General features: G+C 37.1%; 8 protein-coding genes, 1 non-coding gene and 3 pseudogenes across 9 annotated transcripts in view; 3 read left to right on the top strand and 9 right to left on the bottom strand.

The window, feature by feature from the left end:
- The window catches only part of LOC113324134, a 4005-nt gene extending 2973 nt beyond the window's left edge, over positions 1–1032 (bottom strand). The window contains exons 1-3 of the mRNA XM_026572466.1: positions 936–1032; positions 423–495; positions 14–124 (exon numbers count right to left, since the gene is read on the bottom strand). Coding sequence (XP_026428251.1) covers positions 14–124; positions 423–495; positions 936–1032 — 281 coding nt within the window. The remainder of the gene's footprint in view (positions 1–13; positions 125–422; positions 496–935) is intronic.
- A 33966-nt stretch (positions 1033–34998) lies between these two features.
- On the top strand, positions 34999–58049 carry LOC113321720. Its single transcript, XM_026569627.1, has 6 exons — positions 34999–35138; positions 35240–35371; positions 56664–56818; positions 56919–56988; positions 57166–57224; positions 57318–58049. Exons 1-6 carry the CDS (start codon positions 35099–35101, stop codon positions 57414–57416), a joined length of 555 nt encoding a protein of 184 aa, XP_026425412.1. The 5' UTR covers positions 34999–35098; the 3' UTR covers positions 57417–58049.
- Positions 58050–64501: 6452 nt separating this feature from the next.
- LOC113323248 (ABC transporter G family member 6-like) lies at positions 64502–66957 on the bottom strand. The gene has a single exon (XM_026571530.1). The coding sequence runs from the start codon at positions 66917–66919 to the stop codon at positions 64748–64750; it is 2172 nt and encodes a 723-aa protein (XP_026427315.1). The 5' UTR covers positions 66920–66957; the 3' UTR covers positions 64502–64747.
- A 345-nt stretch (positions 66958–67302) lies between these two features.
- On the bottom strand, positions 67303–69577 carry LOC113324133 (annotated as a pseudogene).
- A 1191-nt stretch (positions 69578–70768) lies between these two features.
- On the bottom strand, positions 70769–70842 carry TRNAV-UAC. The gene has a single exon. It is a non-coding gene; the product is annotated as a tRNA-Val (tRNA).
- A 1990-nt stretch (positions 70843–72832) lies between these two features.
- Positions 72833–74072, top strand: LOC113324132 (annotated as a pseudogene).
- A 41874-nt stretch (positions 74073–115946) lies between these two features.
- Positions 115947–116294, top strand: LOC113324131 (protein CWC15 homolog B-like). The gene has a single exon (XM_026572464.1). The coding sequence runs from the start codon at positions 115947–115949 to the stop codon at positions 116292–116294; it is 348 nt and encodes a 115-aa protein (XP_026428249.1).
- Positions 116295–116441: 147 nt separating this feature from the next.
- Positions 116442–118599, bottom strand: LOC113324130 (annotated as a pseudogene).
- A 1103-nt stretch (positions 118600–119702) lies between these two features.
- LOC113324129 (E3 ubiquitin-protein ligase RNF14-like) lies at positions 119703–121462 on the bottom strand. Its single transcript, XM_026572463.1, has 6 exons — positions 121262–121462; positions 121094–121168; positions 120869–121006; positions 120484–120634; positions 120037–120416; positions 119703–119957 (listed from the first exon to the last, which is right to left on the bottom strand). Exons 1-6 carry the CDS (start codon positions 121460–121462, stop codon positions 119703–119705), a joined length of 1200 nt encoding a protein of 399 aa, XP_026428248.1.
- A 3128-nt stretch (positions 121463–124590) lies between these two features.
- On the bottom strand, positions 124591–128805 carry LOC113324127 (oxysterol-binding protein-related protein 3A-like). The gene is made up of 11 exons (XM_026572462.1): positions 128647–128805; positions 128380–128498; positions 128116–128197; positions 127835–127951; positions 127651–127723; positions 126013–126131; positions 125754–125875; positions 125456–125632; positions 125235–125379; positions 124984–125162; positions 124591–124834 (listed from the first exon to the last, which is right to left on the bottom strand). Exons 1-11 carry the CDS (start codon positions 128803–128805, stop codon positions 124591–124593), a joined length of 1536 nt encoding a protein of 511 aa, XP_026428247.1.
- Positions 128806–128974: 169 nt separating this feature from the next.
- Positions 128975–131401, bottom strand: LOC113320448 (ABC transporter G family member 6-like). The gene has a single exon (XM_026568360.1). The coding sequence runs from the start codon at positions 131376–131378 to the stop codon at positions 129135–129137; it is 2244 nt and encodes a 747-aa protein (XP_026424145.1). The 5' UTR covers positions 131379–131401; the 3' UTR covers positions 128975–129134.
- Positions 131402–133094: 1693 nt separating this feature from the next.
- On the bottom strand, positions 133095–138442 carry LOC113321998 (calcium-transporting ATPase 4, endoplasmic reticulum-type-like). The gene is made up of 9 exons (XM_026569995.1): positions 138257–138442; positions 136540–138033; positions 136133–136202; positions 135874–135992; positions 135330–135611; positions 134845–135222; positions 134650–134759; positions 134202–134430; positions 133095–134090 (listed from the first exon to the last, which is right to left on the bottom strand). Exons 2-9 carry the CDS (start codon positions 137935–137937, stop codon positions 133518–133520), a joined length of 3159 nt encoding a protein of 1052 aa, XP_026425780.1. The 5' UTR covers positions 137938–138033; positions 138257–138442; the 3' UTR covers positions 133095–133517.
- Between the last annotated feature and the right edge of the window lie 5737 nt (positions 138443–144179).

The following is a 144179-nucleotide window of genomic DNA, read 5'->3' as shown; positions in this document are numbered from 1 at the left end:
GCTAATAACTTACACATTGCAATACTTCAACCGATTCAGTTCCTTCCTTGCCTGCAGTACTGCATCGCAGCAAAACCTCAAAACAGCAACATCTGCCTTCAATTCAGCTGCATTTCTCAAGCACCTGCAATTTCACTTCCCGTAGCTTCTTCTTGCAGTCTTATCATCACCTGCACTTGTAATGGCCTGAACTAGTGCTACTCCCTTGTGCAATATCCTCCACAGGCTCACTTTCAGCTGCAATTCTTCACAGCTACAACTCCATACTGCAATATATCATTTCCAGTCCACTCCTGCATCATTCAACCACCACCTGAACCTAGGCATTCATCTAAACAACATCGTCACTTCAATTACATAATCCACCAGAACCATCATTCAACTCAGCTGCTCCTTTGCAAACTCCACAGCACACAAGTTACCTGAACCAGCACAAGCTCAGCACCTGCAATTCATTGTCTTCCCTGCGACATAACTGCAACTCAGCTTCACATCCTGCAAATGCAATCTCAGTCCTAGCATACGAACTCCACAATTTCATCTCCAACTGCACTGAACTCTCAATTGCAACATAGCTTCTTCAACTGCAGCATCAATATCACTCCGATCAAACCACTAGACTGCTCTCTCTCTCTCTCTCTCTCTCTCTCTCTCTCTCTCTCTCTCTCTCTCTCTCTCAGATTAACTGGTTCCATCTCCATTTTCATAACACCACCAGTTCCATTCATTAGCTTCACTTCCTACTAGCTCCAGTTCATCTTGTATTTTTGAATCCACATCTGCAGTTCAATACTGGCAATTCTTGTGTCCTTTCTGCTTCAGGTTCATAGTTCAGCTGTCTCTTGTGCTCAATTCATCTCCCATAAACCAGTGGTAGCAACCATTTCAATCTCCCTTGAATTTCAACACAACCAAACCCTGTAGAAACCCATTACTTCCCTGAGCTTCACCATCAGAATCATCACCATCTCTTCTCAAATATCCACCAACAACATCTCCATTTATCCTTGTAAAACACTCAAACAGACTCATTGAAGACCGTCTAAATATCACCAGCTGCAATTCCTTTAACCACTACCGCTTCCCTGACGTACAACCACTTCAACAGAGACCACCATATTCAATATCCATCACTGATTCTTCTCGTAAACCACCATCAAAACCCTCTCTCCTCACAAATCATTTCAAACCCTAACTTTAATTCATCATCCAACTTCAATTCGCAGTACCAATTACCGAGAACAACACAAAATTGCTACTATTCGACTCTCCTACAGAAGCCCAATTACTCTCGTTCTTTCCAGCATCAACCCTGCTCTCTTTGAGTATTCTCAGCTTTGGAAATTCATCACACAAACCCCATCTGAAAAGAAAACGATCCTTGATGTTCTCAGCCTTGGAACTCATCAGAAACTCACCTCCGATTTCTCAGAGAAATTATGCCGCCATCTCAGTTTCAGGTGAAGTAGGAAGGAGAGAGAAACTAATGATAAGGGAATTTGATTTTTAGGTTTATTGTAGGAAAATGAAAGTGGATATAGCCACCCAGATAAAGTAGATAAGGGACAACTAAGGATGTCTTTTCCTTGCTTCTCTGGACTAAGCTGCAATGGTTGGTTTGGCTTGGCTGTGCTCCCGATAACAGTTGCACAAGGAATGACGCTTTTGCCTCCTTTTGCTCCAAATGGACAACTTCTTCTTTTCGAATTCTTCCACCAACGACAGTCGTTTCTTATTTCTCAGATCCACTTCTTCTCTTCAATGTCTCTTCATCACTAAAGCCGACATGCTTTTCAGACAGAGATAAAGAAATAAAAGCAAATAATGAGAAATAATTTCGCCTCAAACACCATTTGCACATTTTTTCCTTTTAAGCGACGTTTCGTCTTCTTTTGTTCAAAATGACTCCAAAGTACCTAAGACTCAAAAGCAAACATAAGATACATAATTTACAAGAAAACATAGCAAAGAAAGCATAAACAATAGATAAATATTAAGGTGTTTTAGACACCTACCAAAAATACATGATACAGAACCACCCTTAAACTTCCAACTCAAACTCATATCAACCAGAAACCATAACAGAATGGAAAAAGATACACTTCGGCTACTTACCCATTGATTAAAAAATCAACTGCAAAAATTAAATGAGACTAACATCAGTATGCGGTGCAGACTGGCACAAAACTGTAAAATTGGATTCAACAAGAAAAGCAACTCCGAATTGAACATCTAAATCTACTTGATTTCCACGCAACTTACTGACAGCATAGATCCAAAATATAATGGCTTCAGTCCAGAGACCGCAACACAACGTTATTTCATATCAAGGCTACAATTCGTAGAAGCTGTAACAACATACAACAACTCCAAGATCATCAAAACACTTGGATTACAAATAAGTAATAAATTATGAAGTTCATGATTGAGCACTTCACAGATCAGTATACCGCACCAAATACAGTAACTGATGAAAACCCGTTTGAAGAAATAACACCAAGGTTAACCCCTCAACAATGTAGTAAATTAACAGCCGCGGTTACCCCTGAAGAAATCAAACAACCAAACCACAACTGATTGAGATGGTTCGAAGTGTCTTTAATTCCCTAAACATCCACACTCTCATGAACAACACTAACCTTACATGAACCCCGAAGATTGATGACCCCTCAAAACCCTCCCAATTTAGGTCGATAGGACTATGTAATGTCAATTATAAAATTATCTCAAATATACTGGTCAATCGCATCATACCTCTACTCTCGTTTTTGATAAGCCCATATCAGAGTTCCTTTGTGCTACAAAGATCCATTCACGACAATATAGCTATCGCTGCCAAACTTTTTCACTAACTCAAAACCTCAAACCGCACTAAATATCCCAAATAGCCTAAAGATAGACATTCAAAAAGCCTATGACTCATTGGACTGGGGTTTCATCAAACATGATTTCACCACCTTAGGCTTCCCTTCACCCTCCGTGGATTATATAATGATGTGCATATCAACAATTACATACTCTATTGATATCAATGGAACTCCACATGGGTACATCACCCAAACTAGGGGAATAAGGCAAGAAGATTCTCTCTCATCTTATATATATATTACTAGCCCTTAACCCGTGCCGTTGATGTTGGTTCATTTTTAATATATCGTATAATTTTTGATATATACGTATCAAATCCTTATGATTTAATATGGGTTTGTCATAAAAATAGTTCGAATTTTCCTCTCTTTTTTTCATGTTTTTTCCCTTAATATTTTATCGCCGGAGATTTGCTCAAACGAAAGAAATATAATCTTAACTTCCAGACATTTTTGTATTTAGGTTCATTGCTTATAATGAGATAATTCTCTACATGAACATGGAAGTTCAAATAGTTTTTGGAAATATGTCGTCAACAACGCTCATCTCAGTGAAATCAACTAATCAATATCGTCCATAAAAGTCTCCCCATGCTCCTATTTCGCTTCAGCTGACTCATCTATCATGGTCATGTTGTCGATCCTCCAAATAGGCAAAGAATAGTATTTTTTTTCATCGAACGGATGATACAAACTCTCCAATGTGACATGATTTTCCTGTAATTTTTCAACACCAATTAGATGACAATGTTTAAAATGTGTACCCGTTACCTTTTCGAATGGATTGTATATATGCGAATCTCTGCCATTAAATCTTCAACAAAGTATTGTGCCCAGTTGTTCGTCTTAACGAAGACTTTGGTAACTTCAAAAGTCTTACACATTTTTTCACTTCCATTTATTCCTACCTTCACTTGGAATACAATCTGGCGACACATTACCTCATGAAGAACCTTGAACACATATTGTACTCCCTGATCCTGTTTCAAATTAATAGGTTGTCAATAGATCCTTTACCAAAAGTTGACATCTTCTACGTTGAATATTTATAAAAACAAATTATGGTATTGTGGATCGTTGCTTTCTAAGATTGTAGTTATCAAAATTGGCCTCTTCAAGTCCCAACACTTTCTAAGTTTATATATCATGTTTGTTTTTAACATTTTTTGTTATCCATATTATGTTTGTTACTAACTTTAAACTTGATATCATCTTCTACTGTGAACTTTATGTGATTTCATAATTGAAATAGTTATACCTCTTTCATTCGTATCAAGTAATACGTTGTATATCCCAACAATTCTTTTACAACAATTTCTTTTGTCGTTTCCGGACCATCAATAGCCATTATTTTTAAACGCAATATGTCTAATTTTTGTTGATGTTATGTATTTGCGATGTTCATTTTTCTTAAATAAATAGATTGTATATAAACTAAAAAAAAGAACATAAATATTACATCGGGTTTATGTTACTATATCCAAAATACTCCGAACATTGCTTCTGGTGCCTTGTTTCCTCAAATTCCTCATTGCATTCTAGACAATACATGCAACACCAATCATTTGCGAAGTGAGCTAATTGCGCAAGTGTGGTTAATGTATCCCTTACCTGTAATAATAATAACAACACGTCAATTTTTTTCAAGGAGTCCAGTTGTAAATAGTATGAATCTAATAGATTTGAATTGTACCTCAATCTTAGATATCACCTTCTTCTCACATAACATAGCAATTGAGGAAGGAAAAATCTTGACCACTCTTTACATAGGCAGAGTTATCCAAACTATGTTTTGCAATTGTATTACGTGGAAATTATTATTAATCCATATTTTAGTCGGATCCTATCGAAGACGATCTAATGAGTCTTATAGAAATTTAATCTTAAATTTTTGACCTTATTTCTTGACCAAATTATTGAAGTATTCTCAGTCATGTTCTGATTTGTGTGATATACCCATCTGTATCTACTATACCTTATAACCCAGTGAATGAAACCTATACATATTGATCTGTAATTTGATATTGTTGATTTGTAATCATGAGGTCACATAATTTGAGAATGTAAAATATAGAAAATATTCCATAAACATCGGAGGCGAAATTTAGATTTATGATTTAGAGTTTTTTATGATGATTTTGATGAACAAACATAATTTTCACACAAATATTTTAGAATGAAAATACTTTTCCCGGTCAATAAAGTTTTATATCGGGAATTGAGTGAAAGTTGTTGTCTTTGTAGGTAGTTTTCGCGAAAAAACTCGACATTGATGGTCTTTCAGGAACAAGAATGTAATAGTACTTGAGAGAGCGATAATGTTCTCTTACGCGGGTACACCAATTGCCTTTATATAATACGGATACCGTTTCGGTGATCCAACAGTCATGATCATATTGTCTTATACGTTCCGGTATCATCCTCGAAATATTTGGTTTTTGTCCTTATCAATCGTGCTAAAAACAACCAATTACATCTTTTACAATACAATGTTGCATGTTTTGTGAACATTTTTTTTTACTCGGTCAATAAAACTCACCAAAAAGCAAAACCTATTATTATCCACTACTATTACCAACAATAAAAACCATCCACCACCACTATTTCTTCCACTAATAGTAATGTTATTGCCTCCACCATTCACAAACACCTGCCATCGTTTATACTAACCCAACTTCCACTACCACTATTAGAATTAATATAGTCTTTAGTAAAATTACTTATTAATAAAATTATGTATTTAAGTTAGATTATTAAAGGGACATTTATAATAGAAATTTAATTAATCATTATGAATAGTCAATGAGATACTAATCAATAAAACATTTAAAATGGTTAAGTTGAACAAACCCCAGCGGTAAATTTATCTTGGCCAAGGACAAATCCTGGCCACTCTTTACATAGACAAATCGATAATAAATAATTTTTTATGTTCTGATCTTGATTCGTGTCATTCGTTTAGTTATTACATAATATGGAAATTGATTGCACCAATTTTTTAAAATGAACATGTGTTTTATCGAGTTTATTTGAACATTAGAATGATCAACCACGTTTTATACTTTATAATATAACGTTATATATTTTGTGGCGTTAAAAAATTAGCATAATATGTTTTTGTTCACCAATACCCTTCACCACCATAAAACCATATGAATCCATTTTTTTTATCCACCACCACCTAGTGACAGAGCCAAGGGTTGACTAACCTGGCTCTAACCCCTTAAATTTTCAATAACTACATAAATTTTTTAGTTTATTTTATAAATAGTACTTTGTCCATATATATTTATAGTTTAGTTCACCAAAGTTTACATGCTTCTTCTTTTTAAAAAAAATAGGCCTCCTCAACGTCGATTTTTGACCCCACCACTGCCACCATCACTGCCGCCCACCCCATGCAGGTTGTTGGACGCAATTTTAATTCTCAATCACAAATGCCATGTATGAGGCTTAGATTGAACAAAATGTCGTCAATTGATTAGTCTCATTGCTTCTTTTTTTTCCGTGTATATATTCTTTGTGGCAGAGCCAAGGGTTGACTAACCTAGCTCTAACCCCTTAGATTTTTAATAACTACATAAAGTTTTTAGTTTATTTTATAAATAGTACTCTGTCCATATATATTTATGGTTTAGTCCACCAAAGTTTACATGTTTCTTCTTTTTTTTAAAAATAGGCCTCCTCAACGTCGATTTTTGACTCCACCACTGCCACCATCATTGCCGCCCACCCCATGTAGGTTGTTGGACGCAATTTTAATTCTCAATCACAAATTCCATGTATGAGGTTTAGATTGAACAAAATGTCGTCAATTGATTAGTTCATTGCTTCTTTTTTCGTGTATATATTCTTTCTTGTATTGCAATCAATTTTATTTTAACATTAAAAAATATTGATTTATACGATATAGTACCAAAGATAACAGGGGTACCATTTAGGTGATCCAACTACGACCATGAAAATATTGTCTTGTATGATATCATCCCTGATATGGTACCTTCATTTATCAAAAGTGTTAAAAACAACCAACCACATCTTCCACACTACGATGTTATCGATGTTGTAACGACAACATAAAATTAATATTGTCCATCACTACTCACCATCACTCACCATCACTACTTCTTCCATCACAAACCAGGGGTAGAGGCAGGATCTTGAGGAAAGAGGGAGAAAAAATTCTTGGCAAGTTAGATACATGTGAAAAATGGACTTTGTATCCCATTTTACGATTAAAGAACAAAAATAAATATAATTGTGCTTGGCTCCTCCCTTAACCACCACTAATATTTCGGCCTCCACCTCTTCTACTACTCATTGTCTCCAAAAATATTATTTATCAAAATTACTTATTAACAGAAAAAAAAATTAAGAAAATATTTATAATTTAGAAATGATCAATCATTTATTATGAGAAATTAGTGAAACACTAATTAATAAAACACTTTATAATGAATAGATTATTTATTATGTGCAATTAGTGAAACACTAATTAATAAAGCAATTATGATATTTAAGTTGAACAAACCACCACCATTGATTTATCTTTTCTATTAATTCCAACCAAGGTGGAATACTGGTTAGAGGTCACTCTTATGACACAATAGGTCATGAGTTCGAACCTCCCCGTTATAATTTTTGAAAATCCATATCTTGACTTGAGTATTCATTTTTCATTCATAATATTGGAATTGACGCCACACATACGAAATGTATGGGGTGGTCTGAGAAACCACAGCCCTTGATTTATCTTTGTCTGGACAAATCCTGACCACCACTAACACAGGCAAACTTAGCCATGATGTGTTTTGTACTAATGATATGCGCCGAAACACTATTCACAAATTTGGGAATTCATGAAAAATAAATAAATATAGGAAGGCTTCGCATTTCCAAGAAAGCCCCTTCAATACTACATCTCATGTACGCGGATGACGTATTGCTAACATATAAAGAAACTCCGGAAGACATCAATCACCTCAAACATCTGCTACAAGCTTATGAAAATTTGGCGGGTTAACACATCAAAATCCACAATCATTCATCACACGAAGCTAAAACAATACCATTGGATGAACTAAATCAAGCTTTCAATATGCCAACAACATCAAACCCCCCACCTACCTAGGAGTGAAATATAGACATGAGAGATCTTCCAGCCATATCTTTGTCCCAATCCTTCAGAGCCAAACATACTCGCAAGGAAAAAGGTTGGATGACTTAATGCCTAAACCAAGACGGTTAATTCACACTCATAAAACCATCCCTTACCCCTAGAAACAATCTCCTCATGCAAACACAAACCCTTTCTACACACATCCACAAAAAATAGACCGTATTACAACAAATTTCTTTTGGGGCCACGACTCTTCCATTAAGAAGAGCCACTCACTAGGAAGGGACAAGCTATACAAACCCAAAGCTCAGGGAGGACTAAGCATCAGAAGTAACAAGGAGCACAAAAAAACACCTCTCATGAAATGAATATGGGACATTCACGAAAACCTACCTTCGTACTAGCCACATTATATAATGCAAAATACCTCAAACAAACCCCCATTTTCGAAAATATCGCTCTCCTATCATCATCTTCCATCCCACAGTTGAGACAACTTGCCTCACTTATACCAACCTTAAAACATCATCTCTTTCATCAAATTGGAGACAGATTAAACACCCATATCCAATCAAACTGAATTCCGCAATTCAATAACAACATTGACCTAGTCGCATGCTATCACATACAATCGGTTGCTGACATCATCGACCCATCAATAAGGAACTGGAATCATGATAAGCCGAATCTACTTCCCCAGCCTATAATTCAACGAATCTTTAGCATTCTGATTCCACGGAACAACCAACCAGACAAGATCATTTTGCCATTTACCAAAAGTGAAAAATATATGATGGCATTAGGGTATTGCTGCCTCATCAACGACTCTGCGCAAATCCATCAAAAGCTTCTCCCAATCAACAAGGAACTGGAATCATGATAGGCTGAATCTACTTCCCCAGCCTATAATTCAAAGAATCTTTAGCATTCCAATTCCACGGAACAACCATCCATACAAGATCATTTTACCATTTACCAAAATCGAAAAATATATGACGACATCAGGATATTACTGCCTCATCAACGATTGCGCAAATCCATCAAAATCCTCTCCCACCAACTACCTTTCTTTGGACACTCATGTGTCCTCCAAAAGTACAAATTTTCTCGTGGAAAGAAATTAATGAGGTCTACCAACCCTCAACATTCTCAACCACATCCAACTCACCAGCTTCGACCTATGTCCTCAATGCAGTTCTAGTCCTGAAACTTCCATTCTGCTTCATTGTCAAACAACCATTGATTTGGAATTTCCTATTACCTCATCTCATAAACAACCAAAACCCTACCTATAACATACCCACCTCACTGCCCCATCAGACAAAAATATCCCTACTCCTCAAAACAAAAGCTCCTGTCCCAGTAACCATATTTTTTGCTTCCTTTTTTGGTCCTTATGGATAGACATTAACGACTCAGTCTATCGCCAACAACTTCAAAATCTGACGAATATGACGCAGATGGCCATCAAACTCCAGCAGGAATATACCTGGGCTCAGAACCACCTACTACTAGTACTACCTGAGATGCAACCTAAATCTAAACTCATCGCAACCAACACTAGCAATAAAAATCATCTTCGTGGGATGAATCAAACCTCACTTAGATTGGATCATAGTTAACACGGACGGAGCAACAATGAGATATTTTGGAATAGGAGGAGAGGGTATTATATGAAAAACGAGGAGGCCAGCACTAGGGTCCGTGGTGGGTCCTCTAAACGCCATGAACACATAGTGGTGCTTTAGCTCAGTGGAAAAAGGTGGTGTTACATTGACCGGGTAAACCCCGTGAGTTTCACTGTGTGGGGATCCAACGGTTGATAGGTAATGACTTGAAGTGAGTCCCACCATCCTCCCACCCGTGGTAATCCCAAGATTTTCTCCCCGTATACCAATCATTTTCGTTTTAGCGTTTTCTCTCACTTCCTCACTCATAGCTCCCCTCACCTTTTTATCTTCTCGTCCTGTCAAATCTTCGCGACCTACGAAATGATCACTACGTAGATCGAATCCTTTGTTCAATCTCCGACTAATATATCGTCCTTCCGCACCTTGCAGAATTTATGAATTCGTCAAATGCCACTCACGTGTTAGGGATTTCTCTACACTCACTGCATCTTATTGTAAGTTCAATCTTGAAACTTTAAGGTCCAATCTCATCAGACAACAACACTTGAAACATTTCTGATCGGATTTCCGATAGCTTTGCACAGGGCCGGCCCTGGGATTTCGATGCCCCGAAGCCAATCTATAAAATGATTCCCCTATGCAGGCTGTGATTATGTGCGTCATCGACATTTACGTTAACATTACTCTTATTCATTGCATTGGCTACACTATTGTCGTATATTTCAACTTCGATCGTTTGCTAGATCAAAGGTCAGACAATCAAACTTAACAATCTTTGGTAGCACAAACATAGATTTGTGGCCACATAAACTTACAACCGAAAGAAGAAGAAATAAATACTAAACTAGAGAAGGCATTTCGAAAAGACCAGGTACCTATATAAGTAACGATTCAATTTGTGCGCTAATTCGTTTCAGCAATGTCAAGCTTGGATCAGTGAATTAATGATTAATTAAAACATCATCGAGTTGCCTTATATGGTTTTAGAAGAATAATAATGCCCTAAATATTTTTAGCTTTTTTCCCTTTTGCTCTTTGACGACTAGAAGAGCAAGACACAGCCAAAAAGTGCATGAGATACAGAAGAGAAAAGATAGTGTTGTAATAACTACTAACTAATGGCATAGCTAGTATGACTGCGGAGCAGGCCAATGTTGATAGTTCTCAAACTATCTCTTCTACAGACAGTGGCAGTACAAAGTCATATGGTCAGGGTGCTCAAGCAAAAGTGAAGCGTGTGTCTCACACTTGTTATAACTGTCTAATTTAAATAGTTGTAATTAGAGTCTGTCCAAAATAATTTTAATTTGAATTTTATTCTAAGCTTTTTGCTTTTCTCTTTCCTCTTTGTTAAATCTGAGAATGTAAGAACCCTATTTTGTTTTTTTTAATGAAGAGATGAATATAAATCTACTATGGTATCATTCGGGTGAAGAGATCTTCTCTTCTATTTTGCTTTGATCCTGCTTCCTGCTAAATCTCATCACTCTGTTTCGATCGTGCTTCTTCAATTTCTTCGATCGATTTACAGATTTTGTTAAAATCATCTCTTCTTCAAATTAAGGTGTTCTTCAGTTCCCTACTCTCGTTATTGACTTTATTTTTCGATCAAATTTCTGTTTCTTCATCAATTTCTCTTTGATTTATTTCGATCTGTTTCCACTTTGTTTTCTTCATGGAACCTTCAAGAATTTCATCTTTACCTTTGAATACAATCTCAAATATCATTCCACTCAAACTCAAGGATGATAATTATCTTGTCTGGAAAGCTTTGATCACACCTTTGTTTCGAAAATTTCAAGTTCAGAAGTATCTTGATGGATCCTTTCCTTGTCCTGTAAAATTCATCTCCAGAGTCAATGAAAATCGAAATATCGTAAATCCTAAATACATTGAATGGGAATAAGATGATTCTACAATTCTTCTTTGGATCCAATCCACTATCTCTGATTCGGTTATTGGATATGTTGTTGGAGCCAACACATCTCATGAGCTATGGACCAACATTGAACGTCGCTTCTCCAAAGTCTCTACTACTCACGCAATTCAACTTTGAACTCGTCTTCAAACAATCAAACAAGGTACAAATTCAATCTCTACCTTACTTGCTGATCTCAAGAATATTGAAGATGAATTAGCTGGTGCTGGATCTCCAATCTCCGATACAGAAATGGTTGTTGTCATCCTATCAGTTTTATCCAATGATTATGCTTCGTTTGCAACCTAAATTCGCATCCTTAATCCACCAGTTAGTAGCACTGAATTGCATAATCTACTTATCAGTGAGGAATTGGTAATCAACCAGCGTATTGCCTCTGACGAAATTGAGAATGAAGCCAAAGCTTTTGCATCTATGAGATCTCCATCAGCTCCTTCATCTGGATATTATCGTGGTGGTTACAATCATCGTGGAGGTCGAGGAGGAAGAGGCTTCTCCAATTTCTTTCACAGAACCAACTACTACTCTCCTCCTACTGCTACCAATTCAACTGCTGCTAATGCAAATGCTCCCTGTCAGATATGTATTCAATATGGTCACAGTGCACTTGAATATACTCATAGAATGAACTTCACTTATCAGTGCAGAGCACCACCAAAGAACATTCATGTTATGCTAGCATCTTCTTCCATTCATGATGATGAATCCTACTGGTATGCTGACTCTGGAGGAAACAATCACATCACCACTGCTGGTAATTCTCTGGCGCATTCTTCTCCCTATGATGGTTCTGAAGTTATTGCTACTGCTAGTGGACAAGGTATGGCTATTACATATTCTGGAAATTCCAGTAAAACTATTGGTGATCATGCTTTTCATCTAGATAACATTCTTGTAGTCCCACATTCATCTCATAAACTCCTGTCAGTCCATAAATTCACTACTGACAATAATTGTGCATTAACTTTTGATGCTCATGGATTTTATTTGAAAAAACGTGACTTAGGGAAGGATTCTTTTCCAAGGGACTCATGAGAATGGCTTATATCCAATTCATTTCACCAACACCAACAATCATCATTCAACTGTCTCATCTCCTATAACTTTCTCTGCCACTCAAACCACAAGTGTCATTCTTCACAGACGCCTAGGACATCCATCTTTTCAGACTCTACAACATGTTTGCAAGTCTTCTAATATTCAAAATGTTGCTAAGCAATCAGTCTTTTGTAATGATTGCAAACTAGGTAGAATTCAAAAATTACCTTTTCAAATGTCATGCCACAAATCTAGTCAACCACTTGAGTTGCTACATATTGATCTTTGGGGACCATGTCATACTGCTTCAGTTAGTGGTTGCTATTACTATGCTAATTTAATTGATGACTACTCCAAATACTGTTGGATCTTTACTATGAAAAATAAATATGATTTTAAGAACTTGTTTATCACCTTTGTTACACAGATAGAAAATCTTCTTTCTTGTAAAATTAAACTTCTTAGAACAGATGGTGGAGGTGAATTTCTACATTCCCTTTTCAAATCCTTTCTTACTGCTAAAGGAATTTCTCATGAATTCACTTGTCCACACACACCTGAGCAAAATGGTGTTGCAGAGACTAAGCATAAGAATCTTTTAAATGTCACTAGAACCTTGCTTATTCAATCCTCTCTCCCTGTCAAGTATTGGGCGGAGGCTCTTCACACTGCCAACTACTCTATCAATAGACTCCCTGTCAAGTCACTTTAGTTTGTATCTCCATTTGAAGTACTTTTTCAAAAGTCCCATGACTATAATTTTCTTAAGGTGTTTGGTTGCTCTTGTTTTCCCTGGCTTAAACCATATACAACCAATAAATTGCAACCAAGAAACAAACACTGCATTTTCCTGGGCTACAGTCTAAATCAAAAGGGATATAGATGTTTAGATCCTACAAGTGGCAAGATCTACATTTCTAGGCATGTCTTATTTAATGAGCATTATTTTCCTTATCTAACTTTCTTTCCATCTTCATCCACTACCACTTCCACTTCTCCACTTGCATCGATTCCTATTGCTCCTTCTTCTAGACATTTTGGTTCTGATCTGCCCTTTTTTCTTGAGGACTCTGCTCCCTCTTCACCTCCTTTACTTCCTACTCCTTATAGCATGATCACTAGAAGTAAAAATGGAATTTTAAGCCAAAATCCTTGTTAGCTACTTCTCATAAATTGCATGCAGCTCTATTTGCTGATGCTTCTCAGCCTGTACCAACATGCTTTGCTCAAGCTAACAAGATCCTTAAATGGAGATTTGCTTTATCAAATGAGCATGGTGCACTTATGAATGCTGGTACTTGGTCTTTAGTACCTCCAGTTCCAGGAAAAAACATTGTTGGCTGCAAATGGGTGTTCAGAATTAAGTACAAAGCAGATGGTACTATTGATACACATAAATCCAGATTGGTGGCCAAGGGCTATCATCAACAATATGGAATTGATTTTGCTGAAACTTTCAGCCCTGTAGTTAAACCTACAACCATTAGATTAATCCTTTCTCTTGTAGTCAACTATAATTGGCCAATTTCTCAGCTTGACATCTCCAATGCCTTTCTACACAGAGATATAGAAGAACCAGTGTATATGGAGCAGCCTCCAGGATTTCAAGATGAAGAGCTTCCTCACTATGTCTGTAAATTGCTCAAATCTATCTATGGCTTGAAATAAGCTCCAAGGGCCTGGTATGGCAAACTATCAGATATTCTTCTTTCTCTTGGTTTTATAGCATCTTTGGCTGACACTTCACTCTTTGTTCAAAAATTGGGTAAAAGACTCACAATAGTGCTGGTATATGTTGATGATATTTTGGTCACTGGTAATGATACAACTTATATCACTACTTTCATCTCTAAATTGAATAATCATTTTCCTGTCAAAGATCTTGGTGCTCTCCATTACTTTTTTGGTATTGAAGTCTTAAGGAATTCAGCTGGAATTTTTCTATCTCAGTCCAAGTACATTCTGGATTTGCTCAAAAAGACTAACATGGTTGGTTGCAAATCTTGCTCCTCTCCAGATGTTGTTAATGCTCAACTTACTTATGAGGGTGAATTGCTTCCAGATCCTACTTCTTACAGATCTATTGTTGGTGCATTACATTACTTAACATGGAGCAGACCTGAAATTTCTTTTGCAGTCCAACAAGTTTGCCAGTTTATGTCTCAGCCCACCACTCATCACTTATCCGCCGTCCATAGAATTATCAGATATCTAAAAGGGACTATTAACTATGGTATTTGTTTCACCAAGGGGCCAATGACTTTACATGGCTATTCATATGCTGACTGGGTTGGTGCTATTACTGACAGCAAATCCATTGGTGGTTTTTGCATTTATTTTGGTTCTAATCTCATTTCTTGGTCAGCTAAGAAACATGCTACAGTCTCAAGATCATCTATAGAATCTGAATATAGGGCCCTAGCTATTGCAGTTGCAGAAACTTATTGGATTTTTCAAACTCTCAAGAATCTTCATTTTCCTCTCTCTTCATCACCTAGACTTGGTTTGTGACAATGTTAGCTCCATTTCACTACCTTCCAATCCTGTTATGAACAGCAAAATAAAGAGTCTCAGAGTTGATTTTCACTATGTCAGGGAGCTTGTCAAACTTAAACTTTTGCAGGTTTACTATGTTGTTACAGTGGATCAAACAACAGATATTTTTACTAAGGGATTTCATGGCCCCAGATTCAAGTTTCTAACATCCAAGTTGAAGGTCTCTTCTCCATCCATCTTACACTTGAGGGGGGTAATGGCATATCTAGTATGAGTGCAGAGCAAGCCAATGTTGATAGTTCTCAAACTATCTCTTCTACAGACAGTGGCAGTACAAAGTAATATGGTCAGGGTGCTCAAGCAAAAGTGAAGCGTGTGTCTCACACTTGTTATAGCTGTATTCTTTCAATAGTTGTAATTAGAGTCTGTCCAAAATAACTTTAATTTGAATTTTATTCTAAGATTTTTGCTTTTCTCTTTCCTCTTTGTTAAATATGAGAATGTAAAAACCCTAATTTTGTTTTTGTTAACGAAGAGATGAATATAAATCTACTACTAACTAGGGACCTAGGGTAAATTAACTGGAAGTCTGTTGACTTTCGTGATTGTGTTTAACGGATTTCCCATCGTCCAAAATTGACTACTAACAAACCCGCAAAAGAAAAAGTTTGTTTGCTGCTCCTAATGTTCTGCTGCCCAAAGCACAACTTCGGATGCTTTGCCCCAGGGCCGGCCCTGGCTTTGCATTGCAGTTCTTCATTTTCCGCTTCTATTTATTATTATTATTGTGGAGACTGCAATGAATCGATCAATTTATCTACAAACAAGGTAGAGCACCTAATCGAAGTAGCATTGTGTAAAATCATGGGGATATTGCCTTTAATACTCTCTTCTCTTGAAATCAATCTGGGCTTACTCTTTGGATCTCTGGTCCTGATGAAATTTCTTGTGCATCTAATTTAGACATTTAGTAATGTGTAAACTAATTGATAAGTCAGCTTTTCTCCTAAAATCCAGAAGGAAAACAATTTCGGTTGCATGACAATATTAATATATTGGTTTTGGCCATCGGGCGAAAGAGGACCTATGCTTCTAGAATGGCATGTGCTGCCTCGCAAAGATTAATTATTTTATTAAAAAGATAAGGAAAAGCTAATTTCTGCAAGTGGCAATAGAGTTATTGATATCCTTGAAAGCTTGGTCACTGGGTTGGGGCTTCTGCAAAACATATGGTATGTCGCTGTAGATAAAGCCGTTGCTGCTATAGGTGCATTCAGCACCACTATGGTTGGGAATTTGGTGCAGTGTATCATTGTAATGGACGAGTTGCAAAATGACACCACTATCCTTTCCATGGGAAAGTACAAAAACTCGGTTGATTTTTATTTGTTGCAAGTCACTTAGCTTCAAATCATAGAGAAGTCAAATATTGAATCTCAGAAATCCCAAGGTGATGAACCCTCGGAGGAGAGTAGTATAAACTATGAATTAGGTCTCGAGGTTTCTGAAGATGCAACAATCGGTGGACTCTCCGAAAAAGAAGAGAAAGAAACTGTTTCATGCCGTTTTGCTGAAAAGAACTTAATTGGACACCGTGAACCTTTTCTCTCAAATTTTATATTAGTTATGTTATGAAGAAGAAGTATCCAGGGTTGCAGACTTCTGGAACACTGGCGCCATGTGTTTATGATTATTGATGCAAGTTTCTGTGAAGAGAATCTTCAGCTTCTCTTCACAGGTGTGGAGGGCGGGTCAGAAACAGTTCGATCTAACTGCACACCTTTTCTGGGAGGCTTGGCTACTCGGTTCCCTAATCTGTTAGATCCATGGACTGAGAAGATGTATGGATGACTGCAGGATCCACCAATCTCCTTTCCAGAGCATTATCAATGAGAGCAAAAAGCTTGTCAACCAGAGCTTCAAGCATGTGCCGAGGAGTTTGAGGAGATGCTGGATCAGTATAATTTGGAGGAGGAGAAAAAGCTGACTGCTAGAAATGCCTAGATGCATCAACAGAAATTGAGTAGCTTGGTTTTGTGAGAAACTGCAGAGTATAATGCAGGTAGGAAAAGCCCATGGGATTTCTTCTGTAATTGGTTTTGCGAGGTGTCCTAATGCTCAGTAAGCATATAATGTGAATGTTTCTGGAGACTGGAGTTCAGGGCACTTAAAACTTGAAATAATATACTCCCTCCGTTACTTTTTAATATGCCAGTTTCTATAAATAAATATTTCAAAAAAATAGGCTAGTTTCCTAATTGAGAAAGTCAAATGTTACTTTAATTTTCTGGGACCACTTTTTTTTTTAATTTCTTTTGATGACAAGTGTTATGTGGACCATTTCACTTATTTCTTTGGCTGACAAGTGCCATGAAGACCATTTCACTTCTTGACAAGTTTCTAGAGAACCACTTTCAATAATTAGTTCTCTTAATTTCCATAATTTTCTCAAAAAAAAAGAAACTGACCTATTAAAAAGTAACAGGGGGAGTAGTTGGAAGGCGTGTTTCTAATAATTTCCTGCAAGATTCCTGTTCCTATCCTAAGAACAAATTTGGGAAATCTTAGGCAAAGCAGATGACATATGAGCTACAGAAGAAGTTGAAGGAGACACATAAGCAGTGGAGAGCAAAAGCAGTAACGAAAGAATTTGAAAGTGGCAAAGCCGCATAAGAAGTTAAAGGTAACCTAGAAGAAGAAATAGAAAAGGCAACATAGAAGAAACCTCAACTAAGACAAGTATGTCCATATAATTACAGTTCTCATTTCGATTATTCGATGTAAAGATAGGAAATAAGAGAACTCGACTTTCTTCTGTAATTGGTTTTGTGAGGTGTCCTAATGCTTAGTAAAGATAATTCCTGCAATCCAAAGAACAAAATGGGCAAATCTTACTAGAAGCATTAGGTAAAGCAGATGACAATTTCTGTTTATCTTATCCATCTTCTACTGATAACTTCATCCTAATTGGTTGTCAACCTAAAACCCCATGATATCACAATCATAATAACACATTTTCTGTGAATCAAAAAACACATTTTCTGTGAATCAAATAGCCATACATGAATCATATTAAGATCAAAGAGACGATTCACTAAGGAATCCAACAGAAGAATCAAAATTCCATTTGACAATTATAACAAATCATACCCCAAAACCCAAAATTGGGTGTTCTTCTTTAATGACTATTCATCAACAGAATCAAAAAATTCCAAAAACAAAAACCTAAAATTCATCGTTTTTGTTCAATCATCGAATTTACAGAAAGAATACGAAACAATGTCAATTTCTTCTACGAACCAAACCTCTTAAAACCCTAGCAAACTGTCTTTCAAGAAGACTTAAAATTCGAACTCTTCAAGAATTCCTGACATCTTTCCACCTTAAGTTTTAGTAACATGCTCTACGAAATGATCCACAGTTTCCTTCTTCTTCTTCTTCTTCTTCTTCTTCTTCTTCTTCTTCTTCTTCTTCTTCTTCTTCTTCTTCAATGTGTCATTCAGTTCAAGAAACTGAATCCCAATTTCTGTAGCTTGATCAAATTCTTCATCCGAGTGTTGATCACAATCTTCAACGCCTTAGTAATCATCAAAATCAAGACAATCTCAGTTAAAGTCACCACCTGCTTCTTGATATTCATTCTCTGAGAAATCAGAAGAAGAAGAAGAAGAAGAATCTACATTGTTTTTCTGTTCTTCCTTCTTCAAACCCTCTTCTACTTTCTTGATACCAGTTTCAAGATTTCTACCTATTACTACTACTGCAAACTCTTGATTAGACACACGAGGAGAAGTATCCATGATAGATACGGATTGAAAACCTGAAAAATCACTAGCAGAATCTTTTTTTTAACAAACGATTGAAATTACTATGAAAATCGGTATGATATCTGATCTCTGTTGCTTGCAGTAGAACACAGTATGACACGAGAATGTGATGGAACTCTTATTCAAAGAGACGAAAACAAGGTGTACTAATTACCGACACGTGTCGGTTTTGAAAAGACCATACCACTTTCTGTTTTCACTGTGTCTTTATCCAAAAAAAGATTTTCTCTACGAATTTTAAGCACACGTGTGAACTACAAGTCCATAAATTCATACCATAATTAGGGCTGCACATAAACGACCCAACCCGCCGACCCAACCCGCACCCGCCGAAAAATATGCGCACACGATTCAACCCACCTAGATATGGGTCGATTATGGGTGAGGCACGTGAGGACCCACCGTATGTTGGGTTGGTTGCGGTAGAAACTTCCGTCACCCGAACCGACTCACTCACCCGCCAAAAACTATTCCTGACCCTTAGATTATCTAATTCTAACCTAGAATAAATCGCAGTCATTGAAGAGATGAAATAAAAGACCTAACCTAATCACATTTTTCATGAAACCCTTCTCTTCCGCCTCTTCTCTCCTTCTCAGACAGTCAGACTCAATTTTTCACGAAATCCTTCTCATCTCTCAAATCAGATTCGCTTTGTGGATCACAGGCATCACCAGCAACAAACCAATAACGGAAGGTAAGACTAGGAACCACTGTAAACTTGTAATTTTTTGATTATGTGATTTCTTGTGATTTTCAATTTAGGGTTTATCTGTTTAGGGTGTTGTTTTTTTATTTCAGTTTGGGGTTTATCTACTTTATGTAATCTGAGTGGTTATACTGGTGATTTCAATTAGGGTATGATGAATTACTTGTTTTTTATTTCAATTAGGGTACTGGTGATTTCAATTTTAGTCTCTTATTTGATTCATTGATTTTTTTTTGTTACAGATATGGAAATATTCGTGTGATAGCTCATGTGCGCATGGTTCATTGATTAGAACTGAAGAATACCAAAAGTCTTGGAATTGAAAAACAAAGGTTCATTGATTACTTTGTCTGCTGAAACAGACATAGGTCGGTATCAACAATGATTCAGTTAGCATGCTTTTAAGATTGGTTTGATTTTGTCTCTGTATTTAGTTGTTATAACTAGTATTGAATGAGATAGTGTTGTTGTTGATGATGCCAAAGATATGGGTTTCCATAAATTGTTGTTGTTTCCTCTGCATTGGCTTTGATGGTGTTGGCATGTCTTTGATTACTTTAGGTTGGTGTGGTTTCTAAGTTTGAGTCTTGAAGACAGCAATAAAGCCACAACTTGGCCACACACTTTAGTTTACAAGTAATTCAGCTTTGTTGTTTATCTTTTGATGTTGGTCCTGTTAACTTTCGAAGTTGTGTTGATCACGTAATATCGATAGCTTCACTAGTTTTGACTTTATTATGAATGAAGCTTGATTCTCTTGTTGGTGAAGGGGGACTGTCTCATAATGTGTCTGGTATACTTTATTGGAAATATGAAATGATATTTGAGTTTGTTGATGTTCTGTAAATCATCCGTACAATGTGGATATTTGCTTGTCACAATGGATGCAGAGCTATTTGGTGACCTTGATGCTTCTTCCATCGTCATAGATGATTGATTCCTATTGGCTTAGACAAGGTAATGACGCCAAGGGTCATTGTCAGTAGCTTGATATTTCTGAGTTCATTGTTTGTCTGTTTCATCTTTGTTATTGTAACTAATTTACATACTTCGTTTTATTTCAGGCTTTCAGCGCATTCGGAGGTAAAACATCCACATCTTTTCTGCTGGTCGCTTTATATGATCTTAGGCTTTAGTATAGTAGGCAATACTCAATACTAATGCACTCTTTTATCTTTTGAGCTTTGAAAAATTGAACTTTGTTCTTGTTATTGTTAGCTTTATCACTTTGGAGTTTGCAATTTTGCATCAACTTCTTCCTTCTCTGTTTTTATTATGTAAACACTTTGTCAGTAACTGTAATTGTATTACTGTAAATATGTAATGTTCATTTTATTTTATGGGTGGGTAACCCGACCAAAACCCGACCAAAACCATAATGTGGGTCGAGTGAAAACCGACCCATTGTGATGTTGGGTCGGTTGCGGGTGACAACTTCTGCTACCCGCCATCAGTGGGTTGGGTGGTGGGTGAGGCCAGAACCGACCCATGTGCAGCCCTAACCATAATGGTTAATTTGGCCATTCTCGGTCCCAATTTCTATCAACCCAAATGATAACAAAACTATCTCGCTACTAGTTAAAATTTGAGATATATTTGGAGAGAGAAGTAGGGTTGGAGAACAGACAACGCTTTGAGAAGAATTTACAACGTTTTTTTGGAACCCTGTTTTAGGGCATACGCAAAACTTTCAGGGCATACAAAACAATATTCCCATCTGGGTGACCTTATAAGGGGAAACCTATGGGTAGTTCAATTACCTATTTATCCTTACCCTTAATACAAAAACCTTATAAGGGGTACCCTATGGGTAGTTCAATTTCATATTCTAATTAATTATGGTATTAGTGATCTGTCAAAAGACATAACTATGTGTAGTAATTAGTATATGTTATCCTCATGGCCTTAACAACCACATATATGCTATGACCTTTTAGTTTTGAGGATGTATGGTACATTGACAACTAAAGCTAAATGGGTGGCAGTAGAAACAGATGTTTTGTACGTTGGAATTTCATCCCAAAGGAGAAGTTTTCAGCAATATTATTTGTTTTGAAAATTTTCGATTTTGCATGTTTGATGCTTATGCACTCGGTTCTTTTGGATATTAATTGTTTGATCGCATCTTGATATCTTATATCTTTACTCTGGGATTTTAAATGAATTTCGTGCAACTGAATGACTTTAGTTAACACACTAAAGGTCACCTTCTATCATGAAATATGATAAGAGTGGGAGTATGCATAAGCATATTGAGCGGTATTGTTGCCACTTAGACACATAATTGATGCAGTGTCAAAGTGATATTTCATTGTTATTTTTCATTTAATGCATTCCCTTTTCGGTCCATATGGCGTCTTAGGTTCCAAAGAAAGAAGGATTTAAGCAACCAGGAAAATTTATCTACATTATTGCAATTTCATGATTTCTTGAGATTTTATGATGAATATTAGGAATTTCGGTGGAATATATTTCCTTGTATTCATTAATGACTTTCACATTATAGTTGTATCTGTTTGGTAATTAGCTACACGTAATGAACATGGAAAGTATTGTTTGTTACTGGGGCTTCAATTCTTATCAGATGGAAAGGTGAAAATAGTAAGTTTGTATGACATGATGAATATATATTCTAAACATGACGAGTTAAAGATAACATCTGGTCTTATAGCCGAATTCCCTGAATTTTTGTATTGTGTGAAAATGCACAATGCTCAAGGCACATAATTGTTTCTGTTAAGTGTAATTGTGCTATGTATTGGACATAGTTAATACCTGCCCTTTATATTGTGGGTGAAAACATTTAAAGTCGTTGCAGACATCATAAACTTAGTTTTCGGTAAGTTTATCTCAAGAACCTTATCAGTTTTTTAGTATATGGAAGCTTAGTTTATGATGATTACGTTGAGCAACGAAAGTTAGAGTTTTCGACCTACATAAGAGAATTGTATTAATAAAGACTACTAATACAAGGGGTATGTGTATATGATTGTCCTGATTATAGTACAAATCCATTTGAAATTAGAGACACCTGATTAATGGTTAATCTAGTGGGAGTTGTAAACTATGAAATGTAGTTTCACTAATTGGATTATAATTCCCATGATGATTTGATATGATCCAATGTATAAAGAGGCACAATCAGTTGAAACACTCAAATTTCAGAAAGTAAAGAAATTTGATGTTTCCTCTGATGATGTGTGTTATCTTCAAAAACTGAATTGTTGGATCAAACAAGTTTCGGGTATTATTACTAAATTTGATGACTCATAACTGTTTGGAGCTTCATCAAACAAACATTGAAACAATTATATCTAATAGAAACTTAGAGGATAAAGGAACTGAAAAGGTTTCTCTGAATGGAAAATTTGACTTTTAGCATGTCATCGTGAGGAATCAGTATATTAACTTCTAAAGACCCATCTTAGTGGTAATCTTCAGATTAGAGAAATTCTTTCACGATTTAGTTATAAAGATGAAGATCAGTGTGAGTAAGTACATATATACTGACTTGTATGTTGATGACGCGCCAGTTACTAGTTTCGTCGTAAATCTTGGTGTTTGTTCATACCAAGAAAATCCTCTTTAACTAAAGAACTTCTGAATGGATGAGATGAATCTTCTATCCGTGCAAAGAAGAACATCTTAGTAAAGGAAAGTTCTTAGACTGATGACATGGACAGTTGCTCCGCTAATGTTGAAATTACACAAAAGAGTAAAAAATCTGAGTCCTATATAATGAATGTCTAGAAATCTCAAGAAAATGAAAAGAATACCTTATGCTTCCGCATTCTTAGAATTTTCATGTATAATGTGTCTTACATGAAATTATGAAGTTCTGTAAAAGGAATTCTTGGTTGTTACCAAAGTAACCCAAGAATATAACTTATTGTAGAACATTAAAGTAAATGTATGTACTTACCTTCATATAATTTTTTTTTTGGGTTGGTACACTATTCAGACTCATTTTAAGCTCATGATTAATGGAGCCATTTCGGGTTATGTGTTCCTACTAATGTGTTTGAGCTGCACACAATTGAATGATGAAGAATTATAATTGGTTCATTCATTTTAGAGTCTGAATCTCTGGAATTTTATAATACCGTAATTTTAGGTAGTGCAACTTTATCTCATGACTTGGATTAGGTCGACATTATAGCCAAGTAGGTGAGTATATGTTGTGCACGACAATCTCTTTCTCTTAAGCAATAAATGGAGAACCTTATATGTGTATAAGCATATGAAGATAAAGTTTCCCATTGTACAAAAAGAGAATCAGAAACAAAGTGCTTATGTGGAAAATGCAAGTGCAGAAACTTGTGAGTGCATATCCATTGATGAACACGAGGGTTCCCACTTGATGCCTTAATATTACACCGTAGTATATCAAACCCTTATGATAGCTGAGGCCTGGATGAATTTTGGTTTCCACTGCACTCTTTTGAGATCTCACAAAATGTGTTGTTTCCGCAATTTTCCTGTTATTCCATATGTGCACACAATTGTAGATGGAATGAATAGTGCAGGAATATTTTGGCAATTCAAATTATGGTATTACGGCTCTCATGTGTTTATCCTTGAAAATTGAAAAGAACTTATGTTTTCATTGTTTTGTAATATATTAATGTTATAGTACATGGAAGGGAGTATGTCGTTAAATGATGTATAACCGCCATGACTTGCATTAGTGTATTGCTAAACAATGATATTATGGTTTAAAAAAATGAAGTAAGCTCTCTCTTATTTAAGGCTGCGCGCATAATTGGTTCTTATCAAACTCTTGATGAATATATTTGTATGGATTATATGGGCCAAGTGGGAGAATGTTGGATTTTGTGGCCCAAATATCCATACCGGCCCGTTTGGGTTTGATTCGAAAGCATTATCCATTAAACTTCCAAACTAGAACCTTCTCCCTTTTGGCGGCAATTAGGTGTGAAAATGTCGCAGATAAGATTCTTTAAAGTCGTCTATTTAGTATCTTACTTAATTGCTAAGTATCTTTGATGGAAAGAAATATTACTGCTATAAATATCCATTAGAGAGGTGTAAAACCTATTCCTTGCCATAGAATAGAGTTGCTAGAATTCCATCTTTATGCCTAGAAACTAGAATAGAAATGGTGAAAGGAATAAAGTGTATCCACAATAGAGAAATGTGAAATAAGAATTCTCATTATTGTACACACAAAACAAAAACAGACATAGGTCTTTATATACAGACATGGTACAAAGAGACAGCTCATTTATAGCTGTGACAGAAGGTTCTAACTGTAACTAACTGATATATTTTACAGAATATAAAGAAACAAAACTAACTTCCGTTAGTAGTGTTATTATACCCCCTCAAGTTGAGTTGGGCAGACGCAATGACACTAAACTTGTTGCGCAGAAAGACAAATCTGGCAGCAGAGAGACCTTTGGTGAATATATCTGCAACCTGTGAACTTGTGGAAATGTAGTAGAGCTGCAGAGTCTTCGAATTAACCAACTCCCTAATGAAATGGAAATCGACAGCAACATGCTTCATGCGGCTGTGGTTCACTGGATTTGAAGCTAAAGAGATATAACCTACATTGTCACCACCAAAGGTTGGAGTAAGAGGAAGAAAAATGTGAAGATCTTTAAGAAGTTGGCAGACACACAAAACCTCAGCAGCAGTCTGTGCAAGGGATTTGCATTCAGCCTCAGTGGATGATCTTGAGACTGTGGCTTGCTTCTTAGAACTCCAAGTGATAGGATTTGTACCAAAGACGATGCAGAAACCACTTGTACTGCGCCTATCATCTGGATTTCCAGCCCAGTCAGCATCTGAGTATGCATTAACAGCAACAAGACCTTTCTGCAAAACAATGCCATAGTCTAGAGTAGATTTCAAGTACCTAAGTATCCTTTTAGCAGCAATAAGGTGGATATCAGTAGGTGTCTGCATGTGTTGGCAGACCTGATTGACAGAGTAAGCAATTTCAGGTCTTTTCCATGTAATATATTGTAGAGCACCTACTAAGGACATGTACTCAGTAGGATCAGAGAGGGGAGTGCCATCATGTTTGCTCATCTTAACATCAGCAACAACAGGAGTAGAACATGGTTTAGCTCCTAACATATTTGTTTTCTGCAACAAGTCTAGAATATATTTTGTTTGATTGAGAAAAATAATAGTATCATTTCTCTTCACCTCTAGACCAAGAAAATACTGAACTGCACCCATATATTTGATTGGTAAATGTTGCTTGATGTCAGAAATGACTGAATTGCAGAAACTTGTAGAAGAACCTGTTAAGAGTATGTCATCCACATAGACTAGCAAAATGGTTATTTGAGTGCCAACTTTATGAACAAATAAGGAAGTATCTGCATGAAACATTGTGAACCCCAGAGAAAGAAAAACTTCAACAAGCTTTTCATACCAGGCTCTGGGAGCTTGTTTCAATCCATATATAGATTTGTGCAGCTTACACACATACTTAGGGTGATCTGGATCCACAAAACCAGGAGGCTGAACCATATAAACTTCCTCCTTCAAGTCTCCATGAAGGAAAGCATTACTTACATCAAACTGAACTGCAATAGAGAGGACTAGTCTAATAGTGGTTGGATTTGCAACATGACTGAATGTCTCTGAATAATCTAACCCTTCTTGCTGATGATAAACCTTTGCAACCAATCTAGATTTGAATTGATCTGAAGTTCCATCTGCATTCTGTTTGACCTTAAATACCCATTTGCAGCCAACTGGATTCTGTGAAGGATGTGGAGGAACCTTTGTCCAAGTACCAGCAAGAACATGAGCATTATATTCTTCATGAAGCTCCATTTAGGATGTTTATTTGCTTGAGTAAAACAAGTAGGAACAGTAGAGGTATTCACATGAGCAATATAAGCTTCTGGAAGAAGATATTTTGTGGCCAATTGAGCTTTGGGTTTGTAAATGTTATTTTTAGCTCTGATGAGTGCTAAAAAGTGCATATTTATATATATTTTTCTTGGCATTTAACTCATCTTTTGTGCTCTAATTCTCCATTTTAACCCATATTCTGTATTTTCATTGTTTTCAAGAATAAATACTTTTCTTAATTAATTTTGCATTTTTAGGTACTAAATAAAGCCTGGTTAACTCACGAAGTGAAAAGAGCAAAGAAACGGCAAAGACTCCCGCAGAAAGGCAGCGAAGAATGATGTTTGCAAGAGCCGGATCAACTAGAAGTGGGCTTGGAAGGAAGAATTTGTTCTTAAAGAAGAAGTGGGCTCAGAATTGTCTAAGCCCAAACTCTAACCTAAGTCCAAGACCAATCCCAAAGCCTGCCTAAGCTCGTAGCCGTCAGATTGGATCCACAGATGCATCCTACGGTCGCTTCATCGTCGTTCATCGAAGTCTGAAGCTCCTGTCAAACACTACAGCACCTAACTCCATCTTGAGCCGTCAGTTTCGTTGTAATTCCGCATCCAACGGTCGATCCTCGCTTCCTTCTGTCTCGCCGTTAGATCGATCCATCATCATCGCATCCAACGTCTCATCCTCGCTGTTCATCAACAATTTCTAAACCCTCTCAACACCCGAGTACCAAGATCGAATCGCAGCTTTAGAAATGCAATCACATGAGGAATCTGTCACATCTAATTTTCTTAGGCAACCTGAAATCTATGCATGTCCAGCATGTGGTAGTTTAGACCACCCTGTTGAGAATTGTTATATTTTGCATAATTTTAGGCAATCTAGAGAAAATCCAAGGTATGAAATGGCCATAAATTGTGAGGCTGGTAGTCATTGGGACCATAATCAAACCTTTGAGGGTTGCGATCAATATTTTGTAAACCCTAATGACCATGCACACATGTACCAATCACCACAATTTGAACATGAAGAATTTTGTACTCCCATGAATTTAGACTCCACCATAGAAGCACTCAGTGAGCAAAACTTCGATAGATCTACATCACGAATTCAGGCATATTTAGATCAGATTTTGCTTCACCTACAAAAGGAGGAAATTCATGAGGAAATGTATGTTGTCCCTAATGAAGTGTCTAGTCCCATTCATGTAAATGATGTTGAATATGAACCTAATTTAGAGGAACATGAATCGACTAATGACACCACCACTGTTAATGAGGACCAATATGCATGCTACCATGATGATGATTATGATGATTACGATGATATGTTAGAAGAACATGAAAATTGTGGAACCTGTTGGTTCAAAACATATGGCTTCTCGCCCTCGACCTTCATGAATGTTGTTTTTTCTAATACTCATTGTAATTCATATGATTTTGATATTGACATGGGATTCGTACAATTATTCTGTGAAGATGAGCATGACATAGGAATAGTTGAATCTTCTGTAGACACTAATGTTATATGCATGAAAATATATTGATGTGTCTGATTCTCTACCTAGGTCACATTGTGATATTTCTCCTGATTTGATGCATGAGAATAATTCTGTTGATGATGATGATCTGATTGTGATCTTGAATTTGTTTGATGATTGTGAGCATGTTGTGACACGTGTAGAAGACTTAGGAGATGTTGATGTGATTAATGATGTGCCTATCGTCCTACATAAGTCACAATCTGATGGCCTTCCACCCAACCTAGATTTGGTTTGTACCCATATTGTCAAACCGACTTTTCTGAGAGTCCCTAATCTAGGTTTGGAACTGTGTGCTTCCCAAGTCCTTTTGGACTATTTTGCATCTAAGTATAATATCTTTGAGGAGCCACAGTTGGAATTAGCATGTTTGCCCGTCCCTAGCACAGTTCATTTCGAGCTAGACCTTGTGCATGATGAACCCCCAAAACTGCGAGATTTTGTTTCCAAAATTTTGTCCGTTGAAAAATCCAGGTTTGGGGGTAGCTCATTTTGTTTCACAGTTTCACTTGCGTTTCTTTCCTGTTATATTTGTGTGAAGCTGTTGAAACCTCTACACTTCGTCTTTTGGGTTGATCCTCAACTCTTTAGATTATTGTGTATGGTGAATTTTTTGTACATAATCCAGTAGATAAATTTTTAAAAAACCTTTTGTTCCTTTTGTATATATTTTGCTAATCCAATATGATCTCGGCTGACATATGTTGGATTCTTGCCTTGAATAACGGAGTTCTAATCTTGCTTTCGCCGAAATCGGGTATTCTCTTTCCTTTTTCTCTACTCAATGATCCTCTTCATATGTTGTATTATAATATTGTTCATATTTTGAAACATTGAGGACAATGTTTAGTTTAGGTTTGGGGGTGAAAAGTAGATACTTTGATAATATGCCATAATTGAAAAAAAAAAAAAAAAAAAAAAAAAAAAAAAAAGAACTCCTTCTTTTGAAAAAATTTAAAAATTCCAAAAAAAAAATCATAAAAATGGAGCTCATTTACCTTGAAATGTTGACTCTTGTGCAAATATGTAATTATTAGGAGTCTTAGTCTAGATATTTAGGCACCCTGATTCTAGCACAATTCACATAGTGATAAGAAATTGCACGCGCACGATCTACCAATACATGTATAGCCTCATCCTTGAGGTGTTCTATCGGAAGTTTTAGTTGCCAATCACTTTAGAATACTGAACGAAACTTGACTAGCTTGTTCTTTGGTTGGTTGGGATAGAAGGTGGAGGTTACATTAAGAAAGACAACCATCGAATTTAACTGGGTGCATCAAAAAGGGCTACCTCTTGCAAAGTGTCATGTAATTTTTTTGTTTCTTTTGTTATGTATCAAAAGTGTTAGCATGTTAAAAAAAAAAAAATCAAAAAAATAAATAAATCAAGTATTTATCAATTCCATCCTCTCTTGTTCCAAAAATAAAAGAGAGTATCAATGTAAATAAGAGTCATGTAAAGAGTCATCTTTGTTGTTTATAGTAAGCAAGGAAGGGTGCATGCCATTGATGTACAACGCGAGTAATTGTGAAATACCTCCAACTCATTCACAATTCTCGTAAAGTCCGGACAGCTAGCTAGATTTCGACCTCGGTTCTTAGCCTGAGAAACTATCTCTTGGTGATTAGTAGTCATAACATCCGATCTTTCTTTACACATGTGTAGATACACTTTACACTCTTATCACATGTCTTTATTTGTTATCAGTGCTAGGATTGTGCCTTTGATAGCTAGATTGACATCTCCATTTTGCTGTGAGCTTAAACTGACTTGCACATGTCACATTTGATGGAATCTGAGCTTATATTTTGACCTAGAACTTTGTAGGTACGTTCTAAGCAAACCTTCACGAGACTTCACTCGTCCACTAGGGACACTTAGTGGTTTAAAAGGCTTAGTGCATATGCTAAATGCATTCGAGAAACCAGCGACAGTGGTATAGGTAGGATTTCCTTAGTTTTGTTTTACTTGAGGACAAGTAAAATTCAGGTTTGGGGGTATTTGATGAGTGCTAAAAAGTGCATATTTATATATATTTTTCTTGGCATTTAACTCATCTTTTGTGCTCTAATTCTCCATTTTAACCCATATTCTGTATTTTCATTGTTTTCAAGAATAAATACTTTTCTTAATTAATTTTGCATTTTTAGGTACTAAATAAAGTCTGGTTAACTCACGAAGTGAAAAGAGCAAAGAAACGGCAAAGACTCCCGCAGAAAGGCAGCGAAGAATGATGTTTGCAAGAGCCGGATCAACTAGAAGTGGGCTTGGAAGGAAGAATTTGTTCTTAAAGAAGAAGTGGGATCAGAATTGTCTAAGCCCAAACTCTAACCTAAGTCCAAGACCAAGCCCAAAGCATGCCTAAGCTCGTAGCCGTCAGATTGGATCCACAGATGCGTCCTACGGTCGCTTCATCGCCGTTCATCGAAGTCTGAAGCTCCTGTCAAACACTACAACACCTAACTCCATCTTGAGCCGTCAGTTTCGTTGTACTTCCGCATCCAACGGTCGCTCCTCGCTTCCTTCTGTCTCGCCGTTAGATCGATCCATCATCTTCGCATCCAACGTCTTATCCTCGCTGTTCATCAACAATTGCTAAACCCGCTCAACACCCGAGTACCAAATACCCTATACCCAAAACAAACGCACCCCAATACATTTTCCATCGACCTTCTCTTTCTTCTTCCCCCTTCTTTTCTTCTGCAACTCGATGTCCAGCGCCACCAACTCCACTGCCCCGCTCAACCACCACCTCAACCACCACCATCTCCTCTCAAATCAACCAAACCCAACACCCATCACTCCCCCTATTCCTCTAGATATCTATTTTATAGTTTTCTCAACTCTCTGAAACCCTAGATGAGAAAACAATAAGATAGGTCGAGCTAGAGCAACAGCACAGACCAGCAGAGCAGAAGAGGAAGGACGAGCATGGGTCGAAGCAGAAATCACAGTTGGTGTGGGGAGCAGGAGAATATGAATAGGAAGCATGGGTGAAGAGTTATAATTGCTATCAGTGATTAGGTAAAACCTAATTTTAATTTTCACCAAACCCTAATTTCACTGTTTTGGGGTTTTTGATTGTTTGTATAAATAGATGATATGGGTGTGTGTTAGAACTCGTTCTTGGGATAGCCAAGTTAACCCCCAATTTGGGTCTGAGTAGGTTTAATTTTAATTTCAGTTTCAATTTCTATTTCAATTTCAATTACTCTTTCTGTTTACCATGTTTTAGTTCATCACTAGGAAGCAGTTGAAGCCTCTATGCCACAGTGAAGTAAATGATTTAGTTTTGTTCTTGATGAGATTGAATTAGAACCATGGAGAATTGATTACTCAGTGATGATAGTAACCTGTGATTGGTGGTGCTATAAGAAGACCACCAATGCTAGGGGTGAACAGGATTAACTAGGTGAGCAATTTTCTTTAGATATAGGATAATTAGTCAATTAGTGATCAAGTCCATCTGTGATTGATGGTGCTGTAAGAAGACCATCAATGCTAGGGATGCATTAGTGAACTAGGTGAATAGCTTATCCTAGATGAAATCCCAGAACACAAGGCAGGCCTGAACCTTCACCTTGTTTACTAAGGCCAAAAACAAGACTTGTACTGGACATGATATAGCTGAGGATTTAGGTGGATTCAATATCCTAGTTTTCCCCAATTCCCTGTTTAGGTTAGATTTTACTTAGAAAACAACAATAGCTCCCTCCAAGTCCCTTTGGACAAACCCTTTCTTCCCATCACTAGCTACATTCGACCATGTATACTTGCAGGTGTAGTTGTAGGCTTTCTTAAAAACCTACCAAGCTCTAGTAGTCATGGAATGAGTATTAGAAGAAGAAATAGTGGAAGAAGGAATATCATAAGTAACAATCTCAGTGGAAGGATTAGTAGGTGAGGATGAAAGAATGACAATAGGAGTAGGAGAAACAGAACTAACTAAAGTTGTGTTAGAGCTAGAGAGAGGTTGTAAAGTAGAATGAGTTGTAGGAGTAGACTCAAAAGTGGGTAATTGAGAGTGTGTATGAACTACAGGAGAATTCAAAAGATTAGGATCAATAGTGGTAGGATTGGTATTGGAAACAGGTAGTTTGTATTGCATTCCATGAAAGACATTTTCATTGAAGGAAACATGTCTAGATATAAAAACTCTACCGGTTATAGGGTAAAGGCACCGATAACCTTTGTGAGAAGTAGAATATCCAATAAAAATACACATCTTGCCTCTAGGTTCAATTTTAGTAGAAGTGTAAGGCCTAAGCCAAGGAAAGCAGGCACAACCAAATACTCTAAGGAAAGTGTAATCTGGTTTTGTATGAAATAATTTTTCAAAAGGAGAAATGAAAGAAAGAGAAGAAGTTGGTAACCTTTTGATTAAGAAATTTGCAGTCTGAAAAGCGTCTACCCAGAATTCATGAGATAAATTGGATTGCAGTAAGAGGGTTCTGCCAAGATCCACTAAATGCCTGTGTCTTGACTCAGCTACTCCATTCTGCTCTAGGGTATGAGGACAACTGAATTGATGAGATATACCATAAGATGACAGAAGGGAATCGAGAGCAGTGTGAATAAATTCACCTCCTCCATCAGACCTTATACATTTGATAGACAAATTAAAGAAATTTTCAACCATAAGTTTGAAAGTATTGAAAATGAGTCTGAAATCTGACTTTTTATTCATGGGATAGATCCAACAATATTTTTTACAATCATCAATGATGTTACAATAATAGTTGTATCCACTAACAGAAGTGATGGGACTAGGTCCCCAAAGATTCGTGTGCAATAATTCCAATGGAGTGCTAGAATGTGAAGTAGAAACAGAAAATGGTTGTTTGTGAGACCTACCAAGATTACATTCATTAAAAAAAAAGATTTTTGGTAGTTAAATGAAAACCAGAGGAGTGACAAATTCTTTAAAGTGACTGGAATGAAGGGTGAGCAAGCCTTTGATGAAGTTGGGTAGAAGTGAGATTGGTGCAGGATAAAGCATGATGATCTGGTGTGGTGGTGAATTGAATAGGATATAAACCATGTCTAGCTGGCCCTTAGAAAATTGTCCTCCTTGACTTGAGATCCTTCACAGTAAAATCATCAGATGTAAATGTTATACTACACTGATTATCATTAGTAAATTTCTGGACAGAAACTAAGTTTTGAGTTGAATGAGGTACATGCAATATATTTGGTAATTTCACTTTAGTTCCATGTAAAAATCCAGAAGATTGAGCAACACCATTAATACCCATACCTTGACCATTAGCTTTACTAATGTGATATCCACCAGAGTAAGTACCAATATTCTCTAAACCAGAAGTAGTATAAGAAATATGATGTGTTTCACCTGAGTCCACAAACCATGGGTTCTCTCCACCAATATTAGCAGCAGCAAGCATATCATAAAGATTCTATGGAGGCTGTCGATCTTGATATGAAAAATTCAACCTTTGGTGACATTCAAAGGTTGTGTGACCATATTTGTTACAGATTTGGCATAGAGGTCTCTCAACATTGAAAGATTGTGGTCTTGGCATTGATGTTGAGGAAGCAGGTTGAGAAGTAGATGGAGTAAAAGATGATTTTGATGAATTGTTGAAATTGATTGAAGTGTTGGCTTTGTAATTGGGATTAAAAGGTTTTTTGCCTTTGTAATTAGCACTATGACTAGTAATTGGGTTAAAATGTGGAGGAAAAGATTTATTGTTATGAGTGAAGTTATTGTTATGAGCATAAAAAGCAGTAGTAGGAAGAATTGTGTTTTGAGAACCTGATACTACTACTTCTTCACTAATCAATAGATTGTGTAACTCAATACTACTAACTAGAGGATTACGAATTCTAATTGATGTACAAAACGATGAGAAAGAAGAATTCAAACCTCCTAAGATGAGAACAACAAGTTCTTCATCTGAAATCTTAGATCCAGCTGCAGCTAATTCATTGGAGATTTTCTCGACTTCATCCAAAAATACAGTAACAGATCTTGAACCCTGTTTGATACCTTGAAGTTGAGTACGCAATTAGATCGTATGAGTAGTTGAAGTTCTGGCAAATATTGATTCAATATTACTCCACAACTCATGTGAAGTAGAAGCACCAAGAAAGTATGGAATAACAGATTCAGAGATAGTGGATTGAATCCACAAGATGATTGTCTGATCTTTATCACACCATGCAGCATATTGAGGATTTTCAACTTGATAAGTACCTCGACCAGTAAATTGAGGAGGACAAACATATGTACCATCAAGAAAAGATAAGATCTGAAACTTACGAATCACCGACAGTAATAATGCTTTTCAGGTGATGAAATTATCATCTCTAAGTTTGAGTTGGATCAAATTAGCGAGTTGATGTATTGGAATTGAGGTAATATCAGTAGTTGTTGTCATGGCTGGAGAAACTGAATTTGTAAAGATTTGAATCATGAAACAAATATCGCCTGAAAAGATAAATATTCTGGTACACCGGAAAATCAAGAAAAAAAGAAAGAACTACTGATTGAATGTATTATTTAGGGATGAGCGGAAACAAGGATCGAGAAGGAATTCCCTCTGATACTATAGAGAAATATGAAAGAAGAATTCTCATTATTGTTCACAAAAAAAACAAAAACAGACAGAGGTCTTTATATATGGACAGGGTACAAAGAGACAGCTCATTTACAGCTGTGACAGAAGGTTCTAATTGTAACTAACTGTTAGATTTAACAGAATATAAAGAAACAGAACTAACTTCCGTTAGTAGTGTTATTAAATACAATCTCCATCAAAGTTTATTTTTAGCTATGAAAGATACAAGGATTCAATCAGACAACTATGGCTCTGTCAGGTATGTATCATCACTTATTTTCATCAAACTTGTATGTAGTAGTAAACATGATAATCCTAGATCCTGCTATTCACGCTAAAATTGAATTAATAGTATGATTAAAGTCCAACATGTAGGTGAACGGTTGTACTGGAAAGATGGGTAAGGCAATAATAGAAGCTGGAGTTTCTGCAGGGCTTCAGGTGGTTCCTGTATCTTTCGGTAGTGAATCGAAGTTTGGGAAAATTGAGGAAGTAGGTGGTAAAGTGGTTCACATATATGGTCCTACTAGAAGACAAACCATTCAAAGAAAACCCGAGTATGATTGTGAAATCTTCTGGGCTCGTATGGTTTTTTTTATTAAACATTCATGGAGAAAATTGGGTTTCCTTCTCTAACATTTGGATATTTGTTTTATAGCTAATGCTGAGTTATATTCGAAAGTTGGAGTTCCTTTTGTAATGGGAACTACAGGGGAGACGGGTAGATGTTGTACAATACTGTTCAAGATTCAAAAAGCTTACTGTAATCTCACCACAAATGGGGAAGCAGGTGCGAGTTCTTTCTTTTCTTTTTTTTTTTTCCGATTTTTTTGAAGATTTACGTCATATTAAAACAGAACTAGAAACATAAAAGATAGAAGAGATAATCTAGTTGTTGGTTGCCCTTATCTCTGAGACATCACCAGAGATACGGGAATCCCCCAACAACATTTGATCCTCTAAAACTGAAGAAACACGATCAACAAAAACTAAATTTTGCCTGTCCAAAGAGATAGCAGGAAGTTTCTTTGCTTCTAGGATTATTGCTTGGTTTCTCCAATGTTGAAAGTCCATCTCCTTTCCCCATGAAGCAGCTTCCAGCAGAGTTAGTGTTTCTGCTTCTTCAGGACTCGTTGTCCCGACTGTCCCAGTGATAGTTTCGCCTGAATCAGATCTCAAAATCAGCCCATAACCAGAGATTTGAAGTATCATTTAACTAAAAAGCATCTACGTTCAATTTAAACTCATGTAAAACAGGTGCTTCCCATTTCTGTGATTAGAAGACATGTTCAATTTAACTAAAAAGCATCTATGTTCAATTTCTGTGGTGTCAACAGAATTCATATGTAAAGCAGTAGAAACATTTGTAAGCAGTAGCAACGATGAAGTACACTATTACATCGAAACCTAGCAATTCTACTTAGGTTTTCCAATTTGTAATTTAATCAAACTATCAAAAAGAATCAGGCAGTTCAGGAATTTAGGGACTAGGGGAAAGAACATAAAAGCAGATTACACAGAGATTCAGTCGATAAGCTCCTTTTTAGAGTTGATAAATGTTGCGAACATGCCAAGAACAGGGGATAAAGTACTTACCTTGGCACCATCGTCCGGTTGTATTGAGCGGTGAACTTCTTGGCATTCCTCGTCTACCTGTGGTGGGCATAAACATAATTCAGTCAACAACAAGCTCTCATTTCAAGTTCATATATGCTATAGCCACTCCGAGAAGAAAATTTACCTTGATGTCATCATCAAGTTTCACATGCTCCAGTTGTGATAATATGTGCTTAACAAGTTTACAGACTGGCAGGGCAGAAAAGTAAACAGTTAAATTCTCATCCGTTGCAAGCCCAAATTAAGAAGAGTAAGCAAATCAACCAAAAAAAAGAGGAATCTTTTTTCAATAACAGCAACAGAAACAAAGCAATGAGTTATACCATAGCTCTTTTTCTAAGAGCGTAGAGATGTGTGCACTCCAGGTTTTAGTAATTTTTTGCGGCCTCATCATAACCGTATTCCAATTTAGCTTTCACTTCCTAAAAGTAAGATGCACACAAACCACATAAACAAAACTTGCACCTCCTAAAGTAACATATCATATCAAACTAGCGTCTAGAATAAAAATAAAACAGCATACCTCTAGTATGTTCAAATCGACAGATAGGTCGCCCCAGATGTTATAAAAATGGGGAGGATATATACTTAGAAGATACACATATTTATAAATAGCTATCTGCACATTTCTAAATTGTTTCTTCCAGTCTTGCGGCGAAAGATTTGTCGATTTACCCATGCAATTATGAAGGGGGAAGCAAGCAAATTAATTACAAACAATTTTTTTTTTTTAATGTAATAATGATAAATAATCGAATAGTAAGGGTTGGAGCAAAGAAACAACCCTAATTACAAAAGATAAGACTAACTCTGTGTAAACACCCTTAAATTATCATAAGGTAATGAGGAGACTAATCCCAATACACAATACAACTATCTGGAGAACTCTGCCTTTTTCTGGAAGAGATCCCTGCTATTTATAGGCAAAACCTGACATGTCAGTGCCGTACACGTGTACCCTAATATCTTGTCTAGTAAGACTTCTATTATTAGCCGTACACAGGTACTATTACAGCTGGGGTTATTCAGGCACCTATCAGTTATCCTCTTCGGGGAAGTTGTTCTTACATTGCTTCCTCGTCTATAGTAATCTCGGCTCTGCTAGTGGTGACTTCGGTTAATACCCAAAGCGCCCTTTCCTATCCTCGGCTCTTGGTTAAATTAATGTGTTTACATTAGCCTCCTGACTGTATTGTCGAGGCTTTCAGTCTCGGAAATCAGTCATAATCTGTATCCAAGACGCATCTCCCTGTGACCCCTTCCTTCCCGTGAAGCCCCCGGTTAATCACGACTTCGAGTTTGGATTTATGTCAGCTGATTGGAATTACTTTTTCGCGATCCCAAACTCGGGTTACATTACTAGGGCATCCATTGTTGGAATCTTGCAACAATGAACAACACGTTAGACGTATCAAAATAATATGTAAAGAACTAATCTGAAACAACTTTACCGAAATAACTTGATGAGAGCAGAATCACAGGTTCAACAAGTTGTCATTAACACATTAGTTCGCGGGTATACTCGAGTTGAGTAATGCTAAACCCCTCACAGCGAAGATGTGTCCAGGATAAGACTGCCCGATATAAGTTGAGTTAGCACAATGCAAGTTACCATCTCTTCGAACTCAGCAAAGGGGATGGAAAGTAAAACACCGCAAACTCACAAAACCAAGAAGATGAAGAAAATAAGACGGAAATATGTTCGCTTCTTGTGTGTTATTAAAATAGAATTTCGAGTTGTATTTATAGGATGGAATACTTGCAAATCAAGTTAGGTTTTGGCTTTCTTCAAAAACAACTGAAACACGTAAAAGGAATTTACCCATAAATAAAAATCTTAAGAAATTTGTTTTGGAATTAATTTCCTAAAGAAAAACTCGCCAAAAATAAATCCGTGTAAAAGAAGAACTTGGTGCATGGTATACGCGCATATACATGGGTCGAAACATATATTTTTCTCCCCACCCGCACCACCCACATTGTTTTAAAACATATCCATAAGAATATTGTTATATAGTGGAACTCCTTATCTATTGTACCTAATTTGGGACTAAAGAGAGATTCATTCACTCATAAAATGAGCAAGTATCCTTGGACCCATAGGTCACTAGATCAAACCACACCAAGAACAAAATATTTTTTTATTAAAATCTCATTTTTCTCCAACAATCCCCCACATGAATGAAATCTCGGGAAAAGAAAAATCAGAGTAAGGAAAATACCATTTAGGCAAAGGTTTCCATGAGTTCTTGAACCCTTACTTAGTGAGAAGTTATCGTAACTACTTGCTAAACAATGAACCTAGTCTTGAACTGATAGCGTTTCGGTGTAATCGCGACAACAACCATGCATGATATCCTCCTGTCATTGCTAAGTTCGTGCCATTTTGTCCAATTTGGCCCTGGACATATCATGTTTCTCAGAATGCTCTAGAGAATCGACGCAATTCTCATAGGAAGTGGCCCCACTTCCACATTCAGATATGTGAGTTTCATCAAGAGTGTTTACTCCTACACCCCACTTCAATCTTAAATTGAAACTATGGAACTCATTAAGACTTATTTAAAAGTCATCCTCCACATGCAGTCACACTATCACATCAACACCATAGGGAAGGGACGAAGAATGAAATTCTCTTATAGTGTTTACCTTTAGCTACCATAAATTAGTTGTTTCATTCGAACCTTGATCTTGGAATCTCCAATCAGCAAGTTGAGTATCCTTCATGGCAAGTTTAAATATTGAGCCTAAGCCCCATCCTCCTCGATGCTTTACTAACTATCTCCTTGGACAGACCTTTCGTCAAAAAGTCCGCGATATTCTCCTTGGACCTTGTCCAATCTATGGAAATAACGCCTGTTGAGATTAGTATTTTCAAAGAATCATGTCTTCTATGCATATGTATATACTTTCCATTGTAGAAGCTATTCTTAGCTCTACCTATTGCAGATTTTCTTTCGCAATGTATAAATATAGCTGGCACAGGCCTATGCCAGAGAGGAATATCTTCTAAAAAGTCTCTTAGCCATTCGACCTCCTTTCCTGCTTTATCTAACGCAATAAACTCCGATTACATAGTGGAACGAGTTATACATGTCTGTTTGGAACTCTTCCAAGATACAGACGCACCTGCTAGAGTGAATACATATCCACTCGTAGACTTAGACTCCTCTGAGTCTGCAATCCATTTTGCATCGCAAAATCCCTCAAGGACGGCAGGGTACCCTTCGTAATTCAAACAAAAGTTCATTATGAACTGTAAATACCTCAACACTCTAATAAGTGCATCCCAATGCATCTGCCCTGGATTACAAGTATACCTGCTTAACCTACTCACAACATAAGCAATGTCTGGTCTCGTAAAATTCATCAAATATATCAGACTTCCTATGACTCTCGAGTATTCAGGTTGGTTAACTCCTACACCCTTATTCTTCATGAGATGACACTTAGAATCATATGGAGTACAAACAGGTTTACAGTAAAACTGATTATATTTCTTAAGTATGGATTCAACATAATGAGACTGACTCAGATTATAGCCATTAGAAGTTTTTCTAATTTTCATCCGTAATATGACATCAGCGGGGCCTAAGTCTTTCATGTCAAAGTTCTCATTCAACAGTTTCTTAGTAGAATTAATAACATCCATGTTTGTACCTAGTATAAGTGTTAGAGCATTGCTCGGTCGACCACGCATGCGTTGCTATCTCAAGCATGTTTGTCAATGTTAGTGATCAAAACTCTAAGTCTTGATTTTTAGTATATTATAGCTAAGTCTCGGACTAGGATATAAAGTTTAGTTGAGCTCAAGGACTTCATGGCGATTCATCATACAAGAAGAAGAACTACTCAAGGAACCGACGAAAAGTGTTTGCCGAGATTTTCTGCTGGAGTTTGTAAACTCTACCGGTTTCTTAAGTCCGCGAACCTAGTCTGCGAACTTGAAAAAGATTATATATCTGAAGATGATTTCTAAACTTAAGCTTATAAATACTAAGGAATGCAGTTTTCAAACCGTGGGTATAAAGTTCATGAACCGATTCGAGTGAATCAAATCATCTTTGCTTCAATTGTGTCTTGTGTAGTACATGAGATTTCCTTGCAATTGAACAACTCTCTTAACTAGTTCATCTGAGTCATTTGAACTAGTTATGGTGAAGAAGAACATGGTTGATATGAAATGCTCATATGGCTAACCTTTTGGTCGACTATTATTGAACCAACAATGCACACGTTTGGGTACGGTTAACAAACCTAGAAGCATGCAGTTCAAGTATGTATAACAAGCTAAGTTTTCGATCTAACGGTTGAGAAATATTAGCTTGAATCTAAATAAGGTTTTCATATAGCGGTGGATATTGTTTGCTTTGTAACCAACGCAAAACCTTGATTTGAAAGACTATATATAGGAGACATCTAGTATTGTGCAAAACTAATCCCCAAACCTTACGTATGATACTAGTTTTCATACTAGAGTAGATTCTCCTTTAACCCTCTTGTTTTCTTTTCTCAAACCGGGTTAACGACTTAAAGACTTCATTGGGATTGTGAAGCCAGACCGATACTACTTTCATCGTAGTTGTGTGATATGATCTTGCATCTTTTATCGTACGAGTACAATAAGATTGATTGGCTTGAGATTTGATATCTCCAATAGGCAAGATATAAAAAGTAATCACAAACACCTTCGGCTCATCGTTTGTGATTCCACAACATCTTGTTTCGCTACCATACGATTAAGATTGTTGTGAGGTGATTGATTAATCTAGGCTGTTCTTCGGGAATATAAGACCGGATTATCAATTGGTTCCTGTTCACCTTGATTATTATCAAAAGACGGAACAAAACCTTTAGGGTTTATCTGTGGGAGACAGATTGATCCTTTGATAGACTTGTCTGTGTGAGACAGGTTTGTTAATTGTTAAAGCCTGCGATTTTGGGTCGTAGCAACTCTTAGTTGTGGGTGAGATCAGCTAAGGGAATCAAGTGCGCATTATCCTGCTGGGATCAGAGGCGTAGGAGCATAACTGTATCTTGGATCATTGGGAGATTGATTGGGGTTCAACTACAGTCCAGTCCGAGGTTATCTTGGAGTAGGCTAGTGTCTGTAGCGTCTAAATACAGTGTGTGTTCAATCTGGACTAGGTCCCGGGGTTTTTCTGCATTTTCGGTTTCCTCGTTAACAAAATTTCTGGTGTATGTGTTATTTTTTTCCGCATTATATTTGTTATATAATTGAAATAAAACAAGTTGCGTTATAGATCAATCAATTGGAGAGTCCGACCTAAAGGTTGTTGATTGATATTGATTGATCCTTGGATATTGGTCTTTGGTACCGTCCAAGTTATCTCTCTTTAATTTAGACTCGCAGTTTGCTTGAGTAAGATTAAATCGAGAGACTGAGATATTAACTCATTCAGATACTTTTATCTAGATTGATTCTGACTGTCTAGTTGATTCTCTATAAAGTGTTTCGGAGTTCGTCCATACAGACTGCTAAGCGAAATATTGGGTGGTGTTGTTAGACCCCCGCTTTTTAATTTGGTTTCAGATCAGGCAAACACGTTTAAGACCTTATAAGTCTGTGTTTGTAGCGATCTGACTATATGGATTATAAATTCTCAATTGACGCTTCACCAGGATTAAAAACCAATCATAGAAAAAAGTCTGATAAAATGGTTACTCTTCAAGAAGGGTTGGATGAACAAATCCGGATCAACGCTGGTCTTGTTGTAGAAATTGCAATTCTTAAGGATTTGATATCTAGTAATAGTCTCTCGGTGAATCTGAGAAACTCCAGTTATTCTCTTTAAAGAATAGTCGTAAATCAGATAGTAATCAACGTCGTTGTTGGAAAACTGATATGACTAGGAACCACTCAGACAAACTTCAAATTTTGGCCGTGTTGTGTTGTGATTCTTCCAATCACCTTCAACAAGTTTGTATGTCTTTCAAAAGAGTCTGAATTGCAAGTAATCTTTGTAAGAAACTAAACAACTTTTTGATACTCTGAAAGGACATACAAAACTATCAGGAAACTCTAAACAGAGAAGTACTAATAGTATGGGTGCCTTTGCTTTAAGATCTACGTCTCCTTTCAATGGTTTCTTGATAGTGGATGTAGTAGACATATGACAGGTGATCTCACATGGTTTGTTTCGTCTATTGACTATGAAGGAGGTCCTGTAACGTTGGAGATGGGAGTTGTTGCTACATCAGCAAGAAGGGAACGATCAAACCCGGTGTTCCAGAAATCCATGATGTAGTATACGTAAAAGGTATGACTGCTAATCTTCTTTCTATTAGTCAAATTTGTGACAAAGGCCATCGAGTTGTCTTCAATGCAAATGGATGTGACATTGTAGACAAAACGGGAAAGTAATTTTTCAAGGAACTCGTGGTAAAAAACTGTTATCTACTTGATACTCAGTTTAGAAACCGTTGCAATTTGACTAAGGTGGAATCTACACATCTTTGGCATGAGCGTTTTGGTCACATCAATTATCGTCTTCTAACTAAGATCATTAAAAAGAACTTGTTAGAGGCATTCCCAAAATCAATGCAAAGATTGAAGGTGTATGTGGTGCCTGTCAAAAGGGTAAGCAAAAAAAGTTCACCACAAATCATCTCGAGATATTCTCACTAAAGCTCCACTTGATTTAATTCATATGGATCTCTTCGGACCAATTCAACAACCCACTGTTGCTGGTAAGAAGTATGCTTTAGTTATGGTAGATGATTACACCAGATTCACTTGGGTTGCATTCTATCTCATAAGAATGAAACTCTTGGTGAATTCAAGATTATTGTTAAAAGGATCCAGAACGAACAAGGTCCCAAACTAAAGAAAATTAGAAGCGATCGTGGAACAGAATTCAAACACACCAAATTATTTGAATTCTGTGACGAACTGGGGATCATTCAACAGTACTCACTACCTATTACTCCTCAAGCTAATGGAGTTTCCAAAAGAAAGAATAGGAATATTCAGGAAATAGCCAGGGTAATGCTCCATAACAAAAACTTACCTTTAAGATTTTGGGGAGAAGTTGTCTTTACAGCATGTTACTTGATCAACCGTGTGTATTTACGATCAAAAACCCGTAACACTCCTTATGAGTTGTGGTACGGAAGGACACCAAACTTACACTATCTCAGGGTGTTTGGAATTAAGTGCTATATTCTGAAGGATAGAGAACAGAAAGAGAAATTCGACACCAAAAGTGATGAAGGTATCTATCTTGGCTATGCTTCTGATAGTCGTGGTTTTCGAGTGTTTAATCTCAGAACTCAAGTCATGATGGAATCTGCTAGTGTTATCATCGACTACATTAGTAACTTTCGTCATGATAATCCTCCTGCTGAATTGCCTCTAACCGAGACGATTGAGAAATTCAAAGAAATTCCAGAATCAGTTGAAGTTATCCCAACTGTTACTGATCCTGACATTTCTAGTGACAAGGAGAAGAGCACTGATCAAGCCATTCCTGATGAACAAGAACGTGTCCCTCCATGACATCTCTGGGTTCAAAGAAATCATGATCCCGACAGTATTATTTGAGGAAGAGATTCTACAGCCAAAACAAGAGGACAACTTCAAAATATGTGCAATTTTGGTTGTTATCTTTCGCAAGTAGAACCAAGAAATATTGATGAAGCTCTGAACGATCCCTTTTTGGTGAATACAATGCACGAAGAGTTAAATCAATTTCAAAGAAAATATGTGTGGGAACTTGTACCTTTTCCCTCCAATATCAATATTGTTGGTACCAAATGGATGTTCAAGAATAAGTCTGATGAATTTGGTACGATTGTCAGAAACAACGCTAGACTTGTCGCTCAAGGATATTCACAGATTGAAGGAATTGACTTTGATGAGACCTTTGCTCCTGTGGCACGCCTTGAGTCCATTCGTCTTTTGTTAGCTCATGCTTGTTTTCTTAAGGTTAAGCTATTTCAAATGGATATTAAATCCGCGTTCCTCGACGAAATCTTAAAGGAGGAAGTCTATGTTGCTCAACCTAAGGGGTTTGAAAACCCTGATTTCCCAGATCATGTGCTAAAAATCAAAAAGGCATTGTATGGGTTGAAACAAGCACCTAGAGCCTGGTTTGAAAAACTTACCACTTCTCTCATTAAAAAAGGTTTTTCAAGAGGCGGAGCTGATAAAACCTTGTTTACCAAGTGGAGTGGGAAAGATGTTTTCATTGCTCAAGTCTATGTAGATGATATTATCTATGGATTAACTTCTGAAAAATTTGCAAAGGACTTCCAAATATCCCTTGCTAAAGAATTTGAAATGAGCAATGTTGGTGAATTAAAATTCTTATTAGAATAATGGAATCTACTTATCCCAAGAGAAGTATGCTCGATATCTTGTGACAAGGTTCGGCCTGGATAAGTCCTCTCCAAAATTGACACCTATGCCCACTACTGGTAAACTACATAGAGATGAGAAAGGGGCAAAAGTGGATCAAAAGATGTATCGATCTATTATTGGTAGCCTCTTGTATCTTACAGCTACTAGAGCTAACATTTCTTCCAGTGTTGGTTGTTTTTCTAGGTTTCAGGCGAATCCAAAGGAATCTCATCTTACAGCTGCAAAAAGGATCATTCGATATATTAATCACACTACCGGGTATGGTCTATCCTACACGTTTGATACTAACACTGACCTTTCTGCTTATTCCGATGCTGATTGGGAAGGATGTGTAGAAGACAGAAAAAGTACATCAGGGGGTTTCTATTGTGTAGGACTGAATCTTATAGCTTGGCATAGCAAGAAGCAAAATTCTCAATCCCTGTCCACATGTGACGCATAATATATTGCTGCTGGATCATGTTGTACTTAACTCCTATGGATGAAACAAATGTTAGCTGATTATGGAGTTGATACTGTAATAATGAAGATCTTTTGTTATAACTCTAATGCGATTCAAATCACTGAGAATCCCGTTGAGCACTCAAGAACAAAGAACATTGACATAAGGTACCATTTTATTCGTGATCTCTATGAAAATGGTATCATAATTATGGAATTTGTGCCTTCCGAACAACAATTGGCTGATATTCTTACCAAACCATTAAACAGTGCTACGTTTCAACACTTGCCGCAGTCTATTGGTGTTGTTTTGGTTCATTAAAACTTTCTATAACTCTTTCCCCTATGCTTATATCTATCTTTTGGGCAATTGAGTTTGAAACTCCAGTAGGTTTACTCCAGTACAGTTTCTGTAGAGTTATTTTTGTCTTGTCAGTGTATTTTTGCTTCAAAATCCTTTCTTTTGAAATTAAGGTCATTGTTGTTGTTCTTTCGGGAATAACATCAAACGGGAGAGAGTTCTTTTGAACTTGTGCTTAATGGTAATATCTTTGTGGGGAGTGCGGTTGTGGAATATTAGAGGGGTTATCTTGTATCTTTAAACTCCTTGATGAATGCTATTAGATTCGGCTATATGATTGCATCTAAATTAGATGGTATGTATTTTTGTTTTAGTCATGAAATGTCTCTTATGGAAATTTCATTATGATCCCGTTCTTGTACCTTTGCCAATTTTATTGACAAAAAGGGGGATAATTAATATGTAGTTCACACTACAAATACATATGGTTTTCGGATCATTGTGTAAGGGGGAGTGGTTTCCATGTGAGATGGAGTATTGACTAAGGGGGAGTGGTACATATCACCATAGTATTATTGTTGAAGTTGTGAGGACTTTGAAACTGTGTAATAATACTATGACACTGTATAACAATGATCGACACCTATGCTTTCTCATTGTTATAGCTATGTATCTTCAACAACGGTGATACTAAACTTACAACCTTTGGGATCATTGGAGTACTTGGAAGTGACGAAGATTTCGAGGAATGTTGAAGATTAGACTATGGAATAGGAGCCACTAAAGTTTCTTTATATTTTTTATATTCCATATGTATTGATAGTTTTGTCACTGAAATTGACAAAGGGGGAGATTGTTAGAGCATTGCTCGGTCGACCTCGCATGCGTTTCTATTTCAAGCATGTTTGTCAATGTTAGTGATCAAAACTATAAGTCTTGATTTCTAGTCTATTATAGCTAAGTCTCGGACTAGGATATAAAGTGTAGTTGAGCTCAAGGACTTCATGGAGATTCATCATACAAGAAGAAGAACTACTCAAGGAACCGGTGGAACTTCTCGACAGAAAGGTATGTGAAGACTTGAACTTATCTGTCACTCAAAAGTCTATCTATTCTAACTCCTACTCTTTGAGACAATAAGTCGTATGCTATATACATAGACTTGGATTATACACATTTGGTATTTCGAGCCGGGTATACCTCGCCTATCTATATCACGAAATATGTGTTGGTAAGCTTTTCGCTTCGATCAAGTTTATCTTTACCTAGTGACGAAAGTCATGATATGTTTCAACCATCTTGAAAATTGCTCTGACGAAAAATGGTTTGTGAATAACAACGATATAACGTCCTCTGAGAATGTTTCAATGATTGAAATGAGAGTTTAGATTACATAACCAATGATGGACATAAACATTGTTATGGAAACACATTTATTTATAAGTCCTATTCCTTGAACCAAAGTTTGCGAACTTTGTTGATCAAGAGAAACCGGAGAATGGCGTGAGCCAAGTCCGCGAACTCAATCCGCGAACTGCCAAACTTCTCATCCCGAGAAATTCTGCTGGAGTTGACGAACTAGCTGCGTCCGCGAACCCAGTCCGCGAACCGGCGGAAAGTCTTTGCCGAGATTTTATGTTGGAGTTTGTAAACTCTACCGGTTGCTTAATTCCACGAACCCAGTCTGCGAACTTGAGAAAGGTTATATATCTGAAGATGATTTCTGAACTTAAACTCATAAATACAAAGGAATGCAGTTTGCAAACCGTGGCTATCAAGTTCATGAACCGATTCGAGTGAATCAAATCATCTTTGCTTCAATTGTGTCTTGTGTAGTACATGAGATTTCATTGCAATTGAACAACTCTCTTAACTAGTTCATCTGAGTCATTTGAACTAGTTATGGTGAAGAAGAACACGGTTGATATGAAATGCTCATATGGCTAACCTTTTGGTTGATTATTATTGAACCAACAATGCACAAGTTTGGGTACGGTTAAGAAACCTAGAAGCGTGCAGTTCAAGTGTGTATAACAAGCTAAGTTTTCGATCTAACGGTTGAGAAATATTAGCTTAAATCTAAATCAGGTTTTCATCTAACGGTGGATATTGTTTGCTTTGTAACCAAGGCAAAACCCTGATTTGAAAGACTATATATAGGAGACATCTAGTATTGTGAAAAACTAGTCCCCACACCTTACGTGTGATACTAGTTTGCATACTAGAGTCGATTCTCCTTTAACCCTCTGGTTTTATTTTCTCAAACCGGGTTAACGACTTAAAGAATTCATTAGGATTGTGAAGCCAGACCGATACTACTTTTATCCTAGTTGTGTGATCTGATCTTGCATCTTCTATCATACGAGTACAATCAGATTGATTGGATTGAAATTTGATATCTCCGATAGGCAAGATACAAAAATTAATCACAAACACCTTCGTCTCATCGTTTGTGATTCCACAACATATTTTTTCGCTACCATACGATTAATATTGTTGTGAGGTGATTGATTAATCTAGGTTGTTCTTCAGGAATATAAGACCGGATTATCAATTGGTTCCTTTTCACATTGATTATTATCAAAAGACGGAACAAAACCTTTAGGGTTTATCTGTGGGAGACAGATTGATCCTTTGATAGACTTGTCTGTGTGAGACAGATTTGTTTATTGTTAAAGCCTGCGATTTTGGGTCGTAGCAACTCTTAGTTGTGGGTGAGATCAGCTAAGGGAATCAAGTGCATAGTATCATGTTGGGATCAGAGGAGTAGGAGCATAATTGTACCTTGGATCAGTGGGAGATTGATTGGGGTTCAACTACAGTCCAGTCCGAAGTTAGCTTGGAGTAGGCAAGTGTCTGTAGCGTCTTAATACAGTGTGTGTTCAATATGGACTGCGTCCCGGGGTTTTTCCGCATTTGTGGTTTCCTCGTTAACAAAATATCTGGTGTCTGTGTTATTTCTTTTCCGCATTATATTTTTTATGTAATTTAAATAATACATGTTGTACGTTAGATCAATCAATTGGAGAGTCCGACCTAACGGTTGTTGATTGATATTGATTGATCCTTGGATATTGTTCTTTGGTACCATCCAAGTTATCTCTCTTTAATTGAGACTCGCAGTTTTCTTGAGTAAGGTTAAATCGAGAGATTGGGATATTAACTCCTTGAGATACTTTTATCTAGATTGAGTCGGACTTTCTATTTGATTCTCTAGAAAGTGTTTCGGAGTTAGTCCATACAGACTGCTAAGCGAAATATTGGGTGGTGTGATTAGACCCCCGCTTTTTCAATAAGAATGTCATCAACATACAAGCATACTGAAAAAGCGGGGCCCTAACAACATCTCCCAATATTGCGCTTAGCAATCTGTATGAACTAACTCCAATATACTTTAATAGACAATCAACTAGACAGTCAGACTCAATCTAGATTAAGTATATCGAGGAGTTAATATCTCTCTCTTGATTGGATTTACTCAAGCAAGAACTGCGAGTTGTAATCAAATACAAGGAATAACTTGGATGGTACCAAAGACCAATATCCAAGGATCAATCAATGACAATCAACAACCAAAGGTTGGATTACTCTAATTGATGATCTAACGCACAACCTGTATTATTTCAATTATAAAGATAAAACAATATAATGCGGAAATTGAAATAACACAGACACCAGAAATTTTGTTGACGAGGAAACCGCAAATGTAGAAAAACCCCGGGACCTAGTCCAGATTGAGCACACACTGTATTAAGCCGCTACAGACACTAGCCTACTCCAAGCTAACTTCGGTCTGGACTGTAGTTGAACCCTAATCAATCTCCCACTGATCCAAGTTACAGTTATGATCCTACGCCTCTGATCCCAGTAGGATACTACGCACTTTATTCCCTTAGCTAATCTCACCCACTACTAAGAGTTGCTACGATCCAAAATCGCAGGCTTTAACAATAAACAAATCTGTCTCACACAAACAAGTCTATCAAAGCATCAATCTGTCTCCCACAGATAAACCCTAAAGGTTTTGTTCCGTCTTTTGATAATAATCAAGGTGAACATGAACCAATTAATAATACGGTCTTATATTCCCGAAGAACAGCCTAGAGTTATGAATCACCTGACAACAATCTTAATCGTATGGTAGCGAAACAAGATGTTGCGGAATCACAAACAATGAGACGAAGGTGTTTGTGATTACTTTTTATATCTTGCCTATCATAGATATAAATCTCAACCCAATCACTCTGATTGTACTCGTACGATAAAAGATGCAAGATCAGATCATAAAACTACGATAAAAGTAGTATCGGTCTGGCTTCACAATCCCAATGAAGTCTTTAAGTCGTTAACCCGGTTTGAGAAAAGAAAACCAGAGGTTAAAGGAGAATCGACTCTAGCACGCAAACTAGTATCACACGTAAGGTGTGGGGATTAGTTTTGCAAAATACTAGATGCTCCTTTATATAGTATTTCAAATCTGGTTTTGCAATCAATGTTAGCTTAGTAACAAAGCATTCAATATTCATCCTAGATGAAAACCTGATTTAGATTCAAGCTAATATATCTCAACCGTAAGATCGAAAACTTAGCTTGTTACACACACTTGACAATGCACGCTTCTAGGTTTGTTAACCGTACCCAAATGTATGCACTTGTTAGTTCAACAATAGTTAACCAAATGGTTAGCCATATGAGAATTTCATATCAACCATGTTCTTCTTCACCATAACTAGTTCAAATGACTTCAAATGAACTAGTTAGACAGTTGTTCAATTGCAACGAAATCTTATGGACTACACAAGACACAATTGAAGCAAAGATGTTTTGATTCACTCGAATCGGTTCATGAACTTTATAGCCACGATTTGCAAACTTCATTCCTTAGTCTTTATAAGTTTAAGTTCAGATATATAACCTTTCTCAAGTTCGCACACTAGGTTCGCGGACTTAAGCAACCGGGTAGAGTTTACAAACTCCAGTAGAAAATCTCGGCAAGAAACCTTGGGCCGGTTCGCGGACTGGGTTCGCGGAATGGTATTCACGCAATTAGTTTGTCAACTCCAGTAGAATTTCTCGGGATGTGAAGTTCGGTAGTTCGTGGACTGGGTTCGCGGACTTGGCTCACGCCATTCTTCCGGTTCTCTTGATCAACAAAGTTCGCAAACTTTGTTTCAAGGAATAGGACTTATACATAAATGTGTTTCCACAACAATTTTTATGTCCACCATTGGTTATGTAATCTAAGCTCTCATTTCAATCATTGAAACATTCTTAGAGGACGTTATACAGTTGTTACACCATTTCTCGTCAAAGCAATTTTCAAGATGATTGAAACATAACATGACTTTCTTCACATGGTAAAGATAAACTTGATCGAAACGAAAAGCTTACCAACACATATTTCGAGATATAGATAGGCGAGGTATACTCGGCTCGAAATACCAAATGTGTATAATACAAGTCTATATATATAGCATAACGACTTCTTGTCTCAAAGAGTAGGAGATAGAGTAGATAAACTACTGAGTGATAGATAAGTTCAAGTCTTCACATACCTTTTTGTCGAGAAGTTCCACTGGTTCCTTGAGTACTTGTATGATGAATGTCCATGAAGTCCTTGAGCTCAACTACACTTTCTATCCTAGTCCGAGACTTATCTATGATAGACTAGAAATCAAGACTTATAGTTTTGATCACTAACATTGACAAACATGCTTGAGATAGCAACGCATGCGAGTTCGACCGAGCAATGCTCTAACATATACAATCACACATGCATCCTTGACAAGTTTAGTATAAACACACTTATCAGATTCATTAATTCTAAAACCACTAGAAATCATCCATGCCACTGTTTAGGTGCTTGTTTCAACCCATACAAAGATTTAACCAGTTTACAAACTTTCTTTTCATAACCTTTAACTACAAATCCCTCAGATTGTTCCATATAAATTTCTTCATCTAACTCACCATTAAGAAACGCTGTCTTTACATCCATTTGATGTATCTCTAGATTATGGACAGAAGCTATAGCAATTTACATCCTAATGGATCTAATTCTACTCACTGGTGAATATGTGTCAAAGAAATCTATACCTTCTATTTGTCTATAGCCTTTAGCTACCATCCTAGCCTTGTATTTTTCAATAGTTCCATCTATCTTACATTTTTTCTTGAAAATCCATTTACAACCCATGGCCTTACACCCTGGAGGTAAATCTACAAGTTCAAAAGTACCGTTTTCTCGAAGGGAATCCATTTCACTAATTGAAGCTTCTTTCCACCATGGATCTTCTGTACAAGTCACGTCTTCTCTATAAGTCTGAGGATCAGATTCGGCTAGGTATGTAATGCAACCAGGATAGGTTTTCTTAGTTTTAGCTCTTTTACCTCTTCTAGGTTTTACTTCTGGTTCATCTTCCTCTAAAAGTAAAGAATGAATAGTTGAAGTAAAGTATAGGGTATCATCAATATATCTCTTACGAGAGTCACGTTTTAAAGGAAAAACATTCTAAAAAAACTCAGCATCCCTAGACTCCATAATAGTATCAAACCCTATGTCAGAAATTTCAAAACTCACAACCATAAACCTATGAGCACTAGAATGCTGAGGATACCCTTAGGAGGAGGGATCCCCACTTTTGCCAAGCACCCCCACACTTTGAAGTAATCATAAGATGGTTGTCTACCTTTCCGTAACTCATATGGAGTTTTATCTGATTCTTTAAAGGGTACTCTTTTCAGGATGTAATTAGCGGAGAGGATAGCCTCCCCCCACAAATTCGAAGGTAATCCTGAACTAATCAATATGGCATTCATCATATCCTTAAGGGTACGGTTCTTACGTTCAGCTACACCATTGGATTGAGGTGAATAAGAGGCTGTAGTCTCATGTATTATGCCATGTTCTTCACAGAAATCTCCTGCGGGAATTTCATACTCACCACCACGATCAGACCTAATAGTTTTAGTGGTAGTATTCAATTGGTTTTCGACTTCACGTTTATATATATTAAAGGCTTCTGAGGCATCGTCCTTCCCTCTAAGTAAGTAAACGTTGCAGTACCTTGTACAATCATCTATAAAAGTAATAAACCATTTCTTACCACCTCTTGTTTGAACTGACTTCATATCAACTAGGTATGAGTGGATTAAGTCTAAGGGTTTAGAGTTTCTTTGGACATTCTTACTGAATGATTTCTTGGCATGCTTAGATTCTACGAAAATCTCACACTTATGATTTTTATCTAAAGTGAATTTGGGTATGCAGCCTACGCTAGCCAGTTTATGCCTTTATTTATAGTTTACATGACTAAGTCTACCATGCGAAACATTCAATGACACACACATGTAAGCAGAAGAATCATTCAATTTCAATTCAGTACAGGTTACATTAAGTTTATATGGACCCCCAGTCTTATAACCCTTACCTACATAATCATTTCCCTTAGTTACTATAAGTTTTCCAGACTCAATTATAACTTTAAAACCCTTATCATCTAAAACAGAACAAGAAACAAGATTTTTGCAGATGTCTGGAACATGAAGAACTTCATTCAATGTGAGAGTCTTTCTAGATGTGAGCTTCAGACCGACCTTTCCTTTTCCTTCAACCTATGATGCAGATGAGTTACCCATATAGAGTTTCTCGCCTTCCCCTACCCTCTGGTAGGAGGTGAACAGGTCTCTGTTGCCACAAACATGCTTGGTAGCTCCATAGTCCACCCACCAATACATCACATTGGTCACCAAATTAACTTCAGACACCACAGGAGAAAACTCGTCTTTGCTCTTCTCAACCAAGTTAGCATTATTCTTCTTATCCTTACGTTGTCTACAGTGAACTTCCATATGACCAGTATTTCCACACACACAACAAGGACCCTTAATTTTAATAATGCTATATTCTGTTTACAAAGCGTACCTTTCTTGTTAGGTCCATGCTTCGAGTTGCGATTATTGTTGTCACCTTTTCCATCTTTGGATGACTTGTGTTCAGACATATGAGCCTTGTTAGCCATGTTCGTTGCAGATGACACTTTCTTGTCTTTGGTGCACAACATCTCTTCCACTTGAATCTTCTTTCCCAATTCAACCATGTTGATCTCCCCGGTGTCATGTCTCAGCTTTTTCTTATACTCCGACCAAGAAGATGGTAACTTCTCAATCACCGAAGATACTTGAAATGTCTCATCAATGACCATACCTTCATGGTATGATTTTTAGCCAAAATCATAAGCAGTGATATGATTTTGCTTCTAACGCAGTCCAAAAATCATAAGCAGTGAAATTATCTTTAGCGTTGTAAAAATCATACATCGCATCTTCCAAACCATTCATGATATGATTTTTAGCCAGAAAATTAGACCTCGTGTTATAATTGACCTCCTTTTCAGTCAAATTATCAGCATTGTACAATTCATTACCTGGAACCAATACATAGTCCAGTTCATGATGGCTCAAATAAAACAACATCTTGGATTGCCATATCTTGAAATCTTTTCCGTTAAACTTTTGTGGTCTTTCTACGTCGTTGTTTCCCATTGTTACAAGGAATGCTAATGTGTTAAGATTGTTGGAATATTGCAACAATGAATAACACATTAGACGTACCAAATAATATGTAAAGAATTAATCCGAAACAACTCTACCAAAATACCATGACGAGAGCATAATCACAGGTTCAACAAGTTGTCCTTAACATATTAGTTCGCGGGTATACTCGAGTTGAGTAATTCTAAACCCCTCACAGCGAAGATGTGTACAGGATAAGACTGCCCGATATAACTTGAGTTAGGACGACACAAGTTACCCTCTCTTCGAACTCAGCAACGGGGATGGAAAGTAAAACACCGCAAACTCACAAAAGCAAGAAGATGAAAAAAAGAAGACGGAAAGATGGTCGCTTCTCGTATGTTATTAAAACAGAATTTCGAGTTTTATTTATAAGATGAAATACTTGAAAATCAAGTTAGGTTTTGGCTTTCTTCAAAAATAACTAAAACACGTAAAAGAAATTTAACCATAAATAAAACTCTTAAGAAAATAATTTTGGAATTAATTTCTTAAAGAAAAACTCGCCAAAAATAAATTCGCGTAAAAGAAGAACTTGGTGCATGGTATAAACGCATATACATGGGTCGAAACATGTATTTTTCGTCCCACTCGCACCACCCACATTGTTTTACAACATATCCATAAGAATATTGTTATATAGTGGAACTCCTTCTCTATTATACCCAATGTGAGACTAAAGAGAGATTCATTCACTCATAAAATCAGCAAGTATCCTTGGACTCATAGGTCACTAGATCAAACCACACCAAGACCAAAATATTTTTTTTTTAAAACCTCATTTTTCTCCAACATCGATTGGGTGAGACCCAACATGAGAGATTTTAATTTAAACGTGACCTATCAACTTCCTTTTGTCGTTTCACCTTCCATTGACAGATTGACATGTATGCTTCCCTATCATGCCGACTCTTCGTTTCTCTGTCATTTCTTCGTATAAAATCTGCTTCTTCTTCTTCTTTTCTATTTTTACTTTTGGCATTTTCCTTCTCTCCCTCTCTCTTTCTCTCTCTCTTTCTCCTCATCGTCTTCGGTTATCTTATCATTCTCGGTTTTAGGATGGAACCACCGACCTCTGGTGCAGGTAAGTCGATATCAGCAAAAGACTCTGCGGAAATAAGGAAGCTTCGTCTGTTTGGCCCAGACTCGTCGAGTAGTCGTAATTCTGGGTCTATCTTTCAAGGTGAGTTCATTCCCATATTGAACTACATAGGGTTTCATTCCATCAATAATAGTGTGAATTTGATGGTTCCCGAAGTTACTCCCTCTGAGGTGTTTCCTCTTGAGAACTTCCCTCGGCTATGTGTTGAGCGTGGGATTATCGGGACCCTTCTATAGAATTTGCCTCTACTACTCTCGTTAGTTACGAGTGGGATTCATGGAAGCATTACATCATGTCGAAACATGCCCGGCGTATTCGGGCACTTAACAACAAGCAGGCCTTAGAGGTATCTGGTCATCGTAGTATCTTTCGGTCCAATAAGCCTTCCTTATACCTATCTTCGATGAGTTGCTGGTGTACATACTTTAGTTTTTTCATGGGGGGAAGCCTCTCCCACTCTAGAGGACGTTATTGCCCTCACGGGGTTTCCCATTCACAGTTCTCATGATTTCGAAGAGGCTGATCCCGAGACCATGACTAATGCGGACTCGGAACTGTACAAGGAATTGGTAGAAGTCCGGAAGATTATATCGCGCAAGGTGAATGCATCTGAAGGTTCTTCCAAGGAATATAAGCGTGACTCTCTTTTAGGTTGGATGGGCTATTGGGCTCCTCGTATGACCAAGGCATCTAGCAAGAAGGATCTTCCTTCGGTTGTAAGGTCCTACGAGCCTCTTACACATGGTCATGGCGATGATGCCGAATTAGCTGCATTTCTGGTGTATTGGTTAATTCATGATTTCTTTGAATGTTCTCCTAAGGATATTATTCGAGAGGATGTTTTTCGGATAGATGTTAAGATGACACGAGGGATTACGTCTCCGCTAGCCCCTATGTTCTTAGGTGGTGTGTATCGTCATTTAAATACCTTGATCTCGGATATGGAGGTTACCAACAGTTCTCAACATGTGATTGAGAGTTTCGTTCCCACAAGCTCCTTATAGATGTGGTTCTGGGAACGCTTTCCCGCGAGTACGTCTAGAGTTAATAACTTAGCTGTGAGGAATGAAGGTGGTGTTGGTACTTTTGGGCGGCTTCCTCCTACCCCGATTCGTTATCCTCATACTTCTTTGTATGAGCATCAGCATGTAAAAAAGGCAACTAATGAGTTTATGTGGTTGGTAGATGATTTGAAGTCATTTCGGGCGCGTCCGTATGACGATGTTCCTCGAGGGGCATTATTTATGGGTTCAAACTTTAATTTTCTTGATGATGTGCTGGATTCGACAAGCTCATCCCTTGACGATGATGATTGGGATTTCATAGTGATGGCTACCTCGAGTTTCATTCCTGGGTACTCTGAGGGTAAATTTTGTGTTGTCGGGTATAATGTGGATAGGGTTGCTAGGCAATTAGGTTATGATCAAGGTTTGGCGTCTATCCAGACACCGATGTTCCCGACCGATGACGAGGAGTTAATTAAGGAATGTTATTGTCGGTTCGTTTTTAAACCCGATGGTCTCAGGTTGTGTCGGGAGCGTCCTTTCAGCTTGTTAGTCCCTCACCGAAAGTCCCTCCAAAATTTACACAGGCTTGATGTACATATTGGTATGATGAGTTGACATGGATGATTGAGTTTGTATGTGATGTCGCTGATTCCACAGGGGTCCTGAGTCCTTGTAAGTTAAATGCCCGTGGTCGTATTAAACTTGCACTCGAAGTTGCTGCTGCTCATGGCATAAAGGCTGGATCAAGGGGGGAGAATATTGGTGGTGCTTCCCAAATGGGAAAAGATGTAGCTTCTACTGCCGCTGTGAAGGTAGGTTCCTAATATTACAAGAATGATGCGTTCAGGTATTGGTTCATTCAGTTATGTTGATGTGTGGGGGTTTGTTTTTATTTTGTTTGCATGTGTGAAGCCGGCTAGGCGACCTCGGCTGGTGATACGAAATAAGGGAGAGTCAACGGCGTCGTCTGAAGGTCAGAGAGGTAGGTGGAGAATTAAGCATGCATTATTGGGCCGCACGTGATTGTCATAAAGTATTCAGAGATTTGGTTGGCATGTTATCCACGTCATCTGCATCCAGTTCCTTATAAATATGTTTCCTTGCATCTTCAGGAGAAATCATTTGTATGTTATTGAAACCCTTCTCTTCTTTGTAATAGGTTTACTAACCGGTGAAGCGTTGAGTTCTCAGAATTACTTCTGCGGTTCAGATTCTCAGGTAAGGTGTTTTATATTATTTGAGAAGGCTTCCGTTTCTCTTCTACCTTCTTCGGGACATAATTCATTGATGTCTCGGGTGTGTCTGTTAGAGAATAATCATGGGGCGTTCGGAACAACCAATGGAGCAATGCAACTCCAAGAAGCAGAGGCATCAGAGTGGTCAAGTTGTGACGGGATCAAGGTACCCTGACCTGGCACCATTATCTGTTATTGGCAGTCCTAATTCTTTGGTTGATCGGGCAACCTGGTTCAATTTCAAGGGGAATATTGCCGTTGTAGCAAGCACCTATTCTCATTTCGTGCCAGTTTACAACTTCCCCGTATCTCCGGAACTGAGGGACTATTACAAGGAGATTGTGGAAGAACTCGGGCATGTGGAAAGTACTGAAGTTCTGTCGGATCGAAACAACTTGATTTCTAGTGTATCCACTTTGGTTGTTGTGGCGAAAGAGATGGCTGAATTTGGCGATGAATGTCCTTCTGCTTCTTCCTTGGAAGCATGGAGAGACAGTTTTGTTCTCCCGAGGCTTCTAAAGTTTAACATGGGGTGGATTGAAGAATTATTTAAGGGATTGGAAGAGAGTAGAGCGAGCCGACAACTGGTGCTACCTGGTGAGATTATGGTGCTGAAGGAGGAGGTGAAAGCGGAGACTCATAAATTGAAGGAGCAGCAAAAGGATCAGGTTCGGATAACTGCCGAGGCATCCAAGATTGTTGTTGAGGTTGCGGCGACCTCAACAAAGTTGAATTTGAAGAAGAAAGAGTTGGCTGAAAAGGAAGCTGAGTTAGCTAGTTTTGAATGATTTTATTGCATCTGGTTGGGTTTGGGCTTATTACAATTGTGTTTCGGATATTATCATTTTCTTTGTTTTGTCTAAGAAAACATATTAGCTTGTTGGGATTTTTATGAGATGCTTTTGCTGATTTTTATGCCATTATTGTCTCGATTATTGCGTGTAATTCATGGTATAAGTAGGTATTTGTCATATAGCACATGGATATATGTCAGTTGTGTTGTTGACAGTGATTGAAGATGACAGCTTGTGTAAGGTTAGTTTCGGAGATATTGATGTTGACCCGATTGATTAAGGTATTAGAGTTGGTCGTTGAGCACTTTAGGCTTGTTTCAGCTTAAGAATACGGAAACTATCGTGACAAAGACGTTGCGGGGGAAGTCTTTGGAAGACTCGGAAATTGACAATCTTCATCTCGTTTGCAAGACAAGGCGCGTCCAGTTCTCCTTTCTTATTCAAGATATCGAGGTTTCCTTGTGCCGTGCAAGAGTTGTTTTATCCAAGTTCATGATGAATTGGTTGGCTGTGTCTAACCCAAGTTTCGCATATAAGTATGTTGTTGTTGTTGCTCTTTTTTTTTTTTTTTTAATGTGTAGTCGTGGTAGGTTGGCATCGAGTTTGTAAGACTTCAAGTTTATTTTAAGTTTACAATGGGTGTTCTGGACTTAGAATAAATTGGATTTCGAGGTTAACCTCATTTTGCGTATTTTGATGTCATTATTTTCGATGTCGGATATGAGATCGCCTTATATATGTAGGTAGCCTCTGGGCCAGGTATCCTCTAAGTCACAACCGATATATGTGTATATATCTTTTGTAAGAGCTTAGTTTAGGTAAGGATAGTTAGATGCTGAATCCTTTCTCGGATTAAATTATGCAGGATAAAATTATCCATGTAGTTGCGTTACACTCTTTCGGTGATTCTAGTCACCCTTATGAAAGAGGTAAAGGATAGAGAAAGATTTCGAGTAAGTGGATGAAGCCTTTTATTGAGCGGCATTTTTTCTTGAAGAATGAGTTAGTATGATTTTCTTACATGGATTAGTTTCATTCATTCTTTCATAAGCCCCATACATTCTCTCCCCCCACCCACCTCTCTTTTTCTACCATTATGCTCTTCGTCGGGGGTCTTATTGAAGGCTTTGTTGGTGTGTACTTGATTTTCTTAACGTTTGTAGACATGTTCCCCATCTGGGCGGGTAGTTTTCCGAAACTTCCTTCGTTCATTTTTGTGAACTTGTGTTCGTTTAATGGAGTTGCCTTCAGTTGGATTAGCATAAGTAGTTACCCAGTCCGGGATTGGAGTTGAGTATATATGTGTAATTACCTCACTTGGTTCACTCAATCCGTTATAGAATGCTGCTTCTGCTAAGTGTGCTTCTTCGGTTGTGAAAGGATCAACCGAGGCAGGGACTCGTTTCTGCTTCCCTTTCAAAATGAATTTTATACATTGGTGGTAAGTTGAGGGTACAATCCCATGTTTGTGTAACCAATGCCTTCCTAGGAGCAGGTGGTAAGCCAGGTGCACATCCATGACATAGAAAGGTTCACTGGCTTGGATAGGTCCTACTTGGATTTGCAACTTGATGGTCCCTATTGTCTGCTGTGTGATTCCTCCGAAACCCTGAATCCCGCTAGCAAATTTGTTGATGTCTTTTTCTTTTACCCCGATTCTTTCGGCGATATGTAGAGGAATCAAATTAAGTGACGCCCCTGTATCAACGAAGGCTCTCTTGAATTTATGCTTTCGAATTCCTACTGTGACGTATAAAGGTATTGTATGGTCACAATCCGCTGCTCGATCCTTTTCTGAGAAGGTGATGATGTCAGTAGGGAGCGGGTATTTGCGGTCCAGATAATGACTTACTTCTTCATTCACAACTATTTTGGTTAATATTATTGCTGAAATATGGCGTTGCTCAGCTGTGAAGTTCAATGTGTCAAAGAATGCTGAAAATAGTGGTTTCTTTGCGACCACGGCTGCAATGTATTCGTAATTGTCCGCTTCAGATACAACACAGACTTCTTCCGACATTACCCCGGGTTCTTCATGTGTAATCATGAAAGATTGTCGTGGAAACGGATCCTTCTGGATGTGTGTTTCTGGGCCGAAGTCAATTTCTCCGCTCCTCTGTCTGTTGTGGATCTTCCATTTGAATGTCCTGCAGTTTTTGGTCGCATGTTCTACCTTTTGGTGGAAGTGGCTATACCTTGGGTGACGTTTTATTTTTGTTCTGCCGGTTCCTTCGCAAGAGATGGGATAGTTTTATCCCCGTCCTTACGCAACTCTTCCATAAGTTCAGTAACAACCTCCAATGGGAATGGGAAGTCTGGGGGTTCCACTATTTCACTTGAGTCGCTACTCCTCTTGTATCCTTTCCTATCTCTAAAACTAGTTGATATGTTCCCTTGTCCACTAACTCCTTCATATTTAGCGTACGCCATCGAATGTCCCCATTGTTTGGTTTCAGATGTTTTGAATCTGCACGAGAACATGTATCTTCGAAGTCTGCAAAGGTTTCCAGCCTGACAGCCGCTAGAATGAAGCTGAGCTTCGCTGGTAATCGGTTGATGCCTATCTTGAAAAGCTCTCTTTCAGGAATTTTGACACTGCTGGGTATACACTCTCCCCATAAACTTTTTGTGAAATCTAGATACTTTCCTCCTGGATTGAATTTATGGTTACAAATATCCGAGATGGTAAGCTGTTTCTGCCGAGAGTATAAATTTTTCATGAATTGGGTTCGCATCTCATTCCAAGACGAGATATTATTTTCCTCGAGTCCTACAAACCATGTGAAGTCGCTCCAGTAAGTGACTTCCCGAATTCCCTAAGGCAGATGGAATCATTGGTGGCATATTCGTTCAGGCTCATGAGAAAACAAAATACATGTTCTGTCGTGTTGTCGGATCCATCGAACAATTGGAAATTGGGATGTTTATACGTCACTGACATTGATTTATCTAGTAAGCCTTGAGTAAAAGGAGATTGCATGGTGAAGTTCATTGTGGGAGGGGTCAGGCCATAGTGTTCCTTAAAGTATTTAGAGATGTGCTCCTCCGTTATGGAGACATGATAAATTTCCTTATTAGGTTGTCCTTCTTAGTTCTGGGAAACCTCCTTCGGCATCTGAATGGAGCCTGGTGTCTCGCTACATTGGGGGTTTGGTCTGATAAATGAGAGTATTCTTCCGAAAGGGTGTCTTTGGGCCCGGCTTTGTAATAGGAGGGGGAGCTGGGGAATTCCAAAAGGGTCAGAATCTTCACCACCACCCTCGGGTTGTAGCTCAGATAACCTTTCCATGAGGACCAATCTTCTTGTATCCGAGTTAGCCAATTCTTGGCGCATTTGTTGTATCTCGAGCTATGGCGGGTCAAGTAAGGGTTGTTCACGTGTTTGGATGTTTGCCCTATCTGCCCCGACTTGTGCTTGTTGGGTTTCCTCAACATGTCGAGGGGCGGCCCCGGGCATATTCGATTGCTTTACCCTTATTAGTAGGCTTCGGTTTTTTCTTCCTGATTCTTCTGCCATCGGCATTCCAAATTCAAGATTTGTTTGTTGATTTAATACTTCATTGATACCCGATGTTGCCATTGGTCCCCCTGCGTCTTTAACGAGAAGCTCCGATCCTGTGGCGTTCAAAATACCCGTGGTCGAGGACTCCATTAGAATTGTATTGGTACCGTGGATTAGTCCCCAGTGAAGTCGCCAAATGTAAACACCCTTAAATTATCATAGGGTAATGAGGATACTAATCCCAATACGTAATACATTTATCTGAGAACTCTGCCTTTCTCTGGAAGAGTTCCCTGCTATTTATAGGAAAAACCTAACATGCCAGTGCCGTACACGTGTACCCTAATATCTTTTCTAGTAAGACTTCTACTATAGCCGTACACATGTACTATTACAGCTGGGGTTATTTAGGCACCCATCAGTTATCCTCTTCGGGGCAGTCCTTCTTACACTGCTTCCTCGTCTATGGTAATCTCGGCTCTGCTAGTGGTGACTTCGGTTAATACCCGAAGCCCCCTTTCATATCCTCGGCTCTTGGTTAAATTCATGTGTTTACACTCTGAAGAACAAGAAGAGATTTATCTCGATTCTACAAGTTCCTCTCGTAACTTATTTAATCTCTTCTCAAAGGCTGCAGCAGGATTAACAACCTTCGTTTCGTCGATCTGTGCTGTCCTAGAAGGAAAATTATGAAGAATGAGATTATAAACAAACAACTAATACCCCAAAAAATTAACGATAAATAACAAAAATAAACCCTAATCACAAAAAAATAACACTAATTCTGAAGAACAACAAGAGACTTTACATGGCATCCTCGATTTCCTGATCTGACTTACTCCTCATATCTCCTCTCATGTTTCTTCTCTCTCTTTTTTTTTTCTTAGGTTTTACTAGAAAAGGAGGGAAAAGGCACGAACTCTCGAAGAGATCCTCCCTCGAGGATTCTTATAAGAGAAAACCAAGCCGAGGCCCAAAAATCTTATTTTTCTTATTGTCAGGCCCATAATATTTTTAGGTTTATGTGACATTCAAAATTATTAAAAATGTCCGCATAATTTGGAAAGTAAACTGGAATAAATCCGCCGTTCCTTGGAATTTAATTTAGTTTTATCTCATTGGATAGATTTTAAAGAGATCTAAACAACGAGTACAAACAAAAATTCCAAATTTAAGTTTTTTACGAAAATGTCGGAGGTGATTGTTCTTTTAGGCAAAATTTTCGAAAACTTGATAAACAAAAAAGTTGGAGGTGACTATTTTTTACATAACAATTATGTAGCCACCAAAAAGATGCATGAAACGTTGTACAATGCATTTACTAATTTTTCTCTTCATATCTCTTCTCGACGTTTTTTCTCTTCTTTTTTTTTCTTTGGATTTACTAGAAGGAAGGAAAAGGCACAAACACAAAGCAAAACTCTCGAAGAGGTCCTCCTCCGGGATTCTTTATGGACGATTTTTTGGGGACCATGGTTTTATTTTGGGTAAAGACATTGGAAGTAAATCTAGGTCACCCCTTATCTAGATATTTATATTAATACCTAAATTATCCTCCTGATTAATTTTGGGTGATGATTAGTTAGTGTTCATAATAGTTAGTGTAATGATTAGTGAGATGATTAAGTTAAAGATAATTAGCGAGATTAAAAAATCAGATGGGTTTATTTTAAATAAGTAGAATTATTGAGAGAGTAAAGTTGGAGAAGATGGAGAAGGAAAACATGAAAAACGATGGATTTTACCAACCACAACCGGAGGAAGGGTATTTGGGTACCCAGGTATGCTTCAAACTTAGATAATGTTGGTTGAATTGCTCCAAACTTTCAAAAAAATGAAAAAATTTATGTAGATTTGGGCCAGTTCGGTTACCATATGTCAAGAACATGTAACCGAACACACCTGAAAGTGTAGTTCGGTTATGTTTTCCAAACACGTAGGTTACCGAACTCGCTCGTTAATGGAGGTTTTGGTCGTACAGTGTAATGTTCGGTTACCTAGGATAAAATGGTAGATAACCGAACTTTGAACTTAACAATTTATTTGGGTACATCTTGTGTGTTCGGTTAGTTTGCAAACTTCAACGCAACCAAGTTCCCAGCCGAACTGCAGGTTAAAAGTAACCCAGTGTTAGAAGTTCGGTTGGTTCGCAAACTTCAACATATTTTGCGAATCAATCGAACTGGGCTTATATATGCATATATGAAATTGGGCAACCGTTCGATTACTACGAAATTTATTTCTTGGCGAATTAGGTAGAGTTCGGTTATGAAGTTTCAAAGGTATAGTTCGGTTACAAAGAAAACTTAACATTTTTGCGAACGAACCGAACTTTTGGACTTCTCATTATTTTCGTAAACTAAAGTTCGTTAATATCCTAATTTTGCGAAGGAACCGAACTTATGGACTTATGTTGTTCTAGTACAAGGAGTTCGGTTAAAAGTATTTTTTGCGAATCAACCGAACTCTGAGTTCGGTTAAGAAAAAATTAATTCGTGATAACCGAACTTTTCTCTGGAAAAACAAAACCTCCATTAAACCTCTCTCCAACTTCCATTTTCAACTCATTTTGATGATTACTTCTAATTTATTCAACCAAAAACGGATGACAAGTAATGAGTTTGTGAGAATATCTTTGTTAATGTTTTAAATTAAGCTATATATATAGTGGTGGTGGTGGTAATCGGAGGTGGTGGTGGTAATTGGTGGTTGGTGTTGGTGATAATCGGAGGTGGTGGTGGTGGTAATCGGCGGTGGTGGTTATATATATAGGTGATTATTGGGTTGGTTTTTAAATTAAATTAGGTTAAGGATAGGTTAGTCATTTCAATGCTTTAGGACACCCCTTATAACTATAGGGAAGGTGGTCTAATAAAATCATGGTCCCTCAAAAAAACCATGATCCCTCAAAAAATCGTTGTTCTTTATACACAGTTGTTGATTTTATTGTTAGCCCAGTAGCCAAATAGAAAATAGCCCAACCAAATTCAATTTTCTTAAGGACCAAAACTCAATTCCTTGTCTTGTCTCATTTCAAGTCGATTCCATAAATTTACTCATGCAGTACAGTGAAGATAAAGCAGGTAAAATGAATTCAGCAAACCCGGGCAATCACACAACAATTTAGACCATGAAAATGGTCCGAAAGGATCTTGGACATTGGCGACAAATTCAGGGTTCAATCCCAATTCTTACACCCTATGATCCAAACTATGTTCTCTTGTTCTTGCTGCCAAAAAATAAACAGAAGTAAAAGAGAATTCTAAAGAAGAAACCCCATGCCAAAGTTATCCAAATACTATTCCATTTGCTTATATCATTTAATCCTAGCTTTCCCAGTATATCAACTCCGGTCGAAACACATGTATTACGAGTTATATTCATGCCTAAAGATTTACTCAGTGTCTTCAGTAACTTAAGTTTCTCATCAGTCGAAAAAAGCTCTAAAGGTGTGTTATCGAATATCTGAACACCTCGAACGAAACACTTAGTTGAATCATCGAATTCATTCAGTAAAACTCCTTCAAATGGATACTTCACTAACGATATGTAATGAAACCAAATCCAATACGGTGGAATCCGATCTCGGATGATAAAGAATCCACTGAAGAGAAGGAAATAAGCTAGCATTGCTACACCAATAACGTAGCCTAGCATAACATCTGGAACCACTCCTGAGAGAAACGTTACAAAAGAGCTACCTGCCCAAAATGAAGCCAAGATTGCAATGAAAAAGAACAAGAACCCTGAAAATCCACCTGATAAACCTACTGCCCAGAACGTTGTTGCTGCAAAGGCGATAGAGAGCATGACTAGTGCAGGTATAGTTACAATCGAGTGTGATAGAACATAAGATGAACGGCGATATGCATTGTAAGCAGTTTCTCTCATGAAGATGTATCGTTCTTGTAGGAATTCAGGAAGAGCTTGTATACAGTTGTAGAATGTTGTGGAGATGGCGAAAACCATTAAACCTAATCGTTCTTGTACACCTTTTGGTGAGTTATCAAGTTGCCAGAATATAGTGGCTAAGATAAAACCTGTTACAAGAACCGTTGCTAGGCGGGCCAACAAAAGTTTAGGCGTTCGAGTTGAATTTATCATCGACCGTTTGGACAAAACATATATTTCGAACCAGAATGGGTTTCTGAAAGTTGCAATGATAGATTTATGAGTAGTAGAATCATTCTTTGACGCGACAAATACTAGTTTTCCACTTGAAATACTAGAACTTATCGCGTTTTTCAGAGATGGACTTTCTGGAATACTACTCCTGTTAAAGTTCCGATCACGTGAATATGTAATATCTTGCCAAGATGACTTGTTGAAATCAACTAGCCTTTTCGTGCCTCCTGGCGATACCTCGAGTTCACGTATAAAATCAAGAGAAAACTCAGTTGGGTTCTCATTTTCTGGAATTGGATGGCCGAATTCAGAGAAGAACATGGAAAGATTCTTGGGTGAACCGTTGTAAACAGTTTGTCCTCTTGAGAGGAAAATCAAATGGTCGAATAGGCTAAGAATTCTGTTACTAGGTTGGTGAACTGACATGATGACTAAGCTCCCACTTCGAGCAATTTGTTGAAGAACTTTAACCACCATGAAAGCACTAGTAGAATCGAGACCTGAAGTTGGTTCATCGAGAAACAATAAGATAGGATCATGAATTATGTCAACTCCTATTGAAACACGGCGACGCTCACCACCGGAGATCCCTCTATGGCCTTCATCACCAATCACCGTGTTCGCTGCATTTTGAAGTCCTAGCTGACTGATAAGTGCTCGAACTCTCTCCATTTTCTTTGACTTAGAAATCGAACGGGGTAATCTGAACTCAGCTGAAAACATCAAAGTTTCTTCAACGGTTAACATAGGAAAAAGAAGATCATCTTGCATCACGTAAGCTGAAATCATTTTCAAAGTCCTAGATTCAAGAACTTCTCCATTTAGTGTCACGGATCCTTGCAAACTTCCTTTTGAGATCCTGTTCGCAAGTGCATCGATCAACGTAGATTTCCCTGACCCGCTCGCACCAAGAACCGCCATTATTTCACCTTCTTTTGCTTCACCTGAAATATCATTCAACAAAACTTTTTTCTTTGAGTGATTGCTCTCTGGTTCCACAGGATCGACCTCTAAATCATTCAAAAGCCTAATTTTCTGACAAAACAAAGCACCAAGTGACAAATTTCGACGTGTCTTGACACTGTATTTTAGATTACTAAATGAAAGAACAAATCGGATTGGTCTTGGATCCAACTCTGGCACTCGGTGTACAACTCCATCATTGGCGACGTGCTTCGGCTGTTCATCAAGTAATGTTGGCGAAATATCTATAGTGGAAGAAATAATATTACTCTTAGTAACATCTTGAAGCTCCATTGAATGACTTGATGATCTCCTAAGAATGAACCCTGTATTTAAATTTATAGAAACCGAAAGATGGAATGTGAACAGATATTGATAAAAATCTTTTGGATTGTTTTACTTCTCAATCATGCAGCTGTTATTTTTTGACTACGTCGACTTCAAAAAGCAAAATATAGTTTTTCGTGCAAGTTTTATAGAATGTAGCCAATCAAATGTGGTAGTTTCTTTTTCAAAATTATTTACCATTGATATTTTTCTTAATACTTGTCTTGAGCTACAAGAAAACCCAAAATTGAGATATATTAATATTTTTAATTTATTGTTCAAAAGAAGACAGCATATTACTTGCGTGCACACATTAAAATTTGACAAAGTAGGAATAGACTAAACACAAAAGCACAAAACACACTGCATTAGCATCCATATCCTGGAATCTTATTCCTTTGAGGGATGAGCTAGCCCAAATGCAGTATGTCGGCTTTAGTCGAAGAATAAAATTATCCAAACATCCCGTACAGATAAAATCCCAACTTAGCTTCTTTTGCTCTTGCTTCCAAACAGTAAAGAAACGCACCACAGAATTCTAAAGAAGAAACCCCAGGCTAGAGTAATCAGTACGCATTCCCATTTATTAAGATCAGTCAGACCATGATCTCTCAATATATCAGCACCCTTTGTGAAGCAAGTCATGGCGGTTAGTTTCATCCCGGATGCGTCACTCAAAATACTTAAGAACTCAACCTTTTTATCAGTCGGGAACACAGCAAAAGGTGTACGATCAAACATTTGAACACCACTAAGATAACATGCACTAGGGTTGTCGAATTGGTTCTGTAAAGCACCATTCAGAGGATACTTGAACAGAGAAATGAAATGGAACCATATCCAGTATGATGGAATTCTGTCTTTAGTGATAAAGAATCCAGAGAAGAGATGGTAGAAACCTAAAACTGCCAAAGTTGAAGCATAACCCAGTATAGCAAGCGGAACGACTCCTGATAAGAAACTGACTAAAGAGCTCGCTGTCCAAAATGAACTGAAGATTGTAATGAAAAAGAAAAAGAATCCATGAATTCCACCAGATAGGCCTACTGACCAAAATGTTGTTGCCGCTAAAGCAATGGAGAGAATAGTTATTGAAGGTAGAGCTACGATCATATTCGATAGAACGTAAGATGAACAACGATATGTGTTATAAGCTGCTTCTCGGATGTAGATATACCGGTCTTGAAGGTATACAGGGATTACATCTGCACAAATGTAGAAGCAGGCAGCCATTGTGAAAGTGTAGAACCCCAATCGTTCTTGAACGCTTCTTGGTGAATTATCAAGTTGCCAGAATACGGTGGCTAAGATGAAACCTGTAAGTAGAATTGCTCCTAATCGCATCCCAAATACTTCAGGTTGTCGACTTGAATTCTTTATCGATCGTTTCACTAGGACAATTATTTCCACCCAAAAAGGATTTGCAAAAGCTGGCAGGCCCATACTTATAGAGCTGACGTTAGTGGCCAGGTTTCGGTTTGTAATACAAGCACTTATGGCGTCTCTTAGAGATAGACTAAATCTATCAGATGTCGCGGACTTCATCTTTTGCAGCCATGATAGGTTAAATTCAACTAAACTTTTCAGCCCTCCGGGTGAACCTTCAAGTCCACGAATCAAATCAAGCAAAAATTCAGTCTTATTCTCATTTTTGTGAACTGGGTGACCGAATTCAGAGAAAAAATAAAGGAGATTTGCTGGTGAGCCAGTATATACAGCCTCTCCATGTGACAAGAAGATCAAATGGTTGAGTAGACCAAGAATTCTGTGACTAGGCTGGTGAACCGACATGATAACAATGCTCCCGCTTTGAGCGATTTGTTGCAAGAATTTAACCACCTGGAAAGCACTAGTAGAATCCAGTCCTGATGTTGGTTCGTCAAGAAACAGTATTATGGGCTGTGAATTATGCCAATCCCTATTGAAACTCGGCGACACTCACCACCGGAAACTCCTCGGTGGCCTTCATCTCCAATCATGGTTTTCGATGCATTTTGAAGTCCTAACTGATCAATCACAGTCTGTACTCGTGCCTTTTTTTCTCGTTTCAAAAGAGAACGAGGCAGTCTAAAATCAGCCGAGAACATTAAGGTTTCTTCAACTGTTAACATAGGGAAGAGAAGATCGTCTTGCATCACATAGGCAGAAATTATTTTCAAAAGCCGAGACTCCAATATCTTACCATTTAAAGTCACAGAACCTTTCAAGCTTCCTTTAGAGATTCTATTAGCAAGTGCATCAATCAAGGTCGATTTCCCTGAACCACTTGCACCTAGAATAGCCAAGATCTCACCTTCTCTAGCTTCACCTGAGATATCATTTAACAGAACCTTCCGCTTAAGTCTGAAAACATACCAGCGGTATCCACTTGTTTCCCTTCTGTTCCACGCCCAATATCTTTGATCTGCCGAAAGCATGTCAGATTTGTTATTTCCGATTTATTTTGACACTGACACTGTATGTCAAATTACGAAATGATGGAAGAAAAGTTGGATGAACAGATGTTGGCCTCTCTTCAGTTGTTGTGCATGCGGCATTGGTTAACTCGATATCTTCTTCCAACAACATAATCTCACCTCCGTAGATAAGAGTATTTGAGCTTGTAGAAACATTAACCAGCTCCATTATAACCTAAACATGTTCTCCTCTTACATTTCCCTATAAGAAGTACTTAATTAAACAGATTTGTTCAGGCAACTACCTGTTCAGCAAATAACAGGATAGCCATGACTTAGTCCAGACAATTTAAATAATTAGATATGATTAGCTTCCACTCTATGATATGTTGTTCGGATCTTTATCGCAACTTTACGTTAATTAGATTTGAAGAAATGACAGCAATATATTTTTGAAGAAGTACGTGGAAATTCATGTGCACAAATCAATATAGTCAACTCTCGACTATTACTGGTGGAATTTTCAAAGCGAGTGTCATGGTGAAGCCTAATGCTGAGCAGATTTGGATAACGTGTTATTTTTTTAACACTGGGTAAAACACCCAAGCTGTTAATTAACGACACCTTAACACTGGGTAAAAACACCCAAGCTGTTAATTAACGTGTTATTATTTTAACACTGGGTAAAACACCCAAGCTATTAATTAACGACACCTTCAGAACTGACTACCACCAAAAATTGCTGCTGGAAAAGTAGAAGTTTAGGTTACCGAGCCAGGATTTTTGGAAGGGTGCAAAAAAATTGACATAACGATCGTTGAGTAAAGAAATCTCCATGACTGTGTCAAATAAACCAGGTTGATAGCCATGTAATTATGTTCATTCTTGAGTATTACGCCTACCTCTAACAACTGTTACACAAGGAGATTTCAGTTCATGCTTTCATGCAATCCAGGTTTATCAAATTTTTATGGTAGTATACTGATATCCGCAAACTTTTTCTTCTTTTGTGTTTGTTAGAGCAGTTCCTATGGAATGAACAGACTTGGAGTTTGTTCATTTTGCTCCCACTATGGAATGAACAAACATAAAAAATGGATGTTCAAATCAACAAATTTGATGCTTTGAACATTGCGTCGGAAGATCCAACGCGAGTCTATGGTAAGGACGGGCGATCGATCTCGCTACGAACGTGCGACCATGCCAAACGATTTTCTCATTGACGCCCGCGTCTTTTGGTTTAACGCCAACTACAATTCCTGGTTATTTTACTACTTTTTAAGTAGGAAAATCAAATTTCCCAAGTTTCCATTAGCTGGTCGAAAAGAAGGCCAAAAAAGTGATTATGGTGCTGCCCAGGTTCGAACTGGGACCTTCAGTGTGTAAGACTGGGTCGAAAAGAAGGCCAAAAAAGTGATTATGGTGCTGCCCAGGCTCGAACTGGGGACCTTCAGTGTGTAAGACTGACGTGATAACCGACTACACCACAGCACCTTATTGCACAAACTTAAATTAAGAACGATCATGTTCTTGAGGTTGTCGACTTGAATTCTTTATCGACCGTTTCACTAGGACAATGATTTCGACCCAGAAAGGATTTGCAAAAGTTGGGTTTGTAACTCGTTCATGAGACCCAGGTTGTCGACTTGAATTCTTTATGGCGTCTCTTAGAGATAGACTATATCTATCAGATGACACAGACTTCATCTTCTTCAGCCATGATATGTGACAAGAAGATCAAATGGATGAGTAGACCAAGACATGTTCGTTCATGAGACCTAGACCATGGGGCGTCTCTGGACGTCGGGGACGGAACAAAAAAGAGGTATTTTAGAAACATACTATATTACAACTGCACTACTGTAAACTTGTACGATGCTCAGCTACCCAATGTTTCTGTATAAGAACCAATTTAAGTCTCGTACACATTCAGTGTGGTACTAAAATTCAAGGTGAAACTCCCAATTCAGGTCACCAGCTCAATTCTTATAGGGAGTTTTTCTTAAAAGAAAAAAACAAATTTAGTCATGAAAACCCAAGGTGACCAAACTTGTGGTACAAAAACCCCACTCAAATATTGGGATCCATTAAAACTCCATCGTAAATAAAATTGATACAAAAACCCCAAATTTTTAAAACTTGATACAAAAACCCCAAATTTAAATGTCGGTTTCATCGAATTTTATTTTGGTTTCATCATAAAATTTGATGGAACCAAAATAAAATTTGATGAAACCAACATTTAAATTTGGGATTTTTGTGTTAATTTTGTTTTGATGGGGTTTTTGTGTTACTTTTGTTTTGATGAGTTTTTGTGGAAAGATGGTGACACCTCTGGGGTTATAACTCGCGGACCGAAAAAAGAAAGAATAAATAAAAAAATCTTGTCTTTTCTTTTCTTTCAAGTAACAACAGTTTCCCTCACTCTCTTCTTCTATTTTGAATTCCCAATTCTCTGTTCTGTTTTCTCGTTACGAACACAGCGATTCTTAAATCCTGACGAAAACGATTCCGAGCCAAACCCATGTCTTCAAAGCTCTCTAATAATCACACTGTTGAGAATCATGATGCTATGCGTGGGATTGAATTGAACAACGGTTTGTTGCTCATTGGAGTAATCAACTTCCTGAATCCAAGCTCAGCAATTTAAGACAACAAAAACAACAACCCCTTTTTCTCGTTCTACTACTTCTGGTTCTGGATGTAAAAAGGTACGATTTTATCCGTAATGAATGTACGATTACATGTTTTCGTGGAAGTAGCATTGTCAAAACTTGCACATGAGATTCAAGCCGCGAGTTTTCTGAAGTTACCACTTAAATCCAATCAGTCTTCATATGTGAATGTGTATGGAAGTTGCTTGATTTCAGTATTCCAAAATAAGTAAGAGTGGAATGAAGAGTCATGACTAGTGGATTTACCAAGGAATTTGACTCGGTTTTTTTTATGGCTCTTTGGAGTCTATAAAAAGCCGATTTCTCTCCATTAGTCTGTCTTTCTCTGTGGTGCTCTTTTAGAACCATAATCCGATACTGTTTAACGTTTAACTATTTTTCTAGGGTACCAATAGGATTGAACATTACCATTATAATGTTCATTCTGAACACCTATGTTCTCATTCACCAATGAATTCTGCACATCACTTACTGTTTTAAGGTTTTGTTTTATATTGGGATAGAATTGCATCTTTGAATTTCTAATTTTTTTATGCCTGCTTGTCTTAACCTGATGGGCAGAGTTAGCGCATCTGTTGCATAATATATAGTTGGTGAAAAATAAATAAAATGATTTGGTATGTGCATGTTGGCTTTTGAATTATGTGGTCAGCCAATGTGATTCTTATAGTGTTTCTAAACCTATGTATGTAACTGCATAACTATGATGACCTTAGCCGGTGTGTTCAAAATATATCTGCGAGTTTGGGCAGGAATGTGTGTAACTCCATAACTATGGTTTTGTCATCTTGTGATTCTTCTGCGGGAAAATGGTAGATCATAAACAACTAGCATCACTAGGTGGAAAGTTAGGAGTAGAGGGATGGGAACGTAACAGATTATTGAACTAACAGTAAAAAGGGATAAAAAGGCCAAGGAACTGAAAACTATTTTATCGATCAAAAAAAAAACTAAAAACTATTTTAGGTGATGAGCCTTAATGGAATCCGCAAGCATGACTCCCCTTGTAAGGTCCTAACCAAGGGCTATTCGAACTGCAATGCAAATTTCAACTATGCTCAATGCAAGATTAATCGTATAATCTGCTTTTGCGTTTAATAAACTACTTTATACTTCCTTCTTTACTCAGGCTGCATTGTAAAAAAAGGTTATCATGAACTTGACTCCATTCTTTCTAGTTACCCTCCTCTTTCCAAATTGTTGGATAAGTAGATGAAGTAATTTTTGGAGGGGGTGCAAAAAATCGACGATCGTTGAGTACACAAATCTCCATGACTGTGTAAGACTGACGTGATAACCGACTACACCACAGCACCATGTTGCACAGACTTAAATTAAGAGGACTAAGGTTTAATTTCCTAATCCGATGAGCACCTTCTGAGCACTATAAATACATGGGTTTCTTCCGATTTGGAGTTTAATAAGATCTTATAAGCCGAAAGAGTAATTACAATGAGCCAGCGACCGACATGGACACCTGCAAAAGGTGGGGAGGAACAAGGTGGTACTCGAAAATCTGGCAGCTCTCAGAAAACCTTTTCCAGGGATCTTGCATCTCAGATGACACTAAAATCTAGAAAAGAAGGACAACATAACCAGGAGGAATTAGCGAAGAGGAATTTAAGGGAAGAGCTGGAAGAGCGTGAGCGTAGCCATTGTTTTTCGAAGGTAGAAGCAACAAAAATCGGTAGAATCTGTACTGCTGTTCCCCGTAATATAGATGCCGATGATTCTGATGAAAAGAGTTATAGTGAGAGCGATAACGATGATTCTAATGATGATGATGGTCTCTTGGCTGAGATTGCACGCATAAAGAAAGAAAAATATGAGGAGAGGCTTAGCAAGGAGCGACTAGAACAACAAGAACAGATTATCCGTGGCAACCCTCTGGTCAGTAATGCAGCATCCTTTACTGTTAAAAGAAGATGGGATGACGATGTGGCTTTTAAGAGGCAGAGTTGCGGTGAAGCTAAAACACCTAAGCGTTTCATCAATGACACGATCAGGAATTACTTCCATCGAAAATTGTTGCAAAAGTACATGAAGTAATGTTTGGCTTGAGCAATTAGTTGGGGTGCGGAGAAAAGCCGCTTGTTTGGCTTAAGCTATGCTATCACTTTGCTTTTCAGTATTGTTTCCTTTGTCTTTTTTCAATGTATAGATAATAGTACTGCACAATCAAGAAAATTAAAAAATTATTGATGTTACCAAGGAGATTGGAGAAATTAACAAGGTCTAACCCTTGGCTAACGTATTGTTCATCAACCTCACCATCAGAAATAACATTCAATTAACGGAAGTCGTTGCAAAAGTATGTGAAGTAAGATTGCCTTAAAGAACGTCCTCAAAATTAACTTCGGCGGAGCACCAAAACATTCATCTGATCTTGATTTTGCTCTAACCGCTTAAGCTGTTGCCACATATACAAGAAAATACAAGATAATCAAGCCCACCATTGATACTGATAACTATAACAAATACATGCATAGTGACATAACTCCGTAGAATTCAAACTTACACAAACAGTGATCAAACACATAGTACTTACTAGACATACACACACAAAACAAAAACATACACGACACAGTACATGTTCGGGAGCCCATGAACTCTCTTATTTCTTAGAGATATTTAGGTGATCAGATCAGATGACTTAATGATAATGAGATCAATTGCTGTTGAAGTAGCAGAAACACATTTTCTTTCCACCACGAGTGTGGCAAGCACCATGAGCAGCTTTTTCCCGACTTATACATTGTCTATCACACCCTCCAGTGTTGGAACAACCTCCTGACCAAGTTTGGCTAGCCCTCTCACATAGAGTAGGTGCACTACAAGAATTGAAGTAACAAAAGCACATTTTCTTTCCATTTCTGGTATGACAAGCTCCAGTACTAGCTTTCTCCCAAGATATGCACTGATTGTTGCATCCTCCAGTTTTAAAGCATGATTTGGGCCGGTGCCACTGTAGTCCAGTGGTAAAGTCACTGGGTGATGATATCAGTGACCTGAGTTCAAAACTCGCCAGCACCAAATTCTTTACCGATCAAAAAAAAGGAAATCCTGACCATGTCTGGCTTGCCCTTTCACATAGTGCTCCTTCAACTGAAATAAATATATATATAGTTCCAAACAATTAGTATACATTATGGATGTTTAATAATTAAGCAACGAAAACAAATTAAACGTGATAGCACATTATTTAATTTTATACCGGGGGTTGTGGTAGAGTTGATGATGGCAGAAACAAAGATGGTTAGAGAAAAAAAGCTACTAAATTTCAGAAAAAACATATTAGCCATTTTTGTTATATATGCCAAAATCGTATCTTTTAGTTTTTCCTTTAGAAGGCTTCTCTTTTCTTGGACTGCGTATGACACCAAGGCTTAACTCAGCAATTTATAGAGCATTGAGAATCGGACAAAAGACAATCCTACCGACGGATTTTGTGGACTATATTTCTCCCATAGAAGCCTTATCTTTTGTATGTTTTTTGCCTTATCTTTCGGTTTTTCTAGAAGCCATCGCATTAATTTACTGGCATCGAACGAACCACATATGGTTTTTGGGACTTTGCTGAATTGGGGCATATGTCATTTAAGTGGGGCCTATAGCTAGATGACAAAAAAATGTCATTAGAAATCACTTCACGCCACCCCTTATCAAAATAATTACCAAACTACCTATTTTATCCCTGATTAATTAACACTAATTAATCATATTAGGGATTAAGTTTGATTTGGATGTGAGATTAACTAATGTTAGAGAGTTCGTCAAAACATCAACATTTTGATTTTTTTTTTCGTAAAAGTTACACTTTATATTCATTCAGTTGTAAACTGATTCTGGATTGGTGTTTAGAATTACCAGAGGACATCCAGAATCGGTTTACTTTGACATTTATAAACCGATTGTTTCCTTTCATTACCAATTTTCATTCATCGCATTATTATTGTAGGATGCATTTAGCACATGCATCAATCTTTTAAACCCCTAGGCGATCCTAGTGGACGAGTTATAGTCTCGTGAGGGTTTACATAGAGGTCTACCCACAAAACCTTTACAAAAACTTCTAAAGCCATCAATCTTCCCCCGACGAAGACGATACCGCATCCAAGTATTCTGGGTTATCCTCCGGGATTCTATCTGCGAAGAAGTGGTAGCTTGCATAGAATGCGAATGCTTCCCTCTTTACTTCCAAGTAGCACGCTTTCACGACTTCGTGCTACAAAAACACAAAAACAAGCTTACATTTGTTAGTGGTGTTTCGTTGGAAGATAACAAAACATGGGGTACGTAAAAAAACCACAAATTTACTTACAAATTGTGCAATGGACAATGTGAAAAAGCAAGTATCGCATTTTCGATGACTAGGTGTCTTTCATGGATGGCTTGAACACTTCTTGCGTTAAGATTTCCAAATTCTTGGATAAATTTGTTGTGTACTTTAACCCAAAAGGTTTTTGAATCATCTCTTTCGAAGGATTGACGTCTAAGCCTATTTTCCGCATACCATGCTTTCATGATTGCCAAATCTTCCGCGGAGTCGAATGATGCCATTTCTTGTATGTATATGTATGAAATGAGTAGTTGTGTAGTATATGGAGTGAGGGGGAATAAAATGATCAATTTTGGGGCAAATGGGGTCAAAGGGTGAGGTCTCTATTTATAGAGAACGTCCCAAACGGCTATTTTTTTTGAAAAACGTGAAATAATTTGAAATAATCGGTCTTTTAGAAGGACTGTAAAACCCGATTGTGTTTATATGACACAAGGAATCGGTCTTTCTTGTGACCAATGTAAACCGATTAAAGACATTTTAAATTTTGAATTTTCACCGACACTAATCTGTTTATATATTTCCATATGTGATCCGATTCTAGCTTGGCTTAAAAACATCCAGGAAGAATGGCTTGCACAATCAGTTTATGTAGACATATCGAGTAAACCGATTGTTGGCATGTCAGGCTAGAATTAATTTAAACATTAAGTGCATTGAGTTCAACACAAGATCATCCAAAATAACAATATCAACCACACAAATATCATCCAAAACACAAACATCAACCATCCCAAAAGACTAAAAACAACCACAAGTCTTATAAACTTAATGTTTTAGTATTTAAAAGTTAAACTTAAAAACTTAAGGAGCACCAGGAGCATTTGCAGTAGCAACAACATCAGGAGCATCAGCACCACCACCACCACCAGCATCAGGAGCAGCTGCAGCACCACTAGCACCAGCATCGGGAGCATTTGCAGCACCAGCAGCAGCATCATCATCAAGAGCAGCAACTTCTGCATCATCCACGGCCATATATTCAACCATTTCTTCAAACATACCTTCTAATTCTTGGTGGGCATTCCTCCGAGCTGAAATAATGTTTCTCCTCATCCTGGCGAACGTGATGACCTCAACAAGCTCTTCAAGTGAAAGCATATCAATCAATGCAAGGGCTTGTTCAAGACGGGTTTCAGCTTCGAAAGCAAACTTATATAGGCTCCTCACCGGCACTCTTTGTGGTTTCCTCAAGATATCCTCCACGGTTAAATCGTGATTGTAGAATGGTAGGTGTCTGAAGTCCATTCTACACAAAAAATAAACAAAAATCAAGTTAAAAATCGGTACATAAAGAAATATATGTAACCTGATTCTGAAGAGACCACTAAAATCGGTTTATGTGGTACATGTATAAAATCTGATTCTAAAAGAAAGATGAAAAGACTATATTAATCGGATTATACATATTACATATATAAACCGATTCTTGCGATGTATTTTCATATTTCATTTCCAAGCCAGAATCGGATAATGTTAATCCTAATGTAAACCGATTACTGTGCATGCTCTTCATGGTCGAAAAAAAATCAAGAATCGGTTTATTCGATAGGTCGATAAAAACCGATTCTGGGTGTAATCAGAGTTTTGATTTGTCAAAAACGATGATTTAAAGATGTAAATCAATAACATAAGAAGATGGGTTGATGGAGATTTACCTTCTTCTTGGTTGGATCGAAGACCGTCGGAGTAGAGGATGAAAAAAAAATTGATTAGGGTTTTGAGAATTTGGAAAGTTTATGATAGAAATGGAAAGATTTTTTAGGTTTAGGTTTTTTTGATTTTGGATTTTCTGAAAATAAAAAGATTAGAATTTATATGAGTGAGCTTTAAAAATTAATGTGAGGGTAAATTAGTATTTTTTTTATAAGATTTGGATGCCTAGAGTAATTTGGGGTGTAAGAAGGAAAAACCTATAGACCCCAATTGAGTGGTCTAGACTCCAATTTAGGTAGGTTTTGTAAAATCCATCGCATTTACTGGCGGAGAACTACATAGGATCTTGTGGGGATTGGGGACATTATTTATCCTGGCGTTTTTAGGGGCCACTCGAAAGGATTTAGGGGCCAACAATAATACAAAAAAGGTCACCCAAATGGAAAATGTAGCCAGCCCTTATCTCGCGTAATTCGTAATGGCGAAATTACCCTTATATATTCGGAGGATATAATAACATTGTTATCCTCCGATTTTAATCGGAAGCCAAAATATTTCCCAGACTTCCGATTGTGGTCGGTGCAGTATTAGAATGATTTTTGTTTCATTTTTTCATTTCTTTTGCATCTGTGAGTTATTAGAGTTATAGAGAAGAGGTTGAAGGAAAAAAGGGAAAAACCATTTTTTTCACTACAAAAATGGATGGATATGAAGAAGAAGGTGAGAATCATGACGAAGAAAAAAATGTTGAGGGTTCACGACCGTTTAGAGAAGACGATTTGGGGTATATGTTGAATGATCCAAACTTTTGTGGAGAGGAAAACCTAGACGACCCTTTCATGGAAGAAAATGGAGAATCGCATGATATTGAAGCTAACGATGCATGTAAAACACAGGTATTGTGTTAAGAAACTAAAATACTCGATTTGCATGGTTTGTGTGCTTTTGTAAACAAGAAAAACCGATTATTGCATGCATTGAATGCCATGAACTACCCAGATTCGGTAGATAATTTCTAGATTAAACTTACGAATATAACACACTGAGTATCAAATATGTATATTCGGTAGTTCCAAGATACTAGTTTACTGCCGAATATGAGAAAAACCCCAAACTGGTTTTCCAAAAATATCTACATTCGGTAGTTATGTAGAGTTATTTACCTCCGAATGGCCCCAAAAACGAATTCCTCAGAAAATTTCAAAACTCGGTATTCTTATCCTTTACAATCGGTAATAGTTTAACATTATTTGACTGCCGAATATAACAGTGGCCTCAAAATAAAATTTCCGAAAACTTGAAAATCGGATGTTTATCGATTAAAGTTATCTCCCGGTTATTTATATTCGGCTGGTTTACTATATATTTTAGCTTCCGATTATATCGTTTTTTGCACTCAGTAAACTGTGTACATTCATTTGCATAAATCGGGTGTTTTGGGTAACCGATAGGATTCCGAATATAGTATATTCGGCAGTTTGACTTATTTAATAACCTCATATTATTGTATAATAATTTGTTGCTTTCATATGCAGGCCGTTGAAGAGTTTGTTGATGATTTCTATTTGAGGCCCGACACTTCCCTATACTATGCTAACGATTTGGTATACTCATTACTACTTTTTTTTTTCAAAATTTATATGTTAAATGGTTATGCTTATTAGATTTGTTTTGTTTTATGCACGTTTAGACATTTGGAAGTAAGAAGGAGGCAAAGGAATGGCTTATGAACAAGGCAAAAGATAACATGTGCGTGGTAGTTCAAAATAATCATGTTAGTGACACTCGATTTGAAATGATTTGTGAACGAGGTGGGACGCGAAAGAGTCACGAGGGAAAGAATAGTAAGTACATACGGAAGACGAATAGGAAATACCGAAGCAATACCAAGAAGATAGGATGCCCATTTAAGATTGTCTTCTATAAGCCCGATGGTATTAAAGGTAAAGAGTATAAAATGTATAAAGTTGATAACGGTTGTCACAACCATGATGATCCGTTGGATTTAATTGGACATGTAATGGTTGCCAAGTTAAAACCACATCAAATACAGACGGTGAGGTCTATGCATATCCAAAAAGCGAGTGCGATCTTAAGTAAAATAAAGGCGGACGATCCCGACAACTTGTCTTCTTTGTCTACAATTAAGTCGGCCCTAGGTACGATCAAAAGGATTGATTGGGATGGTAGAACGGTCATGCAACAATCGGAGTGGTTAGCGGAGTTACACGGCTACACCTTGAGAAGGGAAGAAAAGGATGGTATAGTGGTTCGTATTTTCTTGGCACATCCCGAAATGATCTAATTGGCTCAATGCTTTCATCAAATTTTGTTCATAGATGCTACTTATAAGACAAACAAGTATAACATGCCGTTGTTGAACATTGCTTTCCATACTTCGGACAAAAACACGTTTACGATTGCATGGGGTTTAATGGATCATGAGAACAATGAGAGTTTCATTTGGATGTTGGAGACGTTGAGGTCCATTTATAACGGTGATAATTTTCCAATGGTTATTGTAACGGATAACGATCAAGCCTTAATGCATGCAATAGCGGTAGTGTTTCCGGAAGCCCAAAACTTGCAATGTACGTGGCACATTCAATGCAATCTCAAAACCAATTGCCATCATCATTTCCAAGCTAAAAGACCAAGGAAGGGTACCAAGAGGTTAAAGGAAGAGGATGAGCGCATTAGTAAATTAACCTTGGAAGAACGTAAGGAAGAGGATAGGCTATTTGAAGAAAAGTGGAAGGAGGATGGAATAATTTGGAAAATGTTCATGAAAGCATGGGACAAAATCGTTTGGTCGATGACCGAGGAAATTTACGAATGTAACTTGAAGAAATTTGAGGATGAATACGGCACGGACTACCCAAAACCGGTTGAGTATTGTAAAACACAATGGTTAACGATTAAGGAGAGGTTTGTGTTTGCATGGACATGTGAATATCGTAACTTCAAGAACGAGGCGACAAGCATTGCGGAGGGGTCTCATGGTCGACTAAATAAAATACTAATTGGTAGTCAAAATGGAGTTATGTCGATCCAAGAAGCAATCCATGAATTCACCAATCGTGATCTCGTAAATATTAGGAAATGTATGCAATTTAGTGTACACCAACCACCCGACAAGTAAGGCCAAAGATCTCTACAGAGCCTTCTCAAGTAAGTCAACCCAATGTTGTCGAAGAAGTTGTTGAGCAAATGAACGCCTCGCAACAAACCCAACCAATGGAAATTCTTACTATAAAAGAGGACAAAGGTACTCTTCGTTTCCCTAGAGATCTTAATGGAAGACCAAATCGATCCACATATACAATATACAAAGAGTATTTGGAACAACTCCCTCCACTTATCATTCCATTTGTTTTGTCGACCGACGAGGATGATGGGGATGGAAATTGTGGGTTTCACGTTGCTACGGAACAAATGGGTTACTTTAGAGAGGAGGATATCGAAGATGTCACCCAATGCCAATATTTAAGAAATAAGATAGCGGTACAACTAGTGAAGGACAAGGGTTTTTATATGGAGATGATGAGGCGAGGAGATAGATACGACAAAGAACAAGAGTTCAAAGACTTAGTTGCGCGTGTGAAGTTTCCAAAGGGATTGAAGACAATCGGATCCAAGTATTGGATGACAATGCCTAAATTTGGATATCTCCTAGCGGACGTTTTGAATTGCGTGGTACATTTCTTTGTTCCTCCTATGTATGGACTTAGCATGACGTTTGCACCCACAAGAACGGCTTGCGACGAGTCGGTTAAAGATAGAAGAATCGTAATGGCATTTGTGAATGAAATGCATTTTATCGGTTTAAGAGTAAAGAAAGATTGTCTGTTACCTCCGTTGAGTAAGTGGCACGATTACTTCCCGATGAACCATTGCAAGGATTGGGTGAAACAATATGAGTCTGACATGGTTGATTGGGATCGTGTTATGGACAACAACTTTCCCGCTGAGTTACTCGAATTGATCCCCTCGGATGATGACGATGTTTGATCGTTTTTTTTCGAGGCACGATTATAATTTTTTTTGAAACTATGTAATCGGAACAACAGTAATATAACACTTCAATACGATTAATCATATTCGGGAATTCCATATTTTATCAAACCGCCGATTAATATTAAAAATTTGAATTTACAGCACTCAAACATCACATGTTATTCTTTTTTCCCAGTCCGAGATGCAACAATCAACGCGGCTTCGAAATGTAGAAACGACTCTCCTCTCCACTTGGAATAAGCATCTTGTGCCGCAAACCTGTCGTCTCTGTGCCTAGCAAGAATACGGTTGTACTCGGTGCACAATTTTATAACATGGTGCACCCTTGAAGAAACATGGGATGGTTCATAATTGTGGCGTGGCTTCTTGTACTTACCAACAAAAGGACCCAATGAAACGTTAATACAAAATATACGATCGTCCTGCTGTTCTTTGGGTAGATCTTTCACAATGTAATAATTTTTTATCCATTCGGTCTCTTCCTCAACTTGTTTTAATCTTTCTCTATGATGGAATTGTTCTTGACCTCGCTTCTTAGCCTTGATTTCCTCTTCCTCCTCCTCCGTTTCCACTAACGATGGTTTAATTTTTTTGGGTTGTTTGTTCCTTTTTTGTATTTCTTCTTCCCTTGCTGCAATTGATGTAGTTGTTCGCTTGCATCTTCGAAGTATGTTGTCGATTGATGATGGACTTGCCATTGAAAAGGTTTTTCATTCAGATTTGTTACTCAATAATAACTGAGAGGGGTTACCCTCCTATATAGATTAGAGTTCCAACGGATCTAATTTTTGAAAATATGGCCGTTGAGGTTTCTGAAAATATGGCCGTTGAGGTTTTTGAACTTGCTATATTCGTAGGATAATTGTTTTGTAAAGTCCCGAATGTACGATGGCCCAAAAATCAGAATTTGGGAAAAACTTATACTTTTCAAATTTTGAAATTGAAATAATCGGAAGTATAATTAGTTACCCAAACTTCCGAATATGGGTTGTCTAACATTCTAATTGGCCCTTGGAACCACCTAGAGCCAAGGCGTGGTTTGTTTTGAACTTGCTATATTCGGAGGATAATTGTTTTGTAAAGTCTCGAATGTACGATGGCCCAAAAATCAGAATTTGGGAAAAACTTATACTTTTCAAATTTTGAAATTGAAATAATCGGAAGTATAATTAGTTACCCAAACTTCCGAATATGGGTTGTCTAACATTCTATATTGGCCCTTGGAACCACCTAGAGCCAAGGCGTGGTTTGTTTTGAACTTGCTATATTCGGAGGATAATTGTTTTGTAAAGTCCCGAATGTACGATGGCCCAAAAATCAGAATTTGGGAAAAACTTATACTTTTCAAATTTTGAAATTGAAATAATCGGAAGTATAATTAGTTACCCAAACTTCCGAATATGGGTTGTCTAACATTCTATATTGGCCCTTGGAACCACCTAGAGCCAAGGCGTGGTTTGTTTTGAACTTGCTATATTCGGAGGATAATTGTTTTGTAAAGTCCCGAATGTACGATGGCCCAAAAATCAGAATTTGGGAAAAACTTATACTTTTCAAATTTTGAAATTGAAATAATCGGAAGTATAATTAGTTACCCAAACTTCCGAATATGGGTTGTCTAACATTCTATATTGGCCCTTGGAACCACCTAGAGCCAAGGCGTGGTTTGTTTTGAACTTGCTATATTCGGAGGATAATTGTTTTGTAAAGTCCCGAATGTACGATGGCCCAAAAATCAGAATTTGGGAAAAACTTATACTTTTCAAATTTTGAAATTGAAATAATCGGAAGTATATAACATTATATTGTCTTCCGAATAAATATTGGCCCCAAAATGGGATTTTTCCTATATCAGAAATTTTGAGATTTTTTCAATATATATATATATATATATATATATATATTCGGTAGTGAGTGTACTTCCGAATACTGTGTGTCTACTTAAATATATTCGGGAGCCAAAAAATTCATTAAACTACCGATTATTACCAGTTTGTATCCAGGAAGATATGACCAACAATATTCGGCCGATAACCATCAAATATTTCTCTCGAATACTGTCGATGTTCTTGAGAAATGAAGAACACGACTACATTCGGAAGTAAAGGAGCATGAATATCGCCCGAATCTGGATAAATAACCGAAAACCCTAGAATTATTTTTTCTCGATTCGTCGAATTAAAGCGAAATAAACCCCAAAAATGATAGATTCTTACCTAATAGGAAACTGGAAGAAGAAGAGCTGAAATGAGTAGAATTGTTTTTGATTTGGTTTTTATACAGTTTTACCATAAGGGCATTTATGTAACTTCAATATCATATAGGGTACCCCTTAACTAGAGTTTTTGACTGGGTATAAATTGATGGCCCCTAAATCCTTTGGGTGGCCCCTAAAAACGACAGGTTATTTATTCCGCATTAGATTTTTGAAATGACAAGTTTTCACTCGAGTAAAACCAGAAAAATTCCGGATTATTCACATTTTGTTTCGATGATTATTGGATAGTTTCATTGGACAATTCCACTATATTATGATGACCAATATAAAAAGTACTACATATATTCCATACTTTCCTCCCCGTCTGATGTGGCGGGTGAGCTGGAAAAAGAAGTCTAAAACACGTCGTCCTTCCAATTTCTCCACCACTTCGGTTTATTTCTCTCTCTACATTCATATCCTTTCTTCTCTGCAACTCTTCTCCCTTCTTCCCATTCATCATCTTTAATTCTTAATTGCTTCCAACTGATTCAAAGAAAGAAAAAAAAAAAAATCCCTCCTTACACATTAACACTGGATCGTCATAAAAATTGGTGTTGCCGTCGTACCTTTAGTTTAGAATTTTTTAGACAAGATGAAATTAATTTTAGCTGAATGATTCCAAAAAAATAAAAAAAATAACCAGAGAAATCAGTCATCGTTCCATCTCTGATCCTTTACATAAGAAGATGTTACCTAATGTTTCTCCATTAATGATCATCACAGAAGACAAAGCATTTAACTAAATCACCTTCAAGCTAATTCTCATTCGGACTAAACGATTTTCCGAATTAGTATTTCACAACAGGAGTGTTAGACTGTTAGTAAGTCAATAAGAAAATCATTACTTCTTCAGAAATTTCACCCGGTAAGCCAAGAAAATTAAGATTTTTTTTTCCACTACTCACAAAATCAAGATTTCTTACTACTAATTCATTCTAGAAAACCGCAATTGAAACCATAAAAACCCCTTTTAAAAAAATTTAATTTCATCCCCAAAAGGCCAAATCATCTGCACCAAAATAATCAATTACACTGCCAGGATCGAGAACAAAAAAAATCCACCACTAGCAGCACATTCAACCATCCTACCAACTCCATCTGCATCCTTACTTCCATCAAATCGCTCAAACCACCACCAACACTGTTTTTGTTTTTGAGAAGAGAATACGAATACACAGATGTGATTATGGGTGGAGAGGTTAATTCTTATTTTTTAATTTAAGATTATGTTTTTTAAAGTTGAAGGAACAATAAAGCATCAAAAACATGTTCTTCAGTAATTTCTACTGATCTTTGTCGGTGAGATTCACTTCAAGTGTTAGAACCACCTCCACCAACAAAACCGTAAAAACCATCATTAATCGAACCTAATCCCTTTTTGAGAAATGTGTTCAAGAAATTATTCATCAATTGTAATCTTTTCCTTCTGTACTTGATTGGGGAAGAACCATAGGATGCAGTAGACTGTAGAGAGAGGAAAGGGAAAAAAAAGAAAGAAAGATGGAGATTGAAGACGTCGGTGAAAAATTGACATGGTTTCAAAGACTTTGTACATCTCATCCTCCACATCAGACGGGGAGGAGAGTAGGGGTAGAAGGGGGAGCGGAATACCATTTCCATACCTATATATATATATATATAGGTATTATTAGATAACGTACTCGTGTCAGCAGTATGTGTGACAGAATAATGTGTATGTGTTGATAGTATGTGTCTGTCAGGTCAATGTTAGTCCGTAATTGACCTGACTGTTATTACATTCTTTATGTTTTATGTGTCTGAATAATTGTCATTTTAAGGCACTGTAATAACTCCGTAAGAATTATTTTTTCTATCAATAATATTCAAGTTCTCTCATGGTATCAATCGGTCGATCCTGAGCTGAAACTTTTCATCTGCAAATACTTTTCATAAAATCTTTTCACGTAGAATCAAAGGAATCAAACATCTTTTTCAACATCTTTTTCAGATTCAATGCCTAATTATTATTATTTTCAACAACAATCTTTCAATTTGTTCACCTCAAGATCTAAATCTTGAATTCTTTTAGTCGCCATTCTTGTTTTGGGCAACTTCAACAATTGTTTATCAGAGAAGACGAAATATGGGTACCAACAATAATTCCGCTGCTCAAATAGGTGAATCTCTTGATTTCACTTTTCCTTTTACCAATATATCAAATTTTGTTTCTTCAAGATTGGGTCCAAACAATTTCTTGCTATGGCGTGATCAGATGGAATCCATCTTGGTTTCCACTGATTTATATGGTTATGTTATTGGTGAAGTCCAAGAACCAGTTAAAAAAATTGAAGTTGATGGGGTTCTAAAGCTAAATCCACAATGGCTTCGTTCGAGGAAGATAGATTGTTTTGTCACAAGTTGTTTACAAGCCACATTTACTGATTCAGTATCGAGTGATGTTCGGGGTATCTCTACTGCAAACGAAATTTGGAGTTATCTTGAAGTTAGTTTTAGAAGTCAGTTCATGGCACGGAAGAGTATGCTCAGAAATCAACTTCATAATATAAAGAAAGGTAGTATGACTATACTGGTATATCTTCAAACTGTCAAGAACATAGCAGATTCATTAGCTGCAATAGGAGAAAAAGTTAGTTCTTCAGATTTGATAATTTATGTCTTGAATGGACTAGGAAGAGAGTATGATAAGTTTGTTGTTGTTGCTCAAAATAGAGAGGTTCCATTTACTTTTGCTGAATTAAACCTAGATTTTTGAATCATGAGCAATGGCTCATTGATCAGCAACAAGATTCTAGTATTGTTTTTGATGCACAGAATCCATCTTCTTTTTATTGTAGAAATGTTGGTTCTGGTAATGGTAGAGGAAAGTCAAAGGGTAACTCAAAGAATGGACAAACTAGTGGTTCTGGGTTCAAGAATAATGTACAGGGTCATGTTTCTAATCAAGCAAGTAATAATTTTGTTTATCATAACGCTTATACTGGTGGTTCAAGTCAAATCAATGGTGGTAGAAGAGATTATTCTCAGGTGGATTGTCAGATTTATAGAAAGAAATGGCACTATGCAAGCAGATGCCACTTCAGATATTATCCACCAACTTTTGCTTCTACTTCAGATAATAATGCTACAAATATGGGTCCTCAACATACATTCACTACTATGACTGAAGATCAAGTTTTTGGTGATCCTTCCACATCTGAGTCTCGATAGTGGTTAGATGATTCTGGAGCAACAACTCATATGACTGGTGACATGAATCTTCTTCAGAATACTTCTTGCTTCCAAGGAAAGGAGAAGGTGCAAGTGGGTAATGGTAAGTCCTTGAACTTTACATCTACTGGTACTTCAGTTGCTAAGACACCTAAAACTAATTTTAGGCTTGACACAGTTCTTTTAGTTCCTGACATGAAGCATAACTTAGTTTCAATTGCTCAGTTTACAAAAGAGAACTCTTTCTATTTTAAGCTACTTCCATATGGATATGAAATTAGAGATTTATATTCAGCAGTGATACACTCACCTCATCTTTCTCCCGTAATTTCTCCCGATTGGCAATCCAATATCCCAAAGAAGGTTCTTAACATCGAGATTATAAAGGGTGAATGTGGGGTACAAGGTTTATTAGAGGCGGGATCTTGTGCGGGAGAAAGATGCAGTCAATCTATCATTTCCGATTTATATTGTGATACATTGCTTGCTCAAGGAAAAGTAGTTAATAATTTGTATCCCATTTGATCGAATTTTAATATAGTGGTAAAAGGTTGTCATTCACTCAGACTTGTTGAAATTGATTTTAGGCTTAAATATAAAAAATACTAAAAATAAGAAAATATATATACAAAATATTAAATCACAAGATGAATAGACACCGAGACGCAGGATTTCACTACTTTTCATATTGTTGTGGTTCAGTCATTAATTCTAGACAATATAGCTCAAACAAAAGAAGTTGTGACTCTAGTTCTTTGCCAAAAATAGATTTCATAAAACATTATTTGTAAGTTATAAGCATGACGCATCAAAAGTAATTAGAACTAAGCATGCGGCATCAAACAAAATAACAAATAATTAATAGAAATCATAAAGCAATTAAATCTATGCAAAAAGTCAATAAAAGAATTAATTCATTTACCACAATCATGGAAAGTTGCTTCCTCCGTTGTCCTAGTGATGGGGTCTAGCTCCGCATATTGGAAACACACTCAGAATAATTTTTCATTGCTCAAAAGTGTTTACAAGTGATGAAATGGGAGAAAATAATGATTAAACCGGGTTTGCTCTAAACGATCCCCAAACTCCCCATCCTGTTTATCTGAGTCCCGTAACCTCTTTATATAGCTAACATGGGATGAAAATATCCCGTCATAACTCCGAATCTTCTCGGTTGAATGCAAGAATATTTTCTATTTACTCTCACAGGAATCACCGGGATTTCCTTCTATATCTTCTTCACGCGTTTGCAGTGCTTCAACTCTATCCAAACACGCATAAAATCTTCACAAAATCGTCACAGAATCTTCAACTAATTCTGACTATTTTTCGTCCCCTGTTTTGGGAAATCTTCTCATATCTTCATTTATTTTCGTGTTTAAGGGCACCAAATATCCTGTTTAGTCATAGAAATCTATTACCGAACCAAATCCATGAAGAAATCCAATTAAATATCCCTCCAATTCTTCCCAGAGAGTTACACAGAAAAGAATAAATTTCCCGCCAAAAAGATCTTGAAACGTGAAGAAGAAGGTATCCCCCTATCCAGAGTAGGGTGCGAATAGAAGGTGGATGTCTTGGGGTGCAAATAGTGATCGAGGTTCCCCTTAGTAATTGAGGTGCCCCTTAACCAAAATGAGCGTCTGCATAGCAAATGTCCTCCGGGGTGCTCCGCATAACTTTTCGAGCTGATTTTTCCAAAAATGTTTATTTCCCAAAATACCTACAAACACACAAAACACCATAATAAGTACAAGTCGAGCACTAACAATAGAGAACATTGAGAACAAAATAGACACAAAAATGCGTCTATCAAATATCCCCAAACTTATTATTTTCTAGTCCTCGAGAAAATATAATCTAGAAAAATAAAACTGAGTTAATCTCGGGAGGGTTTACCAGAGGTGTACCCACAAAACCATTACTCCAGACCCTAGCTATCTACGCATTACCTTGGAAGGCACTAAAGAATCTCCTTGGTTGGCGTACAATCATTGACTATAGGAGGAAGTACCCTGATGCGAAATTCCAATTGTTCTACACGAGTTTGCACTCAAGCATACTTCTACTCAGATAGTTTCTGGACATCATAACCGGAGTCAACCAATCACATGGAAAGATTAAGAAGATGGATGTAGAGAAAAATGTAGATGTTTTTGACTAAGGTGAACCTATCCTAATGAACTGAGATATTGGTCTGACTAATATCAACACAACTGGCATATACAAGGGAACCGGTGGTCGATAATCCTAACTCTAGGTCAACACAACTAGCATATACAAGGGTTCCAGCGGTCGACTTTATTGAATTTATTCTGGTTGGTCAGATGGTCTGGTCTCATTTTTTTCATTTTTTTCTTTTTCTTTTTTTTTTTTGGTATCCCAATCACTCTATTTCACCCTAGAACTGTAACAACAAAAGCTAAAATAAGTGAATAGGATTCTTTAGATGTTTCCATCACGAGATATGGCGAAACTACCATGTTTTTTTGTTGTTTTTTTTTTCTAACACCTAAGCTCTATGCTTTTATGAATAGACTCTTTAGATGTTTCCATCTAATCAGATTGGTTCCTCAACTCCTACAACCAAGATGCTTTCATCCACTTAGATTGGTTAGTGCCATCCTTAATAAACATAAATTTCTAGGCTCTAGAGTTTATTTATTGCAACTAAAAAGTTTCTCCTATACTCCCAAACTTAAATCTAACATTGTCCTCAATGTTCTAAAGATAAAATGAAAAACATGAACAAGGAGAAATTGTTACGAGTTGAAGCAAAAGAGTTAAGGAAAGATATTACCGTGTTGCATGAGCATGGGTTACCTCCCAAGAAGTGCTAAGTTTAAAGTCTTCAGCCAGACATTGGAAGAATTAGTCACCTCATAGAATCATATAGTAGTAGACGGAATAACTCTGGGTCATCTGGATCCAAAAGTGTTACCCACAAGAAGAGCAAACTGCAACAGACCAAGAAGATACCAAACATACCCTTTCTTAAGACAACTACATCTAGTTATAGTTCAGGTTCAGGCTCTATAAAAGGGTCTCAATAAAAAGTTTTCATCGGTTGGATTTTTTCAAAGGCATTCTGAAAATCAGGCTGAAGAGTCTGGAAATACTCAACTAAGAACTTAGAAGCGCATAATAAAATCCTGAATAATTGGGGATCCTCTAAGTCAATCAGATTTGACTCACACAACTGACCACAATGGAAAAGGTGGTATTCCTTAAAAAAATGTGTCGACCCTATTCTCCTAAAGTAATTAGGTTTAGTCTCAAAACTTAATAACTGACACATCTGAAAATCATATGTTCCCACAATTGGAAGAAAATTTTTTGGTGGGAAAACAAAGTCAATCTTGGTATCATATCCTGGGTTAACCACATCAACCAGAGGATGGGTTTCTAACAACTGAGATTCTTTCTGGACATCATTAGGTTCGGGAAAAAGTGTATGAAGATAATCTTGTAAAATGGTTGAGGCATATATGTTAAGTCCTAAGTGAGGGACCTCTCTAAGAGTTAAATCACATGGAGAATAAAAATCACCCCCAAACTTAGAGTTTTTAGTGTCTCTATAAAGACTAGTCACAACTTCCCTAATTTCTAGGTCATCAGATTCCTAGAAATGGTCAATTAATTCTTCTAAGTCAGGTTCATCCTCACTCATCTCTACGAGTTCATTTTCTTTTTCTAAGTCTAAAGTTTCTAAATCTCTAGCCTCTAAAACAATATTCTCAGAATAAACTCGTTCGCCAAAACTATCATCAGCTTCGCAAAAAGGAAAAACTACATCGTATAAAACGGGGGTATTTCTAGTCAAATCCTCATCCTTTTGAATAGGTGAATAATTATTAAAATTATTTGGATTTAAACCAGAAATATTATTATCATTATAAAGCTCAATTGGAGTAACAAATTCATGATCACTATGCCTAAAAACTTCAGATTCTTCATCAACACTATCCACATCATGATCATCATTATAATAACATCAAAATGATTGAAACTCGTCTAAACAAGTAGTGTTACCAATTCTAACCTCGTTATCTTGATTATGTGAATAACTATCTTCGTTCTCAAGGGTATTATTGGACACACTATATTGGCAATTCAACTTATTTACGAGCAGTACTTTCGTTCATCTCTAACTCAAGTATACGTGTCGACTCAGTTATCCTCTCAAGGGTCTCTTCCAAAGAAAGTTCCCTTAGTGTTGGATCTAAGTTTTGAGTTAATCTATTGAGGATATCTTCTAAAGATTCAGTCGTTGTTGCAGTCCTTTCGTCCATAACTACGTTATTCACCTCAACTAACTTACATGTCGATTCAGCTAACTTTCGTGTCGACTCAGATAAATCCCTGAGGGACTCTTCTAAATAAGGAATAGGAACAGAAGGATCATAAAAAGGACTACTTTTCAAAATTTTCATTGTATCCTCTAAAGACGAAGAACTAGTATTATAATCTTCTTGCTCGTATGACCGATGCGCGTGTGGATAGTAATTGGGCTCACTGTGGTATGACCCATATCCTTCAAAAGAATGGCATTCCCAACCACTATTCACACTATGGTCATAATAAAAGTGATGTCCATATTGTTCAGTTGGATATTCGTTGTATTGGCTATTATTGTAATACCAGTTTGACATTCTCAAAATAAAACCCACTGACAGGGGATTCGCGGGTGTTCATAAAAACTTACCTCCCATTCCAGACGGGGGATGAACCGTTGAAGTCGACTCGGGCCACGATTCCTATATCGTGTACGAACCCGAGGGGCCGAGACAGTGTCGTAACTGTCGTCCTTCCCTGCAGCAGTTTTATTTAAATTAACCCTTCCTTAGGGTTTTTAAAAATAATGTCCAAAGAAAGTCCCAAAAAAATAAAATCCAAAAAGAATGTCCAAAAATAAAAGATTACAAAAATATAGCCCTAATTACAGTTTCTAAAAAATAAAAAATATCTAATACAAATAAATTAACTATATACAAAAATATTCTTCTTTACTCCTTTGGATTTCTCTTTTCTTTCCTTCTTTGGCTTCCCTTTACTTTTCAACACTTCTCCTCTTTTTCTTTAGCTCAGCTCCAAGTCTGAAAGCATACAGAAATACCAAAACGCATAAAAAAGAACAAAAATAATAAAAATAAAAACAAAAACCTAAAAACAAGTCCCCGTCGGCGGCGCCAAAATTTGATCGAATTTTTAATATAGTGGTAAAAGGTTGTCGTTCACTCAGTGATAGGCACATTTTTGTGTCTTATATAATCTCAATTGTATATATTATTAGTGCTCGATTTTATATTTATTATGGCTTTTTATGTCCCTGTAGGTATTTTTGGAGAAATAAGCTTTTGCGGCGAAATTGGCTAAAAAAGTGGTTTTTGCGCTCGTGGGAGAAAATTACTATACGGACTCTCACTTTGGATAAGGGGTAACCTAATTACTAAGGGGTGACCCATTTCCAGGCATCTGCTAAAGGGAGACCGGGACTGGATAGGGGGCATCCTTCTTCACATTTCAAATTAACATTTTGGCGGGAAAAGAAATGTTTCACGAACAGTTTTTAGGATTCGATTGTTGGACGATTTCTAAAGAGACTCAATCGCCAAACTCGACTGGGATGGACTCTAATAGACTAAACAGGCCTGTTACAAGTGATTTAACCCAACCAATTGGGCTGTATAAGTCGGAGGAAGCGATCAAAGTCCGAACAAGACACGTACTCTCTGTTTAACTTTCAAAGCTATTTTTAAGAGATTCTGGGAGAGTTTTACGCTGAAGTAAACTATACTTGGTCCTTTTCAAGTCTTGATAAGAGTTTGGTGGCAATTTTATATCTAAAAAACGCGTACAGGGAATGACAGGAGAGATTTTCTCAACTGCACGCAGAGAAGAAGAAAAAAAGAATAGTCACCGATAGAAGAGATTTTCTCGGGATTTTTGGAGCTGATTGGGTATATAAAAAGGCTGGTGCGAAGTGAGAGAAGATTATCAAGAGTTTGGGGTCGAGAGAATCGGAGCAGAGGCTGGGAGAGACGAAGAATAGGAGCAGAAGAAAAGTTCTCTGCTGCTGCTCGAGGAGGAGGAAGAAGATGAAGAACAGACGCTTCTGAAGCGTCGTTCTTCAACAGTGCCAGCTACAGAAGATAAGTGTCGCTCCTTTGCTGCAGTTCAGTTCTATCGTTTCTTTTTGGACGTGTTTTGTGAGTCTCAGAACCACTATTTTATAACTTTTGACTCTTTTAATCGCACTTTGAACTTTGAATTAATATTTTGAGTGTGTGGTTGATATGAATAGCTAAACCCCAATACTGGGATGATGGAGGAAGCCATATTTTACACATATAAAAATTATATTTAATTCTTTTATGACTTCTTGCATTTTTATTAAATGTTTTATGATTTTTCTTAATTGATTGTCATTTCTTTTGATGGTTTATGCTTGGTCTTAGTACTTTTGATATGCCATGCTTTCGATTTACAGTTAATCTTCTAAAAATCTACCTTGGCAAGAATTAGAGTCCCTATTTTTATGTGAGCTATAATTGTTTTGGAAATAAGTATTTTAATTATATGAATGATTATGGTGGAATCCTGATTCCTAGTGTCTCTTGATCCTGTGACAATTTTGGTACATATATTTTTAAATCTTTCAAGTCCGAGTAACGAATCCCTATTTACCGCAATCGAAATATTACAACAAAATGGCGCCGCCGACGCGGACTTGTATATAGATTTATTTTTATTTTTTTTAGGTTTATTTTTATTAGTTGTTCCTTTTTACTTTGTTTTTTTTTCTTTGATTTACAGGTTCGAAGTGGAGCCCTAAGGACTTGGAGAGGAAAAAGCTTAAAGCGAAAAGAGAAGAAAAAAGGACAATTTTAGGATTTAATTTTTAATTTTTAATTTTTAATTTTTTTTAGAGTGTGTGAGGAAAACTGTAATTTTTTTATTTATTTTGGACTTTGGACTTTAAACAATTGGACTTTATTTCTTTTTTTTAACCCTGCGGAAGGGTATTATTAAACAAAAAAAATTATATAAACTGTGTGCAGGGAAGGACGACGATTACTATATCGTCTCGACCCCTCGGGTTCGTACATGACATAGGAGTCGTGGACCGATTCGGCTTCAACGGTTCATCCCCCGTCTGGTACGGGAGATAAGTCCATCGAAACACTCGCGAATCTCCTGTCAGCGGGTTTACTGTATTCCTTAAGGTGATTCATTGATTGAGGACGAATTTGGACTGTTTTTAAATTCCTAGTAAAGGGCAAGGCCTGGACAATACAAGATAAGGGTTTGGATTTTATCACCGCTCCCTTCTTGCCCGCCTTAGGAAAACGAAACCTAACGCGAACCCAAGCTTAAAATTTGGAATAGAACGAGACCGATAGGGTAACGAGCTTAATAGGAAACTCGTTCGAAAAATATTGGTTGCTCTTTAAGTACACTCCAAAGTTCATGATGGTTTCTGTGAGTTGAATGCGTGACTGCGCCGCCTTGTGATAGCGGTGAGGCCTTGGGTATCAAAGCTCCACTGAGCTTCCCTCGCCTCAATTCAACTTACTTTGACTCGGATTGATTCCAGAGGGGTTTTCTTAAATTGTAACGAATTCCCTTTCGAAAGATAGAAGCTGGTCTAGAAACAATCTAAGTGGAGCCATCATGCTTTTTGTTTGCTAGTTTTTATAGGTTTGATTTGGTCGAGTCAGCCTTGTTTGTGATTGTGTAGAATTCCCTTGCAATTAAGAATGTCGAGCTGGTATGATAGAAGCCAATACAATGAATATCGACCTGAATTTGAATATGGACATCATCAGTTTTATTACCATGGTGGGAATAGTGGTTGGGAACGCCAAACTTTTCAAGGTTATGGTTCATACCATGGTGAACCCAATCACTATCCTCACAACCATCAGTCATACGAGAAAAATTCTGCTAATTCCTCTTTACTTGAGTCGACACGTAAGTTAGCTGAGACAACACGTAAGTTCGCTGAAATGAATAACTTAGTTATGGACGAAAATAATGCAATGAGTGAACTTTCTTTACCTGATTTCCTAGATTACGTCAGGAATTCATGTGAGTCGGCCCAAAAGCTTTTGTTAGAGACCCATAATAGAACTTCTCTAAAAGATCTAAATTTCCAAAATATTGTTTCCAATTTTACCCTTGATGTAAATAGTGAATATTTGCCAAATCTAGAGGACGAGGTTAGAATAAAAGACACTACTTATTTAGATAAGGTTCAATCATCTTCGTACTATGATGATGAGGATAGCAGTAATGAAGAATCTGAAATAAGTAGGCATAGTGATCAGGAGTATAGTAATCCAATTGAGCTGTATAGTGATTATATTATTTCTAGTTCAAATCCAAATAATTTTTATAATTATTCACCTATTCAAAAGGACAAGGATTTGATTAGGGATACCACCGTTTTAGACGATGTAGTTTTTCCTTTTGATTACGAAGCCAATAGTGGTTTAGAGGAACGGGTTCATTTCGAAAATACTGTTTTAGAGTCTAGCGACTTAGAAACAATAGTCTTGGAAGAAGAAGATAGACCCGTGGAGATGAGTAAAGATGCACTACCTGATAATAACTTAGAAGAATCTCTTGAATATTTTAAGGACTCTGAAGATATGGAAATTCAAGAAATAATTAGAGGTCTATCTAGAGACACTGAAAACTCTAAGTTTGGGGGTGATTATCATTTTCCTAGTGCCTTACCTTTAACTCTCAGAAAGTCCACACACTTAGGAATTGATATCTCTGCCTCGACCATTTTGCAAGATTACCTTCGTACTCGTTTTCCCGAACCTAATGATGTCCTGAAAAAATTTCAGTCGTTAGAAACCCATCCTCTGGTTGATGTGGTTTTCCCAGGCTATGATACCCAGATTGACTTTGTTTTCCCACCAAATAGTTTTCTTCCAATTGTGGCAACATATAGATTTCAAATGTGTCACTTATTAAGTTTTGAGACTAAGCCTAAGTACTTTAGGAAATTAGAATCGACACATTTGCTTCAGAATGACCACTACTCTGACTGTGGTCAACTATGTAAGTCATACCTAATTGACTTAGAGGATCCTAAATTATTTAGGTTATTTTGTGATTCCAGGTTCTTATCTTAGTTTTTCCAGACTATAGGACCTAATAATTTGGATCCTACCTATGAGGAAATGCATCCGAGGAAAATAGTTTATTTAGACCCCTTCATAGAACCTGAACCTGAACCGCAATTAGCGATAGTTATCCAGAAACTAGGTAAGGGCATGCTAGTCTTGTACATTTTCTTGGTTCACTGCAGTTTCCTTTTGTCATCTCTTTTTGGTTTTAAAGACCCACAGTTATTCCGGCTACTGTTATACGGTTCGAGTTGACTAAACCTTTTTTATGTCTGGATGAAGACTTTAAACTTAGCACTTCTTGAGAGGTAACCCAATCTCATGCAACACGGTAATATCTTTCCTTATCTCTTTTGCTTCAAATAGTAACAGTTTCTCCTTGTTCATGCTTTTAATTTCATCTTTAGAACATTGAGGACAATGTTAGATTTAAGTTTGGGGGTATGGGAGAAAATTTTTAGTTGCATAATAAATAAACTCCAGAGCCTAGAAATTTATGCTTATTTAGGATGGCACTAACCAATCTAAGTGGATGGAAGCATTTTGATTGTAGGAGTTGAGGAACCAATCTGATTAGATGGCAACATCTAGAAGAGTCTATTCATAAAAGCACAGAGCTCAGGTGTTAGAAATAACATGATAGTTTCACCATATCTCGTTGAGTCCTTTTCACTTCTATTTTTATTTTATTTTGTTTTTAAACTATGTTTCTCTAAGTGATAGGTGGGGCCCATGATTCAAGATGTTACCAATGCTAGGGTGAATTAGAGTGATTGAGATACCAGAAAAAAAAAAAGAAAAAAAATTGAGACCAGACCATTTGACCAAAAGGAATAAATTCAATAAAGTCGACCACTGGTACCCTTGTATATGCCAGTTGTGTTGACCTAGAGTTAGGTTATCGACCACTGGTACCCTTGTATATGCCAGTTGTGTTGATATTAGTCAGACTAGTATCTCAATCCATTAGGATAGGTTAATTTTGGCGGAGGCCTTCAGACAGATATGGGAAACACCGTTCACTTAGTAAACATCAAAACCATATATGTTTTTCTATATCCATCTTCTTGATCTATCCATGTGATTAGTTTTGACTCCGGATATTGATGTACATAGTGCGACTATCTGAGTAGAGCTCTGTCACTTTATATGAATTTTAGTATGCTTGAGTGCAAACTCGTGTACATCAATTGGAATTTTGCATCAGGGTACTTCCTCTTGTAGTCAATAAGTATGCCAACCAAGGAGATTCTTTAGTGCCTTCCAAGGTTCGTTGTAGATATCTAGGGTCTGGAGTATTAAGGTTTTGTGGGTATATCTCTTGTAAGCCCTCCCGAGACTATAACTCGTCCACTAGGGCCACCTAGGGTTTTAAAGGCTTGTTGCATACGCTAAATGCAATCGACGATGCCTGCGACAGTGAGTTAAGATTTTATTTTCTATTTGATTTGCTCGAGGACTAGCAAATAATAAGTTTGGGGGTATTTGATAGGCACATTTTTGTGTCTTATATAATCTCAATTGTATATATTATTAGTGCTCGATTTTATATTTATTATGACTTTTTATGTCCCTGTAGGTACTTTTTGGAGAAATAAGCTTTTGCGGCGAAATTGGCTAAAAAAGTGGTTTTTGCGCTCGTGGGAGAAAATTACTATACGGACTCTCACTTTGGATAAGGGGTAACCTAATTACTAAGGGGTGACCCATTTCCAGGCATCTGCTAAAGGGAGACCGGGACTGGCTAGGGGGCATCCTTCTTCACATTTCAAATTAACGTTTTGACGGGAAAAGAAATGTTTCACGAAGATTTCTAAAGAGACTCAATCGCCGAACTCGACTGGGATGGACTCTAATAGACTAAACAGGCCTGTTACAAGTGATTTAACCCAACCAATTGGGTTGTATAAGTCGGAGGAAGCGATCAAAGTCCAAACAAGACATGTACTCTCTGTTTAACTTTCAAAGCTATTTTTAAGAGATTCTGGGAGAGTTTTACGCTGAAGTAAACTATACTTGGTCCTGTTCAAGTCTTGATAAGAGTTTGGTGGCAATTTTATATCTAAAAAACGCGTACAGGGAGTGACAGGAGAGATTTTCTCACCTGCACGCAGAGAAGAAGAAAAAAAGAATAGTCACCGATAGAAGAGATTTTCTCGGGATTTTTGGAGCTGATTGGGTATATAAAAAGGCTGGTGCGAAGTGAGAGAAGATTATCAAGAGTTTGGAGTCGAGAGAATCGGAGCAGAGGCTGGGAGAGACGAAGAATAGGAGCAGAAGAAAAGTTCTCTGCTGCTGCTCGAGGAGGAGGAAGAAGATGAAGAACAGACGCTTCTGAAGCGTAGTTCTTCAACAGTGCCATCTACAGAAGATAAGTGTCGCTCCTTTGCTGCAGTTCAGTTCTATCGTTTCTTTTTGGACGTGTTTTGTGAGTCTCAGAACCACTATTTTATAACTTTTGACTCTTTTAATCGCACTTTGAACTTTGAATTAATATTTTGAGTGTGTGATTGATATGAATAGCTAAACCCCAATACTGGGATGATGGAGGAAGCCATATTTTACACATATAAAAATTATATTTAATTCTTTTATGACTTCTTGCATTTTTATTAAATGTTTTATGATTTTTCTTAATTGATTGTCATTTCTTTTGATGGTTTATGCTTGGTCTTAGTACTTTTGATATGCCATGCTTTCGATTTACAATTAATCTTCTAAAAATCTACCTTGGCAAGAATTAGAGTCCCTATTTTTATGTGAGCTATAATTGTTTTGGAAATAAATATTTTAATTATATGAATGATTATGGTGGAATCCTGAGTCCTAGTGTCTCTTGATCCTGTGACAATTTTTGTACATATATTTTTAAATCTTTCAAGTCCGAGTAACAAATCCCTATTTGCCGCAATCGAAATATTACAACACTCAGACTTGTTGAAATTGATTTTAGGATTAAATATAAAAATACTAAAAATAAGAAAATATGTATACAAAATATTGTCACAAGATGAAGAGACACCGAGACGAAGGATTTCACTAATTTTCATATTGTTGTGGTTCAGTCATTAATTCTAGACAATATAGCTCAAACAAAAGAAGTTGTGACTCTAGTTCTTTGCCAAAAATAGATTTCATAAAACATTATTTGTAAGTTATAAGCATGACACATCAAAAGTAATTAGAACTAAGCATGCGGCATCACACAAAATAACAAATAATTAATAGAAATCATAAAGCAATTAAATCTATGCAAAAAGTCAATAAAAGAATTAATTCATTTACCACAATCATGAAAAGTTGCTTCCTCCGTTGTCCCAGTGATGGGGTCTAGCTCCGCATATTGGAAACACACTCAGAATAATTTTTCATTGATCAAAAGTGTTTACAAGTGATGAAATGGGAGAAAATAACGATTAAACCGGATTTGCTCTAAACGATCCCCAAACTCTCCATCCCCTTTATCTGAGTCCCGTAACCTCTTTATATAGAAAATATCCCGTCATAACTCCGAATCTTCTCGGTTGAATGCAAGAATATTTTCTCTTTACTCTCACAGGAATCACCGAGATTTCCTTCTATATCTTCTTCGCGCGTTTTCAGTGCTTCAACTCTATCCAAACACGCACGAATCTTCACAAAATCGTCACAGAATCTTCAACTAATTCTGACTATTTTTCCTCCCCTATTTTGGGAAATCTTCCCGTATCTTCATTTATTTTCGTGTTTAAGCGCACCAAATATCCTGTTTAGTCATAGCAATCTATTACCGAACCAAATCCATGAAGAAATCCAATTAAATATCCCTCAAATTCTTCCCAGAGAGTTACACAGAAAAGAATAAATTTCCCGCCAAAAGATCTTGAAACGTGAAGAAGAAGGTATCCCCCTATCCAGAGTAGGGTGCGAATAGCAGGTGGATGTCTTGGGGTTCAAATAGTGATCGAGGTTCCCCTTAGTAATTGAGGTGCCCCTTAACCAAACTGAGCGTCCGCATAGCAAATAACCTCCGTGGTGCTCCGTATAACTTTTCGAGCTGATTTTTTCAAAAAAATTTATTTCCCAAAAATACCTACAAACACACAAAACACCATAATAAGTACAAATCGAGCACTAACAATAGAGAACATTGAGAACAAAATAGACACAAAAATGCGTCTATCACCATTCAGTATGCTCCTACTTCTAAAGATACTCATTGTACTTTTTCTTCAACTTTGAGTGTTTCTTATAAAATTTGGCATGACAGGTTAGGTCATCCATCTAGTATGATTTTACAAAATTTAAATTCTTCCAAACACATTTCTGTATCATCACCCCAGTCTTCATCTTTGTGCCATCCATGTCAGCTTGCTAAAAGCAAGAAACTACCATTTAAGCTTTCTTTTACTCTTGCTGATAAACCTATTTCTTTGATTCACTATGATGTTTGGGGTCCAACAGTTCCATCTTTACAAGGTTACAAATATTATATTGTGTTTGTAGATGACTTTAGTAGATTTCATTGGATTTATCCAATGGAACTCAACTCAGATGCTACTAAATATTTTTCTCATTTTAAAACTTCTACTGAACTTCAGCTGTCCTCAAAGATTTTAGCTTTTCAAGTTGATGGTGCAGCTGAACTTGTAAAAGGTCCCTTTATGCATTTGTTGGAAACCAGTGGTATACTTATAAGAATTTCTTGTCCAAAAACCCCATAGCAGAATGGCCTTGCTGAAAGTAAGCATAGGCACATTACTGAAATCGGGAATTCTTTACTCTTCAATGCACATTGTCCTAAAGATATGTGGTATAATGCTTATCTTACAACAACTTATTTGATCAATAGGACTCCATCCAATATTTTAAACTTTAAAACTCCTTTTGAGGTTTTGTTTGGTGTTGTTCCTGATTATTCTTTTCTAAAAAAAATTTGAAACTATTTGTTATCCTCATTTAGCTCATTTAAGAGCTGATAAAATCTCTCCAAAATCTATCAAGTGTGTTTTTCTTGGATATAGCATTTTGCATAAGGTTTATAAGTGTTATAATCTAGTTTCAAAGAAATCATATATTTCAAGACATGTTATTTTTCAAGAAACTCAGTTTTATTTTCAATCTTCTATTACTGATTCATCCATTGTTTCTGACTTGTCTTCTGATTCTCTTTTTCCTACTCAAATTGTGTCTTCTGATTATTCTATTCCTTCTTTTTATCACTCTTTATTAACTACTATTACTGAGCCTAAGACCTTTAAGCAAGCAATTAAGAATCCTAAATGGCAAGTGTTAATGAAAGAAGAGTATTCTGCTTTGAGAGATAATGATACTTGGGATTATATTCCACCTGAGCCACATATGAATATTTAAGGATGTAAATGGGTTTATAAGGTTAAACAAAAGGCATATGGTACTATAGATAGGTTGAAGTCAAGACTAGTTGCAAAAGGGTATAATCAGCAAGATGGAATAGATTACAATGAAACTTTTAGTCCTGTAGTTAAAAGCACCACAGTTAGAGTTGTTTTGTGTATGGGTCTTACATATAATTGGCAACTTAGACAATTCGATGTTAGTAATGTTTTTCTTCATGTTTTTCTGGACGAAAATGTTTGTGTGGAACAACCTCAGGGTTTTGTCAATCCAAATTTTCCTTCAAATTATGTTTGCAAACTTAAGAAAAGTTTATATGGATTGAAACCAGCACCAAGAGATTGGTTTCATAGGTTTAGCACTTTTCTTATATCTTGTGGTTTTAAAAAGTGCATCTCAGATCATTCAATGTTTGTGTATTATTCTGCAAAGGGTATATGATTGTTTTACTTCTACATGTGGATGATATCTTGCTTACTGGGAGTTCTCCTACAATGATGACTAATTTGATTTTGTGTGTTAAAAAGGAGATTGCTATGAAAAAATTGGGTGACTTAGGTTACTTTCTTGGTTTGGAGGCAGTAAGATATGAAAATTCCATTACATTAACTCAGTAGAAATACACATTAGAATTGTTAGAAAAAGCTGGTATGTTAGAGTCTAAGCCATGTGATACACCAGTTGCTAAGGGAGCTAGATTGTTTGTGCATGATGGTGTTAAATTAGATAATCCAGTTGAATACAGGACAATAGTGGGCGTTTTACAGTATTTAACAGTGACAAGACCTGACATATGCTTTGGTGTTAATTATGTCTCTCAATTTATGCATTCACCTACTGATATGCATTTACAGCTTGTAAAAAGGATTTTGAGATATTTGAAAGGGTCAATTGGAATGGGTATTACTCTGACAAAGGAAATTTGCATAAGTTGAAAGCTTTTACAGATTCATACTGGGCTGGTTGTCCAGATACTAGGAGATCAACTTCTGGATATGCAGTTTATATTGGTTCAAATCTTGTTTCATGGTCTTCTAAGAAACAACCCACTGTTTCTAAGTCATCTGCAGAAGCTGAATATAAGTCTTTATCTGTTGCTTCAGCTGAATTACAGTGGTTTCTTATCTTTTAGTTGATTTACATATTCAATTGGATGGTCCAACATTGCTTTTATGTGATAATACAAGTGCTCTGTCACTAGCTACTAACCCTGTTTTTCATGTTAGGACAAAGCACATATAAATACAGTATCACACAGTTAGAGAACTGGTGAAGGAAGGTTTTCTTCAACTGCAACATATTTCTTCAGAAAATCAGGTTGCATATTTATTTACCAAAGTATTATGTTCTCCAACTTTTAAAAGACTCTTACAACAGTTGTTGGGCTTGTCACTTACTTCTTCAACTGCTTCAACTATTGCTGCTTCTTCTGTTCAGATTACCTCATTAGAAGAGTAGTTTCTTTTTACTTTCTTTTTCAGTTCATTGTTCTGTTCTTCTGTGTCAATGTGATATTGTGTTACTTAGTATCACCTTGAAGGGGGTGTATTAGATAATGTACTTGTATCATCAGTATGTGTGACAGAACAATGTGTATGCGCTGATAGCATGTGTCTGTTAGGTCAATGTTAGTCAGTAATTGACCTGATTGTTATTACATTCTTTATGTTTTCTGTGTCTGAATAATTGCCTATTTAAGGCACTGTAATAACTCTGTAAGAATTATCTTTTCTGTTAATGATATTTAAGTTCTCTCGGGTATAACGGTGGCTTGCTCTAAAACATATGCTAAACGAGCTGGATTTTATGCGTGGACAAGAATTTTGCCGTTAAAATCATTTGTTACCAAACTATATCTCTGGCTCTGGCTCTGGCTCTGGCTCTGTGGGTGTGTTATATTCACCTTAACCCAAAATCACAAAAACAAAACCTCGACAGAATATAGTCCAAGAGTATGCCAAAGGCTCAACCTATATATCAACGTGAAACTTCTTTTTTGTTTTGGCACTTTCGTAACACTTATTTAGCTCTCATGACTCGATGATTACACCCATCCCATCCTAGAGTAGAAGTACCACTATGTGCAATCTTAAAACTTTTCTTTACATGACATTTCAGTTGAATCGATGGCCACTCCTGCCTAGCATAAAGGTTTTGTTTATTTCTTTATTTTTAGTTTTTGTCCTTTTAATTATAGGAGTATACAAAAGGGTCTATTATATTCCACACAAACGGTTGACATATTGAAGAACGGGCTAGCGGACTGCCGATTGCAGGTGGTGTTGTTCACATGTGAACTCGGTCCCTTGGAAAATAAAGAACACCTATAGCTGATTCGCAAAGTTAAAATTTGGTGCAAAAAAAAATAACTTATATAGCCCGTTAGAAAACACTACTTTGACTTGGTGGATTTTCTTATTTTTTGTCTCACTCCTTTAATCAGATGGGGAAACGGATCTTGCAAATTACTACCTCCGTTTCAAAAAAATAGGCTGGTTTGTGTGCAAATTTAAACACAAACCAGCCAATTATTTAGAAACAGAGGAAATAGTTATTTTTCTAACTAATTTTGGATGTATGTGCTTTTCCATTATACGTGAAAGTTTTGGTACAAAAGAATAATTTGTGGGACTCTGGGTGCCTGATCTCTGAAAGGTCCCTGCAAAATGTGAGTAACCCCTAAAAAAGGGTTCTAATTTGTATTTGTTCAAAGAAAAAAACCTTGGGTTAAGCCCAAAGATTATATTGAAGTTTGAACATTAAAGAGGTCTACTAAGCTCAGGTAGCTTGGAAAAGAGTTAAAGAAAAATCCTTCAATAGGTATGCAAAGTCGTGGCAGGAGCAAGGCAGCTCAAATTGTCTGCAGGTACATAAACTACTTGATTAGAAGTTATAAACCCCTATTTGGTAGACGGTAATTTTTTCTTGCAAAGTACTCATTTCTTTACTAAAGGTAGGCTGACAACCCACAACAGAAGGCATCTTGCCAAACAAAGCAGATATTTTGGATCTTGCTCGGACAATATTGCTAAATACAAGGACATCTCGTTCATAACATCCCGGAAATATTTTTCCATGGTCAGGACAGTCAAACCAAATCTTATACGAGCTCTCGACATTTCATTCACCTGAACATAGACTATATTTACTTTTGATTCTACAAGATTTCATTCATTAGTTACTCCAGACTCTTTCATTTTTATGTAAATACCATTCCCTCACGAAGAATGAAAGAAAAATCTGTGTCATGGCCGTTACTGGCGAGTTTCTCTGTAAGCCTGGGTAACTAGGAAAAGATTGAAATAAAAATCCCCCACCCCAATGCGGATGAGTTTTGAACTCACAGGTCTTTGGTATCATCACCCGACGACTTTGCTATTGTACTGCAGTGACATTTGTAATTCCAATTTTACATTGTTGCACTTATTTTTGCGTTTTTAGTGTTAACATATAAAAAAAATTAATAGCAATGTAATTAATAATTAAGTTAGAGTAAAAATACGGACCATTTTTTGGGTGTGTGTGCGGTTCCAATTAAGTTACATGTAATACTTCCTTGGGTATGGTCGTGGGTTCGAATACTGTTGGATGAATATCTTCGTTAACGATTTTCTAAAAATACGATTCGTGTATTATTCACCAATTCATTACAACTCTTTGTAACATGTATTATGTTTCGTAATACCAACAACAAAACAAGAAACAAAAAAGAAGGATAGAAAAAGATGATCAATCACAAAACTAAAACAAACTTACTTAGGTGTATTGAGGCGAGTAATCTCTTTGATTAAGACATTTGATGTCTACATATAATGTTGTTACAGGTTTAGCGGCATATGTCACCAACATTCAACAATACCTCGATGTTTTTCGCAGCACTTCGATAACACCGAACAACGAACCCGAATAGATGTAGCACAAACTCTTCTTTAACTCTTGAAAACACATGCAAACTCTTAAATTTCTAGTATTAGTTTTATGACTCTCAAAACACATATTTGCAATGAAGAATGTGTGGGGTTTATATAGGTTTAGAAGCGACTCTTGAAGAAATCCTTTCATGAAGAGTCACAACCCTTAGTGGAGAGTCACATCCCTTAGGATAAGGCACAACATATTGAAAAGGTTTAAGTGAGTGGACACATCCATTCACACTAACTAACTTATATTTCTATTCAAAATTCCAACAAATACTAAGAGTAAAAAAAAAAAAGGAATATGGTGTTGACCACATTCTTCTGATCATTAATGATTCCATATCTTAATTCCATGTAAAGATCATTCCCCTCACGAAGAATAAAAAAAATGCCGACGAGTTTTGAACTCAGGTCACCAATAAGAATGAAAGAAAAATACTGACGAGTTTTGAACTCAGATCTCTAATATCATCACCCAACGATTGGTAACAATTAAGGCTCCAACTGAGGACCATGCTTAAAAAGAAAAATAATATGGTGTTGCCCAGGCTCGAATCCATGTAAAGATCATTCCTTTTATGAAGAATAAAATAAAAATACTGACGAGTTTTGAACTCAGATCACTGATAAGAAGGAACGAAAATTATGGTGTGGTTTCGAAGTTGTTGTAGTAAATAGATTCGTTCAAGACTTGTAAAGGCAATGAATTTTAGACTTAATGAAACTAAAAAAAATAAAGAAAAATTAACTCAAAAATTTATTTCAAGATATTAAAGATAACCAAGACACTAGAATTCACTATTACACATGAATAAATGATGTCAAATATTTCATAACTTTAATTTATCCTTTTAATCCTTTATTTCTTAATTCACAAATAATCAAACATATTCTCAAATATTAATTGTATTCCATAAGCATAGACTATCAATTGATTAAACAAAGTATAACCTATCAAATTGAATCACAAGTAATTAAGAAAATTATGTAAACTTTTAAGAACTCTGCAAAAGCAGTGATTGAGTGAATTATAATTAGAAATTAGAGAAAATGAAATAATTACCCATTATTCATGTGTGAATAGCTTCATCCATTGCCTTGGTTGCACGAGAATTTAGCCTCTCATCATGTTGGAAACACGCTCAAAAGTTGATTTCATTTATGCTCAAAGATGGTTTACAAATGATGAAAGTATGAGAAAATTGTTAAAACCGGGTTTGTAACAATCATATTTGTTACAAACCGAACTGTTACAGAAAACGATAAAATCTAATTGTCGTTGTTACGCTTCTACGACCCCTGCCTCTGTGTCGTTATCACTGTTGATAAACGATTTTCTTCGTTAGTCTGTTCTTCGTGTTCTTCAGCTGTGCAGCAGTAGAAATGGTGGTTCTCTGCAACTCGATTTTCTTGACTCTGTAGTGTTTTAAAATCTCCCCCAAACTATCCGACCCCTCACTGATACCCAAGACACTCTTATTTATACTGTGAAGCCAATCTTAGGTCGACAATCATCTCAATTACTCCAAAAGATCTTTGCAGTTAATGAAAGTATTTCACGGGAATATTTCCTCTCCATTTTCACATGTCTTCTGAGTTGTATGGTATATCCAAATCTTCTCATTTGGTTGAGCCAAATAATGAAGAGAATATCTTCAATTAATTTCGTGAATGATTCCTTCCCTGTTTTCGAAAATATCCAAAAGTATACGATTTCCTTCCATTCAAGACACGTACAAAATCTTATTGTCATGGTAATAAGATAATCATGTCTTAAAGACACAAATATCCCATAATATCATGACCAGAATCTCACACAGTTGAGATTTCTTTTCCCCCCAAATATCTTTCCCGTGAAGAAGAAGATGGGTGCCCCCTATCCGGTCCTGGGGTGCGAATAGCATATTCCATGAGGGGTTCTCTGATCAGCTGCTTGGGTGCAAATATCCTTTGGATACCCCTTATCATTTGGGCGCCCCTTATCCACAAGTGAGAGTCTGAATAACACGTTCCTTCCGATGCTTTAGACGACTTTTCGAACCGATTTTTCCAAGAATGTTTATTTCCAAAAATACATAAAAACACATAAAATACCATAATAAGTACAAAAATCGAGTACCAACAATACATGAAATTAAGGACAACGTAGACACAAAAATGTGTCTATCAAATACCTCCAAACTTATTATTTGCTAGTTCTCGAGCAAAACTAATCTAGAAAATAAAATGACTACACTTAGCACGTGCAGCAAGCCGTTAGACCGCTAGGTGGCCCTAGCAGCGGAGTGTTGTCTCCGGAGGGTTTACCTGAGGTGTACCCACAAAACCTTTACTCCAGACCCTAGCTATCTACGCAGAACCTTGGAAGGCACTAAAGAATCTCCTTGGTTGGCATACAATCAATGACTATAGGAGGAAGTACCCTGATGCGAAATTCCAATTGTTGTACACGAGTTTGCACTCATCATACTAAAATTCATATATAAGTGATAGAGCTCTACTCAGATAGTTTCTGGACATCATAACCGGAGTCAACCAATCACATGGAAAGATTAAGAAGATGGATAAAGAAAAAGATGGTTTAAAGTGAACGGTGTTTCCCATATCTGTCTGAAGGCCTCTGCCAAGATGAACCTATCCTAATGGACTGAGATACCGGTCAGACTAATATCAACACAACTGGCATATAAAAGGGGACCAGCGGTCGATAATCCAAACTCTAGGTCAACACAACTGGCATATACAAGGGCACCAGCGGTCGACTTTATTGAATTTATTCTGATTGGTCTGATTGTCTGGTCTGAATTTATTTTATTTATTTATTTTTATTTATTTATTTGTATCTTAATAACTCTATTTCACCCTAGCAATGGTAACAACTTGAATCGTGTGCCCCACCAAATCACTTAAAAAAATAAAAAAATAGAAGGATTAGGATTTAACGAGATATGGCGAAACTACCATTTTTTTTTAATTCTAACACCTGAGCTTTGTGCTTTTATGAATAGACTCTTTAGATGTTTCCATCTAATCATATTGGTTCCTCAACTCCTACAACCAAGATGTTCTCATCCACTTAGATTGGTTAGTGCGAACCTTAATAAGCATAAATTTCTAGGCTCTAGAGTTTATTTATTGCAACTAAAAGCTAACAAAAAGTTTCTTCCCCACCCCCAAACTTAAATCTAACATTGTCCACAATGTTCTAAAGATAAAATTAAGAGGATTTTAATAAAGTGCCACACTTTCAATTTCATGTTTAAGAAAGTGCCACCGTTTTTTTCAAAGTTTATTTAATGCCACACATTTGACCTTTTCCATCCAGTTTTTTTCCAGACATCCGTTAGTGCATAGGTGGCAGTTATCCATCTTAGTAAAAGACATTTATGCCCTCGAATCGTCTAACTATATATGAGTTAAATCAAGTCCTCATAGTGAGTCATTACCGAATTTAGTCATGAGCCAAAGCATCAACACTCATTCATATTCTGCAATACAACCTCTAGCAGTAACATAAGCCTCAACTCCATCTGCAACAGCATAATAACATCACCAACAAACACCAAAATCTCCAACTGAACTGCAAGCTCATCAGCAACCAAACACAACTCTAACCATTATCACGGCCTCCTACCACATCTCTCTATACTCAGCAAGTACATCAGTTTTCCGACACATTTCAAGCCATTACAACATCCATACAAATTCAGTTCATAACCTTGTAAAACAATCCACCAGCACCATGGAAACTAGCCACAAGAACCTTAGCAACATTACACTTTTGTGGACTGAATTCTAGCTCAAAATTCAACCAAAATTGGTCCCGGACTTAACCCAGTTCAGACCATATCTCAAACAGTGTATGTGCCATTACCTAGTGGTGTTGGAGATGAGTATGTTGTGATGTTTTTAGCAGCTTCCATGCTTCAATCCTACTTGCAAATTCAAAATGCAAAGAAAATCTACAAAACATAATCGATATTATTATTCTTTAAGATACTGAATGTAAGAAAAACAAAATTCCTTACGAACCCTAATTAAGAAAAATACCTAAATTAAAAATCAAAAACTTAATTTATCAATTCATAAACATTCATAAATTAAATTAATACAAACCCATTATCTCAAATTGGAGGGATTTTAAACAAACAACTACGAATTTGATGAATCATTCATCAACCAATGAATATGAACAATCTAAGATTTTTCTAGTTCTAAGCAATTAATTGAAATAGAATATTTGAAATCTGATTTGAAATATCAAGAACTGGTTGTTAGGTAAACATTAATGGTGTTGATTAAAAATTTTGGGCTGAGATCGAGTTTCTTCTTTTTTTCTTCTCATGATAGATTGGAACGATGTTCCAATGAAGACGAATATATAGGCTCATGAAATTAGGAAGAACATAAAGTGAAACAATTTTATGATGAGTACTGAAGTTGATGAAGACCTTTGAAACCATATGAGCAGCAGCAGTAGAAGATGGGAAGAGGAAGATGAAGGCGTGTTTTTTTGTTTACTGGTGCGAGTATTAAGGTTTGCGAGGACAAATATGTAAAGTGGACATATTTTATTGACCAAGTCAACGAAAAATGACCAAATATTTGAGTTAGACGGAAAGGCTAACGGTTGTGGCACTTAATTAATTTCGAAAAAAACGGTGGCAGTTTCTTGAATCGGGATTTGCAAGTGTGGCAGTTTGTTAATAAAAAACATGAAAAATGAGAAACTATTACCACTCGAGGGAAAAGAAATAAGGAAGAATATTATTGTGTCGCATGAAAATGGGTTACCTCCCAAGAAGTGCTAAGTTTAAAGTCTTCAGCCAGACATTGGAAGAATTAGTCACCTCGTAGAATCATATAGCAGTAGCCGGAATAACTGTGGGTCATCTGGATCAAAAAGTGTTACCCACAAGAAGAGGAAACTGCAACAGACCAAGAAGATACCGAACATACCCTTGCTTAAGACTACATCTAGTTGTGGTTCAGGCTCAGGATCTATAAAAGGGTCTAAATAAAAGGTTTTCATCGGTTGGATTTCCTCAAAGGCATTCTGAAGATCAGGTTTAAGACTCTGAAAATACTCAACTAAGAACTTAGAAGAACATAACAATAACCTGAATAATTGGGGATCCTCTAAGTCAATCAGATTTGACTTACACAGCTGACCACAATGAGAGTGGTGGTCTTCCTTAAACAAATGTGTCGACCCTAATCTCCTAAAGTAATTAGGTTTAGTCTCAAAACTCAATAACCGACACATCTGAACTCATATGTTCCCACAATAGGAAGAAAAATATTTGGTGGCAAAACAAAGTCAATCGTGGTATGGTAGCCCGGGTTAACCACATCAACCAGAGGATGGGTTTCTAACAACTGAGATTCTCTCTGGAAATCATTAGGTTCGGGAAAAAGTGTATGAATATAATTTTGTAAGGTGGTTGAGGCACAAATATCAAGTCCTATACGAGGGAACTTTCTAAGAGTTAAAGCACAAGGAGAATGATAATCACCCCCAAACATAGAGTTTTTTGTGTCTCTAGAGAGACTAGTCACAAGTTCCCTAATTTCTAGGTCATCAGGTTCCTGAAAATGGTCAATTGATTCTTCTAAGTCTGGTTCATCCTCGCTCATCTCTACGAGTTTATGGTCTTCTAAGATTAGTGTTTCTAAATCGCTAGACTCTAAAACATTATTTTCAAGGTAAACTCTTTCCTCTAAACCATCATCACAATCATATAAGGGATTATCAGCGAAAGTTTCTAGTAAAGGCTCATTAACTAAGGTGTTAATCATAGTTACTTCCTCCGATTCACTGATGGGCACATAAAATAATGGGTTATCTAACATACTGCAGGCTAAAGGATCATGAACTACATCGTCTAAAACGGTGGTATCTCTAGTCAAATCCACATCCTTCTGAATAAGTGAATAATTATTAAAATTATCGTGATTTGGACTAGAAATAATACTACCATTAGGAAGCTCAACTGGAGTAACCATTTCCTGATCGCTATGCCTACATATGTATGATTCTCCATCAACACTATCCTCATCATTATAATAATATGAAAAAGATCGAACCTCATCAAAACAAGTAGTGTTACCAATTCTAACCTCGTCCTCTTGATTATAAAATTTATACTTATTTTCACGGGTGATATAGGAAAGAATGTATTGTCAATCATGAGTAATTCGAGCAGTTCTTTCATACGTCTCTAATTGAAGCCTCCATGTTGACTCAGAAAACTCACGTGTTGGCTCGGTTAACTTACATGTTGACTCAGCTAACTTCCTGAGGTTATCTTCTAAAGAAGTTTCACTCATTTTTACCGTTCTTTCGTCCATAACTAAGTCATTTGTGTCCGCTAACTTATGTGTCGACTCATGTAACTTACGTGTTGACTCAAGTATCATACGTGCTTCATCTAGAGGAGAGGAATTATAAAAATCTCGCTCGTATGACCGTTGGGCATGTGGATAGTAATTGGTCTCATCATGGTATGACCCATAACCTTCAAAAGTTTGGCGTTCCCAACCACTATTTACACTATGGTCATAAAAAGAATAATGTTCATGTTGCTCAGTTGAATAATCATTGTATTGGCTATACCAGTTCGACATCCTAACTGCAAGGGAAATCTAAACAAGCACAAAGAAGGCTGACTCGACCACAAGAAGCCTATTTTATCTAGCAAACAAAAAGCATGATGGCTCCCTTAGATTGTTTCTAGACCAGCTTATATTCTTTCGAAAACGAATTCGTTACAATCTGAGAAAACCTTTCTGGAATCAATCCGAGTTAAAGTAAATTGAATAGAGACGAGGGAAGCTCAGTGGAGCTTTGATACCCAAGGCCTCACCGGCATTACAAGGCGGCACATTCAATTTACAGAAACCATCATGAAATTCGAAGTATGCTCAATATAGAAACCAATATTTTTCGAACGACTTCCTATTAAGCTCGTTACCCTATCGGTCTCGTACTACTCCAAATTTTAAGGCTTAGGTTCGCGTAGGTTACGTGTTCCTAAGGCGGGCAAGAAGGAAACGGTGATAAAATCTGAGTCTTTATCTTGATTTGGCCAGCCTTGCCCTTTACTAGAAAATTAAATCCGATTTTAGGTCCTCAACATATATGCATACAAAATCATCCAGTTCAAGACAGGGATTGAACCGTAGAAGTCGACTCATGCCACCGACTCCGATGTCAGTGTACGAACCCGAGGGGCCGAGACGATATCGTAATCGTCGTTCTTCCCTGTGCAGTTTATATTTAAACCAACCCTTCCTTAGGATTTTAAAAATAAAGTCCAATGTTCAATGTCCGGAAGAAAAAAAAGTCCAAAAATAAAAACCTTAACTACGGTTTCTAAAAAAATAAAAATAAAATACAATTATTTACAAAATCTTCTTCTTCACTCCTTCTAGATTTCTCTTTTCTTTCCTTTTTGGTCTTTGCCTTTCTTTTCAGCACTTTCTCTTTTTATTTAGCTTAGCTCCAGATCTGAAAGAAAACAAAAATATCAAAGCGCGTAAAAAAGAACAAATAAAATAAAACCTAAAAACAAATCCGCGTCGGCGGCGCCAAAATTTGGTTTGGTTTCAAAGTTGTTGTAGTAAATAGATTCGTTCAAGACTTGTAAAGGCAATGAATTTTAGACTTAATGAAACTAACAAAAATAAAGAAAACTTAACTCAAAAATTGATTTCAAGATATTAAAGATAACCAAGATACTAAAATTCACTATTACACATGAATGAATGATGTCAAATATTTCATAACTCTAATTTAGCCTTTTAATCCTTTATTTCTTAATTCACAAATAATCAAACATATTCTCAAATATTAATTGTATTCCCTAAGCATAGACTATCAATTGATTAAACAAAATATAACCTATCAAATTGAATCACAAGTAATTAAGAAAATTATGTAAACTTTTAAGAACTCTGTAAAAGCAGTGATTGAGTGAATTATTATTAGAAATTAGAGAAAATGAAATATTTACCCATTATTCATGTGTGAATAGATTCATCCATTGTCTTGGTTGCGCGAGAATTTATCCTCTCATCATGTTGGAAACACGCTCAAAAGTTGATTTCATTTATGCTCAAAGATGGTTTACAAATGATGAAAGTATGAGAAAATTGTTAAAACCGGGTTTGTAACAATTATATTTGTTACAAACCGAACTGTTACAGAAAACGATAAAATCCAACTGTCGCTGTTACGCTTCTACGACCCCCGCCTCTGTGTCGTTATCATTGTTGACAAACGACTGTCTTCGTTAGTCTGTTCTTCGTGTTCTTCAGCTGTGCAGCAGCAGAAATGGTGGTTCTCTGCAACTCGATTTTCTCGACTCTGTAGTGTTTTAAAATCTCCCCCAAACTCTCCGTCCCCTCACTGATACCCAAGACACTCTTATTTATACTGTGAAGCCAATCTTAGGTCGACAATCATCTCAATTACTCCAAAAGATCTTTGCAGTTAATGAAAGTATTTTACGGGAATATTTCCTCTCCATTTTCACACGTCTTCTGAGTTGTATGGTATATCCAAATCTTCTCATTTAATTGAGACAAATAATGAAGAGAATATCTTCAATTAATTCCGTGAATAATTCCTTCCATGTTCCCGAAAATATCCAAAAGTATACGATTTCCTTCCATTCAAGACACGTACAAAATCTTACTGTCATGGTAAGAAGACAATCATGTCTTAAAGACACAAATATCCCCATAATATCATGACCAGAATCTCACACAGTTGAGATTTCTTTTCCCGCCAAATATCTTTCCCGTGAAGAAGAAGATGGGTGCCCCCTATCCGGTTCTGGGGTGCGAATAGCAGATGCCATGAGGGGTGTCTCTGATCATCTGCTTGGGTGCAAATATCCTTTGGGTACCCTTTATCATTTGGGCGCCCCTTATCCACAAGTGAGAGTCTGAATAACACGTTCCTTCCGGTGCTTTAGACGACTTTTCGAGCCGTTTTTTCCAAGAATGTTTATTTCCAAAAATACCTAAAAACACATAAAATACTATAATAAGTACAAAAATCGAGTACCAACAATACATGAAATTAAGGACAACGTAGACACAAAATGTGTCTATCAAAATACTGACGAGTTTTGAACTCAGATCGCGGATAAGAATGAACGAAAAATACTGATTGATATCATCACCGAACGAGTTGTAACAATTAAGGCTCCAACTGAGGACCATGCTTAAAAAGAATATGGTGTTTCCCAGGCTCGAACTGGGACTGATATCATCACTGAACAAGTTGTAACAATTAAGGCTTCAACTGAGGACCATGCTTAAAAAGAATATGGTGATGCCCAGGCTCGAACTGGGACTGATATCATCACCGAAGGAGTTGTAACAATGAAGGCTCCAACTGAGGACCATGCTTAAAAAGAATATGGTGCTGCCCAGACTCGAACCGGGGACCTTCAGTGTGTAAGACTGACGTGATAACCGAGTACACCAATAAAATAAAAATACTAACGAATTTTGAACTCAGATCGCTGATAAGAATGAACGAAAAGTCCTGACGAGTTTTAAACTCAAATCGCGGAACGAGTTTTGAACTCAGATCGCGGATAAGAATGAACGAAAAATATCGAGTGATATCCGAACGAGTTGTAACAATTAAGGCTCCAAAAGTGAGGACCATGCTTAAAAAGAATATGGTGCTGCCCAGGCAATGAACTGGGTACCTTCAGTGTGTAAAACTGACGTGATAACGACTACACCACAGCATCTCGTTGAGTTAGCTGAACGGACTTATTATTAAATACTTCTTTTAAGGGGTTTCCTAATCCGATGACAAAGTTAGGGGGGTTTCCTGATCCGTGAGGATATGAGCACTATAAAGAACAAATAAATACAGGGGTATGCCTTGAGATACAATTTCTAGGGCTTCTCCAGAAAACCTCGTCGAGGGATATTGACAAGATACCCAGGATAAGCGTGAGTTTAGGCATTGTTCTCCAAAGGTGTAGATTCTGCACTGCAAATACTGCTCCTGGCCGCAATATGAATGTCGATGATTCTGATAAATATAGCTATAGTGAAAGCGACGACGATGATTCTGATGACACTGATACTCTCATGGCTGAGCTTGTACGCATTAAAAAAGAAAGACTTGAGGATTGGCTTCGCAAGGAGCGACTAGAACAGGAAGAGGAGATAAAGGTAAAGGAAGCAAAACTTAACTGCGGCAACCCTCTGGTCAGTAATGCAGCATCGTTTACTATTAAAAGAAGATGGGATGACGATGTGACTTTTAAGAGCCAGAGTCGGGTGAATCTAAAACACCCAAGCGCTTCATCAACGACACGATCAGGAATGACTTCCATCGAAAATTCTTGCAAAAGTATATGAAAAAATAAATTTTGCTTAAGCAATTAGTTGAAAAGCTGCATGTTTGATTTCGGTAAGATCTGCCATCAGTTTACTTTTTAATTTTTTCGTTTCTCCTTTTTTTATTTCAATGCACGGATTTTAGAAGCTATCTTTTTTTTTCTGAGTTTATTTTCTATTCTTCTTATTCCCTAGTATTAAACACAAGTAAAAGAGAACTCTAAAAAAGAAGCCCCAAGCCACTGTAATCCACAAACACTGCCACTTGTTAAGATCAGTAAAACCATTCTCTCTCAGTATTTCGGATCCAGTCGTTATGCATGTGGTAGAGTTTATGCCCGTACCCGACGCATCACTCAACAACTTCAGAAACTGAATCTTCATATCGCCAGGAATTCCAACCTTAGGTGTGTTATCAAACATTTGAACACCTCTGAAGAAGCATTTACTCGCATCGTCGAATTCGTTTTGTATAGCTCCTTGGAATGGATATTTTACTAATGATAAGTAATGAAACTAAATCCAATACGGCCGAATTCTATCTCTGGAGACCAAGAACCCACTGAAGAGAAAGAAGTTACCAAGCAAAACTACTATGATGACATAGCCTAGCATAATATGCGGAACTGCTGCGGAGATGAAAGCAACAAGAGAACTTCCTGCCCAAAATGAAGTCAAGTTTGTAAGGAAGAAAAAAAAGAACCCAGGAAAACCACCAGCTAATCCGACTGCCCAAAATGTTGTTACAGTGAAAGCAGCGGACATAATCATTAGGGAGGGTACGTCTGCAATTGTGTAAGATAATACGTATGATGAATGACGATATGCATTGTAAGCTGTTTCTCGTGTTAATATGCACCGTTCCTGGAGGATAATAGGGAGAGCATCCACACAATGTAAAAATGCTGAAACGGTTAAGTAAACGAAGAATCCTGATCGCTCGTGGGCACCTTTTGGCGAATTATCAAGTTGCCAGAATATGGAGGCTAAGAGTGAACCTACAAATAGACACGGCCCTAGTCGTACCCAAAACAATTCAGGCATTCGAATTGAGTTCTTTATAGATCGTTTCGTTAACACTAGAATTTCGATCCAAAACGGATTAGCGAATGTAGTAGTAGAGGAACTAGATGCCAATTTCCCGCTTGAAATACTGGAGGCTATAGAGCTTTTCAGGCACATACTGGAATTATCTGAGTCTAAATCTTTGGGATACTTGTTTTGTTGCCATGATTTGCTGAGCTCAACTAGGCGCTTTGTTCCTTCTGGTGACCCTTTAACTTCATTAATGAAATCCAGAGAAAATTCCGTCAGATTTTCATTTTCGGAGATAGGATATCCCAGCTCCGAGTAAAAAACTGGGAGATTTGCAGGTGTGCCGCTGTAAAACTAAATGCCCATGTGAGAGAAAAAGCAGACGGTCCAGCAAACATAGAATTCTGTGACTAGGTTGGTGAACTGACATGATAACTATGCTCCCGCTTTGAGCAATTCGCTGAGGAATCTTCACCACCATGAAAGCGCTAGTCGAATCCAATCCTGTTGTAGGCTCGTCAAGAAACAATATGACAGGATCATGTATTATGTCAGCTGCAATGGAGACACGGCGGCGCTCACCACCAGACACGCCTCTGCTGCGTTCATCTCCTATCATCATCTTAGCTGCATTTTCAAGTCCTAGTGGCTCAATTACAGCTTGAACTCTTGCCTTTTTCTTTGACTTCGAGAGCGAACGAGGCAATCTAAATTCAGTGGAGAACATGAGTGTTTCCTCAACTGTTAACATGGGGAAGAGTAGATCGTCTTGCGTCACATAAGCTGAAAGCATTTTAAGTAGCCTAGAATCAAGAGCCTCATCGTTTAGTGTAATCGATCCTTTCAAACTTTCTCTTGAGATCCTATTTGCAAGTGCATCAATCAGTGTTGATTTTCCAGAACCACTAGTACCCAGAACAGCCAAAATCTCACCTTCTTTAGCTACTCCGGATATGTCATTCAACAGAACTTTTGTTTTCGAATGCCTACTACTTTGTCTCTCCACCGTATCCACTGCTAGCAGCTCACTGTTTTGGCGGAAACAAGTAGGAACTGTGGTTTTCCGATGAGATGTCACAGTAGAAGTTAGATTTTGGAAGGAGATAACAAAAAGCACAGGTCTAACGGTCAGACTAGCCAGGTCGCCCAACTCAATCACTTGCTGTGGATGGTCACCCACATCCATAATCTGGTCATGTTCAATAAGCTCCGATGGTTCGTTGACAAGTGATGGTAAGATCTCCAAAGTGAAATTTGTACCCTTATTCATAATATTCTCAAAATCATTCATCTTTTGAACTTGTCCGAGAAATGGAATACGATAAAAACAGCCAACTCGATGTGCCTAAGCTTTATAAAAGCCAACATAGAGCTGAAACTATAAACAGTAACAGAAGTCGGCCTATGTTTATCAAGGATTTCAGAAAGAGTAGTAAAGAAACTATGCAACACCGTAAGCTGGATTCATCCTTACTTGAAGATTGTACATGTGAGCTGGATTCATCCTTACTTGAAGATTGTAGTTAAAGAAAAAACTAAACCGTTATAAAATTGGGTTTCTTAAGCTAATTACGCACGGATATTGGTACTTCATTTGATAGAAATTCGGCATTTAATATCCTAAGCAACCACACCATTTGTCAACTCAATTTAAAGATACGGAAGAAAATAATTCAAGTTAGTGAAAAATATTTACAGACATTTCTTTACTTCCAGCAAACGAGACGTAAACGAGAATCTAATGCCAGCAACTTCTTAGGTGCAGTGTCAAAGCTGTTTATTTTATACGGAAAGCAAAAAACAGAAGAAAGAGGTTGAGATTGGATGATACGAATGGTCTAAAATGGTGAATGTGCATGTCTTACCTTGTATGCCTTAACGCGAAACCATATGAACTAAATATGGATACATACAAATTTTGATAACTGAACGCAGTTAATTCTAGTTTTAGCTTATTCCAGTTTCATCCAGCTGAGTGTTGTTTGCAACCTTTGGGTCCATAGTGTTGGGAGCTTCGTTGGACAATCTTTCTGCACAAGTAGCAATAATGCTTTTGGCAAGACCAGCAGAAAATGTGGTTGTTGTTCTCTACCTGTTCCATTTTGCGACAAAATTACTATATCAGTGCAACGCTCATCAAGCTAGGAATATTGTAGGTTTTCGTAACTAATTGGATTCTCAGTCATTTTAGTTGCAAAAGGCAGAAAAGTTCATTTCGCTCACCTTTGCATTCATTTGACGGAAAATTGGACAAGGGTGAGGATGATAAGCTGGATCTTCAGCTCATTTCTTATTTAGCATCTGTTGCTCCTTATGCAACAGTATTGCCTCTCGTTGTCTCATCTCGGCTTCCCGCTGACGCTCCTGACGCAACCGCATTTCTTGTCGCTCTTGTTAAAAAGTATCATTGTCGAAAGCGGTACAATTCATGCAGTAACCTGTGTAATATGCTTCACCACATTTATAACAGAACTCTGTCTTACATTTCGTGCAACGCATGTGGTTACAACCTGAAATGCGGGAGATTGCCATCGAGCAATTAGCGCATTTCTTAGCAATGCGCTTGATTTCTTTCTCATTCAAAAGATGATTTATCATGTCCAGCTCTTTACGTTGTTGTCTAGTTGTTTTAATTCCGGGCTGACGATTCTGCGTCGGTAATAACATAACATGTCAGATCTTTACATTGCTTCTGAAAATCAAGCAAACTTAGAATTAAACATATTACCCGCAACAAGTTAAGCTTCTCTTCAGATGTTATACATTGAACTCCAACATGAAGTCGATCTCTACAAAGACCACAAAAGGTAAAGAAGCACTTGGGACATTGGGCAAGATGGTCCGAATCCTCTAAACAAGCCATGTCACATCTAGGGCAATAGACTAAATCAGACATTGTATCAAGTGTCTTATGAAACAATTTTGACTCCCATTGTTCAAATCTTTCATCCCCAAGCAAGCTTTTAACCAATCCAGGTGGAACCAGTTCCTTGCATTTTACTTGCGGACATTGTATTGCCATGATTTCCCTTGCTTGCATGGCTGAATACGTCTCCAGGCAATTGTGACAGAAGAAATGCTTGCACGGCAATCTTATAAATTTCGTGCCTGTTAAAAGAAGATATGCCATAATTGAACGCAACATGATATGCTAAAGGTGCGCATAAGAAACTACCTGCATATTCACTTAGACAAGTGCAGCATGCAGGTAGGTTTTGGCAGAATTTCTCGTAGCACTTGCCGTCATTATAGTTCAGTAGTGAATGTAAATCGACGTCTGGGGAGACGCTTTCTGAAATGGCACGTCTATCTCCGTCGGTATCATCCTTTTCAAATGGACCAAGCATTATTCCATTATCAAACTCTATGTAAGATAGTCATGAATTGTATAGCCAATCCACCCATGGATAAACAACTTCCTGCCCTGATTGACCCGTCCAAATCGTATCCAACATTTGACACAAGCTAGATATTTTCATAGTGTTCAGCCATTGAACAGAGATGGTGAAAAAGGGAGGCGAATGGCTTGAATATGTCTTAGGTAGTAAACATGTTAATACGATTGGGGGAAGATACTGAACATTGATGGAGTAAAAGAATCCGTCTGAGTCATCAGCTCTTTCCATTGCTTCATTGTCTATTCCGCTGATCTTAGTAGACGTTATAAGTTTACCGGGAGCTTCAATATGTATATTTATCTGCAGAAATAATAAATTTCAGTTATTCAGGAGAAAAGAAAAAAGATTGTTCAATGGTTTTCTTAACTAGCTATGTATTTGCAAAACCTGGAAAGACCGGAAGCCGTCTTCTCTGTCAAGTACAATGACATCTTCACCATATATAGCTTCCATTGCTAGTATCTGCATGCATGCAAAGAACAACCTTGACATGAAAAACACAAATCTTGCTTTAAGTAAGAATTAAGTTTTGGACTTTTTAAAATATATTTTTACCTCCTCTTCCTGCAACCTAGCATTAACTGTAAGTTGTTCTTGTGACAATGTGGGTTCTTGGGCTGCCATTTTAATATCTACTAACCGACTACGAATAATATCATCTTGAGATTTGTCATCACTTTCTCGCGCTTCCTCCAGACTTTCATTGTTAATAACTGATAAACCCGCTTCATGATCAGATTCTACTTTTTCGATCATAATGTGCGGTTGTTGTTGATTTGGGTGATCAAACCCATTAGAATTGGGATGCTTTGGAGCTGATTCAGGAGGAGGTTGGATCAATTCTTCTGATACGGCGGGTACGGTAGGAAAATCAATATTTAGGTTTTGTTCATCACTTTGGTTTGTTCATGGTAGGGTTTAACAGTAACCCACTTCTTCTCTGCAGTTCTAGTACTCCTCCTATTCTTATTCATGGTGAATTTAGCGTCAGCGAAAAGAAGACGAAACTAATCGAAAAACATACATCAAAATTCATGTGCATAACTTGAATAAATATTTTCGACGGTTGACATATGGGGTATAGGACAAAAATTAGCACTAGGGTTAAAAAGAAAAAAAAAAAGAAAAAAAAAGTTGAGGATAAGAGATTCCGGGAGATAAAATTACATGATGCTTGGAGTTTTGTACTTTACTGTAAGAGAAGAATAAAGAACAGAACTTTTTATTAATTGGAAAACTTATTTTGTTACACAGGAGAGACTTCGCAAGTGTTCCTGGCGTATAATTACCTATGACACCAGGGACGGGCCTAGCAAGGGGCTAATCCAGGCTACAGGCCGTCCCTGTTTTTGGTCCAAAAAAAACTTTTGTGTAGAAAAATTTGTTAAGGAAGCATAGGTCTAGGCATCAGACTAGTCAGGCCACCCAACTTAATTTAAAGACGGAGTGTCCAATGTTAAACCAAGATATTATGCAACAGTTCACAAGTTGTTTCAAGCTGTTTCATATATGGAAGGTACCAGTTTTAGAAAACTTGAGACAAAATATGGAAGGTACTAGTTTTAGGAAACTGGTTTATATTCGGAAGGTGCCAGTTTTAGGAAACTGGTTTATATTTGGAAGGTGACACTATTAGGAAACTTTGTTATCGAGAAGTTTGTTTGGCTTAGGAATTTGTTTAGAGTTTTGAGTTTCTAGAACAATTCTATGTTTAGAGTTTGAGTTATATTAGGAAAGTGTTTTCCTTGAGTTTGAGTTACGTTTTGTGTTCGTTAAGTCTTTGATATCAGACTTTCTACATTTGGTATCAGAGCACTCGTATGAGATTCTAAGACTGTGGTATGAGTTGTTGAGCATAAGAAGATGATGAGTTTAAGTTCAATCAAAGTAAAGGTAAAAACTTAGAACACTGGAGGTTACAGATAGAGAATATTTTCATATATCAAGAGGTGTGGGATATTGTAAAAGGTTATGATGAACCAGCAGTAGGAGTTGTTTTAACAGCAGAACAACAAACTGCTCTAACAGCAAACAGAAAGAATAACTCTAAACCAACCTATATTCTTCATCAGGGTATCCATGAGTCTCTCACGGATAGAGTTATCCATATTAAAGAAGCTAAAGCAGCATGGAATGGTTTGGTAAATTATTACAAAGGTTTTGACAAAGTTAAGAAGTTGAGATTACAAACTCGGAAGCGTAAATATGAACTGTTACAGATGGAATCATCAGAGACAATATCAGAGTTCTTCTCAAAGACATTGAATCTTGTCAATGAGATGAAAGTTAATGGTGACACCATAGAAGATTCAACTATTGTGGAAAAGATCTTAAGAAGCTTACCCGAGAAGTTTGAAGCAAAAGTAACTGCTATAGAGGAATGTAATATTGCTGCAACTATGACTCTTAAAGAGTTATTAGGTTCATTACAGGCTTATGAACAGAGGTTACTTGAAAAAATATCTGCTGCAAAAATAGTAGAAGAAGCACTACAAAGTCAAGTCAGATGGACTAACAATCAAGGAAATTTTAGCTTTGGGGGAAGATCAAAAAGTGGAAGTTATCAGGGAAGATATAATTTTGGAGGAAGATCAAATAATGGAGGTTATCAGGGAAGAAAACCAGTAGATAAAGAAAAGCTTCAATGTTATAATTGTGGAGATTTTAGACATTTTTCTTTTAATTGTCCAAAGCCTAGAAAGACAGCAGAAGATAACTACAAAGCCAACTTCAAAGCAAATATAGCTGAGAGTCAAGATGAAGAAGAAGAAGAAGAAGAAGAAGAAGAAGAAGAAGAACAGAAAGCTGAAAAACATGTTACTTGCTTGTCATACTGCAGAACAACAACCTCAACTTAACTGGTACTTAGATACTGGTTGTAGCAATCATATGTATGGAAGAAAAGATTTATTTGATAAGCTTGATGAGTCTGTAAGATCAACTGTGAAGTTTGGTAATAGTTATACAATTCATGTTAAGGGAAAAGGAAGAATAAGAATTGTTCTTAAGAATGGTTCAAAGGCATACATAATGGATGTATTCTATGTACCTGGTTTACATCAGAATTTGCTGAGCATGGAGAAGTTATCAGAGAGAGGATTATATGACCATTTACAATGGTATCTGTTTCATTAAGTCTTTGATATCAGATTTTCTACACAGAGAAGAAAAGAATTTTTTTTTTGTTTGCTCTGTAAAGAAGTTAAGTTAGTGTGAAATATTCGCAGACAATTCTTCACTTCCTAACACCAGGTTTGTTTATATCTGATTCGCGATTTGAATCTGAGTCAACCCCTGACTCGTCAAGAGTCATATGTCATAATGTTTGTTTTCAATTTTGAGTTAGATCTGACTCAACCTCGGACTCAGACCTAACCGCTGACTCGGACCTGTTTGAGTCATGTAACAAAGTACCCCTAACTCATGAGATCAAACCATTGACTCACATTTTTATTGAGTCAGTTGAGTCGGATCTGAGTCAAAACAAACATATTGAGTCAGATCTGACTCAAGTCGGATGATTTCATTCAGATGAGGCAGGAGTAAACAAACAAGGTGAGAAAAAAAAGTTAGTCAATGCTCGTTCCTTGCCTTGGTTTAAGATTCTGTATACGCTTTACGTTTGGATGCTGGTAGAGTTCGTCTAAGCACGAAGCAATCAGTATAATGATAATCGACAGCCACTGAATTGGGAGAAGTGATTCTGACGCAAGAAGTCGGCCTTTTGGCCTGGTTAGTTTCAATTCGAAGATGTGTACATTAAACATATAAAAATCAAACTATTTTCTTAAAATAACATGAGATGGATTTTATACAGAAGATGCACATAGAAGTTAAACATGGTTGATCAATTATTCGCAAAGCCGTGAAGCGTGCTGTTTAATCTAATCTTTCATTACATACTGCCAAGGGTTGAACTTGGTTGGTAGAACGCCAGTCTCATCAGAACTGACGCCAGAGTTATTAACCATTGCTCGATGTTTGCTGTACTTACCATTGTATTCATAAGTTTCCATTTCACCCCATGGTGTAATTGTTACTTCATCGGTCAAGTCGAACCATTTTGGAGCATACCTCTCGCCATTGGCTTCTCTCTTTTTCTTTTCACTTCTTTGCCTCACCTCCAAGCTGTTTAATTGTGTTCACGTATGCAGCATTAGGAAAATCATTAATTTCAGTGACATTAATAAATACTACAGCTTGGGGTTCGACTTCGCAAGTCTGCGTTGTACAGAACCATAATCAATGGAGTGAAAGAGAGGGAAGAGCGGGGAAACCTGTTTTTCTCACGGCCGACTTTGGATAGATCACCCGTCTCAAGTGCGTATCTGTCAGGACGTAAACGAGAATCTGATGCCAGCAACTTCTTAGGTGCAGTGTCAAAGCTGTTTATCTTATGCGCGAAATATGTATACTGAAACTTGTCATTTTGTTGTACATCGGCAACTTTCCAGACCTGCAGAACACCGCACAGATATTTACTTGGAGTGAGTACGAAAATGGAAGAAATCTGCAGGATAAATCAAACCTCTTTTAATGTGATCCCCGAAAGGGGTTCCCCTTTCGTATCACAAGGTTGATAACTCATCGACTTGTTCCATTTTCCAGTCATCAGCATTTTTGGTTCTTTCGCAGCATTGTAAACATATCCATTCACCTCGTAACGACGAGCACTGCAAAAACATCACATTAAAACCAATCTGCTAGAAATAAAAGGGAAAGCAGTGTAGGTAGTAGATAAGCATATACCCAAACCAGCCACATGGTTTGAAATTTAGCACAACTCTATCCCCAGTAGTCATATTTGTCATGATCATGTCTCCAGATGTACCAATCCAAGTCCGGCCAAATATAAGGTTGTTGACTCTCGTGCGAGGGGGTGCCAAATCTAAGAGGGCACCATCTCTTTTATGCGTAATGCGAGTTCTGCATTACAAATAAAAAAAAAACATACTAAGTAAACCATGAATATGTTGGAAATTGCATACTATTGTATTGCAGTTCTATTTGATGGACAGTGACAATCAAGCATAGAAATTATAGGTACCTTCCAAGAGGATAATAATCAACTGAGTTCCCCAATAATTTGGTCTTTAACTTGCATGCAAAACCATAAGTGAAATGTTCATTTTCAGCATGAGCAACGCCAACTGGGGGATGATGAGATACCTGAAATGGAAACCGAATAACCGTAAACACCTTCTCTATTACCAAATCAAACGGAAATAAGAAAAGGCGGGGCAGAGCAAATGAAACAAAAATTAGAGAGAAGTGTCTTATTTCCAAATCGAGTCAAGATATCTCACCTGCTCGGCTAGGAATGTAATACCATTGTGTTTGACCATTTCGTAAGTCTCGCCAAGAATGGGATTGAATGGCAACCAGGTACGTTGTGCAGCATAATAGATTGTTATCGCCCATGTTGCTGCAACAAGGAAATATCAATTGGTCTTACAAATAATATATTAGAGACAGTCTAGTCCAGTGGACCTAGTTAATTGTCTGTTTGGTCCTGTTTGGTGATATAAATTATAATTTGGTCCTAAAAAATATGGTTTGGTCCTAGAATGATGTCATGTATGACGTAAATGTCACCTTATAGTGGCAGAAATACCCTTTTGGATAAGGACCATATAAATAGTCAAAAAGTAACAGAGAATAAACCATTCTCAGATTTACTTTCTCTCTCATCTTTCCAGATCTAATCTCTCTCTTTCTTTCTTCTTCTTTTTCCTCCTGTTAATGGCGTCTCCATTTTTTTTCTTCTATTTTTCTTCCTGCTGCTGTAAACGATGGTGATGAAGGTGAAAATGGATTTAGGTATTTAGATCTTTAGTTGTAGACGATGAATACGATGATGTTGGTACTGTTGAATACGATTTTTTAGGGTTTTTTTTTTCTGCTGCTGTTGACGATGAAGATGATAAAGAAGATGAAGATATGTTGTTGCTGCTGCTGTTGACGATGAAGACGATGGTGTTAATCTTGATTTTGATGATGATGATGAAGAAGATGAAGAAGATAAAGATCTGCTACTGCTACTGCCGTTGATGATGAAGACGGTGGTGTTGTTGAAGACGAAGATGTTGCTGTTGTTGTTGAAGACGACGAAGATGATGATGTTGCAGTTCATTCTAGAAATGAACTCTGCTTTTATATGGAGTTCATTCTAGAAATGAACTCTGTTTTTATATGGACTTCATTTCTGGAATGAACTCTGTTTTTTTAGGTTTTTGTATGGAGTTCATTTCTGGAATGAAGTCTGTTTATTTAGGTTTTCATATGGAGTTCATTTCTGGAATGAAGTCTGTTTATTTAGGTTGTTATATGGACTTCATTTCTGGAATGAAGTCTGTTTTTTTTAGGTTTTTGTATGGAGTTCATTTCTGGAATGAAGTCTGTTTATTTAGGTTTTTATATGGAGTTCATTTCTGCAATGAAGTCTGTTTATTTAGGTTGTTATATGGACTTCATTTCTGGAATGAAATCTGTTTTTATATGGACTTCATTTCTGGAATGAACTTCGTTTTTTTAGGTTTTTATATGGAATTCATTTCTGGATTGAAGTCTGTTTATTTAGGTTTTTATATGGAGTTCATTTCTGAAATGAAGTCTGTTTATTTAGGTTGTTATATGGACTTCATTTCTAGAATGAAGTCTGTTTTTTTTAGGTTTATGTATGGACTTCATTTCTGGAATGAACTGCTACAAGAAAATAAATAAAAATTAACACGGAAGGATATTTTTGTCAATTTAATATTTTTAAATAATTATGGACCAAACAGTAAAGGCGTTTGACCAAAGGACCAAATAGACACGGACCGACCTAAAAAAAGGACCAGACGATATTTTTCCCTTGCTGCAATAGGTAGCCGGTATATGTCATACTCCCTATATAAGGCTATAATTTATCCACCGAATAAACATTTAACCGATATACTTACAAGCATGAACCAGACGCATGTGCGGATCCTCGCATTCATTTGCAAGGTCCAGCAAGTTAAAATATTCCATTATCTGCAACCAAGAATGTTAGAATTCCGGTGTTGTACCTTGTAATAAGAAGCCTAACACTCTAGCAGCTCATAAGAACCAAATTTTTGGTATAAAGGCATGTAGTAAAACCACCTCTGCGAATTTCTGAAGTGTACTCATTGGTTCGAAAAAGGAAATTGGAAATTTCACCAATGAGCTAATATCTGAACCAATATATTTCTGCAGTATCTTCCGTAAGAATTTTCGCTCCTACAAAGATTAAAGACGAAATGACAAGACGCTTCAAACCTAACAGAATGTGCAACAAAGAAAAAAGGTGAATATACCACCACCACTATAAGTTTCACCGAGCGCCTAGAAAAAATGTGAAATCAACAATACTAACGAGACGAAAGAAGCATATTGTTCATTACATCTTGCTTTGGTGATCCCTCTTCGACATTAGCTGCAACATCCTCCCTCCCTCCTTGTTTTTTAACTTCCTCTCCTTCATCTCTGGCAAATAAATTAAACAGGAAATTATGTTCCCGTCACAGTGCAACAAAGTTCTACAAATGATCCTGACAAATGAAAATGAATTACCAGCTAAAACAAAAGAAGAAAATCCCACGAAATTACATTTAGTAAGACAGATTTAAAATTGAGAAAAGTAAGAATCAGTTCCCAGGAACTCGTACCCGTTAACTCCTTTTAGTTTTCCACTTCCAAGTCCTGATACCGAAGTTGCGGTAGAGGATAAAAAACCACCAGCAATTCCCTGCTGAGCCTTTTCCAGGCCATTTTGCAACAATCTACACTGCAAATTGGTCGGAAACAACTCAATTTCTGACTCAAGAGAGGAGAGAATTTGAGAAGGGAGAGAATAAGAGATAATACACTTAAATGTAGGATACAAGAAACAACCACTAGTAACTAATTCGAGGCACGCTGCAAGTGCTACTAACATGCGTCACATGCTGCTGGCAGCCCATAGTAACTTGAGATCTGGCCTTTGTGGGGACATCACATGACACATTTTCAGAAACCGGAATATCAAACTTAGAACATATACTAGAGAGGGGAAAATGCAAGTCGTAATTAAGTTTCAATCTGAAGCAGCTCATTTCAGTATAAGCAACGTCATCACCTAGTGACGTTAATTTGTCATTTTAATAGCCGTCGTCTGGTTGCGTTCAATATCTTAGCAGCTTACTTTTGTGCGAAGCTAATGTTTATGTTTATCTTATGCACCCAAAAATGGTTGACCAGATTGAAGATTGTAAAAGGATAGTATATATAACTTCAATTTTACCCACAGTAATTAAACACTCCCAAATCAGAAAAACAAAACAAACATGAAAAGTATGAAATAGAATTACAATTCTTTCCCGCCAATAAAATAGAAAAGCTGGAACTATTTCAATTTGTAAACCACTTATCAACCAACATCCAACTAACTTCTTTTGTTCTTGCTACCCCACAATAAACAAAAGTAGAAGAGAATCCTAAAGAAGAAACCCCAACCTATAGTTATCCACAAGCAACCCCATTTACTCAGATCAGTAACTCCTTGATCTCTCAATATATCAGTTCCGGTGGTCACGCAAGTAGTCGGTGTAATCGCCAAACCTAACGAATTACTCACTGTTTTGAGTAAATTCACTTTCATTTGGTTTGAAGCGATCGAAAGAGGCGTGTTATCGAACATTTGAACACCTCTGACAAAACATTTAGTTGGATCGTTGAATTCGTTTTGTAGTACGCCTTCGAACGGGTACTTGACTAGTGACATATAATGGAACCAAATCCAGTAAGGTGGGATTCGATCACGGTTGATAAAGAAACCACTGAAGAGAAGGAAGTACGCGAGTACAGCAACGACTACAGTGTAACCTACCATGACATGGGAGAGAATGCCAGATAGGAAAGTGACGAAAGAACTTCCTGCCCAAAACGCGGCGAAAATGATACCGAAATAGAAAAAGAATCCGGAGCTACCTCCAGCTAATCCAACTGCCCAGAATGTTGTTGCTGCAAATGCGAAGGAAAGGAAGGCTAATGAAGGAATGACTACAAGTGAATGTGAAAGAACGTATGATGAGCGGCGGTACGCGTTATAAGCAGTTTCTCGCATAAAGATGTATCGTTCTTGGAGGAAAACAGGAAGAGCATCTGCACAAGTGTAAAAGGTTGTAGACATGGCGAAAGCGAAAAATCCTAATCTTTCTTTTATACCTCTTGGTGAACTATCGAGTTGCCAGAACATGGTTGCTAAGATGAAACCGGTGACCAAAACTGCTCCCAATCGCATACCAAATAATTCAGGCATTCTCCTCGAATTCTTCATTGAACGTTCTGACAAAACAATAACTTCATTCCAGAAAGGGTTCGCAAAAGTTGTGACAGTAGATGCAGTACTGCTAGCATCATTTGTCGCACCAGATACTAGTTTTCCTCTAGAAATACTAGCACTAATGGCATCTTTCAATGATAACCCAAGCCGATCAGACTCCAAATTTCGAGGATAGTGTTTGTTCTGCCATGACTTGTTGAACTCCACTAGCGGCTTAGTACCACCACCATTTGGTGCCGACTGTTCAAGCTCACGTATAAAATCGAGCGCAAACTCAATCCTGTTCTCATTTTCAGGAATCGGGTTACCGAACTCGGAGAAGTATCGAGGAATATTTGCAGGAGATCCACTATAAACAGTCTGACCACGAGAAAGAAAAATCAAACGATCCAACAACCCAAGAATTCTGGAACTCGGCTGATGAATTGACATAACAACAATACTACCACTCTGAGCAATTCTTTGCAAAACCTTCACAACCATGAAAGCACTGGTAGAATCCAAACCTGACGTCGGTTCATCAAGAAACAAAATAATAGGATCATGAATAATATCAATACCAATAGAAACACGACGACGTTCACCACCAGAAACACCTCTATGACCTTCATCACCAATCACAGTTTTAGCTGCATTTCTCAACCCTAATTGGTCAATCAAAGCTTGTACTCGAGCTTTCTTCTTCGACTTAGATAACGAACGAGGTAATCGAAACTCAGCAGAAAACATTAGAGTTTCTTCAACTGTTAACATAGGAAATAAAAGATCATCTTGCATAACATAAGCTGAGATAACTTTAAGTAAACGAGATTCAAGTACTTCACCATTTAACGTTATATTTCCTTTCAAACTATCTTTAGCTATCCGGTTAGCTAATGCATCGATCAACGTAGATTTCCCCGAACCACTTGCTCCAAGAACAGCTAATACTTCACCTTCTCGAGCTTCACCAGAAATATCATTTAATAAAGTCTTCATATTCGAGAACTTCCTTTGATGATGATGAGTTTCTCCATTGGTCACCACTCCGAGTGTATCTTTCCGGTGGAAACACGACGGAAGTGTGAGTTTCCGGCTTGTTTTAACACTGTACGTAAGATTGTTAAATGATAAAACAAATGGTGGAACTGATCTTGGTTGATCCAAATGATCAAGATTTATAACTCGATGTTCTTGATTATTCGGAGTTCCGTTATTCTGTGCATCTTCAACTCTCTTCAGTAACTCACCGAGTGTTGGTGATATTGTATCTTTATGATGACCATTAATCTTGGCGGGTGGTTCCAACTCCATTTCTCGATTCATAAACCCTATCTTCTTCATCGGAGAATACTTGTTAGACATCTCGTCTCTCTTGAGTTATTGAAAGAATCTCTGTTTTTACTTGAGGAAGAAAATAAAACCTAGCTTTATAGATAACGAGAGCCAATGTTATAACTGTAACGGTGACAGACACTTTGGAGTTTACGAATTTCAGGAGACTTAATTCACTGTCAGAGATGTAACGGAGTTGGGGTTTTTTTAACGGTGTGAAAGATATATGTTTAGGTGAGAAGTTGGGCAACTTCTTCTTCAAATGGCATGGCGTATGAGTTGTTAGAAAAATGTTGAATTTAATTTTTTGCATTTGAATATACGGAACAGTGAGATTGATTGATTTTAGATGCATGGATATGTTTTATGGTGGTGGTCACCTAAATATTCCTAACCATGAGAGTCTACACGTTTAGTATTAACTGAAGTCTTAAAGTTCGTGTACCAAAAAAGAGACATTTTGTGACGAGATGATGTTTATTTGATGTTGATGACAAGTGGTATGATGTAATTTGGAGGTTTTAGGTATGGGGTGTTTAGCTACTGTTGAAATTGAAGTGTACAGTGTAGTAATAGTCATGGTAGTAGTACAACAACGAACACTGAAAGATATCTACCACAGGGGTCCGCTAAAGAGGTTGGATACGAAACATAGCATCTTGGTCAGGTAAAAGCTAAAATCTCTTACGCAATCTAAAGTACGAACTATCTTTTATGACTCGAGAGTATCTAGTACTGTTTGAATCGTTCATTAAAGAACAAGTCAACTCGTACCCTTTTTTTCCCACCTTTCCCACCAGAGGTGGTTGATTTTGCTGTTTAGGTTGCTAACATTTACCAACTTCGGAACTATACCCAGCAACATTACTAAAAACCCGCATAATAAAATTCATGGTGGCAGTAGAGTGCATGTGAAATATACGTGAAGACGAAGCTTCTTCATTTTATAGTCGGTGTTCATACTCATACAAATAAGGTTCGTGTAATTTACAAATTTGAAAGGGTTTGGTGATCATCATCATATAAGTCTCAAATGATTTATATGTAACTGTTGTGTCAGGTGGAGGAAAATTGTAAAGAATTTAGTGTTTGCTGTCTTGTTCTTATCCCACATCTTTCTCATGACAACTATTACGGAAAGACTCTTTCTTTGTTTTTGTATCTTTCAGGAATAACTAAGTCTCACATTTTAAGAGCAGGTGTAACGGCAAAAGGTTCGATCATGTTTCTCTCATTTTTGTTTCATAATTCAGTTGTCTCATTTTTCTTCTAGTAATCATCAATTCATGATAATTATGTTGCTAATCAACCTTCTGTTGCCAATGATTTATCAACAGGTTTTAGTTGCATCATCGAGCAATGTATAAAAGAACGTCCTGGAGTCGCGCGTTTAATCCCTCGTCTGGTGAGGATTATGAACACCCAAATGCTTCACATTGCTACTGGAATCAAGGCTCTTAGGCTCTCAGCTATAAACAATAAACAAGGGACAGTTGATCATCAGGTGTAGATGCAGACTTGAAGCTTTACGGATTGCTCTATTGCATGTTCCCATCTGAATTTTGAAACGACCATTGCCAGTAAATTTCATCTCAAATCAGCACATGTAATTTATCAAAATCTACCAAACACTCTCTAGAATCATCAGTTATCCGACAGAGTCAGGTGCTGATTATCTAATATCAATACCTAAGCTTACCTAAAATAGGACATGGGTGCCGGCCAAGGCAGAGAAAGAAACACGCATTGCAAAGTATAAAAAATGCAGTATAATAAGAATGTAACAGACAGCAATAACAGCTTCTATGTTTACAAATTTCTGAAGTCAAAAATGAGTTTATGAAGAAAAGAAAATAAGAGGGATAGAACTGAATTTGGGTCTCGCCAGGTTTCTACTTTCTATGGGAGTCCCAAAATCACTCTTCACAAATATACTACTATAGCTATTTCTTCAAGGTCCAATTTCAACCAACCTCACTTACAGAAAAGAATGAGGTTAGGGTTAAAGGGTGGATCAAACCAAACAGAGTCGATGGGAAATAATAAATGCACCTGGCATCTGAACCACCATTATGTTAGATTTTGATTCCAGTCTATCTGACAAAGAAAGCATTCCAGCAAACTTCGTGGAACTCTTTTTCAAGTCACTTTCTTCAATTCTTCAGTTCTTCAGTCGGACTTGGGTTTCCTCAAAGAGCTGGCACCTGAAACACTTGTACACCGTCCAATGAACTTAAGAACCTCATCGATCAGAATCACAGGCAATGCAACAGCCAACACCAAGAGCCATTCGTTCAGGCTGAGAGGTACAATGCCAAATACTTGAGCAAGGAATGGGACATAAAGGATCAAGAAGTGAAGGCCGAAGGAGACTGACATGGCAACAAGGAGCCATGGGTTGACCCATGGAGGCATTGTCACCAGACTTCCATCCTCGGACAAAGCATTTAGGGAGTTGAACATCTCAATGGCGACCAAAACAGAAAGAGAAAGGGTCATTGCTTTCACTTTGCCAGTGGTGAAATAGTCACAAGGGTTCTCAAAGGTGATGTTCTGTGACCCAGCTGTGAATGGGGAAACTTTGAAGCCCTCCCAGGTTGAGCACTGGCCCCAGTTTGAGAGTTGTGAGTAGGTAACGAGGGTGTGGCCATCTCCGCTAAGATCAATACCCATGAAGGAACCATGTGTAAACCATATGACAAAGACACCAACTGTTGCAACTCCAACATAGAGCCCAATGACCTGTGGCAGGTTCAAAACCGAGTAAATAATAGAAAAATAACATGACAATGGAACTACGTATAAAAGATATAAAACACTGAATGGCATGGAAAAGAGAGTAAGAAACTGTACCAGGTAGCGGAATAAGATCCAGGGGCTAATTAAAGAGTCATCACTCCTGCGTGGTGGTTTCTTCATGATATCTTTATCAGGTGGATTGAAACCCAAAGCCGTTGCAGGGGGGCCATCGGTAACAAGGTTGACCCATAAAAGTTGAACAGGGATTAAACCTTCTGGAATGCCCAAAGCTGCTGTCAGAAATATGGAAGCAACTTCTCCCATATTTGAGGAGATCATATACCTGCAACAATTTATCAAAGCACAGACAAACACAATATGAGATCCATGCCAATCCAATGTTTAAGGCACTCGTTGAAGAGATTGTGCAAAGCTTAGGAAGAAATTAAATTGGAGTTTTAACACATAGATAAAATAAGATACCACAACCTATGTAGAGCCAAATGATAATTGAACTGTGTTAGCTACTGAAGCTGCAGAGAACATAAAGAAGGGAACTAACCTGATAAAGGCCTTCATGTTGTTATAGATAGATCTTCCTTCACCAACTGCAGCAACAATAGTACTGAAGTTATCATCTGCCAACACCATGTCAGAGGCTTCTTTTGCAACCTATAGAACAGAAGACGTTAGTATTAATCAGAAAGTGCCCAAAGAGGTACAACGATTCGAAAATGCAATCTTCACAAGTACATACCTCAGTTCCAGCAATGCCCATAGCAATACCAATATCGGCCAGTTTCAAAGCAGGTGCATCGTTCACCCCATCTCCAGTCATTGCAACCACCTCGCCGTCGTCTTTAAGTAACCTCACTATATCTTGTTTATGCTTTGGTTCCGCTCTAGAGAACAGAAGCCCACCAGTTTGTCTCAAATGCTTTTTCTGATTAGGGTGCTCCATAAACTCTCTCCCTGTTAAGCTTTTAGAACTAATGTCTTCATATTGGCCAAATACACCAATTTCACGACAGATAGCTTCGGCAGTGCTTTTGTTATCTCCTGTTATAACCATGACGCGGATGCCTGCAGCTCTACAGTCCTCAATTGCTTGGTGTACCTCCTTCCTTGGAGGGTCCTAAAGTTCAAAAATAAAACATACAACATTAGTTCGCCGACATCTAGCTAAGGTCATTCAAGATGTAACCATTCATAAACATGAAATGATGCAGTGCACCAACTCACCCTCAGTCCAGCTAAGCCAACAAAAATGAGATTACTCTCGATTGAGGAATAGTTTGATGGGTGAAGTAAAAGCTCATGAGCTGGATGGTCTTCATCACCGTTATAAGTTGCAAATTCCGCAAGCTCATCCTTGTAGGCAAAACCCAAACAACGTAGTGCAGTTGATGACATCTCATGAAGAGATTCTAAAATAAGGGTCCGTGAACTGTGATCCAATTTTACAACAGAACCGTCGAGAAGCTGAATGTAGTTACTTCTCTCCAGAAGATTCTCTACCGCACCCTTCCAGAAAAGAACATGATTTATGTAAGTCCAAAATAAAGACGAGCCGAAAGAATTTAAGATCAAAATAGATCTTAAATTAAGATCTTGCTATACAGTTAGAAACCAAAAACTAAAAAATAGAAAATTAAGCAAGATAATCCAGCAACCAGCAAAAAAAATTGGATGCACAGGCAATCTACACCAAGATGAGCATATGTCTCCTTCCTTCTTAGCTAGAAGATTTCTGAAGAGTCTAAATACAGGGAACAAAAGAGCATACCTTTACAAGTAGTGTATTTTTCCCAGATGATGACTTCACAATAACTCCCATAGACTTTCTATCACGATCAAACTCAAGGGTTGCAATCCGACGTTCAACAACTCCCCAACGCTTGCAACCTTTAACAATGGAAAAAATTCAAAAGCAGATTGAGTTACCATACAACAAGATTTATCATACAACAAGATAGATGTTATTTATGAAAATATCATTATCCTTATGAAAATGATAGAAGTGCACCACATATCATTTCACTTACATGACAAAACATCAGAAGCCGATGACGAGCGATCAAGCCCTTCAGGAAGCCCCATTTTCTCAACCAGAACCTGAAACAGAGGAACAGGCAGAGGTCAACAACTTTCTTTGAAAATCAAGCAACACATTAGTTATAAAACAATCCTAAGCAACCCAATTGAACGTACTACGTAACAGCACATTATATTCAGCAAATATACCCAAAATATGATATACTATTAATGGCTATGTTTAACTTTTCACTGATTTCTAGATTCACTATCGAACAGTACACAACGATGACCCACATCATCTGCCTCTAAATTGTGGTTCTTAAACAGAGTGTTAAGACATCCAAATTAAATTAAAAGAAATAACCATTAACAAACTACAGAACATGCAGGCCTTAATAAAAATTAAAAAATTTACCTTGAGTGCTGCCTCAGTAGGCATTCCATTGGCAATGTATTGTGACCCTGATTGTGTCACAGATGCATCATTGCAGACAGCAGCAATTTTAGCAATTGTTTGCAGATTTGAATCCAAACGACCAGCGGGCCAATCATGAATTTTCCCATCCAAGGGACTATATGTGGTTCCATCAACTTTGAAAGTGCGAACCCTTTCAGTATCAGCTCCCACTGCCACAAGCTTTGAAACTGCCATCTGATTGGTGGTAAGTGTACCAGTTTTGTCAGAACAAATCACAGTAGTACAACCCAGAGTTTCAACACTGGGCAACTTCCGAACTAGTGCATTCTTCTGAGCCATCTTACGAGTTCCCAACGCCAAACAAGTTGTAATGACTGCTGGAAGACCTTCTGGGATTGCAGCAACAGCCAAGGCCACAGCAATCTCAAAGTAATATGTGCATTTCTCGAAAGAGAACTTGAAATTTGCAGGCCAACCATTCACATACTCCCAAGTAAAGAAGTACTTGACATTGATCAACCATACAAGCACACATATAACTCCAATAATAGCTGTGAGAGCTTCTCCAAATTCATTCAGTTTCTTCTTAAGTGGAGTTTCATCTTCGTTTTGAGAAGCTTCATGAATCTGAGAATGCACCTTCCCAATCTCAGTGTTCATACCAATCTGAGTAACCAAACAAATACAGTTTCCATTAACAACCGTGGTTCCAGCGAAAACCATACACCTTTTGCCTTGAATATCAGTATCAGCAGAAACAGCTTTGTTTGATTTATTCACAGCCTCGCTCTCTCCTGTCAAAGAACCTTGTTCAATCCTCGCTGTAGAACTTATCAGATTCAATACTCTCATATCAGCTGGAATCTTATCACCAACTTTCAGCTCAACAATATCACCAGGAACAAGCTCTTTGGCAGGAAGATTATGAATATGTTTCCCTTCACGAATAACATTAGCCGTCTCAGACTGTATCTCTTTCAAAGCTTCCAAAGCCTTCTCAGCGTTACTCTCCTGCCAAACTCCGACAATGGCATTCAAAATCAAGATCAAGAAAATCACCAACGGCTCAACAAAAGCCGTAATTCCCATCTCACCACCTTCATCACCATCATACCAAGCTAAAACAAAAGAGATAACAGCAGCAACAAGTAAAATCCTAACTAGAGTATCATTAAACTGATCTAAAACCAAACTCCAAATTGAAGGACCATCATGTTTCTCTAATTCATTCAAACCATAGATCTGACGACGTTTCTCAACTTCTTCTTTGGTTAATCCAAATTCTTTATCAACTTTAAACTCTCTCAAACAATCTGATACATCTTTCGCCCATGCTGGAAACTTCTCCTTATCTGTTGTTATAGTTTTCGTAACACCTTCTCCTCCTTTCCCCATCTTTTAATTCAACAGATCCAGAACTTCAAAAAAAAGAATCCTCTAATTCAACTTCACTTCAAATCGAACTAATTCATCAGCAGCAGCATCTAAACCCTAATACATCCAAACAAAAATCAAGAATCAGTTCACTCACTCACAGTTAAATTAAATCATCAACAAAATCAAATCCAACAAAAAAAAAAATCAAGAAAAATCAAGAAAAAGATCAAATCAATACAAATCTTGAGATTAAAACCCTAATAGAATCAAAATCTGACGCTACAAACTCAAAATCACACCAAAAGAACAGAAAATCGAAGAGAAATCAGATTCATACCTGGTGATCGAGAATTGAGGTTTCGATTTTTGAGATTTGTTCTAGGGTTTGGGGATTAAATCAGAGAGAAAGAATATGAGATGTTGTTGTTATTAATGGTGTTGTTATTGTCGTCGTGTTTCCTTTGTTTATAGGGAAGGGGGAGAGAAGATATTGAAATCTCTCTCTGCTGAGTGAAAAAAGAAGAACGATTCAATCGCTTATAAAAAAGAAGTTTATTCTTCCTCGAGATACTTCTTTTTGGGTTCCTCGAGATATGTGTGTGGGAGAGAATGAGGAAATTGTTTACTACTTTACGTAACAACCCTTCTTTCCTGTGAAATTTCGACGCAGGATCGTTTATGCATTAAATATGGGGGAAGATGAGATGAAATTATTGATGTGACAGAATCTGTAAATTTAGGAGATTTTGATTATTGCGAGGAATTTATTACGTCATAATTCTGTTTTAGTGGTTTGGTGGCGGTTTATTATTGGTTAGTTGGGGGTTAATTGAGTCACATCAAATGAGTATCGTATCTATGGAGTTTACTTAGTCGTGGAGTTTAGCATCTGCCTTCCCAAAAAAAAAGCTTAGCATTCTAGCTAGCGAGTACGGCTAAAGAAAAAAAAGGAAACATGGCTTAGCCAGGAGCGTGCGTAATTTACCTGCTAAAGGCGCCCAAGAATGTGATGATTGCTTGATTGGTACCCTATGTGTTTATTCGGCACAAAAATACTTGTACTCGGACGTGGCTTCTCTTGAACGGGTGCCCGAATTTCTCTTTGGATATGTTCGTTCAGGTATTCTGCAAGCGAACTTTACGATGCTTGGCGAAAATCTGAAGTGAACCTAAATTTATATTTGGAACAGATAGTTTATCCATTACCTATTATTGATTTTTTTTTTCTGGCCGTATAACTTACTCAGATGCCAATATCATTGACGTACGGTGACATGATGACGATGCATTAAGTAATGATATCAGTGAACTGATTTCGAAACCTATCAGCACTATTTTTTTTTATCAATTAAAATAAACCGTTTAGAGCTAATGCCCTTTGTCTGAAATGCTATAAACTACTAATCATGAGCAATTTTCTGAAAATTCTCAAGAAACCAGCAAGTCATTAGCAATTTTCAGAAAATATTCGAGAAACTAGCTCAATTTTAATTCGACATGAGTACAACATCTATAATGAGCCAATTCCAGTAGAATGTATGATGAATATATACGCAGTTCAATCTTAAATTACATTCGTACAAATTTCAAATTGAGCAACGATATTACGTGGTATTTTCCGATTCAGTTGCGGATGCATCCATTTATACCCTTTATCGAAATCTTCCTACCTTCATGATTTGCTTAGAGCAAATGTCGTCTAGCTGAATTATGATAAATCATTGGCCACGGGCAATTTACTGAAGATAATCTATAAACCATACCAATTTTCATGCCTTATGCCTACAAACTCTATAACGGTTTCAGTAAGGATACAATCTATGACATTTTAAAAAAAAACACCATTTCTTTTTTTTTTTTAAGGAGGGAGGATCCACTAATATGGTTATATTCACACTACATCTCACATTTTTGCCAACACTTTTCCTAATAGAACTTACCACCATCTGTGAGGGGTCAAGAGGTTCATCATGCTCTTGATATGGGAACAATTCTTCTTCTTGTTGTTGTTCTTCAATAACTTCATCAGGGTAGTTCAATGCCCTCTCATCTTTGAAGTTCTTGAACCCTTCGGGATCATCATCTTTGTTCTCATCTTTGCTCTTAGCATTACCTAAACAACAACAACAACAACAACAAAAATGAGCCAATACAAGCACTGTAACCAAAAGAATTATAGTGTAACTAAAAGCAATGATTTGTAACTGTTACCTCCATCATATTTGTTCTTAGCATTGTTCTCAGCATTACCCAAACAACAAAAATAAGCTAGTTTTTATTCTAGTGCAACCAAAAACAATAAGGGAAATAATATGTAATTGTTACGTACCTTCATCATTTTTTCTTCTTCAGCATCATCACTTGAATCTCCACTATCTTCTCTTGCATCATCATTTGATACCCCACTATCTTCTCCTGAATCATACTTCATACAATCATTATCTTCATCACTATCATATATTGGTGAAGCACCAGGGTCTTATACAGGGTGGCACTCATCCTCCCCTAAGTTCTCAAGTTCAACAACATAATCATCAGCTTGATCGGCTCCCATTTCTCTATCTAACATGGCTTGATTTACCCAATAATCATGATCAAATACATCTACATCTTCAATATATTCATCACCTTCTTTATGTTCAATATCTTCAGCTTAAGCACCTCATATTTCTCTATCTTCAATATCTTCATCATCATCAAGTACAACTGGTTTAGTACTTGAACCACTTAACTCAGCAAACAAATTATTTGAAGTAGAATTTGTAACTCCTTTACCTTTAAGTCTAGGGCTTCTTTTCACTAGTATTATTGGTGACTTTGACAATCTAGAAATTGATTTTGGCTTTGTGTGCAGTAACAATTTATGTCCCTGTATGGTATTTTTCCACTGAGACATTCAAAAACAAGCATACATAGTACATTATTTTAAATGTCATAAATTCGAGAAAAGATTCACCAAATATTGTTAAAAATTCAGTTTTTTTAAACCCAAACTTTATTAAATATATAACAATAACAAAATCATCATCAAATAATGTAACATAATCATCATGAAACAACAAAATCATCATCACGCAACTACAAAATCATCATTAAAACGAAGAAATCAAACTAGGGTTTGATAAATCTAATCCGTCTACAACCTTCTTCCTGAACTCGTTTTCCTTCATCTTATCGTTTTCGTTCATCGTCAAATAAAGCAAATCACAAAGTTAAATCTCGCAATCACTCTCGATTTCGCTCTTGATTACATAACGATCTCTATAGATCCACTAATATGGTTATCTCACATTTTTGGTAACACTTTTCCTAATAAAGCCTAAATTATAATGAATCAGAAGTTAATATCTTGGATGTATATTCATCTCACAAAGTTCTACCTACCCATAAAAAATAAACACATTCTGAGATACCAAACTTCACTATACGTCGATCTTAATTTCAACGGTTTAAAATCCATTAATTTCTAATGGATAATTTTCAACGTAGGAGATAGTAATATTATAAGTCTCAAAATTGTGCTCATTTTTTGTTGGAACATAAATCTGTGTAGGAAAAACATATCCTCGGATAACAGATTTAAATCCGCAAGTGTTTAAATTGTATTTGAAAAAATATATGTTAAAATTTGAGATAATAGAAATATTAGGAGAGTGTCAGTGTATCATCCTCTTTTTTAAAAAGGAAAGGGTGATAACATCAATTCCATAATCAACAATGCTCGTGCTTTGTTTCAAGAGATCTCTTGAAAAAATCAAAATCATGCATGACCAACAAGAAAGTGAAAAAGAAAATCAAAAGCCTCGAGTCAAAAAAGAAAATGAACATTCAAGTCACTGACTGAGCTCTTTTATGTTACAACGAAATTTACCAAGAAACCTCTGCCGCTCTTAGTTGTCCACTGCACAGCTCCATCAGAATATTAAATGTGGGAGGAAATGTGTAGGAAGTTGCACAATTCAATCATGCCCAACTGTCCCCCCTCCTACCACAGTACGTACCGTGATCCCGTTGATTCGGGTGTTATGGCCCTGCACACACGCACTAATATTTTGGCTTCATTTTCTGACCATCCAGTGTGTACCAAGTCTCGTCCACCAGGTTACCAACAATGAAACGTATGGACCACCAAACCTTTGTATAATTGATCATTTTTTTATTGTTTTTGAACGTACATAATTGCGTACGGGAATCAGCAAGAATATAGTCTTGTGATCTTATCCGTTCATTTGATAGGATTTGGCAGTGGGTATCTGAGAACGGCCGGATTGAAGAGTGTAGATTTAGAAGAATGAGACGGGATGCATGGAAGCACTTTAGGGGACATCTTCAATTTTATTGAATACTGTGGTGGGAAACTGAGAAATGGGAATGGGGAAAGAGGGAACTTTCTGCTTCCTGTTTTTACGAAACCCGAAACCAAATCAATAATAATAGTAGATAACGTAGCTGTCGCTGCTTTGAATAAGAACAAGGAAAATGACATTCCGGAAAAAATTAATGGAAAATTACATTTTGGTTATGCGGATGAGAAAGATTTCCACTACTGTTATTTTACACTCATTTCTTCAGAGCAAATTACTGTACCGTATATGAGTCTAGGCGTCTAGCACCAACCTTCAAAGCATTGTTTTTAAAAATTTCACTAAATGATTCGAAGCCCAACTGTAAAATAAATCTATTGTGATTTTGATTCGTGCAATTCTCACCGTTTCATAATTTAGATGTGTTTAAATTTGTGAGATTTATTATAAGTAGGTTTTTGTAGAGATTTTGGCTCACACAAGGGCATAAGATCCGTAAACAACTGGGATGGGTTGGAACTCTCATGTTAGAGGTTCCATTCCTGCGTTATGCGTATCCAACAAAAAAAAAATCGAACTCAAAGACTATGTCCGTCAGATTAAGTATCTAAAAACCGAAAAAAGAGCACTGCTCGGTCTCCAAATCGAACTCAACGACTCACTTTTCTTCGTGAAGAACAAATATGACCACATGAAACTCAAAATCAATTTTCCAAGGGATGTGTTAGAGCACTGCCCTGTCTAACTGCACGTTTAGCTATCTCAAGCTTGTTGTCAATATTAGTTGCACAAAAATATAGCTTGATTTCTAGTCTACTAAAGTCAAATCTCGGACTAGGTTAGAGTATGGTTGTTGAGTATCATACATCATCGAATAACCCTCAAAGATTGAAGATTGAAGATCAAATGAAGATAATTGGAGAACTTCCTCAACAAAGAGGTATGTGAAGACTGAACCATTCTATTTACTTACAAGTATTACCATTTTATCTATGTGAGACTATGTCGTATGACTTCTAGTATATATTGCAAATAATCGAGTCAAGATTGTCTTGTTAAAACATCTCGAAATATGATTCAAGCAATAGTTCTTCATATACTTAACAAACTTAGTTAATAACAATTTATTGTTTATGATCTATTTTTCATTCAGGTTAATCATTTGAAAATTACCCAAGTAATGGTGTTCATCATCTATCACAATTGGAAAAGTTTCAAATCGATCAAATAGAGCGTAAATAACTATAGAATTATGGATACATGACAATACATGTATCTAGTATGCGTACCACTGTCATTCGAGTTCCAGAATAGGGGTAGGTACCCCTACCCAGTACACATACCCCTTAGTTATGAGTTCGGTAATGGGTTGAGGAACGCTCACCTAGTACGCATACCTCAAAGGTTTGACTTCGTGAATTGTCTTAGGGTACGGATACCTGGTACACGTACCTTCGCAATCTGAATTCACGAACTGGTCCATAAGTACGCGCACCCTTTCGCATACCTACGTAGTATGAATTAAAGCAGGTGCACTCAAACTATTTTCCTAAATACGTTTGGCATTTCGATGACTCTCATAAGCACCTCTATGACATCTTGATCATTAAAACACCTGGTGGATACTCACCGTGATTCAAGTCTTAAGTATTTAATTGAACACGACTTGCTTATATATTCGGAAGGCATATTTGTCAAGAACTATCGTTGTACACGGTTCGGTACCCGGACCATAGTTTACATCCTTCTATGTGATGTCAAGACAAACTTCTCAAATGCTTACAGGAACTCTTAACAAGATTTCATCTAATAGGGAAAGTGTTTGTTTGAATCTCAAGTTATCTTAGCTTGAATTCTAATAAACCTTACTCTTGAAAATATATGAATATAAAGACTCAAACAACCAGGAAAGTCAATCCCTGACACTTATATATGTGTCCTAGTTGTTTGGTAGAG

This window comes from Papaver somniferum, chromosome 11, assembly GCF_003573695.1.
Source record: "Papaver somniferum cultivar HN1 chromosome 11, ASM357369v1, whole genome shotgun sequence".
Lineage (NCBI taxonomy): Eukaryota > Viridiplantae > Streptophyta > Magnoliopsida > Ranunculales > Papaveraceae > Papaver > Papaver somniferum.
Note: the sequence above shows the minus strand (reverse complement) of the source record. Positions and strands in the feature narration are given on the sequence as shown.

Bases quoted from the DNA above. Each gene is read 5' to 3' on its own strand.
- LOC113324131 (XM_026572464.1), top strand. From the start codon at position 115,947: ATGAATGTCGATGATTCTGATAAATATAGCTATAGTGAAAGCGACGAC.
- LOC113320448 (XM_026568360.1), bottom strand. From the start codon at position 131,378: ATGTCTAACAAGTATTCTCCGATGAAGAAGATAGGGTTTATGAATCGA.
- LOC113324129 (XM_026572463.1), bottom strand. From the start codon at position 121,462: ATGATCGAAAAAGTAGAATCTGATCATGAAGCGGGTTTATCAGTTATT. The intron at 121,007-121,093 runs GTTTTGCAAATA...TTATTTCTGCAG, and splicing joins ACGGCTTCCGGTCTTTCCAG to ATAAATATACATATTGAAGC. The intron at 120,635-120,868 runs GTATTAACATGT...CCATTTGAAAAG, and splicing joins TTCAGTATCTTCCCCCAATC to GATGATACCGACGGAGATAG.
- LOC113321998 (XM_026569995.1), bottom strand. From the start codon at position 137,937: ATGGGGAAAGGAGGAGAAGGTGTTACGAAAACTATAACAACAGATAAG. The intron at 135,223-135,329 runs GTGAGTTGGTGC...TTTGAACTTTAG, and splicing joins TTGGCTTAGCTGGACTGAGG to GACCCTCCAAGGAAGGAGGT. The intron at 134,091-134,201 runs GTACAGTTTCTT...AACCTGCCACAG, and splicing joins GGATCTTATTCCGCTACCTG to GTCATTGGGCTCTATGTTGG.
- LOC113321720 (XM_026569627.1), top strand. From the start codon at position 35,099: ATGGTCCTACTAGAAGACAAACCATTCAAAGAAAACCCGA. The intron at 35,139-35,239 runs GTATGATTGTGA...TTTGTTTTATAG, and splicing joins ACCATTCAAAGAAAACCCGA to CTAATGCTGAGTTATATTCG. The intron at 35,372-56,663 runs GTGCGAGTTCTT...CTGATTCCACAG, and splicing joins CACCACAAATGGGGAAGCAG to GGGTCCTGAGTCCTTGTAAG.
- LOC113324127 (XM_026572462.1), bottom strand. From the start codon at position 128,805: ATGAGCTGCTTCAGATTGAAACTTAATTACGACTTGCATTTTCCCCTC. The intron at 126,132-127,650 runs GTAAGTATATCG...TCCTTGTTGCAG, and splicing joins CATGCGTCTGGTTCATGCTT to CAACATGGGCGATAACAATC. The intron at 125,380-125,455 runs GTATATGCTTAT...ATGTTTTTGCAG, and splicing joins AAACCATGTGGCTGGTTTGG to TGCTCGTCGTTACGAGGTGA.
- LOC113323248 (XM_026571530.1), bottom strand. From the start codon at position 66,919: ATGGAGCTTCAAGATGTTACTAAGAGTAATATTATTTCTTCCACTATA.